The sequence below is a fragment of the Drosophila mauritiana genome, chromosome 4, assembly GCF_004382145.1.
Source record: "Drosophila mauritiana strain mau12 chromosome 4, ASM438214v1, whole genome shotgun sequence".
NCBI classification, from domain to species: Eukaryota; Metazoa; Arthropoda; class Insecta; order Diptera; family Drosophilidae; genus Drosophila; species Drosophila mauritiana.
This window is the reverse complement of record NC_046671.1, coordinates 350,320-472,215: the sequence shown is the minus strand read 5'-3', so window position 1 is coordinate 472,215 and position 121,896 is coordinate 350,320. Positions and strand designations below refer to the sequence as shown.

General features: G+C 36.6%; 6 protein-coding genes across 23 annotated transcripts; 3 read left to right on the top strand and 3 right to left on the bottom strand.

Moving 5' to 3' along the window:
• Positions 1-1,179: 1,179 nt before the first annotated feature.
• Positions 1,180-39,531, bottom strand: LOC117146341 (zinc finger protein 2). Of its 8 annotated transcripts, none has more exons than XR_004459796.1 (14): positions 39,491-39,531; positions 37,174-37,458; positions 25,588-25,637; positions 17,775-19,406; positions 16,303-16,484; positions 14,291-15,904; positions 10,060-11,457; positions 9,770-9,993; positions 9,370-9,714; positions 8,551-8,694; positions 5,595-8,495; positions 4,147-4,732; positions 3,286-3,352; positions 1,180-3,231 (listed from the first exon to the last, which is right to left on the bottom strand). XR_004459796.1 is itself a non-coding variant. In XM_033312477.1 (14 exons), exons 4-13 carry the CDS (start codon positions 19,373-19,375, stop codon positions 3,336-3,338), a joined length of 9,012 nt encoding a protein of 3,003 aa, XP_033168368.1. In that variant the 5' UTR covers positions 19,376-19,406; positions 25,588-25,637; positions 37,174-37,458; positions 39,491-39,531; the 3' UTR covers positions 1,180-3,231; positions 3,290-3,335. The 8 variants fall into 8 exon arrangements, 6 of the variants coding, with proteins under 6 accessions (XP_033168368.1, XP_033168363.1, XP_033168365.1 ...); XM_033312477.1 differs by having other exon boundaries at positions 3,290-3,352; XR_004459797.1 differs by lacking the exons at positions 1,180-3,231; positions 3,286-3,352 and adding an exon at positions 4,809-4,919 and having other exon boundaries at positions 4,641-4,732.
• A 16,751-nt stretch (positions 39,532-56,282) lies between these two features.
• Positions 56,283-69,476, top strand: LOC117146236 (tau-tubulin kinase homolog Asator). Of its 3 annotated transcripts, XM_033312142.1 has the most exons (14): positions 56,284-56,403; positions 59,643-60,138; positions 60,242-60,607; positions 60,691-61,080; positions 61,144-61,347; positions 62,546-62,614; positions 62,677-62,886; positions 63,305-64,093; positions 64,252-64,391; positions 65,200-65,344; positions 65,530-65,914; positions 66,615-67,187; positions 67,952-68,051; positions 68,109-69,476. In XM_033312142.1, the coding sequence occupies exons 1-14, from the start codon at positions 56,381-56,383 to the stop codon at positions 68,338-68,340; spliced, it is 4,122 nt and encodes a 1,373-aa protein (XP_033168033.1). In that variant the 5' UTR covers positions 56,284-56,380; the 3' UTR covers positions 68,341-69,476. The 3 variants fall into 3 exon arrangements, with proteins under 3 accessions (XP_033168034.1, XP_033168033.1, XP_033168035.1); XM_033312144.1 differs by lacking the exon at positions 66,615-67,187 and having other exon boundaries at positions 56,381-56,403; XM_033312143.1 differs by lacking the exons at positions 64,252-64,391; positions 65,200-65,344 and having other exon boundaries at positions 56,283-56,403.
• On the bottom strand, positions 68,963-72,326 carry LOC117146237. The gene is given in 5 exon segments (XM_033312145.1): positions 68,963-69,636; positions 69,639-69,755; positions 70,411-70,584; positions 71,834-72,069; positions 72,175-72,326. Coding segments are annotated over 4 exon segments (468 nt in total). The 5' UTR covers positions 71,978-72,069; positions 72,175-72,326; the 3' UTR covers positions 68,963-69,603.
• Positions 72,327-72,918: 592 nt separating this feature from the next.
• On the top strand, positions 72,919-80,386 carry LOC117146242 (transcription initiation factor TFIID subunit 3). Of its 3 annotated transcripts, XM_033312160.1 has the most exons (8): positions 72,923-73,231; positions 74,699-75,217; positions 75,274-76,962; positions 77,790-77,903; positions 77,960-78,783; positions 79,219-79,552; positions 79,609-80,062; positions 80,121-80,386. In XM_033312160.1, exons 1-8 carry the CDS (start codon positions 73,057-73,059, stop codon positions 80,239-80,241), a joined length of 4,230 nt encoding a protein of 1,409 aa, XP_033168051.1. In that variant the 5' UTR covers positions 72,923-73,056; the 3' UTR covers positions 80,242-80,386. The 3 variants fall into 3 exon arrangements, with proteins under 3 accessions (XP_033168054.1, XP_033168053.1, XP_033168051.1); XM_033312162.1 differs by lacking the exons at positions 79,609-80,062; positions 80,121-80,386 and having other exon boundaries at positions 72,921-73,231; positions 79,198-79,266; XM_033312163.1 differs by lacking the exons at positions 77,960-78,783; positions 79,219-79,552; positions 79,609-80,062; positions 80,121-80,386 and having other exon boundaries at positions 72,919-73,231; positions 77,774-77,883.
• A 3,816-nt stretch (positions 80,387-84,202) lies between these two features.
• LOC117146255 (calcium/calmodulin-dependent protein kinase type 1) lies at positions 84,203-92,320 on the bottom strand. Of its 7 annotated transcripts, none has more exons than XM_033312203.1 (10): positions 92,304-92,320; positions 91,426-91,640; positions 91,229-91,363; positions 88,090-88,134; positions 87,743-87,817; positions 87,549-87,687; positions 86,786-87,050; positions 85,544-85,670; positions 85,398-85,485; positions 84,203-85,339 (listed from the first exon to the last, which is right to left on the bottom strand). In XM_033312203.1, exons 2-10 carry the CDS (start codon positions 91,539-91,541, stop codon positions 85,112-85,114), a joined length of 1,218 nt encoding a protein of 405 aa, XP_033168094.1. In that variant the 5' UTR covers positions 91,542-91,640; positions 92,304-92,320; the 3' UTR covers positions 84,203-85,111. The 7 variants fall into 7 exon arrangements, with proteins under 7 accessions (XP_033168094.1, XP_033168093.1, XP_033168091.1 ...); XM_033312202.1 differs by lacking the exon at positions 92,304-92,320 and adding an exon at positions 91,813-91,877; XM_033312200.1 differs by lacking the exon at positions 92,304-92,320 and adding an exon at positions 91,709-91,862.
• A 2,357-nt stretch (positions 92,321-94,677) lies between these two features.
• Positions 94,678-101,042, top strand: LOC117146257 (protein BCL9 homolog). Its single transcript, XM_033312211.1, has 6 exons — positions 94,678-94,843; positions 94,902-95,192; positions 95,657-95,866; positions 96,541-98,541; positions 98,854-99,050; positions 99,109-101,042. Exons 1-6 carry the CDS (start codon positions 94,678-94,680, stop codon positions 100,648-100,650), a joined length of 4,407 nt encoding a protein of 1,468 aa, XP_033168102.1. The 3' UTR covers positions 100,651-101,042.
• The last annotated feature ends 20,854 nt before the right edge of the window (positions 101,043-121,896 follow it).

Below are 121,896 nucleotides of genomic sequence, written 5' to 3'. Positions count from 1 at the left end.
TTAAAATATACATTTTTGCACCCGTTACTCGTAATGAGAATGGTATAATAGATTCGTTGAAATGTATATATATACTCTTGATTACTAGTCGATCTGGCATCGTGTCACTGCTACGGCCACAATTTTAAAACATGTTTTGCGTATAATTTCTGTAAGGTTCCTTGCCGAAGCAAGCATGTGTTCTGGTTTTTAGTTAACGCTTTTCAGAACCGTGTCTACTCCTATGGCTTAACTCCTATATTGAGTTATTTCTTACCTTATACACCAAAATTAACAAACAAATGAATATATTAGAAAAAAATACTGTTTAAATAGTAAAATAGGATATTTTTTTTATACGAGGTTGATTTACATTTGTTGTTATACTCGATACTCGCAGAGTATTAGGGTGTGCGCGATTCATTTAACAGGTAGAAGAAAGGGTTCCCCATCCTATAAAGTATAAAGCTGTGGATGACAGTGAAGTAAGGCTCCAGGAGTGCTATCTTTATTAGATTAAGATCAATAATCGAATCGATCTGGCCATTTCCGTATGATCGAGGGGATCATACGGATGAGGGACACTGCCAAATCGACTCGGCTATTGATCCTGATCAAGAATATATATACCGTATGAGATAAATGGCTGTTGACTTCTTGCTTGTTCGATGAAAGAGATGGTAATTTTTTCGGAAGCAAAAGAAGAGGTGGAAAGGGAAGTGTTCTAGCCACGAAAAAGAAATTTAAGTCCCACTGTCAATTTTTTTCTTTTATTAAGCCCCTATAGAGACATTATTGATTTCAGTTAGAAATTTGCCGCGCTGCGAAGAAGTATTTGCGTCCATAAAGCTGCATACTCAGACTTTTTTGAACTAAGAAAAACTGGAAGACTTTAATGATAGATTTTTATGTGTTCTATTTAGCCAACCATATTTTCGCAGTTCTCGAGATCTTAAAGTTAATACGGAACGGCGGACCTTATTGGATTGGTCCATTCTGTTTCATATTTCTCAACGAATCTAGTATTTCAGAAACCGCGTAAATTACTGTTATTATGAAAAGTCTTCATTGATGTCATAGGTGCAAAAAAATACAAGTGTTTCTGTTTCATATTTTTATTCATTTATAATTTTATAATATATGCACATCTGCCAATTATTAAATATATAGGAACTTTATATTTTTTATTTATACTTCCTACTTTTGTAAGTTTTACCAGTATTTGTAGTAACTTTGATTAATTAATAAGTTGACAATAAAATTACTTATTCGCTTTTGTTTACTTATACTAAATATAAGAAACATTTGTTGTCATATGGTAAATATTATTTCAATTGAGAAACTAAGAGCATACGATTGTGCAAAATGTGTTTAGTATTTCCGAACACACAAAATATATGCCCAATTTGTAAAAAAATAATAAATATGCTTGTAATGTCTGACTTAAAAAATTTTTCAAAGGGAAAATAATAGTTGTTAAGTTTTTTTTAGTAATATTTGTGATATGTTGTATATTTATACGTACATACATCGGTATGTGTGGTGTCTATCAGTTGAGCAATGTAAGTTTTGATATCATCTTAAAATCTCATATTATTTTGGTGTTGCCTATGGAATTCATATTTTGAATAAGATTGTTTAAAAAAACTCAAATCGATTATTTCGAAGTCACAAATTTGGAAAACATATATAAATATATATAATGTGTAAAATATATTATATAAATAATATATATATATATCTATATATATATATGTTATCGGGTGTTAGTATGGTATTGTGTCCATTTATGCAAATCTGTGCTTGTTGGCAATTGTGAAGGCTTAAGTACGTACATATGTATTTAAATAATTCTTTTACAAACTGATTATGGGATTTCAAACATTCACATATTTGCAATATTCTAATATTAGAATGGACATACGGCATTATTTTTACATAAATTGCCTGTCGCTAATTAATGGTGAGATGAACAGAAAATCTTGTCATATATAGTATTCCTGAACTTACAAGTAAATATATTTGTATATCTTTTTATTAAATTCTATAGGAACTTCTTAGTAGATTCTTATGTTTCGCAACATATGTTATATTTAGTTGCGGTTAACAATGAACTTATACATAAACGAGTACTAGTACGTATAAATGTACGTAATGCAGAATAAAATCAAATAAATATAGGGCTGTATATTTTAATTTTAATTATCAGTCAAATACTATTTTGTTTAAAAATGTTGTAACTGTTTATGGTCTAAATTTGTCCTTTCAAATTATTAATAGTTACAATGACAAGGAACATTTTAAAATTATACATGTAAGTAAACGTACCAAACAAGCTGAGTTTTTGCTTTAAATTCTATGTTTTGTATTGGAAGATTTGAGAAAAAGTTATACAATTGTGAAATAGTAACTCCTGTTACTCCCAGAAGTTAGTTTATTAAACTTAAGTTATAAACAAAGAATGATTGGAAATAAATATTTATTTAATAAGTTTTTAACTGTGAATGAATTGCTTAATACGTCATAATAATTACTTAACAAGGAAACTGTGATATAGGTCGAAACAAAATTCATGATTTAACTAAAGCCCCTTTCCTTTTCTCTCTGCTCTCCCTTTTTCTTTTCATACGGAATTTGAATTTTTTGAAGAACAAATTATTGGCACGATTCTCTCAGTATAAGAATGACGTAAATAATATGAATTTCTTTAATATTGTACAGTGTTTCTAAATAAAATAGGAACCACGTATGTATATATTTCAGCTTTTATAGTCGGCATACTGAAGCAGATCTTAGTATTCATTGGCTACATTCTAATATAAAAACAAAGGCAAAAGCAATCAAATGCTAGGAACTCAGTTTACATTTCACTAAATCTAATCCATTATATATGTATCTATATGATATCATATTTTTGTTTGGAGCGACTTGTTATTTTAACTTATCAAGATAACGCCCTCCATCTTGAATTGTTAAGGATTGCCTCAAGTGTGCATGTGTATACCTTAAGTTTATTGCTAATTTATATTTCGAATAGTTAGGAACACTTCCGTATAATTAAGAGATTCTTACTAATGTTGGAATAGGTTTTCGCAAGAATTCAATACATATATCTGTAGATTGATGGAATGTCAATGTTTTTGTAAACTCTTTAAAATAGGAACATTTCAGTTTTCGTAGTATGGTTGGTTTTTTTTGTATTTTCGTAGTGTACGCATATTTCGCGTGTGCAAATACTTTTCCTTCTGTAGTCTGCAAGGTAGAATATGTTTAACGGTTTAAAAAACTATATGTATATCAACTCACCTACATTTTAACCACTATCCACGGTTATAAGGCCATATAAACACTCAGATTTACTTTCCACCTATAACTAATAAAATGAGAGTTACTGATTAAGCTATCAGCCATTGAATATATCATTAGATGATTGTGTTACACTACTCCAACTGAAAACGTTTATTCAATATTAAGTTTACAAACCAAAATATTATTAAGACAACGACTAAATAATAATAAAAACGCAAGTTAGTAATTAAAGAATTTGAATAAAATTAAATGTTTATTTTTGTACATGTTTCAGTATATTGATGTGATTCGATATGGTGTTTATTGGCTTATACATTTATAATATATTGATATTTAAGCACTAATGAAGTGCCAATATCGGTATTTGTAGCACCAAAAACTTAATTTGCAACATTTTGGAAAATATACCTAAATTTTGCAACGGTTGCTTTAAAAACGCTTCGGAATAGGTCGGGTAACTTTTAGCATGTAGTGTTTTCTCGGCACTTAAAGTGACATTTTCCTGAACTTACTTTAAAAGCCCTCACACTAAGAGTAATTAGTTCTCTTATTCTACTTTTGTTGTTTTTCACACGCAGGCATACATTATTTGCTTACACATATTAGTTTTTAGTATGAACTATTTCGTAAAATGTCAAATTGCGAGGCGTAAAAAATATATTCCTACTAGTATAGATATGTTTTTGAACATTCTGGAAACTATCAATTCAGGTGTGGGCATCAAGCAAAATAAAACTTTTTAAAATAAACAGACAAAGCAAACGTGTTAAAAAAAATAACAAGCTTTACTGGTATTTTTAAATCTGACCAACAGATAAGATCAAATAGATGATTTTTGTATCTTCCCGAAACTCTTACCGGTGATATGGTTTCGGTTAAAAAGCTGCTGCATAAGTTCCTGATTACCAGCGATTTTTCGCGTATCTTCAGAAACGACTTCGTTAGGTAAATTATGCTGGACATGACTCTTGGAATCGCCACCATTAGTGTCATAGTTAAGCATACAGTTCCCTTCGGCAATAGCATCAGAATCTTGTCTAGCTGTGTGAATAGAGTGGCTTGTCGCGTTTGTCACAACGTGTTGGAACAAAAATGCCTTTGATAAGTTATAAAATCGTTTTTCCCTGTCAGAATCGTTGTCCTCGCTTCCACTGCCATTGCTCTGTGCATAGAGCTCGGTGGTTTGTTCGAGCAATTTCTTCATTTTGCTAATGTGCTCGACACTAAAAGCATGCTTTCGGATGTTGACTTGGGTGACTTGACACAGCTGACAGTCCTGTAGATTTGTTTCGAGGTCCGTATCCACGGTTATGCCGTTGGACCTTAGGTCGCTATAAGCCTCCTTCCCGCTAGAGCCATCGTAGCTATTATCGTCAGATATGTGTGCATAATGTCGCTGATTCCGCGATTTTTTGTCTTTTGCCCGTGAATTTTGAAACCAGACCTTGAAAAATAAAATAGGTTTATCGTTGTAATTGCATTTTTGTCCATCTAGCTTAAAGCTTAAAAGCATTATTTACCTTCAGTTCTTTAGAGCAAGATGAAAAGCATGACTTAAAAAAAATCAGGTGAAACCCAAAAACGGTTTAATTTGATTGCCTATCATTTAATAGGTCAGTGTTGCATTGTCACTAAAAAAATAAAATATAAATTTAAAAAATGAATATAAGCGAATTTATAAATAATCTGCGCGTTGTAAATATTTGTAGCATATGAATCAAGAAAGCAAATTAGATTCGGTAACCCAAAACATATATTCCCTTGCAATAATAATTAAAAAAATAATAATGGAGAAATATATAGTCAAGTTGCTAGACTCAGCTAGGATTGCTAGGAAGAAATTTAAAAATTATGATATAAAATGAAAAAATAGATAACTTAAATGATTCGTGACAACTGTTTTGAAACAAACTTGAAAATCTGAACTTTCTAGCTTTTCTAGTTCCTGAGGTCTCGACGTTCATACGGAATAAACTGCCACGCCCACCCCTTTGAAAAATGTGTTAATATTTTTTCTCATGTTTTCTAAATTTCTATGAACTTCCCAAAAAAAATTTTGCCACGCCCACTCTAACGCCCTAAAGCCAACAAACCGGCCAAGCACACACTTTTGAACAATTTTTACATTTCTTCTTATTTTATTCCCCAATATCTATTGATACCCCAGAAAAAAGATGAAATAACGGGTATCTGATAATCGGGAAACTCGACTATACCATTCTCTCTTATTTTTTTAAGTATAAAACCAAACTTACATAAACCAAATTTAAGTTTTCTATATAATTTTCATGTCGTTTGGTACTTACTTGAACTACGCGTTTCTTTAAGTTAACTTTCTTAGATATCTCTTCAAGCATTTTTCTGCTTGGATTTGATTCGGATTGATAACATTCATACAAAAAGTTCAATTGCTCCGGAAGGATGGTTGTTCGTAAGCGCTTATTTTGCTTGGATGAAACGTTAACCGGAGACACAGAGGACCGCTTCTCAATTGCATTGGAATTTTGAGTAAGTTCATCTTTTTGGCATGCTTTCTCGTCATCATTAAATGTTAAAGTCTGGGAGTTGTTCTCTATCATTGTGGCATCCAGGAAGTCCTCAAGATTATGTAAGTAGTGCGACTTTTCCTTGTCATCTTTTTGTTTGGATCTCGCGCATAGATACTTGTTTTCATCATCCATCGCAATTAATGACGATTCCTGCGTACACTCGTCTTTTGTTTCAACTGAAGGGATGCCGTTCGTCGCGGTTAAATTGCTTTGGCCCACATGAATGCCAATATTGTTGTTATTAATATTTTCCACTTTGTTTTTGTTCATAGATAACTCGTTTTCTTCGCTTGGCCTGTCTATGCGTAGTTGTTCATCTTGTTTCTCTCTTTGTAGTTCTGTTGCCTGCTCCAATGATGTTTCTCCAATATAAGGGGCTTCATCCGAAGTGGATTTTGGCATTCGCGAGGATGGCTTGTAGCCTGGGACATCAGGAATTATTTGGGGCGAGGCAACTAACTGAAAAAACTTTTTCGACTCATTAAGTTGGTAGTACTGAAGTAGAAACTCGATGGTAGGCTTTTTACTGGAGCTAAATAGATGCTGTTGGCTGGATTTTGCCTCTTCATGTGTGCGATAGTACTGTAGTAAAAAGTCATAGTTACTGACTTTTTTTAATTCGCTCTGCTGATAGAAGTTAGTTAGGAAATCAAGTTCAAAATCGCAGTCGTTTCCTTGTTCTAATTTCTTTTGTTGTTGTTGCATGAGGAACTGCTGTTTTACCTCTTGGCTCGTTTCATTCTGCATAAAATACTTGTACAGGAACTCGTGCTTTTTTTGTGAAGCCTCAAGCTCCGACAGGGACTGCATTTCATCTGCATTGGAAGAGCAGTCCGAGTATTTCCGTTTTTTTGTTGGCGGCGGTTGATGCTGTAGCTGCTGCTGTTGAGCCGCCGCTTGTTGTAGACTTTGCAAAATGCTGCCAAAGGGACCGAAATTGGCTTCAGGGTTAGAGTTCTGACTTGCGTCTGAAAAAATGTTTCCTGGATTCATCAGGTGTAATAGTTGATGCTCTCGCAATTTTTCCGATTGGTTAAATTTCAGCTCGCATTTGTCGCAATCAAACTTGGGAGGTCGTTGAGGGTGATCTAAACTGTTGCTGCGTTCTCGTTGCGGCGGCGTGGGGGTCGTGGATGGACTGAAGTCAGTAAGCGAAGAAGACTTTGCAAACAAATGCTGTGGCGAGGGCAGTGCGCCAAATGAATGCTGGGTGTACTGTCCCGAAAGGGGAGCTGCCGAGCCCGGCGTTGACAGGGTTTGCGAAACAACTGCTGAGCCTGGTGGACAAATTCCGACATGGTGTATATCCATGGAAGAATTAGAATCCTCCGAGCTCAAATTCTGCGCGATTTGAGCTGCAGCGATTTGTGCCTTGGCAGACTTTTTATTATTCTCCTCTTTGAAGCAGTGATTTTTCTGATGCCGTATTAGCTCGTAGTACCTTTGAAATACCAAGTTACACTTTTTGCACGCATAGTTAATGTTTTGCTTTTTCGTCTCCTCATTTTCAAACAGGGTATTGTTCGGCTGGTTTTCATAAATCTTACGTTGCTTTTGTCTGGCGTTTTGAAACCAAACTACTATAACCCGGGGAGACAGTAACAAAAGCTTGCTTAAATACTCGAGATCGCTGTCCTTTGGATATGAGTTGTTCTCGAAGAACTCCTGCAAAACCTTTATTTGGTAGTCTGTAAAACGAGTCCGATTAGCTCGCTTGCCACCTGATGTAGACGATGAGGAGCTCGAAGAGTTTGAAGAGTTGCTTTCGAACTGAGTACTAACACTGCCTGAGGTCACCATTGGAGCTACGTTCTTTTCAAAAGTTTTTCCAACAATCTGCATTTTTTTTGGTGGTCCCATGTTACTACCCATATTCTCCAATTGCTGGTTTATTAAATCATTCATGCTGCCATACATATTTCCGGCAGCTCCACTATTCGGAGACGGAGGGCGTGACAGTACATCGGAACTCCCACTTTCTGATTTAGTTTCAAATATATTTATTTGCTGTTGACTCTGACAATTGGATGCAAGAGCCGAACCCGCTAGCAAGGATTGGTCCTGTACCGTATCCGCGTTTTGATTTGTCAAGCACTGTTCTGGGGGATCCACTAGATCCTGTTGCTGTTTTAAAAAGCTAAAATTTGAATGCTGCTTTGTTTGGTATGCAAAATCAGTTGCCCCAATCACATCATCCTGCGGCTCTGACTTTATTTGCCCGTCTAAAGAGTACGGCAAGATTTGGTCCTTGCTCCCGAGCTGTCCGAAAAATATATTATTGCCTATATAGTCGGATATATTGCCGCTTGAGTTCGTCGATTCTGGACGAGATAACGGTGTTGAAACTGGAACAGTTGCAGTAAATGTAACAGGCCCTGATGCGTTAGCTTTTCCCGCCGCTAGTACTTTTGAAGTTGCGTTTTCTTTAGAGCTTAAATTGGTACTACCAGATGGTGGTAATGAAATAGTTGATGAAGTCATTGGTCCTGTTACTGCGACGCTACAAGTATCATTTAAAGGGGTAACTTTGGCTTGTCCTGTACGTTCATACTCTTCTAAATTCAGAGTAGTCGATGGTGGATTATTAAAATTATAAGGAGAGTCCTTATTACGTTGTCTTTCCTTAAATAGCGTGTTCCGGAACCAATGTTTAACCACCTGCAAAAAATATTTATGTTTATCTGCACTTTCGATCAATCCCTAGCAGCCTTACCTTCATTGGTAGATTTGCTTTCTGAGACATCTCCATAATGCTCTCTTCGCTTGGCGAATTATTTATATCGAAATGGGCCCGCAATATTTTAAGCTGATCATCTGTAATACGCGTTCGAGCTCGTTTTTGGTTGCTGGCCAGCTGCTAAAAAAAGTCAAGATAAAAATAAGATATTTACGCTTATTTGAACCGTGTGTCAAGCGAGATGTGTTAAAAACTTGGTAACAAATAAAAAAAAACTTCTATATACATTTGTGATCAGGATCACCAGCCAAGTCGATCTGGCCATTTCCGACTGTACGTCCGTAAACGTCGAGATACCAATTAACAAAGAAACCGACAAAAATGTTAATTTTTAAAGGTTCGTCGAAATCCTGCTTTGGAAATATCCTTTAAAAAAGCATGCATTTGCGAACCTTCAAAATATTTATATTCTTTATGAACATCAACAGCCGAATCTATGTATTCATGTCAGTTGGTCTGTAACTACGCAAAACTAGTCTCAATGCTTTAAAACTATCTGCATGAAGCATTCGCAAAAGAAGAGTTATAAGATCGGACGACTATATCGAATGATGCATATTCCAATTTGCCGCTTGCCGAACCAAGTTTATTTTGTATATTAAAAAGAATAAGATCAATTAATGATTGATAACAAAGAAACAATTTCTTTTCAAATTAATTTAATTAATTATGTTAATTGAATTAATTTTCTTATGCTGAGATTAAAACCATTTACGGTTAAATATGTTACCCAAAATCGTTAATATATAATTCCTTACAATTTATGATTTAACAATCATAGTCTTAATACAGTACCTGAGAGTTTGCGTTCGCATTGAGCTGAGTTTGAGGTGGAACTGCGGTAGCTTTCCCCGAATCTACCGGTAAAGAGCTGACACCAGTGGTAAGATGTGTATCACCCAGTGAAGCAGATGTTGCGGTGGCGGTTGTAATGCTGTTATTTTGCGCTGATGACCCAGATACTGCATTGCCTGCAGCATTGGCGCCGAATACTAGGGGCGGTGCTAAGTTCATGAAGTTGAGGGACATCAAGTGGTGAAATTGCATTATATTAAGCATATCGACCGGGTTAATTGGAAGACCCGATGCGGCAGCAACTGCTCCGAAATGCTGTTGTATATGCTGAAGATTTTGTAGACCCTTAAACAATTATTTTATTAGCTGTGTGACCTTTACGAATTCAAAAAAGATCTACCTGCAATTGAGGGGGCATCTCTCCAGTGGACATAGACAGCGTTTCGGGATGAAGGCCTCCAGCATCTGAGTTACACTGCTGTTGTTTGAGCAAAGCAGCGAAAGTCGCGAGGTATTGTTGATGTGATTGGGAATCGAGAGACATTGGAGTAGGTGACAAATGTCTAGTTTCTTTGTTTAGGTGCGCCTCCAGTTCAATTGGCGAGACATCACTCCCTGAAACTTCTGAAACAAATCCAGTTTTTTTCTATCGGAATTCTTATTTTTTGAATTGAAATGAATTCGTTTTACCTCTTTCTCCTGCATGGGACTCCGCTAAAAGATGCTTGTTAGTCTCCTCAGTACTTAACATCGGCGTCTGCGGACTGTTTGTCCTTGTTGATGGGGTTCCATCCTCAGCGTGTGCTTGCTCCATGTGTTTCTGAAGCGCCTGTGTACTGCGAAAGTTACGTTGGCAAAAGGAGCACTTTGTAGCATCCCGCATCGAATGGTAGAGCATATGCGTGGTAAGTTTTTCCTGTGTTTTAAATGCTAAGGAGCACTGTTTGCAACGATACTTGTAGACATGGCGCTCCGAGATAATCAGGCTGATGTGCATGTCTTGAAAGTGGCTGATCATAGCTGGAATGGTTCTGAAACTCATGAAGCAAGGACGGCTAACGTGGCTGGCTGCAAGACACAAATACTCCCCGTTTTGCAAAGGAAAGTGCTGATTCTGTTGGGCATGCTTAAGTAGCTGTTCCTCGTGCTTGAAGCTTGCCTCACATTGCTGGCAAGATAGTCCTTGCAAGCTCACTGACTGGCTTGGGTTAGCTGAGGTTGATTTGATAAGGCTAACGTTGCAGGTGTTTTCAATAGGGGATGGTGCTCTCTCGGGCGCATTCGTATTTGCGTATGGAGCTTTGTCTGTAGGGCATGCTATATCTGTGCTCTCTTTTTTCAAAGCTTTCTGATCCACCAGAAGTAAGAGCCGGGAGAGGCCATCTCTTGTAACGCTATGAACGCTTGTTAAATGGTCCTCCAAGTACTGTTTTTCCCGGAAATGGTTCTCGAGGCAAAGCGGACACTGTACCCCAACTTCAGTTTCTGCAACTTTTGGCGACTCTGGAGCTCCAGATTCTGTCGCTTGGGAGGCCAAGTCTTTAATATCCTCCATTGATGTCGTGCGATCAACTTCCTGTTCGACGCGCTCTTGTTTTATGCCCAGAGGAGCGTCACTGACATTCGTATCTAAGTCCTTGTCTTCATCGACGGTCTCCTGTATCGGTGGATTTATAACAGCGCATCTTTGATGCACGGCAGCTAGAGCAGCTGCAGCCACAGCTGTTTGGAAAGCCTGCAGGGCAGCCGTGTTGGTTGGTATAGTTATAAATTCATCACTCTCAGCACATGAGTGCTCAGTCTCAATATGAGACGCAATTTCGCTTTTAGATTGGACGAAGTATTCGCAGAGATTACACTTGAATACTGTTGTAGGGACGCCTGAACCAAGTTTATTTACGTTTGGCGATACAATTTGACTCAAATTCTTATCGCAAGATGTTGCGCAACTTGAGGGAGATGTTGGTGAAAACATACTGACATCTGGAATGGCCGGAGCTGCCGCAGATGATGCCGCAGCATAGCTGGCATCCGTTGCATCATTGGATGCGGTTCTAGCCAAATTTAGGCCAGATGCGAAAGAAACATCTGAAAATAAAACACATTAATAAAATAAGGAAGGAAAAAATAAATCGTATGCCTAGTGAGTCTCACGGTGAGGCGGCCTGCGCCCAACTATAGTGACACCTACGCAGCACAAGTTTATTTCAACATAAAACAAAGCAAGATTCGGCAGGCCGAAGATTATATTCACTTGAAGTAAAAACGTTGTTTTTTATACCCGTTACATGAAGATTAAAAGGGTATACCAGATTTGTTGAAAGGTTGTATGTTCTTAAACCCGTTACTCGTAAAGTAAAAGGGTATACTAGATTCGTTGAAAAGTATGTAACAGGCAGAAGCAAGCATTTCCGACCTTATAAGGGATCAATAGCCGAATCGATCTGGCCATGTCCGTCTATCCGTCAGTCCGTATGAGATCTCAGGAACTATAGAAGCTAGGGAGTTGAGAGTTTATCATTTTATTATTTTTTGTTGTCGATTTCTATCGATATACCAAAATAAATTCAAATCAAATTTCTCTTTCGCACTCCCCCTAGCTGGGTAGCAGGTTTCTGGTAGTGGAGGAAGTCGGATATAGCGTTCTGTGTTGTTTTGTTTCCAGTTTTTCAATCTTTCGTACAAACAGAAATTAAGTCAACGGTTCAGGCGTTCGAAAGCTATGGGCAAAGGAAATTGAAACTTTGAGGTTATTCCAAGAGTATTATTACTTCAGATTTTTGTTAAATAAACTTTAATCGTGGCAAAATTTGTTATTAGGCATTTTTAATCTTGAAGTTACCATTTTTTTTATGTTTAAAACTAACAATTTGTAACTAAAAATAGACTTCAACCAATACTAATACTAGTTAGAAATGTCGAGAAGGCCACTAATAAAGGTTCAAAGCTCACAGAATCAACAGAGTAATTAATATCATTTATCGAAAGACAAACGGAAACAAGGGGAAACATCAGACTGCATTCGCAGCGGAGCAGCTTTTCGGATCCGCAGGCACAATACTCTTTAGCCGAAGCGAGCTGGCAGTGACGCAGAAATCGTTTGGACCTTTATTGTCGTTTTGCATATAGACCCGAGACACCCTACATCAGTGTAGCAGCAGCATGCGCAATTATCAGCATATAAAAAGGAGTGGGCGCAGGTGAGCTCATGGCGAGGGGCAAGTGCGAATCTGGCCTGGCTTCAAATTGATGTGGTGCGGAGTACTGCTATGTGTTCTGCCAAATCCGTATGTGCGCAAGAAGTGGCGGTGGAGCGGCGACTGTTTGTTGTGTCTCTGCGAGGTTCGGTCTTTTAGTTCGGGGTTTGGGGTTCGGCGTCGCGTCGGTGTTCTGTGGTTAGGTGCTATGCCTGCGGTTCGGACCTGCACGACGCCGCGCATCTGATATGGGAATCTCACACTGCGGAGTGGAGTAAATTTGTTTGGCCGCTTGGATTGTGGGCTTCGAATACCCATGCCCAAGCAAAGAAAGACTAGCCAGAGTCTGGGCAGCATACTGAGTCTGAGCCTGAGACTGAGGATCAAACTCGTGTGGAGCAAAGTGTGCACGTCACTAATTGCAAATTCGATGGATACACATAATCGTTTTTGCATTCTTAAGTAATTTGTAATAATTTCCTTAAGGGTCAGCGTCAGCGTATAAATCTCAGAACGCATATAAGTCGCTAAAGAAAAGAGGGGGCGAAGACGAGAGGAAGCACAGAGAAGAATTTACGTAAACGCGACGATGATTCGGAGCCCAAAACGTGAGGATGTGTACGAGGACGAGGCCAGGGCGAAGACGCAGACGAAGACGATAATAATCGAAGAGCGGCGAAGAAGAAATTGAACTGAAATCAGCGCTTAATGATGAGTTACGAACGAACGAACCGTATTATACAATGCAATATGGTTATGGTCTGTGGAAGGTGAAACTTTTAAAAATCATGAGCAGCGTTTGTATTTATCATTGTATTTATCAGAAGCATTTAATATGTGCATGATGGACAACCTTACCTAATATCTCTACACAAGATCATATTCATTTAAATTGCATATTATATATATTTATTTATATTTTCCCTGATAGGGTATTATCGGGAAGGTGAACTTGCAGAGTCAACGAAAATACTAGACACATTGAAAACTCTATTAACATATAACCCTACCTCTCATATCAGAAACAAACCCTGATTTGATCTAGCCGAAGACACTAGAACTATTCTAATGTATTTGATCCAGCCATTATGTCTAGAACCTGATAAGATTAGATTGACAGATTCCTAAAACGCCTTAGAGGCAACAAGTATGCTTGTTATTATTATTATTATATTTTATTTATACACGTTACTCGATTAGTAAAGGGTTATACTCGATTCGTTCAAAGGTATGCCCATCCGTATGAACGTCCAGATCTCGCAGTTTGCAAGTTTGTTCAAAATATTTATTTTTCATTTGATGAGGTAATTTTTATCAATTACCAAAATCATCACAATTTTTAGAAATGATTTAATATTTTTGTATTTTATATATTTGGCCTAGGTTTGATTTCAGTTTAAGGCTTGCAACCCTTCAAGGAGATATTTGCAATCTCATAGAGTATATATAATAAAAGTGTATACTAGATTCGTTGAAAACTATGGAACAAAGAGAAGAATGCGTTTCCGATCATATAAAGGAATGGCCTTGTCTCAGGAACTATAAGAGCTGGAAGGTTAGGAGTAAGCGCACAGATTCCAGAGGCATAGACGCAGCGCAGGTTAAACCATCGGCTTGCCGAAGCTAGATTTCTTTCTTGTTTTCAAACTAAAACACTTGTACACCTTGTCAATTCGTAGTACATTTTGATTTTTTATAGAATATTTTAATGTGTTCCAACATACCTTCGTTTTCCATGACCCATTCCGTCACTTTGAATACTTCGTTCAGTGCGGGTATTTCTTTGTTCTCACTGCGACGCTGCAAACAGATAAATTGCTCGACTTGCAAGTGTCTTATTCCTTTCACATGCTGTACCATTTCATGGATGTTCTGAGCGGTGAAGTTGCACAGCTGACACAGGAGCAGTTTTTTGGACGACTGCAACTGCACTTGCTGATCTTCATCCGGGCAGGCGCATTGAGGATCTTCTTCAGCAGAACCCGACGACTTATTGTGCATTTCACTTTGCTGAACAATGTACAGTAAATGCTGAAATATCATTCGCATTGTGTCGTGACGCATCTGTTGTGTGTGCAGACCCAGCTTCTGGATAGAATTTGTGTGGAAGTCGCAGCAGTTGCACTTAAGTTGCACTACATTTGCGGCAAGCTGCTGCTGATACTGCATTTTATACTCGTTCCGGGGACCGCCCTCTCTGATGTGGTTGATAAAGTTGAGCTTCTGCAAGTGCTTGTCCGTCTTGCTGTGTAGTTGGAAATTTGCCTTGAGATTCGTCTTGTAGTTGCACAGCCGGCATATATAGTTGTTATTGTGAATAACCATTATTTCGGAGGATGCGCTGGAGGATTGTCGGGATCGATCTAGCAGCAAATGCTGGTTCAGATCGTCCAGGTTGTTCGTACTGAAGCAATCGCAGATTAGGCAGCTGTAGAAAGCCGTGGGCCATTTATCCGTTTTTGTTAGCGGGTGAGGATCCCCTGATAATTCGCCGGACACTTCGTTTGAGTGGCTCATTCCCATTCCCATTGCCATTCCTATCCCCATGGCAGCTCCTGTTCCATGATTGAGCTTTATTGGCTTGGGAGAAAAGGAAAACTGATCAGGAGTGCTCACGGGCGAAGACGACGGCGATAGTTTGGTATTAGCTGACTGCTGATGTTGTTGCTGTTGGTGAAGAAGCTGGATCATAAGGGCCTGGTTGTACGCGAGATCAGCCAGAGCCACCTCGGGCATAAAGGTTCCGGAGCTGTGGCCAGCAATATTCCCAGTGCCGCTCTGTTGCTGTTGCTGTAAGAAATTAAATGCCTGGATGTGCTTGATATTATTCTGAAGCACTGCCATGTTGTGGGTGTGTTTCTCGCTGGTCATGTGGATGCGCAGGTTGCGGGCCACGGAAGTATCATAGCTGCAGATGTCGCATCGAAATGAAGGCTTTGGCTTGGTACCGGCGTTGTTTGTATTGCTTCCGGCATTGGCATTGGAACTATTTGCTCCAGTTGCGGAAGGCGTTGCGCTTCCGCTCAGGGATGTGGTGCCGCCGACAATGTTGGATGAGCCACTGCCTGCGCCAGACCCGCTGTTGGATGAACCTGCAGCGGTTACTTGGGGCGAGGAGCTGGACAGCAGCAGTTTGCCAGTCACCGCTGCAGCAGCCGCAGCTGCAACCATATTTTGAGAGCTGTTTAGCTCCTGCATATTGTTCAGATGTTTGTCCGATTGCATATGAATGGAAAGATTACCCTTGGTGGTCGTGGAGTAGTTACAGATTTCACAGCGGTACGGTTTATAACCGCAAGAGTAGGATTCCCCCCGTGCCAGCCGAGGATGCTGTTGTCCTGTGCCATAGGAAAAGGGTTTAAATAAATTGGTAACTGATTTAAAACTCTTTTAAAAATCTAACATCGTTTTATTACAGGACTGAAACCCACTGTTAACATTATAAAAAGTAATAAAAAGGTAATAAAAAAGTAATGAAAAAGTAAAAAAAAGGGTAATGTAACGCCGTTTCGTAGTGGACGGGCAAACAAAGACCGATCAGCTCCGCCTTAAGGGTGTAAAAAGTACACCATATGGTGTTCAATAAACAACCGAGCAATAGAACAATTAGCAATCGAAATAACTAAAATATACCGCTTATATATGTAGTAAAATCATGAAAAATTAATTTGTCTTCAATTTTGTAATTTTAATAAAAAGTCGAAGTAGTATTTTGTAAGCTTAATGGACTTAATACCTGCAAGGCAATAACCACAAGCACTCTCCCCATCTGGATGTTTCTCCCTCATGTGGATCTCCAAAGTTTCCTGATATTTATAGTGCCAATTGCATTGGGGGCATTTAAGAGTCTTGCAGGAATTGCGAGTGGACATTTGCACGCCGCTATTTAATCGAGCCGAGTTTAGAAGCATTTCACAGCTGAGGATCGAAAATAAGCATAGTAATCATTAAACAACGAATCAGAATACGTTATACAAAAGATAGTTAAGAATGGCCAAGCGATTTGATTTGCTTGTATTCGATTAGTAGATTACTATGGAGTTGTATCATTGGTGGTACCTAACAAAGTGACAGAAAAATTATAATGATACCGAACCGACAGTTGCTCGCCTCGACCCAGGCGACACCATTAAATTGTAACAATTGGGGTCCGGACGGACAGGCGGTCAGAAACATTTATTAAGTGAAATCAGCGCAATTGGTTTAATTTTTGTTGGTTCGGCCGCCATCATAAACTTACGCCACTGCAATATTTAACTTTGCCCCCTCCGTGCAGATCATATCAACATAACAAAGATTTCCCAACAAACTCTTAATTGAAATATACAGGCATATAATATATATTTATGGGACCGGAGACTAAAAGTGGTGTGGACCTTATTAACAACAACAGATTCCTCGCAACAACAGATAGATCGCCGCAATATACAATGTACTCCATTCAACAATTTATGATGGTACATTCCTAAAATCTCGTTTGCTTTTTGTTCCCGTTTGTAAATATAATATTTACCCTTTTAATAAAGAAGCAACCTAAATGTTCCGCGTGATACAAATTTCCAACAACATTAAATTGTAGGAATGAAAAAAACCAGCACACCTGTTGGTTTGCCGAAACTTAAGTGCATTCGTCGGAGTTAGGGCTTATCTTTTTTATTTACTTTGCCCGTATACACAAATTTAACACTCTCCAATCTACAAATTCACCAGAGAATATTCTCATTGGTGCTTCTTGTCAATCCCGGTTGGGATTTGGAAGCAAACGTGATTATTCAAGTGTGAAGCAATTAGTGGGATGCAACTAACCGGAGGGCTTTTTATCATCAACCCAATCGACATTTACGTTTTAATGAGCAGCCTGTAAGCTTGTCCCGCGGGCGCAACTAATCAACCCATGAAGTTACTGCTGTTGGCCTAATGACTTATTGTTCAACAGTGGCAAAAAGTTTTCAGATCCAGTCACAAGTTCAAATATCCTTAATAATTCCGCATATTACGGCATTGTTAATGAACGTGTACCCCTTTCAAAGATCAATAATCGCACCCTTCACGTGGTATGTGCGGTCCTCAAAGGCAACCCTTCACCAATCACCCATGAAATGCCTGCAGCAAGGCCTATGACTTCACATCCATAAAAACCTATCCATCCCCCGTAATCGGACTGAGACCCGAAATGCTACTGCATACTAGTTCGAACCTATTGCTTACCGCGCACAGTCTACTCCTTGGGGACGACCATTGATGTGCTCGGAACAGGCGCCGATTGTAAAGCTGGATGTGGCGGTCGACGCATTTCCAGCGCTGGCCACCGAGGAGGCGCTTGGTGATACGGCCAGGGTAACACTGTTGCTGCAAGGTGAGCGATGTGGGGTTTGCTGGGGCTGCGACTGAATTTGCAGCTGGGGAAGAGATTGAGAAAACTGGTGATGTGAAGAAGACGGTGACTTTGACCGCTGCTGGATGTCAAGGAGTTCGCAGGTTTTGCAGTCCACACCATTGAGGTCGGGGTGATCGGGACATGGGCTTGGAAATAAGGAACTCTGATGTTGCTGCAGCTGTTGTTGAAGGAACTCTGTGATCAGCTTAACCCGGTTGTCATTTGATTCGTTGGCGGCCAGCGCAGCTAAAGATGCATGGAAGGAACTGACTTGAGGAGTATATGCACCACCTGTTGTCATGTGCTGCATTTGCAAAAAACCTGAGCATGGAACATCCGAATCATTTGTTTGAGGTGATGTGGACATAGAGCCAATCTTCATTTCCACCTCTGACGAAGACGACGAGGGTGGCTCTGTTTCTTGGTTGCAATGTGTTGACTTATGGTTACTTATATTATCAGTACTGGGTGATAAGACTTCCCCGGATGCGTATGTCGATGGTGGTGAACTGGTTGAGGAAACTTTTGATAGGTTATTAGTCTTTGCTGTTGCTGAGTTTAAGGAACCAAATTTCACAGTTAATTTTCCCGCTACTTTGGGCGATGATAATGGGATATATGCACTAGGTGCCGCCATTTTACTACTACTAGTGTGCTGATCTGATTCAGACTCTTGCTCCCGGTCCTGGTTCAGGAGCCGATTCTGCTCAGTCTCTTGCTTATTTTCGGGCTCAAGTTCAGAGTCATTCCTGATAACTGGGTGCGGAGACGAAGGCAGAGTGGCGTCACTGCCCTCAGTTGCTGTTTGAAGCTTCTCGGTATCATTGCTATCAGCAGAGGCGTCATTATTACCCAAGGGCTGTAGAAAGGATATCTGTGGCTTTTCATCCATATTTCTTTGTATAATGGCACTGGAGTACTCGCGATTAAGTAGCTGCTGGTCCAGCTCTTCCAAATTGAGTCGGTGTTCAGTGTTTGCATGCAAGCTAAAGGACTTAACGTTGCCGAAAGACAACTTGCATATAAAACACATTAAAATTGGTTTCTGGATTTTAAATGCTCTGATTTGATCCTGACAAGTTGAGTTAGCATCTTGTGCGGACACCACACGAAAGGAATGGATTTTTGGACTTGATTTGTGGCAAGCGCCTCCTAAGGATTCGAAACCAGGACGAGTATCCACAGCTTCCTCCTGCCTCTTGTTCTCGCTTTGCTCTAGATGATACTGGGACGGGTGTTCTATATCTATCTCTTCCTGCCTTCGATCTTTAGCCTTTGACAGGTTCTTTAGTGAATTCGATGCTGAACCATAACAATTTTGGCCAGACCCTGATCCACCTCCATTGGTATTATCTGTGGCGATGATGTGTGCGCTGCCATCAAGATTGTAAACTATTTTCCCATTAAAAGTTTCCACATCAGAACTGGACATTGGAGAGCCGTCGTCATTACCATTATTGGACCTAAAAAAGTTAAAAATACACATTTGTAGTTTAATAACTGAAAGCCATGAAGTAAATACCCTATTTAATTAATATGTTTTATAAAAAGTAGTCAGAAAAAAGACAGTAGAACGCGATTGCATCTTATCTTATTAAGAGAAAACTTCTCTAAGAGAGGTACAAACGCGCTATATGAAACGTATGCAGGTGAAAGGAACCGTTTCCGACCATGAAATTTGAAATTTATATTTTGATTCGGATCGGTATGAACGTCGGGATCTCGGCCAATCTATTCTACGACAATAAAAGGTCAACCTGAACAACTTTTAATCTAGCTGTTGTTGAATTTAGCGGGAAATCGGCAAAAATTAAAATTCTTTTCTTTATTCTTTTCTTTCCTAGATGACTTAATCAATTTAATTTTGTTTTTATGTGCTTGTTACGGTTTCTTTATTTATTTTTATCTTTTCGACTTTGTCTATATTAAATTGAACATGTGATAATATTCAGCTCCAAAAATGTGTAATTTGCAATTTTGTAACGATCAATAAAAAATAACTTTATATAAATTATTTGTTTCGTTTGCGTCGTGAGACGATGTGCACACAATTCATATATTACATTGAAAATCAACTTAGCGAAAATGGACACCTACTTATCATATTCCGTAGACAGTCAAATAGTCGATAGAAGTTTACGTTACAAATAAAATTATGCAACAATATCCGGCAATTTTTCAAAAATGTGTGCGTGGCAGTTTTGGGCAGTTTAAGGGCGTTAGAGTGGGCGTGGCAACCGTGGTCGGCGTTCATACGGACAGATGGACATGGCCAGATCGACTCGGCTATTGATCCTGATCAAGAATATATACACTTTCTGCGGTCAGAAATTCTTCCTTCTGCCTGTTAGATACTTTTCAACGAACATAGAGTACCGTTTTACTCTAACAGGTATAAAAGGGATTGTATACTCTCGAAATACCAAAGTGGATAAGTCCTTAAGTGCTAAGGCAGAGAAAGTTGAAATATGCATTTCGAATTCATTCGTTAAAGTATTGTTTGAAAGACATGGCTTGGATGACTGTGGTATCTGATAGTCGAGGCGTTTTATTTTGTTTTTAAATTAATAACCGGGTATGCAAAGCAATCTTTTTAATACCCGTCATTCTGCGAAGGGAGTAGATGATATCCCGTCATACCTTATACGCATATTGTCTTGTTTCGTTTGTACTGGTGGAGGCTCAAATAGAAAAGTTCACTGCCTTGTGGCTGTGCACAAAACAAAGGAAGTCAAGGTTTCGCTGCTGTCATCCCCACTCCGCGGATCCGCATCCGTCCCTTCTCAAAACCGTTCGGACTATTCGCGCGTGCCTTTTTGTTGTATGTCTTTATTTCTCTGGAGTCGTTTTTATCTGTTCTTCATATTTCTCAACTGGTTTCACACAGTCGCTTTTGCAGGCTTAGCTTGCTTATGCCTATGTAGCCAATACACCCACATACAAATTCCGTGATATATCAACCACCACCATCAAGTGGCATGCAGCCCGGTGGTGTTTCGATTTGAATTTGCTCGCGAGTTCGACTGCAGCCTTCAGTTTCGACTGTGGCTTTGCCTGTGCTTCCAGTTGCGATTGCAGTTGAGCTCGTATGCAAACCACTCTTGACGTACTTTGAACCCAGGACGGCAGCCAGGTTTAAGCTTTGCCTGAGCCAGTGCGTCTTTCCATCGCACCTTTAGCGTACAGTATCGTTTTGAGCAATTTTTCATCAAGAAGGCCAATTCCGTGTTGGTGATGGTGACTTGCCAAATATTTTTATTTTCTTCCTATCTTATTTTGGCACTAGGCCCTTGCATTTTAGAAGACTCCTCAATAAGTTCAATTTTGATTTCAGCAACCACATTGGCATCTTGTTTGATCTATGTTGCCACGGCCACTCTAACGCCCAGAACTGCCACGCCCACATTTATGAAAAATATTTTGATATTTTTTCATATTTTTATTACTTTTGTAAATTTCTAACGGCTTACCAAAACGGCTTTTTGCCACGCCCCCTCGTATGACCACAAACCGCTTAGAACTGCCCCGTCCACACTTTTAAACAATTTTTAATTTTTTTTCATTTTATTAACGAATATCTATAGATACCCCAGTAAAATTATGAAATTTCGCATACATTTCCACTAGCTCACGGGCGGGCGGACTGACGGACAAGGCCAGATTGACTCGGCTCGTGATTAATAATATATATTCTTTATAGGGTCGAAAACACTTCCATATATCTGTAACATATGTACGTTTCAACGAATCTAGTATTCCCTTTTATCCGACAAGTATGGAATTAGAGAATGGTTTGCGTAGAAACGGACGCAACTGACTGATCTTTTTGATCAGTCGCAAATGTTTCTTTCGCAAACTTCTGACTAAAATAAGTGCGTACAGTTATAAAAACAGGACGGCAATGTGAAAATTACAAAAAACGCAAATTAAACTTTATCAAATCACATATATAATGGATATATAGTTTATCTCTACAAGGTCATACTGGCAATAACGCGTTGATTTAATGAGAGAAAATGCAATATCAAAACAAATTTTACATTACTAAATAGTAAAATAATAACCCTCAACGTATGTTACTTCTGTCAATCCCTATGAAAACGAATGCGTTAGATGAATTTCTTTAGTCTTTGATTTATTGATTTGTATAATTACAATAAAATGCTGAACTGTACTTTATTTGCTTGCGCTCCATGTGATAATAGATTTCTGGAGACATAAAAAACTTACAAAAGTTCGTGGACTACAAAATATTTGAGAAACTAAAAAAGCATCCTCTCAGAATTTTTGAAGTCATTGTCTCCTTCTTATACTCGTAGAGTAAAAGAGTATACCAGATTCGTTGGTCCGAAACGCTTCCTTCTTCCCGTTACCTACTTTTCGACGAATCTGCTGCGCCTTTGTCGCTAGAATCTGCGTGCTTAATCTCAACATTCTAGCTTCTATAGTTCCTGAGATCGAGACGTTCATACGGACCGACTTGGCTATTGAGCCTGATCAAGATTATATACAATTTTTATGGTCGGATTTTACGCTTCCTTCTACCTGTAACTTCCTTTTTAACGAATATAGTATACCCATTTGCTCTACGAGTAACGGTTATAAAAATTGTGCTTATCTAGTGGATAGTGGGCGAGAGCGGCTACTATGTACGCACGAAACAATTAAAATCTAAAACGGTGTCCGATCTTGAGGAAGGGTAAAAGGAAAAAAATTGAGATAATAATGCTGGTATGACGATATATGTATTTTTACAAAATATATTTATTGGTCTGATTCAAAACATTATTGTAGCGCCCTGGATATACTTATGTATCCAGCTAGATATAGGAAACTTCAGTTCTTATGTTGTTGTTATACCCGTTTCTCGTTTTAGTCCTGATAAGGATAACTAGCCGTGTAAATCTGGTCCTGTCCATCTTGTCGTCTATATGAACGCCCAGTTATAAGATACATATAAGGTATATTATAAGAATGCAGATTTTTGTGATGTGATGTGCATGTTTGTTCCAACGCCCGGACTAACGCAACTGTCACGCTCGAGGAACTCGAGAAGACCGTTCTCTCTTGTTGAGAGTATTTAGAGTTCAGTCTGAAGCTTGCAAAGTTTCGTGCGTTCGCAAAGTCTTCTCGATGGCTTTCTGTCTTGTTTTATTTTTATTTTTCCAACCGTTCAATTTTAAAAAGTCCATATATGATATATGGCTGTGAATTCTTATGGTGAATTCTGGTTTGAAGCGCTATTATCTAGTATTGACTAGCTTACAATCGCCCATCTACGGTGTTTTACCTTCAAACGAATTTGCATGCGAGTTATTGGCTTAAGTGATTTTGAAGGTATCAACAACTGTACACTAAAACACAAATGACATGTGCTAGTGCAGCGTACTCGGGTGCAATTACTCGCACACACAGTATTTAAGTTGTCATCGGAGCCAGAGTTACCATTAAATAGGTATAATGCAGTTGGGAAAACGCATTTCAGATAATTGTTCAGTCGAACTGGGCTTGGTAATTACCTGGCTCGTTAGGGCTTTTTTTCCCTTTGTTGTCATCGTAGTAATTTGTATATGTTCTGAGCGACCGCACGGAATCCCTAATAAGTATAACCTGGGCTAGAGTTTTCTACGTACACATATAAGTGCGTAAGCTGTGCCGTTGTTATCGGAGCTTGAATACCGGAAAGTCAAATATACATATAATATATTTCAAAAACGTTCATCTCTCGTACTCCGTAATATAATACAAGTTTCAATTTATGCCATCGCGGTAAGAAACTGAGCGGCCGAGACTCCAGCAAAGGCGGTACACCTTAAGGTGCTCTGAAGCAATACGAGCCCAAAGATTCTATAGGGGTGGTGGTAAGGGAAGGTGCAATCACCAAGTACAATACACAATCGGTATGCCTGTGATTGTGTTCGTTTTTTTTACTGAGAAATCGTCTTTTGTTCTCAGAGATCCAGCATAAAAAGTTGCGAATATAAAACAAAAGTGTCACTCGCCGTGGGTCTGGAGGTACCAGACGATGTCCGAGGCTGAGCTTGCATTGTTATTCCCCTTTGTCGCTGTCTTTGCTTGTGTTGATTTGTTTTTAGAAGTATTTATGCATGTATGTGAATAAATGTATGTATATGTGGCCATTTGATTCTGCCCGAGTCCCACAATCATTCATTTCGGTAAGATCAATGAATCGATACGATACGATATACCTGGGGAGGCCGAGAACAGCGACAAAAAGGAAGCCAAAGCGAAAGCTAAGCAGTATGAGTTCCTGGGATCGAGACGAGATCACAAAGTTTCACTTGATGAACTGTTTTAAAAATTTAAGAAAGGAGTACAGAAAAAGGGCAATAAATTTACTTTTAGCGTTCATTAAAATTGTAGCCGATTGTTTTCGCCGCATGAATATGTTAATTGCAGGATTGCCAGACACAACGAACCATAATAACGAGGTAACGAATGCAGGCGAAGTTGGAGTGCTGCGTCGTAGTCGTTAATACTTTTGTCATAGATATCTCCAGGAAAACTAAAACTATCGAGTTAAATTTAATTTAGCACTTCGATTCAATTTTAAAAAATTTTTTAAAGTTAATACTCGTTCATGAAAACATACATATATAGGAGTAGGCATTAATCGTGTTGGCGTAGTGGCAGTTCACGTTCACAGTCTGAATAACTATGAAAATACCAAAGACCAGTACGCAAACGACATGAATACGAGGATTTCGAAAGGAATAGAAATTTGGACTCAAAGAACCAGTAAAGGGCATCAGAAAAGAAGTATAACAGCAATAATAAAACTGAAAACACAAATATATACACACGCATATATACAATATCAAAAGAAGACAAAAACAAAGATGACGAAAAATGTATTGTATTTTATTAAAGGAATTGTTTTCTGTGCCTCATTTTTCTCAGAACAAAGTGATGTATGAGCTCCATAGGCTAAACACAATACGCATTTTGTGAGTAAAGACTGGTACGGGACGGGAGTCGTATTGCATTGGGGATTGTGACTCTGGCTAGTTTGAAGACAGAGCAGGCGGGAAGACAGCGGTCGCGCTGTTAAGCCGTTAAATCGGGTCGCCAGTGTATGGTGGACACTTGGTAACTATGTGGCCGTACAGCCTCACCGTGAGTTGCAGACCAGCGGCCCAATTGTTGAAGCTAACAAAATTGGTATAATGAATATTTTGATGATAATGATCTTCTAAAAGGTATATTCAGGCACACAACTATGTACACATTCTACACATTCCCGTTACTCGTAGAGTAAAAGGGTATATTAGATGCGTTGAAATGTATGTAACAGGCAGAAGGACCAATAGCCGCTGCCAAAGCTGCCACGCCCACACTTTTGAAATTTTTTTAGATTTTTCTTTTTTTTTATTGTTTATTTCACATACAATACACCAAAAACGCCCGCTCTTTTAATCAATTTTTAAATGCTTTCTCATTTTATTCCCCAATATCTATCGGTATCCCAAAAAAATGATGAAATTTTGAGTTCGCATTCCCATTAGCTGAGTAACGGGTATCTGATAGTCGGGGAAGTCTCTCTTGTTTATAATTGTACACCCGAATATGCGAATTCTTAAGACCCAATAGCAATTGTATTTTGTAATTTTAGTTAGAACTTACCAATTTATTGAGTCAATCGCATAGTCACCCCTTACCAGACTAGGAGTTTTCTGAAAGGAAAAATTGTATTTTATATTTTGAAATAAATAATGAATATGGGTGAGGACACTCCATATGTTCTACCTAGAGTGCGAAAATCTATTCTATGGTAAGAAAACTTTGTCACTTTTGTGGTGAAAAAACTGAAGTTGAATGCCGAAAAAAAGTCAGTAATACATCCCAAGGTATGAAAAATTGGACAAAACGAAATTGGTAGCACTTACCCACTAAACAAAAAAGGTGTTGAAGTATTTTAAATTCACAGAGCATCACTTAGTTTTCGTTAAGTTGGGAAAACACGGGATGGGTAAAAGCAGGGCACGTACTTCGTCAGTGACACCCATCGTGACAATCGGATATATTTCTCTTATCGAAGCAGCTTTAACTCTTAAAGTTGTGCTCGGCAACACCAGACACGTACGCATGGAATCTAAATACATTATCTCAGTATCATATTGTATACCCTTTCAGACGTTAATACAGTATATTTCTTACTCTTGGAGTAAGAATTGTTTTCATTTTAAATTTTTCTTAATCTGTAGCCCTTTCACTTTCACTTTCGAAATGCAAATTTGCTTTAGATGTCTATGAGATTAGATAGTGTACATGCTCTAAAAATCAAGGCTCCTTAAGGACAGTATAAACATCTTAAGGGAAAACTTGCACAACACTACTCAAAGTATGGTTTAAATTATATATAAGTTTCGATTGCGGCACGCTGCCATCTGTCGTAAGTTACAACTCTACATTTTTCGCTAGTAAAATATTTGTAATACATTTTTTGGAAATGTTTCTTTTAATTGAAATTAAACTCCGAGAACTTCAAATTAAGCACCGACACCTTTATCATACTTCGCCATAGCTGACAACGCAGCATCGGTACACACCAGTTTTCTGATAATATATAATTTCGTTTTCTTTCATAACAAATTGGAAAATCGAAGGGGATTATCAATATGTTGCTGCATTGGGAACATTTAGATACTTAATTAAAAACTAGAGTGACCGCTACAGTCGAGTCCATTGACTGTAAGTTACGAGTTACTCAGCTAGGATGAGATTTTGGTCGTTTAGCCACTCATAGCATTGATATCAAAACAAGAGATAATGCTATAGTCGAGTTCCCCGACTATCAGATACCCTTTATTCAGCTAGTGTGAATGCGAACGCGAAATTTCATCATTTTTCTGGGATATCGATATATATTTGGGAATAAAATGAGAAATTTTTTCCAAACCGTGGGCCTGACCGGTTTCGCGGCTTTAGGGCGTTGGAGTGGGCGTGGCGTCTTTGTCTCTAGAATCTGTATGCTGAATCTCAACTTTCTAGCTTTTATAGTTCCTGAGATCTCGACGTTCATACGGACAGACAGACATGGCTATATCGACTCTGCTATTGATCCTGTTCAAGAATATATATACTTTTTGTGGTCGGAAATGCTTCCTTCTGCCTGTTAGATACTTTTCAACGAATCTAGAGTACCCCTTTACACTACGAGTAACGGGTATAATTAGGAAAATCAAACAAACTGAACAAATTTTTCAAATTAATGGGCGTTACACCTTGTTTCCATTTTGGTGGCGCTAGGGTGAGTGGGCATGCGATTGGCGGTTTGTGGGCGAAAAGTGTTTAAAACAAGACTAATATAAATAAAATGTATATATGTAAATATATATAGTTATGGCAAAGACACTAGAATAACAAGATGCGTAACGCCATACGATTTTTTGGCACACGATTTTTTTGCTGTGGCTCTAGAGGTGGCTCCAGGCTCTCTCGAATTTTTGTTCGAGAGCGAGAGAGCGAAGGGCGCTACAGCGAACAGCTCTTTTCTACGCTTACAGTGATAGCAGACAACTTTATATGTGCACACGTATGCTCATGCATTGTAAATTTGACAAAATATGCGCTTCACCTTAGAAGTTCTTAGACTTTAAATCTATATTATTTTTGATCAATTGGCACCATGCGAAAAATTCTTGTTTTACCTTGCCTTAACGTTATCATTATTTAAGTAAAGATTAGAAATAGTAATAAATGAATCTATGTACATACAAAAAAAAATTTCACAAATGACTTTATTAGAATATTTGTCACTAGAGTATTCAGCTTGCGAAGTGAGAAAAATTAATAAGGCCATGATTGTTGAGTGCTTGTGTCCGCACTTCGTGGCTCAAGATATGACTTTTGCAACAAACGGTTTTCATGTTTTTTTTTTTTTTTTTTTTATTACTTAAATTTTTCATACTTCGGAAAACTAAAGGCACCATATGATATTTTTTTTAATATTTGTAAAATACACATTAAAGTTAATGAAATATTTTTAAAAATAATAAAAAACAAATGTGTATAAAACATTTATTGTTGAGCATTAAGTGCAAAAGTAGTGTAAGTGTAAAAGTAGTCTATATATATTACACATAATTAATTATGAACATAAATATAAATATGTAAAGGGTACAAGGGATCGAGCGGCGATCTTAACAAACGAATTTAAAAAAACTTTAAAATTATAATAGTCAGGGCATGAATTTTTATTTTATTTCATCATATTGCTACGAAATTGGCCAAAACTCCAAATATGTAAATTCGTTTCTTCGATCAGAATTGATTTCGACCCGAAAATTGTCTTCTAGCACAAGTACGCACGCACACATATACGCCTCTTGTTTTTACTCACACAAGCAAGCAAATTCTATTTTTAAATTTCTTACGCTCTCAGCGTAAGCGAGCGGAAAGAGAGCAATTTTGGCCAAATCACCAAAAAAGTGGCTGCATGGTGCCAAACCAATGTATGGCCGTTACGCATCTTGTTATTCTAGTGCCTTTGGTTATGGGCAGTATCAACAGCATATGTATGTGCCCACGTCCATATGACATATGACATTAACGGAGACCAGTTAGTTGCAATGAAAATTTGTCAAAATATATAAAATATGAAATATAAAGTATGCTGAGCACAATTCGCTCTCGGCTAGATTTGAGATCGAAAATACATGAATCAAATCGTTGAGAACGTAATTTTTCAAGTTGTGTGCATAAAACTATTAAATAATCAAACAAAATTTTAAAAAAGTGTTTTGCCTTTTATCAGAGTGTTTTATTTCGTGGCCCGCCTAAAGTTTAAATTTAATTAAACTTTGTGGTGGTTAGAATATAATTTGGGAAGACATATTGTTAACCGGAAAAATACACTATTTATGTAGCCTAACAGCATATTTATAGGCTAAGCATGTGGGAAACAATGCCAAAAAACTGTTGAAAGTTTTCGTTTGCTTTCCCAATGGCTGAGCAACGGACATCTAATAATTGAGAGACTCGACTATAGCGATCTCTTTATTCAGTGAGCCATCTGTTTAAAGTAAGTTGTAATTGTTGAGGCTATGTTAATTTCCTAAAATTATTTTAGAAAAATGTCTTTTGGGGTTGTAGATTTTCGGTATTTGGTTGCTTGCTTTGGGTTTGAATTGCCATTGTGGCCCAAGTTGGAGCAGACTTTAATACTTTCTCGATATCTTGGCGTTCGTGACTTGAATTCGTTCTCTTAAACGTAAAATATTTGGCTCCACGTATATTTCGGTAGTTGAATTCCTGTAGTTTATAAACAAAAAACGTATAATTTCATTGGCGAGCCTAAATTTTGACACCATTGTGCATATAATTTAAAACACGAGAGAATGCTATAGTCGAGTTTCCCGACTATCAGATACCCGTTACTCAGTAAGTGTGAATGCGAACGTGAATGCTTTTCCTCCACGAGTAACGGGTATAACAATATAGAACGCATAAGTTAGATAGATATAAGACAGAACCCATTATGTATATGTACAACCTTTAAAAGAAGATTTGTGTGGCTAAAATCGTAGATTAGGAAGTCTTTAGAACAATAATGATATAGAAATCATTAAAAACATGCATTCGGCTAAACATGTTTATTGTTTTTCTATTGGAAATATCTGAACATCTCAGCACCAAATGCATGCATAAACTACAAAGTTCGGTTTCCTCTTACGTATGTAGGATATGTATGGTGCATATATACCTTGCAAATGTTATTCAAACACATTCACATACAAACATATATTTCCCTTCCCCGTTTTTTTATATCTTGTGATATAAGGCGAAGAAGATGATGATAATGATTCGCCAATTTAATAATAATTTGTCTAATAATTATAAGGCAACTATAATTAGGGGCCCATTAAAATACGAATTCGTTGGAAAATTTAATTTCAACAAAATACGGTTTGCCTGTCAGAGTCTTTTATTTCATCTCTCTGGTCGCTTTTCCATCTGTCGTTAGCAACAGCTCTCTCTTGGCAGTGAGATTTTATACCCGTTACTCTTACAGTAATAGGGTATACTTGATTCGTTGGAAAGTATGTAACAGGTTTTAGGAATCGTTTTCGACCGTTTGTCTGTTTGTCCGTTTGAACGTCGAAATCTCAGTAACTTTAAAAGCTAGAAGGTTAAGATTAAGCATACCAATTCTAGAGACATTGACGCAGTTTGTTTATTCATGTTTCCACGCCCACCCTAACGCCCATAAACCGCCCAAAAATGTATGATATATTTTGACTTTTGTATTAGTTTTGTAAATTTCTACCCGCCCACTCTAACGCCCACAAACCGCCCAAAACTGCCAATTTCGAAAAATGTTTTACTTTGATTAAGTTTAATCGTTTAAATTTGTTTGTCTGAATCTGCCAGGCCCTCTTGTTTGTTTGATATATTTACATTTATGTCTGTGTTAAGAATAAATATAGAAATTTCTCGTTAGACCTCACACTTGCTGAGCAGGGGTATCTGATAGTCGTGGAACTCGACCACACTTATCAAGTTGGATTACATCATTTCGGTTTGTATTTAAGAGAATTCCAAAATTTAATGATCCAAATATTAGTTGAAACGATTAGAAAAGAAAGTCCTTTGATCAAACCAGATTTTCATTCGGTATAACCCAGTTTTTTCAATACACCATTTTTGGCTAATTCCTGTGGGAGCTTCCAAATTCTACACGAAGTGCAATAGAAAGAACGAAACAGCACGTATACAGAATATCGAAAAATTTTATCATTCGTTCTAATTTTGAGCAATATTCATTAATTGTAAGCTAATGTCGTTACTTTTGTGCACGGATTATCTTCCCTTTACTACGTTTCTAGTGCTTTGTTTCTTGTTTTACCTTTTCTTTAATATAGGTAAATAGTTTTTAAACGTTCATAGGTAATAGGCGAACTGCAGGGCTTAAAGGCATTTTCCAGGTTCAGTATCTAACAAGCCGAACTACATATGTATATTGAAACGCACACATGTGTTTTCCTTCCTGCGATACCCTTAGAAAAGTAACATAAACACAAAAACACGAGAACATAAGGAGCAACAAGATGGGAACGGCCGAAACCCTTATTGACCGTGAAGATAAAAGCACCACTAACTCAATAACACGGGAAGTAGGTGCTAAAACACACGCACATGCTCACCGAAACACAAGACCAGCGCAAGCCAAACAAAAACACAAGCCAAGAAGCAATGGACAAGTATAGAAATATACGGATATGTATTTTGACCCACTCACAACGTTCGACTGGGCACTTGCTCCTCACGTGAGTCAGTGTAGTTATGCCTCACCCTTGGAAGTCTTGAGCACAGGGGACATCTTGTTTTTGAATGAATTAACTGCACGCATTAAATATAAGGAGAGTAATATTATTTAAGTAAAAATATTGGTTGGTGGTGGCGTTGTGGCATATGAAATGTTTCTGGCTCGAAAGGGATTATACATACATGCCTAATCTCTTTAAAATCATTTCAAGAGTTTTAACGCCTTTAAGGCGTTCTTGGTCTGAATCAACAGCTTAATCGATTAGACGTATGTGCCCTCTCACCGCCCGATTGCCGCTAATCCGAGTATGTCATTAAATCTCTCAGTTTTAGAGCTGTCTGTGTTATTCGTTTTATAGGTGAGTACCGAATCGGATAGTAGATTTGGTCGAAACTATAAGAAGGTGTACGGGAAAAAGTTTAATGGTAAAATAAACTAGATGATTACATTCATATGTATTTTTTTACACTGAGCACTAACTTTTTCTTAATAGAAGTGTAAACGTCGACAATAATGCTGGTAAATTGTTAGTTTGTATTCTGATTTGAAATTTCTGGATTAAAAACTAGTTTCGTTATAAATCAAGTTTTGCTACTCCCCGAAGTCTAAGGCTCGGATTTGGCCAGTTGTGCAGGATGCATGGTCAAAAATTCCTCACAAACGTTGCCAGGACCTGTGCTGGCTAACAAAGGCAATCCAACCAAGTATTAGGCCCTAATTAACACATTACAAAGAAAAACTAAGTTCGTTCTAAGTCAAATTGAATTTTGTTGTTACTATTATTTCATTGCACTGCTATTTTCGAATTTCTGCCTATAATGTTGTTTTAATCTATACTTTCAAAACTATTAAAGAAATAAAAGTGAAACATTTGTTGAATTGTTTGAAATTAAATACCTAACGATATTATAGAATAAATTTAGAATAGAATAGATAAAATAATATAATAAGAATTTAGAATAAATTTATCTTGAACTCGCAGGGGCCAAGCACTGCTATTTTTATGAACACAGTTGTAAATGACTTTTGACTTATGATTAATATTTTCAAAATCAGAAATTCGATTTTTTGAAAATTGCGATTTCGGTTATTTGAAAATCTTATTGCCTAATACTCGGCTAACGAATTTGTAACTTTGTTGGAACTAGTTTAAAATAATTTTGGTAGAAAAATAAGAAAAATCTTTTTTACCTTCGTTATACGAAGTATGTAATTTTGTTACAAAATATTTGTGTAACGCACTAAATGAATAGTAAGATGTGCGAATTTCTTAAAAAAATGAGCTCGATGATTCTTATGTGTACCAATCTCTTCCATTTTATCCCAACACCATATATGGCTCGACCAATTAAAATACTCGAAGAGCTGCTGCTGCGTGTATGTGTAATCGTAATTAATACAGTCACCGAGGGGAGAGCAAGAAGGAAAGATGTGACGTGAGGGTGGGGCTGTGGGGGTTGCGGGAGCACTCAGCGCACATTAAAACGACCAATCAGAAGATGCTATGCGGTAGTCGAAGGCCGCAGTGGTGTGCGAAGTGCTCAGCTCACACGCCACACACTAGCACACGCTCTCTGTCTCTGTCCGAGCGCGATTTATATGGCACTTTCCGTGTGAGTAAAAAGTTTTACGTGAGTCTGGCGAGGGGGAGGATACTAACACATGAACATTGATGATATGTGCGTGTGTGTGGCACATGCATTATGTTTGCATTTGAGGACGACGTACAAAGATTTAGCCAACAGGCTCACATCTGTATGTATATCCATATGTGTACGCGTACATATCAGTACACATGCGCTTGGAGCACATTTAATGGCCGACAATTACATATGATATGCAGATTTGTATCGCAAGACCTTCGTCAGTCGTCGGTCGTCTGGGGGTGAGTCTAATTCTAAGTCTGAGTTGGAACCAGAGTCAGAGTCTGCATCGGTCCATTTCTTACGCCACGCCTATTCAGCTCGTACGCTTGTTTGTTTTTAACCGAGCTTTCACACTCCCATCCACATTCATTGACGCGCACTGTGCGCGGGATTAGGTTTCGGGTTACCAACGAGAGAACTGAAATAATTGAGAGCGGAGAATAGGAATCCCTAAAACCCTGAGAGAAAGGAAAGTCAAGCAAATGTTGCAGAACGAGCTTAAGCTTCAGCTCTCCACTCCTACCAATCCTATTTTATTTAACCAAACAAGCGAAAAACAATGAGAACAACTAAATCATTGCCACCGCACTCTGCCTCGCTCGCACTCGTATGCGTGCATACGGTTTTCGCCCGCATATACATAGGTGTGTGCCAGCGCTCACTCGAAAGAAAGAGATGCGAGACAAAGCTGCGGAGCGAAATTTTCTGTCGTTGTGTTGACGGTAAGGGGGGTCGGTGCTGTTGGGTGAGTGAAGGGTGGGAGCTGACTGAGAGAAGTAACTCTTAATTTAATTAATATTGACGAACATAATAGAAGGAACCGAAGATAGAGAGAGTGCAATTTCGTTGCGGATGGATCTGGCTCTCTTTCTCGGTCACCCTCTCTTTATTCCTCCCTTCTCCGCTCACAGCCCCGGCCAAAATCACTTTTGCCATTTGAGAAACTTGCGCCACCGCAACAACAGCAACAGAACGGCATCAAAAATAAAACAGGTTTCCAACGCTCGGCTTTAGTTTCGGCCCCTGGTTCGGGTTCGTTGTCGGCTTTGTTGCTAATTTCTATTTCCATCCTTGTTGTTGCTTGGGCCTCATTTCGCGTACCCCTTTAGGCTGCCAGTGTGCGTGTACATATGTCTCTGCGCGGTAATTGTAATTGTATGCGCACTCACGAAGCGGGCCCTGGTAAAAGTTGAGACAGATGTGGAGGCAGAGGCTGGGGTGCCTGGAGGAGACGGAGACACCGTGGCGACTCGTCGTTCGGCTTGGTCCCAGGAGGAGAATCGCTACGCCCACAATCCAGACCATCTCCCTCTCCTATCAGCGAGCGGTGCGCGAGTACAAATATAATTTATATGTAAATAAATAATTTATACATAATGCGCTGCTTGCGCTTGGCTTCGCTACTGACTGTATCTCGGCGTCTCGTCAGCCCCAGAATATGATGATGGTGTCTCCTTTCTGCATATTTTCGGCCCTCTCCGAAAAGGGCCTTCGTCGTCGTCGTGGTTGTTGTCGTCGTCGTACCTAATGGCAACGTTGGAAAGCAAAGTACTTCGAGCTGCGGGTGAGTGTGGGTCCAGAAGGACAGAGACGGGAGAATGAGGCGCTGATGGGTAAATAGAGTACAAGACGGAGATGGGAATATGAAGAACACAATTACCCGGACGCGGTATTTCAGGGAGCATTGGGACATACATACATTTCGGCCTCTTTCTCCTCTCCTTTCTTTTTCTCCCGTCTCTATTCTGCTTTTTTTTCATATTTCGCTGCTCTGAGAAATTTTTTATTACAATTATTCCTGCGATTTTCGAATTATTGTTCATTTGAGACAAACTACCCTTACCTCAGAACGACTTACGATGACATTCTCTGACTCTGGTTTTCGCTTGTACTACTTCTCAAAGTTTGAGCGTGTTCAATTATTAGTATTTATATTAAAAAATAAACCGAAAATAAAATAAACAAAATACACCTCTCCCCCGCACCCATATTGCTGTGCTCGGCCGTCATGCCGTCAAAAATGTCCCAAACCATCACCAGGGTATTTACCCATTCAACACATCTACGCTTGTATGTAAAGAGTAGACATATATTCCACCTATTCATCCCCACTTCACAACTCCGCAAGGTATACTCATTCTCACACTCAGGCACGGGAACGGCTTGTAAATGTTACATGAATCTTCATACATACACCTACATATATACACGCTTGTATGTTCCTACCCATACTCGTTTTAAGAAGGAGGAACTCTCGTTTGTTGTTTATTGTGATTCCACATACTTTTTATTTTAATATCGTTGTTCGTCATTATCGATTTTTGCGTCTCTCCTTTGAAATTTGCCTCTATTCTTCGCCACGCGAGGAAATCATCCGGGGTACAGGCGGATCTTAGGTCCCGCTTGAGGGTTGATGGATTTTAGATACCCACAAGATAAAGAAATGTAAGTGTATGTACATAAAGGCGAGACGCAGATTCGACAATATAAGCAGCAATTAGTACGAGGCACAAATAAGTATGAACTTATCCGAAACGAGCGCACACTCAACTCTGTTTTATTTACCTACATATTTACCAGAGAAACTTTCATTTAATTGGTTCCCATGCGAGCACCCACGTATTGCACACATATATATATATATATATCAAAGCTTATGTGCATGAAATCGGTAACGAACAAGAAGCATGTAAATAACTACCAAGAGAATATCCAGAGCGTGCGAGAGAGACGGTTGGAGTGTGGAAGCGTTAGTGCTTAATTGGTTGTTCTGGTAATTAAAATTGCGCTAAAGAGAAGGTTTCTCCTTTCTTTCTATGGACATAGTGGTTTGGCGTGGTGGTTGAGGGATTCTGCTGGCGGCAACGAATCACGTATGCTGTGCCAAGCCAGTGACAAAGCCAATGGGGTGTGATTCTAACGGCGTCAATTAACGCTGTTCTATAAACCACCCACCTAGCCACCCACAAATGACGGAAAACACAAATAGCAAAGCAAATAGCAAGCCCACAGAGGAAGAGGATTGGAGCGGCAGGTGCGGTCGTACGGCAAGGGGAGAGAAAAGACGAGGAGGAGTAAGCAGCGATACAAAACAGAAGGGAGAGGAGCGGGAGCCGCGGACTTTAAGTAGCGACAACCGACCAATCAAGTCGCGCTTTGGCGGTTGTCGCATTCAGTCGCTTTACTCTTCTTTTGATTCCGTTTCCGCTGTTTCTGCCATGATTCCACTGTTTCTGCACTGGCAACACCAGAGATTTAACAGCTAAAGAGCGAAGGCCCTAAGCTCTCGCTATGAGGGCTTTGCTCTCGTCACCATTGCTTTTGTCTGTTCTGTGCTTAATTACTGGATGATTTTAGTTCTCTGCTCGGCATTGTTATTTTTCTGTTCGGCTCAGCTTATTTCGGTAAAGTTCGATTCGTTCGTTGAACCAACTCTCAAGACTCAAAGCACAAGCGACTAGTAATCCCCTTCCACCTCTCTGTGGGAGCTTCATCGTCATTGGCTAATTAGAAGTCTTTTAGTAATTAAAATGTTCCAAAGGGTGACTTGACATGATGAACCAATAGCTATTACTTGGTGCGCTTATATGAATCTCTAATTCCGCAGACAATAAAGCTTGCAAATACTTGTTCGTTATTAATTGGCAGCCGTTGCTGTTAAAGACGAACTTATATAATTGATATTTAACTTACATACATATAGGCTTTTTTTGCATACACTAAACCGTGTTCGGCAACATATGATTTAAGTTTTATTTTGATAAAAATGGAACGACTACATCATACAGCTGACATAAGAACAGTAGATAATGTTATTTTTATATTATTATAAATTAAAAAAAGAAATAAAATAGAAGTTGTTGTGACTAAAAAATTTACAAGTTATATGACAATAAATAATTTTAGATTAAATCATATCATATCTAAATGGACCCATTTTTTTTGGGTAAAACGGCTATATCTTCTCTCAAAATTAACCGTCATTGGAAACATTGTCGATCTATAACTGAGATTATGTATAACTGAGGTAAGGGTATCTTATAGGCTATAAGGGTATGTTTAGTCGATATATGTACTCGAATACTGAATACGTTCTTGTTTTATTCATATCCTTAATACGATTTTTAACTGTTGTTTGTACTGTTTGTACTTGAAAATAAATACTAACGACATATCTCCTTTTATCTATGTATGTATATCTTCTTGAGGCTATGATATGATGATTTGTATACAAAGAGCCAATTTTGCACAGACAATTAGACAACATACCCTTACCAAATCTAATATTTTACTCACCTGAGGTGCTTATGAAAAGTTGAATCCTTAAGCCATTCGACGAATGGAATGCTGATCCTTTAAATAAGGGCATTCGATTTCTGCTTGCTGATTTTGTTTTTGCACTTATGTTTCCGTGCGTTTAGACTTGGAGTAAGTTGGGTTATTAGCTAGTTCAATCGTGAATTACTTTAAGTTAGCGGCGATAGTTTGTACTATGTTATGTTTTATCTTTAGGCTTAAATATTATAGGAACTTTTGAATCGAGCGCTTGTGGATTTGGGCGAGATAATTAGCCTGCGGCACCTAAAGAGGAATATTGTGAACAACTTTATTATTATTTTCCCCTGAAATATTTATCTATTACACGTTAGTGTTATACACTCGAAGTGTGCCATGTTCTTTAGACATATATATATATTATATATATATTATTAAAATATTTTACTGACCCTCAAATAGGGTCTCTCTCAATAGCGTTTGCGGTTTTGATTTTGCATTTGTGTGAAGCCATCAACTTGAGACAGGTGGTAAATAGGCAGGATGTTAGGGAGAAGACGGCAGGCAACAGCAAGGCTTAAAAAGAACCCAATTAAGTAAAAACCGAGATGTGCCAGTGTATGTACATAAGTATGTATATAGGTGTATGCGGGTGTAATTGCCGTGACCGGTGGCAGGTGACAGTCGAAAGGTGATCGACCCACAGCAGTCAGTTGGCAACACAAAAGTAGTTGTGCCAAGGACTTTACCACCTTATAACCACTTTTTTAAATAATGATGGTACTAAGGACCATACATACATATTGTACATATGTATGTACATAGGTACGAGATATGTACATGGTACGAGGTATGTACAGGTGGGATATCATAGGATTGACAAGACCTTAACTTTCACACATAAACATAGAACGTACGGGTGCTGAATACTAAGTTAAATATCTTTTTATTCTTACACTTGCAATTACATATATCTGTAATGTGTGCAAATTTCAGGAGAGCAAATCGAGCGAATTAGACGATTGGAGTGTGTGGGTGCATGGGTGCAGGAGAGTGTGTTTGCGCGCGTTACGCCCCTTGATTTAATTTGCCAACTTCTTGGGATTTTGCATTTTAATATAAACACTTTTACTCCTAGTTGGCTGCTTATATCGAAAGCGAGACAGTTGTCTCTTTTTTATACACACATTTTCACACACGCACAGTCACAAACACAGTCACAAGTGGGAAGTACTGCTTCCTTTCCCTCCCATCACTTGCCATCCGCCCACCCCAGTGCAGACACCGCGACGAAGAGGGGAGAGCTATCAAGACCAAGACAGAGACAGAAATAGAGACAGAGCGTTTTTGCATATACTTCTCTCGTGGACCACGTGCTCATTAAATCGCTGACGGCAATTCATAGAGAACATCCAACAACCGACTAGCGCGGCACAGCACCCTTTCCTGTGGTGTGCTCTTTTCAGCTTCTTTCCTTTCCTGCGATTTCCATTCGCACACCCTCGTTGCGCTCAGCTCGAGGCAGCTCGGCTTTACTCGGCTGGGATCGTTTGGCACATAATGCAATTAAAAATAAAAAACTATTCCCGGACGGAATCCGTTGCGATAGCTTCGATACATCAAAATAGTGCAGGATTCTCTTCATTAGAAGTGGAATAAAACTCTGCTCTTCTTGTCTACGGATTGAAGTTTTTGTTGCTAGGGACCAATACTTGCACATCATACATACGGATAAGGGTGAGTGTATTGTTTTGTGCTCGGTACTGCACCGTTAGCATGCACCCGTACAATATATTTCCGACTTGATTTAGACATGTAGCAGAAGCAAACTGAATATTTTACGAAGAAGTGCCGCAGAATTGGTCCGACATGGTTATTCATTCTAATCGAATGTATCCATTTGCAGGTATGGGCAGGAAGTGGGGCTGATCTCACACTGCATTTGATTGAAACTGGTCGAAAGGTTCACGGTGTTATGCATTCATGCCATTATAGCTTTTACTTTTTTTGTGATACACTGTTCGACACAACGCAAAAGTAAATGGTAAGCGATGGAAAACTCAAGTAGACGCGCAATAACAACGCGCACCCATATCGAACTTTACATAGATATCACTATCCGCAGAATTGTGATTGGACTAGCAGTGAGTGAGTTACAAAGGTAACACATCAAATCAGATTGCAGTTAGTTTCACTCTTTGGTTGATTTTTATTATCGCACTTTTTACGTTTTAGCGCGAATAGTCACAGTCACATTTAGTCTCACAGTCACGCCAACGGCAAATATATCATAATGAAGATCTACAACGAAACCGCATCTTGAGTGCTCAAAACTCACCATCCGACCCGCATCTGACTCATTCAACGTTTTTTTTCGACTGAGCTGAGAGACTGGCTTACTTGTTTACTTGCTGCTCAATGCGCTCCGGCGCTCTCGAGCTCTGCTCTCCTCTTCTCTATTCTCCGAAAGTCCGACCGAGCCGAACAGAATCGAGTCATGCGTACAAAGCAAGATTCAAGAGAGACACTGAGAGACTTTTGGAGATTTCCGTAATGGGGTAATTATTGCCACGCAGAGTGGTAATTACGATAGAGCGAGACGGGAGATGATGTGATAAAACGGTGTACCAATGTGCTTTATGCTTTCACATCGAGCCTCTCTTTTCCTCATTTAATTTCTGCCTGTTGGTATGCATGTGTGTGTGCCTTTGTTTTGTGTGGGTGCAGCTTGGGCAATCATCTTTCATTATTTTTGTATTACTGCCGACGGATGTTAAAAGTTCCAACACGGCAAGTTGCACATCCCATTGTCTGCAGAATGATCAGAAATATTATAGTAATTAAACTGGTACAAAACTATCACAATGTCTCTTTTGAACCGAAATACCTACAGACTAGCTTCGTGGGCTCAACCTTAAAAATTAGATCCTTTGTTTTCCAAGCATTTTTTTTTTTATTTTAACTTAACAAAACTACTTAATATTTGTATTAGGAGATATCAAAAATATTTATAAGAAAAAAAAATATATATATAATATTAGTACCTAAATTCGTATGACATTGTCATTAAATAAAATTTTTTATTATGTGCAAGCCGATTAAGCTTTTCCCTCTTTTAATTTTTTAAAATTTTTTATGCTCGCTATAGTAAAATGTATGTGACCGCAGATGATCTTGATCTAGCAGAGCCGATCAGGCATGTCCGTTATGAATTATGAAACCTAACCATTGAGTTCTTTTTAACATTCTTCTTAGCCAAAAAAAAGAATTTTTATATTTCCACGAAATGTCTTGCGTAAATATTCTAGAATATTCTTAAAATACCATGCGTACATTTGTTTAATTCAGTCCGCCTTTTTGTTTCTATACTACTATATCATAATATTATATAGCTCCCATCGGAATAGTCAAAAAAAAATGCATGCAAAAATGTTTCTTCGTTGAACAAATCACTCGAATCATGAGAAAATAAATCAAAATTTTTTTATTTATGAAGAATTTTTGTGGGCTTTAGAAAAAAGAGCATGGTCAAAAGCATTAAATAAAAGGCAAATGACAAACTTGACTATCAGATTCTCAACTAGTAGCAGTGCGAATGAGAAAGTTCAACATTTTTTAGACCTATTGATGTAATCCATCAGAAAGACAAAATAAATCGAAAAGCTTGGGGCAACCCAAACCATCAGGTAACAGATTTGCGATACGTCTCTGGAATGTCTCTGGAATCTGAATGCTTAATAATCGAGGAGCTCATACGGACAGACGAATTCATACGGATCGAATCTAGTTAACCTGATCAAGAATATACTTTTAGGGTTTTTTTCAACGAATCTGGTAAACCCTTTTAGTCTACGAGTAGCGTAGTCAATTTGTACATTCATGCATGCGCTGCGTTCTTCATTTCTTTTATCTCTTACAGTTTCCGAGATTTCGATGTTAATACGGACAGACGGACATTTCAAGTGATCCTGCGCTTATAGAGGGAATGCTATAGCCGACTATCAGCTACCCGTCAGTCAGCTAGGGGAAAAGAGAACGAGAAATTTCAACAGTTTTTGGCATTGGGAAATATAATAAGAAAAATGTTAGGTTGTTCAAAGGGACGGTCGCGACCGTTTTGGGCAAAAATCAAAAAATAACAAAATATTTTTCAAAAGCGTGGGCGTGGCAGTTTTGGGCGGTTTGTGGGCGTTAAAGTGAGCTTGGCAACAAGCTTGCGCTGCCTCTATGCCTCTAGAATCTGCATGCTTAATCTCAACCTTATTTCCTTTATAGTCCCTAAGACAAGCCCAGATCGACTCGGCTATTGATCCTGATCAAGAATATATATACTTTATATGATGGGAATCTCTTCCTTCTATCTGTTACACACTTCTTAACGAATCTAGTTTTCGCATTTACTCTATGAGTAGTGGGTGCATATATAGAAGCGATTTTCCGCGTTCGAATGGAAATTTCAAAAATAAAATATTTTATGAATATACAGCATATATGTACATATGTACATATGCCTATGTAAAAGTATACTCACCGTCGCACACGCAGTACTTCGAATTAGTATTCTTAATCATATATGTATATACTACATTCGTATTTCGACAAGGCAAGAATATACATATTTACGCAGTAGTCTGTTGCAAAAGTCGCGTCTGCGTTTACACTTTTAACAAGAAATGAAGATAACACGCATGTCAGAGGGGAAAGGAATAGATAAAACCCTTTCTGACACTCACTCTCTTTCGTTTAACGTCATGCGTTTACTCTCGCTTTTACATACTCGCTAATGCACGGCAAGGTATTAGAATATACCCATATATATGAAACAAGGGAGAATGCTGTAGTCGAATTCCCCGTTTCTCAGCGAGTGGAAATTCGAATTCGCGAAATTGTATTATTTATCTGGCATATCGATAGATATTGGAGTATAAAATGGGAAAAAATTAAAAATTGGTCGTTTTGATTGTGTAAGGAGGGGCATGACGAAAGTGTTTTTGGTATACCGATAGAAATTGGCAAGGCAAACGACAAATTTTTGAAAAGGACATATTCCTTGCAGTTTTGGGCTGTTTTTGAGCGTCAGAGTGGGTGTGGTAAGAGCAAAAAGTGTTTTGGCAAATCGAGAGAAATTTACAAGACCATTAAATATATGAATAAACACAAAAACCTTTTGGAAAAGTGTGGGCGTAGCTTTTATTGGCCGTGGGAGTTAGAGTGGGCGTTACAACATTTGGAAACAAACTTGTGCTGCGCTTATGTCTCTGGAAACTGCATGCTTAATCTCAACATTCTAGCTTTTATAGTTCCTGAGATACGGACGGACAGATCCAAATCGGGTCGGCTATTGGGCCCACAATTTTTTTTTCATAATACCCGTTGCTTGAAGAGAAAAAGGGTGTAATATATTCGTTGAAAACTATGTAACAGGCAGAAGTACGTGATTCCCAATATATAAAGTATATATATATTCTTGATCAGGATCATTAGCCGGATCGATCTGGCCATGTCCGTATGATAATATGAAATATATATATCATGTACTATAAAATTAAAAAAGAGCTAAAAAGGTTGAGATTAAGAATACAGATTCTAGAGACACACAGCGCAAGTTTGTTGACCCATGTTGACCGAAACACTGTGGCCACGTTCCTCCATTCACCTATAAGCCGCCCAAAAGCGGTCACGCCCACACTTTTAAACAAGTTTTAGTTTTTTTCTCATTTTATTTAACAATATCTAATGATAAAATTTTGAGTTCGCATTCCCACAAGATGAGTAACGGGTATCTGATAGTCTAGACTATAGCATTCTCTTTTGTTTTCTTTGTATATTGGAAGTTCTAGAAAATCCAGTTTTTCGTCATTCGTCCAATTCATATTCCTTGTATCTATAAACAAACCCTAGCTATCAGACAAAACACTCAGGTGTCAATGTGTTTAGTTTATATGTTTCATCCACGAGAATGGCAGTTGACGTAGTGACAAAGCGTGGCAGGAGAGAGTGCGGAACGAAAAAATTAAAATTGTGGTAGATCGACTCGGATGTTGTACAAATCATCTACATAACATACATATATGTATGTTTAGGGTCGGATACGCTTCCTTCTACCTGTTACACATTTTTGTGTCGTATGCACTTTTACTCTACAAGTGACGGATATAAACATTTTTCCGAACCTAGAAGATGCATATCAATAGGTTTTAAGACGCAAATCTTTAGACATTTCCAACGCCTTTTAATCAGTAGCTTCACAATTGCCATGCACACATAAATTCGCCATACAGAAATTGGAAATTAATTAATTAAGTAATTACTTAAGTCATTAACAAATAATTCCGATGAGACAGGGCCCCGGCTTTTAGCTATTATTACGTTCAGAGGGACCTATTTCCCAAAGAGTAGTCTACTGATTCAGAAGAAGCTTAAAGTAATGGGAAGAGCTGGTAAACTACATATGAATCGATGAGTACACCGATATTCAGAATGCATTGTTTGGATTTAAAAAGAAACCAAATGTTTCGTGTTTATCACATGCTTATGTACAATTACCGTGTTGGGTACACATTCCGTTGTAAACATACAAACTGAGATATGCAGTATGCAAAGGCTTTTGTGTTTGGATATTTTAAGTAAATACAGGTGAGCAAACAAGTTTTTGACGAGGTCTCCGTTTTGACTCTCAGATAAACTTTTGTTTCCGTGGTCACTGGGTTTGGAAATCACGGGTTCTTGTATTTAAAGTCGAACAGATCAATATTTAAATTATTTATCGGTATGCCTATGCATGTCATTGCATTTGTATTTTCTGTCATAAACCCGAAACCCAAAAACCATGTAACAAGGTAATAGTCACACCGATCCGCGCTTGTCGGCTAGCCTTCCAAAAATAAATAGGGAACGCACATAAATAAATGCAAGTGTTTTAACAATAATTTCGGGAATATCTTTTTATTTATATGATATAATTTTATTTTACGTCTCCTTCGGGTCTCCTCGGTGACCCTCTTCAGTGTTCGCCTCGTCGTCGGGTTAGCCAGTTAGCCAGATTCTGAATCTCAACTTTTTAGCCTATATAGTTCCCGAGATCTACAGACTCACACTCTTTTCAACGAACATAGTGTACCCATTTACTCTATATAATATATAATCATTTTGCTTATATTTTGCTTTCGTATCTGTTGAAGATAGCAACAGGTTGTAGAATTAAGTAGTTTTTCACGGTAAAAAAAAGTCGGCAACATTTTTTCTTATTTTCTGTTTTCAAAGTTGAGCCCTTTTCCTTTGTTATGTTCTCGACATGTGGGCCGACACTTTAAAGTTGGACAGTCGACAATTTATTGATGTGATTCGACGATTGTTCCCTTTTTCATTGACGAGAGGCCTATTCCAACTGGATTATCTGACCCTTTTGATCACATCATTTTACGCGCATATGTCTGATTTCGGTTAAGTTTCGGTATGCTATAATACTTCAAATCGGTAATATTTACTGTTTACTGTTTTTACAATAAGTTAAAATCGAGTGATTTAGTTTTTTGTTTGAAAGATTCACATTCTTACTCGCGTTCACGGCCTATATCTTTTGTCCAAACGCATGAATAAATTAAAAGGTACATAGATTGGCTGACGTAATAAAGATTAGAATATGGAACTGCGTACTACGGTCGCCTAGTCACAAGGATTGTGTAGACTAAAGGGATTGAAAAATCACGACATGGGGTGAAAATATGGGTTGAATGATCACAAAACTTCAGTTCCTATGTGACAATGATATTATACCGGGATAGATATTATACAGATAGACGCAGCGCAAGGTTGTTGACCCATGTTGCCACGCCTACTCTAACGCCCACAAACCGACCAACACAGCAACGCGAAAAAGTTATGGAAATGTTTATTCACCTCTCTTTTAACACTTTTAAAGTTTTCTCATTTTTTTCATTTTATTTAATATCCATTGATATGCCAGAAAAATTATGCAATTTCTCGTTCGCTAGTGGAAATCACTAGCAGAATAACGGGTATCTGATAGTACTCTGCTATATAATTCTCTCTTGTTTCATTTTACTCCTTGTCAACATCTATAGATATGCTAAAAAAATTCTGAAATTTCTTAAATTTTAACCATCAATAGCTATGCATGGAAGCATCTGGTTTCTTCGTTCAAAATAATAAATTCTTACAGCAATATAAATATTCTTATGTTATCCCGCAATAAAGGAATATCGCAGTATGCATCGCAGTATTAGGATATTAAAAAAATGTCACAAAAAATGTTCGTTTGATCAGTCGAAACATTAACACATCAAATACGTGCATATGTATGTATGCCCATTCATTATTTATAAATGTTTTTCGTATCTTCTACGGCGCACACACCTTAAATGACGATAGATGAATGGACGGGAACTCCGTTTGACGCTTTCTGAATGAATTTTAAATAGTTTTGCATATTTAAACTATTTTATCGTGCTGGCGGTACCTCTAGCAGCTTTCGGGCAACCACCAGTATGCCATTTCCATAGGTAAGCTACACAAATGTAAATCAAAACAGATCCCAGACTACAGTCGTGAAGATAATCAGAAAACACTACATTACAGTATTCCTAAGATAGGATAAATTCAGATAGAATTTTTGTTTACACTTACATTAATTATTTAAACCTTGTGTTCGTTGAATTACAGTGGCCTTGCAAAAACAAAATAAGTGATATCCAGTTGTTTGCTAACCTCCATACCCGGCGTCGACAATAAGGACGTTGTTGAAATTACCAAAATCGACTAGAATTGGTAATAATGCACATACCTAAGGTATGGTTAAAATACATGAAAATGGTAATGTTATGTTATATTAGTTGTTCTATAGGATATATTGTCCGACCAGGCCGTCCCAACACCTGTAATGGAAAGAACATATTTCGAAAAAATATATTGCTTGACTAAAATCGCACAGAAACACAGATATAGTTTATAAAGTCAGGTATTTGTGTATAATATCCTTTTCATTGGCAACCACCCACTAAAAATACATTTGCACATGCACTTACCTGTTGTTTTACATATATAAGAACTAGTTTCCTTATTTTGCATTTCCATTAATGTCAAAATATGAATGGAAATAAACTACACTAAATAAAAAGGACCAGGTAGAACAAAATAGTCGGTTTCCTCGACTATCATATACCTTCGCTATTTGGCATATTAATAGAAATTGGCTATAAGAACGGTTAACGGAACAAGTACTGGGTATAAAACCAGAGAGAATGTTATAGTAGAAGCAAGCGAAAAGTTTAATAATTTTTCTGGGAAATCGATAGATATTGGGGAATAAAATGAGAACAAAATTTAAAAATTGTCTAAAAGTTTGGGCGTGAGAATTTTTAGTGGTTTGAACGCATTAGAAGAGAGGTGGCCAAAGTGTTTTTGGTATTCCGGTAGAAGATGGATTGGCAAGACAAACAATAAAACGAAGAAAATCGGAACATTTCCCAGTTTGTTGGCTTTAAAGTGGGCAACATGGGTCAACAAACTTACACTGCGTCTATCTAAAATCTGTATGCAAAATACCCACTTTTAAGCTTTTATAGTTCTAGAAATCTCGATGGTCATTCGGACTTACAAACGGAAATTTTCAGATCGAGTAGTATTGATAAATATGGTTACATACTTTTCAACGAGTCTAGGTCACCATTGCAGGAAAGCACGTAGTAACGAATGCACCAGGATCCTGGTACTCTCCTGCAGGAGAGTATGCGAAGGCGACAACTATATACTCGTATGTACTCAAGGAAATGAAATGAAAATGAAAATAAATCTGTGGTCCATACGGGCCAAAGGCAGTAATTGAGCGGGATGAATTTTAAGATTTCCCATTGAAGTCGTCAAGTGCCAAATTAAAATTCAATGGGTTGCGCTTCATTATCCCAAATGGACGCGAAAACAAATGCGGGCGTTATTTGTTATTATTTCCCTAATTCCGGATGTTAAACGCCTATACAAGGAACCATCGCAGCCATCCCCAATTTTTAAATTCAAAGCTCTTTTAAAGCAATTAAACTGCAAACAATGTCCCCCATACAATTTGGTCGAAGTTGACCGCAGATTAGGTATTTAAATCTCTTTTTTTTTACTCCCGCCTTCTCCAGAACTGTCAGCATAATTATCCGTTTAACGCTTTCGCCACTATTAGCAGAACGACAACATAATTAATTAATTTTTTTTGAATAAAGATGCAATGGTGCCATGTTCCTCTTAAGCTTCATTCCAGGCATCTGATTTTTTTAACTTCTTCATTAAAGTGGTACCTAATTCGAAAAGAATGCCTGTTTAATATTCTTGGAAAATGCGTCATTTTGCATTATGTGGTTTTCCAAAATGAGCATGACATTTGAAATGATTTCTGCAGCCCATGACAGAAGAGCTTTCATTTAATTTAACAATAATTTGATAAGTGCTTCTACGCAAATGAGTTTGTAACAAATAATACAGTTGATGCGCACCACTGACTTACCAATTATAAAAAGTAAAGTCATAGCATTTTAGTAGACGGGCGAGCGATCTAGGTAGAGTCAGTTTAGGGAATTAAATTAATGAAAATGGCATTTTCTTCAAAAATATTACACAATCTCTATGTCGCATATAAGCAGCTGTGGATTTTCGATATTTTGTTAAAGTAATTAGACATAGGAAGCGTTAAAAAATAAAAATATTTCTAGGTGGTTTGAGATCAAAACGTAAAAACAATTCTCTAAAAGAAAGAAACTTTCAATATCGTTCTATTAGGCATTAATAAACAATATACTTTTTGCGGTTAAAACATAAAACTAATCCATTTTTAATGAAATTGTAGAGTAATAAGTAGAATAGTAATGTATGTACATATTTATCATATTATGAGAACTTACTGTTGATTTCAGCCAATTCAAAAGCAATGCTCAATATAAACAATTTAACTGCAGAATAGGAACCAAAAATGTATACCCAGTCAAAATCTCGGAACAAGGGCAGATTCAAGTTTGAATCTCTAAATTGGCACGGTCTTTTGAAATATGTTTTATTACTTGGAAGCCAAAATAGCTTGAATAGATTAATTGGAAGCAAATATTTCTATATGTAAACACTTACGTGTCTCAATGCTATCAATTGCGTTAGCCTCATGGAAATCCGGGGGTGAATGGATTTGGTGTACATATAATGAATTCTTATTCGCAAAAAGAGAATTAGCAGCCAGCACAAATAATATGTTGATGCATGTATTTCGAATTGGCTGCTTGGGAGTAGTAAGTGTCGCAGAACGCGTAGAGTACTCCTCGTAATTACGCTCTCCAGTTAATCAATGGTTACTTTGTGGTTTTTATGACCACTTTGGCATAGGGGAGGGGATAATGTGTCTTATGCTTTAGCCAAATCTAATTATACGTCAATGACACTGCATATTGAAGAAGTCAGTACAGTCACCATTGACCTATTATGGTTTTCTTTTTGGATTCGATGAATATAAATTACACATTTATGGAAATCGATATTTGTTCGAATTCAAATACTTTATACATATTTTGATGATTTAGATAATGTCGTCACAAACTGAACGCTTGATAATTTGACTGGGCTTTATGAAAGTGGATGATAAACAATTGACAAAACTGGCTTCGACACATATACACATGCATATGAAAAAACTGATGAGTACCGAACACTTTTTGATCACAAACAAAGAAAATATGATTTCTATTTTAATATTTGCAATGAATTTGCTTTATGATATAATCTATCTATTTAATATTATCTATCTAATCTAATATCTATTTAATAAATAGATAAATAGATAAAAAATAAAAAGATAAAAAAGATAAAAGAAAAAGAAAAAGAAAAAGAAAAAGAAAGGAATATAATGAGGTATGTAATGTAAAATTCTGTTCAACTTTTGCGATAAAAAGTAATTTAGCACTTGACATTTGATACAGTGTAAAACTTTTTTTAATATCAGGACATAGTTAGTAGAGGGTGGGATCGTCACTTGTTTTTTTACCTCGCCAAGAGGTGTCTTACACTTCAAGTTTTTTCGTAAGGCTATTAATTTTCTATTTGTTTCTTACGTTTACCTCACTACTTTGAGGAGAAGTAGTTTGCAAAAACTCATTATATTCATAATAATAATCATTTATATTTTAAAATATTTTAAAAGTGATTTTATGTGTTCAATATTAAGAGTTTAGGAACCTATAAAGCTATCAAATTTAAAGGGCTATACAGTTAAAATTAAAAAAAAAAAATCGTTAGACTTATTTTCAAGAAATCCAACAAAGTGAAAACGAAAGCAACCTTTTTTTCTGTTCCTAGGCAAATAATGTTATATACTTTTTTTATGGAAATACAGCCTTTAACCTTACAAGTTCTGAAATTATAAGCAAGATTTATAAATTATAGAAAATGTACCTTATTTGAGTTCACTAAGCTAAAGTGGTTTTCCAAAAACTTCTCAAACAAAAAACAGAAATATGTTTAGATTGCCCCCATCTAACCGTCCGAATGAACGTTGACATTTGGGGAACTTTAAAAGCTATAAGGCTGAGATTAGGCCCGAAACTGCCCTGCAATTGAAATTTTTTATTTTATTTTATTAATTACTTGCCATTAGTTGATCAGGTGGCACCTCCGAAGCACGGCAAAATAAATATTACACACGAAAGTCTGTAACCCAAAATAGACTCCCACTAGGAATACAGCAATATCTCTTGTGTTGTTTTACATTATAAAATATTTGAATATTTTGAGTTACAGACTTTCGTCTGCAAACTACTTTGGTTAGAAGAAATTGCAAAAACTCCGGCTGGAGCAAGCAACCTCGCGGCATCGATATTAACGCAGTTAATCGTATATCTCGGCACGCACGAACGACAAGAGGAAGGTCAAACAGTTGTCGACGCAACACACCCCCATCACCAAACACCCTAGCCAGATGGTCATCTCGGCTGCTAAGGCGGGCGACGTACAAATTAAGTTCCTGTAAATTTCCGGTTTGCATCGAGGTAAATGAAACAAAGGCAATTAATGTGATTCGTGATTCTGATGCTAACACGGCGACAAAGATACCCCACTCTATGTGACCTTTGTAACCTTTTCATTTCACTCACTAAAAGCACGCATTTTCGCAGGCGTAAATCACAAAGACTGTGGAGAACGCGACGTGATATTCACACTGCTATTTTGCTACCGCTTTGAATGAAAATTAATAAACAAATAAAATTAAGAAAGCTTACGGGTTAAAATTGAAGGTCACTGATACTTCTTATTCTTTACCGAAAATCTTTTGAATCTACTTGTAACCTACTTATTTTTACTTACTTTATTTTTAAATTGACACTTCTTCGGTTCTAAAATTAATCAAAATTAAATTATTTATTTATTTGAAATTAAAAATTCTTATTTTCTAAAAATTCCTCGAATCATTACTATAATTTTACCTCGTTAGGAGGTATGTGTGTTTCATATGTTCCTATTTACAATTTGATTAAAAATTTTTGTGACATTAAAATGTATAATACGTTATATATCATAATTTGATATATGTATGTATCCTTAACAAATGTACAATAAATAATGTAAATTTTGCCAAATTTGTAATGTTGTTTAAAAACAAAAAATACAAAAACGTTTCTTGTAGTAACTATGTAAAAAATTTAAAAATAGTCGATTGCGTAGTTTTTGCGCTAGAATATTCACAGAATTCAGAAGTGACAATAGCACACTTTATCGTTTTCTCTCTAACTTTCTTGAAAACGATAAAAAAAAGAAATATCAATTATACATACATGTATGTATGTATGTATATACAAACGATTCAGCCCGAAGGTATGCATACATATTTTGCGGTTACTGCATTGCGTTGGCTCGAATGTATTTTAAATAATTTTTACATTTTCAGTGATTTTATGAGCTTCATTACCAAATGCCTGTATGAAAATTAATTAAAAACAACTTATTAGAAATAAAAAAAAATGATAATCAATCAATCAACCGGAGTAGAACTCCAGTCTTGCTTTTGGGAATCATGCTTTCTATGCGTATGCATGTTTGATTTATACGTTTGCTTGCTTTTTAACGTTAGTATTTATTAAGAAATAATTATTGTTTTGTTGGAATGGGGCAGATCGTGACCACCACAAACATTTGATTTAGTGCTCGTTGCGTTCTGTGAAGCCCACCGTCTTAAATATTAATGAAATTATGTCTTCCTTTATTAACAGCCGAGCGGACTTGCTCCCTTTCCATATTGCCACAGAAGTTCGGGGAAAACGCTGTTGTACTATCAGGAGGTATCGCTAATAAGTAGAAGCATCGTTACATAAATAAGTCCGATGAATTGCAAAATGTACACAAATCAAGAACGCCCATACATTTGGCCATTTACATTTACACATATGTATGTATGTATGTATGCTTGAATACACATCGATGTATGTGACGAGGGTAGATGTCCTTTCATTTTTGCAAGACCGAAAAATCGATTTTCCATAATTCAATGCTGGAAATTTCAGATGCTAAAACTGCCAAGAATTTTTTATCCAATTTTTCACAGACCGACAAAAAACTTTGGGGGTGCCATTCTCGTCGTTGGGCTTGGTCTCAAGTGAATTCCCTTCGAGTCCACGCAAATCCAGTTCTATGTGCCATCCATAGCGCAGCGTATTCCCGAACCAACGTTGCGGACCACCGTTACGAGCGCACAAAAAAAACTACCCCGACAAAATTATAATGAAGTTGGTGGTGGTGCAGAGGAAAGCAAAGTGTGCGTCGAAAACAGGGTACGGCGACCAGTAACGGAGAACAAGACCTGGGTCCCGCGGTCCGGGGTCCTGGGCACGGGACCAAGAGAATCGGATGGAGTGGGCTTTCTTTGCCACCTTCCTTCCGCCTGCTTGTGCAGTTGGAACACCACCACCCGGGTTAAAATTAAAAAAGCGAAAACAAAAACTCGGCGCGTTGGATGTTGTATGTATGTATGTAAGTATCTGCTTGCGTAGGTACATAAAAAACGAGATCATCCACGGTGATGAAACAGAAGCATCCCCAGTGCCCCTGGAATGTACAAATGTATGCATGTGTGTATGATTTTATGTATGTATGTAATTATGCATGCATGTGCGCGCACACAGCAGAGCATCGAAGGTATGGCAGTGTGCGTACGCACGCACCATTTATGCATGTGCTTATTTGTCGCTTTGAGGAATGCTTTAACTTCTGTTGTCCGCTCTCCTTTCTGGTGACCTGTGACCCTGACTGTGCGTGAAAGGACGACCGGAGCCCCACCATTGCAGGTAAAAATCGTGTCAACATGCAGCGTGAGTGCAGGATAAACAATTTAATTATCAAACAAGAAATTTTAAAACTCAGGTTTGCTCTTTGTTGCTAACAGAAATGAAGAAGGTGAGTTAACTTTTTGCTGAGAGTAACCAATACAATTTTTGGCAATTGTAATTATAATATTATGCTTATGAATGAAAATGTTGATCATTATTAATCTAAAAGTCATGAATAAAGTAGGTTAACATGGCATGGGCGTGCATTCGTGTGTTTTTGTTTAATGTGTATTTTGGTATAATGTTAGCAACCAGATGTTTATTACACAAAATTACAACAATTTGTTATTTTTATACTTTTTACGATGTTTATAGGGTATTTCAGATTCATTAAAAAGTCCATACGTATGTACATATGTAAGTGGTATTAAATTGGGCCCTGATCACGAGCCATGTCCGTTTGCCTGTATGTTAGTATAAGTGCCTATTTGTATGTCAACATTTTAAGCTATCGCCCTAGCATTCCCATAATCTAAGTAACAGTTGAGGAACTCACTATAGCGTTCTCATGGATATTTATATTTTTAACAGAAACTGTAATTATAGTCGATTTTGGCTTCTAAATCCCAAACGCAAGCGTGTTATCTTGAGAAAACACAACAGGTAAACAGATTAGGAATTTGAATTCTAGTAATGAAAACGGATTACTATTTACAAGTTATAGGCGAAGGCATTGTGGATTTACACTTAAATTTGCTTATCACTGGAAAACTTTGTCTTGAACTATAAATTATTATAAAAATCCCTTTAAATTCTGTGTTACCTTTCGATTGGTGTATCTCCATGATTGGACTACAGATCTCAATTCTTCGTGAATATTTGTAAAGTAGTCGAAAAATCTCTCTCTCCGAAAAGATATTAAAACATTTTAAGGGCCTGACAGTTTTGTGTGGTTCGACGTTCTAAAACAAACTTGAGCCGCGTCCGCTTTACTAATGCCTAACCTCAACTTCCAAGTTTTTTCCCAGATCGCAGCCCTCAAACAGAGAGACATGCCGGATGGCCATATCCATATATGACGGGCATCCGGCCCTGGCAAAATCGAGTCAACTAGGATCGGAAAGGCTCCTTGTTACGCACTTCACATCTCTACGAGTAACGGGAATAATTATAAGTGTTGTAGAGGGTATATTGATTTCAGTCGCGAGTTTGCAACGCAGTGAAGGAGACATATGCTACGATATAAAGAATACTATAATAAAGCTTCATTTCTTGTTTTTAACTTTGAACATGTACATATATGTATATGGTGGCACTTGTAAGTATGTATTGGGGGTGTACTTTTTTACTGAGGGTGACAAACAACTGCTGCTGGGTACAGTTTTTTATATTGATTTTAATATTGATTTTGTTGCACATTATTAACATTTACGTCGAATCCATCCACACCACCGAAAACGAAAATCAATTCAGCTGTCACACGAATTTAAACGTTTTAACCCTTTTTCTGTTTGATATTTGAAGCGGAAAACTATGTGTTGTTCAGTTTTTAACCCTCACATTTATACTGTATATTTCTGGTATTTCAAAATGGCAAATATTACGTGTTTAGTTCTCTTAGTCTTACGTGTCTTAGTAAATTGAATTAGGTAATTAACGTTGCACAGTTACTGCGGTCATGCGGTCACGAAAACAGTCCCTGAAGCATAGATTCGGAGACATACTTATGTTTTTTCCAATATAGAGGACCTTATTCTTGACATCTTTGATTCAGGATTTTTTACTGACCAGAGTCACAGTTATTGCTCAGTAATCAACAAAAATCGTTGATTCCCATGATTGTAATTTTATAATTGTTTTCTTTTTGACATAGATTAGGCCTTTCACTGTTTAGAATAATAGCCGAGTGGTAGAGGTAACAAACCCTTTTCCTTCATGTAAAATACATAAATACTTCATCCTAGCGCTGCCCATGATACATACATATGTGCATACATAGTTACAATCTTGTATTACAGGTAATATTTAACTGTCTTATTTTCTTAATCTTTGTTTTTGTTTAGAGAAACGTATTGAATTAAATATCTTTAAAGGATTTGTCTTACATAAACGAAGTTCAAACATAAAGAGTAACTATGTAAAAATTTAAAAGCTGGCCAGTAAAATTCTTGATGTATATATGCAGCGCCACCTTTTGGAATTTTTGTAGTTCAAGTCAATTCCTTAATTATTCCCAGTTTTAGAACCACAATTTAATATCGAATGGATCGATTAACGGAGCACGTCCTTAGATATCGTTTTGGCATCTGTGGAAACAGTGAAACTATCTATTTTCGCATGCTCCGGTAATCGTATTTTTTTCGAATTTACTTTGATCAAAATCTTTTGATTTATTTTTTATGTGCTCTGGTTTTCGCAAAATTTACGAACTTATTTACGAACAATACTTTTAAATTAATTAATGAATTTGTTTATATTGTAGATAAAATATATTATATATAATATATATATATATATATAGTTTTTATATTCGATTCGCGATAACTTATGTTTTCTTATAAGCTTATTATTTTTTTTTGTTTAGCAACTTTTATAGAACAGAAAAATTACAGAAAGTTAAAGAAAAATTGTGTTTTTAGGTTTTGTATTGATTTATATTTATTAGTATTTGTATTTATTAGTAACTAATTAAAATATAAAAAAACTTTTTAAAGTGTGGAGCCGAAAATAAAGCTGGTGCCTCGGTAGTTCGAACATCTGACAAATAATTGTCTGGCAACTCTATGACTTTAGGAGATCAGATGTTGAAGTGAACTTGTAAAAATAGATCTAAAATGCTTAGAATCTTTGAAGAAAAACCATGGATAGAAGTCTTCTGTGATTGCCCCTGTTGATATACACTTTTTATTAGCCCTGGTTTAAACTCGAAACCAAACCAAGAAAAGGAAATTATAGAGATGAAAATATAATATAATCGTAGCAAAATTGAAGTGCCTCTTTTACTCCCGACTTTACTAAAAATGCCATATATTATATAAAAACACAAGCTATATGTATGTTGAAATAATTCGTTCTTGAAGATATCGTCTCAAATGGCTGCAAGTTTGCGGAGACTAAAGATAGCTGTTTATGTTATTCACGTATACACACATATCTGAATACCTTAGTATATACCTAAAAAATCCGTTCGATGCACAGAATGCCTAAAGATTCAGCGGGAAGCATTTGATAGAACAATATATTTTTTTAAATACAACTTTTCGCAGACTATTATGAAAATTTTGGTTAGTAAAATATTTTATTGGTGCATAACAAAAGGTTTGTCGTCAATAAAAAATATTTTATAAAGACCAATTTTAAAGTACCAAATTCAAATCCACCTTTTGCTGTTCGTTTTAAATAATTTATTATAATGTGATCGTCTTAAAAATAATACATTTACAAATGTGGTCATGTGAACAAATGGATACAAGTGGATCACGCGAATTCAGCGTTGTTATTTTTTCCACGTTTTCACGGAACTCCTCTATAATTAAATCAGTATTTAAAAATAGACACATTTGCCTATATAACGTAAATAAACGTACTCATAAATACAGACGATAAGTGATGTGTGCTAATCTAAATAATTGTATACATTATTATTAATACAATAAATTGCTCTTAAGCAATAAGTAGCGTACTTATAGTATTGCAACAGAATAAAATACAGCTTACGTCAAATTAAAGTACTTTTGCATTAAAATTATAAACAAAAAACGATTATATCATGCATAAATTATTCTATCTTACAGTTAATCATAACGGCTGCTTTAAGTAATACTTATATTACTTAGGTTGATAGTTTTGCCATATTTTAGAAAATAAAAAAAACACATTAAACTCAAGTTCTAAGATATCCAAGTTTAAGGACAGCACAGAATTTGGCCAGCATGCATTTGCAGGAGTACCTCAGGTATGTTTTGGACTCATACTCTTCTTTAACATATGTGTAAGAAAAATAAAACTAAAAATATTATAGTAAGAACATAACAAGTGAAGGAAAAAAAGCAGTGCTGTTAGTTTTTTATAAATTGCGATGAATTTTCTTAATATGCCAGACGGTCAGATGGTATTAAAATATAACGCCGTTATAATAAAATTCAATCTTTCACAAATACAAGCTGAAGTATGAAGTATTGAATTAGAACGGCAGCTATTTCTAACTCTATCGGTGAAATTATGAATGAATTTATATATTTTAAAACGTTCTAAAATTCTGAAAGCCCTTTATATATATGAACTCAAATAGAATCGGTCCTAAGCGGGGCTTTGCCTATAAGTTTATAATTAAATCGCGAAGCTTTCTAAATTGTGCAAAAGCTAATTGGTACAAGACACATTTTTATAGGGCTTAGAGTGTTACACTGTTACAAGTCTCTCTTTTATAGCTCACGAGGTCTCGACTTTCATACGAACGGACGGACAGCACTAGATCGACTCGGCTATCGGTCCTGTTAATATATTGGTATACTCTATATAGTTGGAAATTTAACCTTTTATCTGTTTTATAGATACTTAATACAAAGGAATATAATATTCCATGTATACTACGATTACACGTTTGAACTGTTTTGTCTTTGCCTTTCGAAGAAATCATTAAATATGGAAACAAAAGATCGAAATCGAAAGTTAAAAGATCCCTTTTTTGTTTCAGTATTATATAACTTTTGCGTAGTAATTTTCTGCAAAACCTAATACAAACAAGTAAATTTTGTAACGTCAAACGACGTTACACGTTATAAAATGACTGACTGTATTATTATGTATTACATGTTTCACAAGCACTGCGATCATGTTGAAATTCACCAGAAGAAGCATGGGTTTGGCAATTTATTTATTTATGTTTTTGAAAATTCTACTTATAAAATTATTTGCAAACGCTGACTTTTATACATACGTGCAGCTCTAATTAGACCTTCTATCCATGGCATAAACTAAGAATGTTATTATGTCATGTTTGAAGTTTTTACTGTTATTCGTTTATTAGCTGGAGTCAAGTTGGTACCGGCATGATACTGCAGAAAGCATGCGCAATTCCCTCCAGGAAGGGGAGCTTATTTTTTGTCAGCTGGCTTTGAGTTCAACTAACAGAGAACTTTACTTGGACGGAAAAGCTCAATGAAGCTTAAAAATCGATACATTCATTTTATTCCGTGAAAACTCTTAAATATACAATATCATACAAATCTTATAAGTTAGTAATTTTATGTTCATGTACTGTGTGTGAATAAAATAAGCAAAGCTAAACATCGTCAAAAAAAAGTTGGCATGTGCTTCATCCTGCTATACACCGCCAATAAAAGAAATTCCATAGGAAAGCGATTAATATTTGTGAATACTTTTTAACTTGTTCAATAAAATATAAATAAATTCGTTTAAAGTTCACATTTTTCCAAGTAGATTCCACATTCTCCTGGTATGTATAAATTTATTTAGAAAAAAAGCCAGTTTTAACAGCCACCAACTTAGGCGGTGAGTTGTGAGACACAAAACTTGGACAGAAGTTTCCTTGAATATAAAATGTACGTACAGATATTTTGTTTCATTGTAAGGAGCAAATAACCATTTAAAGCTAGATTTTGGAAAGGCTATTAGTTTTAAATCCTCACTTTCTGGTCATATCTTACACGATTTACCAATTAGCATTGGACGTTGTGTAAAGTACTAATTTCAAAGAAAAGGTATTTTTCAAATGATGGAAGTAACTTATTTTGTTTCTATGCCGAATAAACTAATAATTAGGCACCTGTATAAGGCTTTACAAGACAACATAAAATAATATTATATCTGGGAATTACAATTTATAAAACACATTACATGAAAATCGATAAAATTCCATATGCCTGTCGTTTATTGTGCATACATTTCCGGCTCAGATGTAAATGTAGATTACCGTCTTTGTATTAAGTCGACAAATTGAATGTGCTAGAAAGATTAATATAACGGGTGTCCTCTATGATTGTGCAACATTTTTAAATACAATGCAAATTCAATGTCTTTATAGGCTTGGAATATTTTTTGTTACAGCTTAACAACACTTTAAAAAGTAGTAGCTAAAAAAAGAACCTCATTGACGAAATTGACGGAAAGGAATACCCCAAATACACATATTATTTATGTTTAAGGGACTGTTTACAATGGTGTTTACTTCTGGTGAAATTTTACAAGTCACAATGAAATGTGTTCTGAATTTCTTGATGTATAAGAAGAAGATAAGATCCCTAAACAGCTGACGCGGACATAACGAATGAAGAACCAGCGTTGCCGTTATGCCTATTTACAGATTTTTTGATTTTCAAAGAAACAGCAATTGTGTAAAATGAGACATATTTTTGGGTATATGCGTATACTAATTTTGTTCGCCCAGAGTGAAAAATATTTGAGATGTTTCCGATGTTTTGTTGATAGTTGCGTATGTATGTATGTTACAATTCTCGTCAGATTTCCAAACCATCAAAATTTTACTTGCTAACAAAAAACTACCGACTAATCGAAATAGCTCATGTTAAAGTAATAGCACGTTTATGTGCTATAGTATCAATAGGAAACACAACGAGACTCAAAATGTTCGAATTCCATTGTTTGTATGGGAGTTAAACATATCATCGTTGTTTTCTATGCGTTGTATCAGTTTTATTTATTTACTTATTGGTATTTATCTGACACAAATATATTTTTGTATTTAAAACATAATACTGTTGGTTTTGTTTGGGATCCTAAACAATTTTAGAACTGCTCATATACGAGATCTGAGATTTTAGAAGATATGTATGTACAATTTTGGGAAACAACAACTTTAAGGAAAGGCTTTTTAGAAATCTGTGCAGAAATTTCGTTATCCGACATTAATGGGCACAAAGAAGAATAATTTTGAATATCGATTTTTATGAAAAATCATGCATCGATGTTTTCATCGATGTTTTTCTAGCTCTTTCTTAAACTGTGCCTGTTAAAATATTTTTTTGCGTTTTAGAGCGCCCAAAATGATCTGTATATTCCGTTTATAGTCAACTGATGATTTGGGCTATAGGCATTTACTATGCGTTCCGTAAGTCGCTCTAAAGATGCGTTCAAATGGACCCACTGTTTTTTGTATTATGTGGATTTTCTAGATATGGCTAAGCAATGCAATGCCTTTATTTTTTTTTTTAGAAACGACGAAAATGCATCCGCGCCCGACGATGGAAATCAATCATGTCAGCCTTCTTCCAATCAAGATCAGTACCTAAATCCTAACCGCAATTGCCAGAAAAACCTGTTGAGGCTTTACCCACCACCCCCATCTAAACCACCGCCGCTCATTGGTGCCATCCTGCAAACCCGTCTTCTACATCAGATAAGCCCGTCCGCAATCGCAGAAGCGGATGCAGACTTGAATGCAGTAGGGGAGCTTCTATACCCAAATGTCCTGCAGCGGTCAGCAACTTTGCCAGCAAAACACAACCGCTTAGGGGTTCGAAGCCGCGTGACCTTTAAGGTTCCTTCGTCTAAACTCCCTGCTCACGATTCGTATTCTCATCAACCCCGAAATCAGGTTGCAGTCGCTGAAAAGGACGGAATATTGGTAGACGTCAAGGCGAAAGAGTCCGTCAAGATGACTTCTGAGGATTTGCTGCAGCCAGGTCATGTTGTAAAGGAGCGTTGGAAGGTGTGTTTTATATTTAATGCGTACATACATAGGCGTCCATAATTCCACACATTGACTTAGATATATGTATGTATTTATTTTATTTAAATTGTATACCTTGCAGGTTGTCCGTAAAATTGGTGGAGGCGGCTTTGGAGAGATATACGAGGGTCAAGATCTTATTACCCGTGAACAAGTCGCACTTAAAGTAGAGTCCGCCCGCCAGCCTAAGCAGGTGCTGAAAATGGAAGTCGCAGTTCTTAAGAAATTGCAGGGAAAGGAGCACGTATGTCGATTCATCGGATGTGGGCGGAATGATCGATTTAACTATGTGGTGATGCAGCTCCAAGGAAAGAATTTAGCTGAACTCCGACGCGCTCAGCCGCGAGGCGCATTTTCGCTTAGTACAACACTTAGGTTAGGGTTACAAATTTTAAAGGCCATTGAGTCCATCCATTCAGTGGGATTTCTTCATCGTGATATTAAACCGGTAATAGCAGAAATTTTGTTATGTTTACAATATTTTCGGGTGGTCAAACAAAAAATCTAAATAATTGTTCTTCTGCATTTTAGAGCAATTTTTCTGTGGGTCGTTTGCCTTATAATTGTCGACGCGTCTATATGCTTGACTTCGGATTGGCGCGTCAGTACACCACTGGCACAGGGGAAGTGCGGTGTCCAAGAGCTGCTGCAGGTTTTCGCGGCACGGTTCGTTATGCTTCTATTAATGCGCACCGAAATAGAGAAATGGGACGCCACGATGATCTGTGGTCATTGTTTTATATGCTCGTTGAGTTTGTAAATGGGCAGCTGCCATGGCGAAAAATTAAAGACAAGGAACAAGTTGGGTTGACAAAGGAAAAATATGACCACAGAATACTGTTAAAGCATTTGCCGTCTGATTTGAAGCAATTTCTGGAGCACATTCAATCTCTTACATATGCAGACCGCCCAGACTACGCGGTAAGTCGAAGATAATCCCAAAAGATAATTTTATACAATAAAATAAAATTTAATCATCTATAGATGCTTATTGGCTTGTTCGAGAGGTGTATGAAAAGACGTGGGGTCAAAGAGTCGGATCCATATGACTGGGAAAAAGTGGATTCCACTGCAATTGGAAACATAAGTGCAACAGGCAATCCATCAATTCCTATAAAAAACGATTATATGCACGGAAATATTACGCAAATGACGGTGGCAGCATCTAACGCAAGTGGCACCGAATACGTAAGTTATTTTATAATTTGGTTTGGCCGATATTTACAAAGCAAATAAGTAAAATACAGTAAATATTGTGTATATTACGTATAAGTCCGTTAGTTATATATTCTTACAATTCACTTATTTAATGATGAAAAATCACGTTGTGACCAAGGGCACCGCGAGCTTCGAGAGGGTACAAGGACATTATAATAAGAAGATGCGTAACGGCCATACATATATTTTACATACATATTTGCACTATGCAGACACTTCGGGAGAATCGAAATATTTTAAAAATTTCGTTGAAAAATGTTTAATTATTGTTTTATATAAATATGGGTTGTTGCGTAGTAATAATGTTTTGAATCTTAAACTAGTATCAAAAACCAGCAGTACCAGCTCCAAGTCAAAAGTAGATCGCAAAACTAAAAAATACGAAACTAAAATTTTCTATTGATGCAATATTACTAAGGACACCTATATTTTCAACAGTTTAGCAGTCTTTGTCTTACAAATATTTGTTCATGCGTTCGCGTTATGGAGATTTAAGTGGGAATTGTAACTTTGGACAAACTCTTTATTGTCGTGAATGATCTCAGATAGATTTATCAACTAGATCGTCTGTGCAGGGGAATCTGACCATGAATAAACATATACATTCTATAGGGGGTACTCAGGCTTATTACATATAAGCAATGCACACCGTGTGAACCCAAAAAGCCAACAAAGCTCAATTCGCATAAACGGAATTATAGGAGCTAGGATTCCGAAAACAGACGCTAACGGCCAAGAGCCTCACAAAACTGCCACGCACACACATTTGAAAAAGATTGCCAATTGCCAATTTCTACATAACTCTTTTGAAAAATTTCTTCGAAATTTTCGATTGTTTTATTTTTGTTGTCAATTTCTATTGAAGCGCTAAAGAATGTTTAGTATCTACTCATATCTGCAAATATTTAGCCTTGTAACTAAATATTTTAAAACCAGTGTTTAGAATCAAAAGTTAAATTATTTGTAAATGTGTCGATTAGTCGTAACTAAATTTTATATTACACATTTTTTGAGTTGATGGAGATATAGTAATTCTTCCTCCCCTAATAGGTGTGTTTGTTTTATGTGCGAATTAAATGTTTTAAGAAAAACGGCTCAATTAATTTGGCTTGCCGAAAGCAACATCCTCCCTCTTTTGACTCTTTATCTATTCTCTCCATTTTAACAGATACGAAAGCGAGCCGAAATCGAAACCGCTCATATAACTGCGACCGATCCCCTTAACATAAAAGAAAAAGTAAGTGAAGCAAAGCTAAATCAGAATTGGATTTTGGTAAAAAAAATTGTAATATATTAAAGGTTGATAAAAACTGCAATGCAACTTCACTGGCACAGCCAGTAAAAGGATCTGGCGAAGCCCTGATACAACATGGTAATACTGCAAATAATCAAAATATCACATCAAAAGGACTGCAACAGCCATCTACGTTAACAAACTCCCAAGTAGCCATACCAAATATCCAAAGTGCACCAATCAAGTCATCAATGATTGAAAGAGAGGATGTACAGGTAATGTTACCACATTCAGCATTTCATGCAAAGAACTATCAACCGCAAACGGGAAGGGATGTTTTTCATAATTAATTACAATTACTTCGTATTGGGGTGTCAACTAATATGTCCATATGAAGATAAACATTGTAAACAAACATCATGTTGACAAATCTACTTTTTCATTTATGGATTAGGAAACAACATTTCCCGAAAGAACAGTTCACACTTAAATTGCTTAATATGTCTTACAGTCATAGTGGAAGATTTGCCAGTCATTTTTATAATCGTTGCACGTAAATTAAAGGGGGTAACCGACCAAGCATATTTAGAATTCCTCTACGAGTAACGGATATAATTAGGGTTTATCGTGTAGTGTCATACGCGGTACCGCCCTTGGACCTTTCCTGGTGTTTCTAAACTACATTTTTTACAGTATACGAAGCTGGAAGAGAGGGGACCGACAAAATTTATGAAACCAAATGGAGAGTGTGATAATGTTGATATTGCTGCAAAGTGTGTTTTTGATCAAAAGAACGTTGAATCAAATGACACTGACATGGCTGGCAGAGCTTCCTTAAGCGGGATCGAACAGCATCAAAAGTCGCAAATAAAAAAACATAATTCACCAGAGATTACTAGTAAGCACATACAGAGGACAGGGGCAGTAACAAACGATAAAACCTCTGAAGTCAATCGGTCAACGGAGGAACAAAAATCTACGTTTGGGCGACTACGTGTGCTAACAGCTCCGCCAATGAGTGTACATGATCTAACAACGGGTGGAGGCCATAGCCAACAAGTGTCAGATTTAACTGGAAAACAAGATCCATATGCTGCCACCACCAATGCTGCCCCAATAGGTATAAACAGCACGTCTACAAAATTTGGCAGCCAGCATGGTCAAATTTTTGGACTGGCAGCCATGCCGCCGATTAATCGCCGTTCTGCAACCTCTACAAATTTACGGCCATCTTCCTCGGCAAGTCAAAGGGTTAATAGTGGGTCGGCAATTGGAGGAGGAGTTGGTAACGGAAGCAACACTGCCAGAAGTAGCGTTGCAGGTGACCATTCGGTCACCCAATTTGCTTTAATAGACGACGAGAACGTTTCAGCTTTGCAGCAAGTAACCAAAGGAGGTGCTCTCACGTTGGCATCGCAATGGAAGAGTCAGTTCGATGATTCCGAGGATACTACGGATAACGAATGGAATAGAGAACACCAGGTAAGTTTGAAGACTAAAAAATACTATACTTAAAATGTCTCTCGTATATAAGCCTTTTTCATAATATTCGAATATAATGAAAAATGTTGCCACATGTTTTTGATTGTTGTAAATTAATAAACACGTGATGAATATATCAAGTAAATTTTGCCTCACAGTTGCAACCCAATTTGGAGCAATTGATTAAACTGGATATTTCATTGCCCTTAACTGAAGCCAAACCATTTCCGCAAAATGTCGTCGCTGATACAGGCAAATTAATTAATCCTCCAGCCGAAGCAAAGGAGAGACCGAATAGGTAAGTCTTATACATATAAAAAGTAATCATTTTTATGTCAAAGGTGACACAATAGAACTTAAGTGAAGTTAAGATCACGTCAAATCAAATTCCGTTCCCAACATGTGCTGTGAAACGTACGGATATCTATTAACGGCGAAACAAACATTCGCATCGTCTGTCTATGGAGTCTGCATGCTTAATCTCAACTTACTAGCTGTTATAGTTTCTCAGATCATAGTGTTGATACGGACGAACTACTCGAATATTGATCTTGTTGTATGTATTTTATAGTAGTATTTTTTTGTTATATATATTTTCATAATTTTTTTAGTCGTGTAAATTTCTATTGATTTGAAAAAAAATGTTGCTAGGCCCACTATTACGCTCTAAAGCCGCCAAAAAGGGTACGCCCACACTTTGGAACAATTTTTAAATTTTTTCTTATTTTATTCCTCAATATTTATCGATATCACAGAAAAATGATAAAATTTCGCGTTCGCACTCACACTAGCTGAGAAACGGGTTTCAGATAGTCAGGGAACTCGAATATTGCATTTTCTCTTGTTTCATATTATTATTAGCCTAGTAAATTCCTTTCGCTTTGATCAAAAACTTTTTGCCACGGCCACTCTAACGACTTCAAATCGTCAGTTTTTCTCATTATATTCTCCAACATCTATTGATATGTCAGAAAAATTATTACATTTCCCGTTCTAACTTCCACTGAGGAACGATCTGATCTGATAGTCGGGAACTGGACTATAGTGTTCCCTCTTGTTTTATATATAAACTATATAAGCTATGAAATAAAATGTGCTCATTATAGGTACACACTAAACATAACTGGAATTGAGAATTATGAAGCTTTGAGAACCTCCATACCAAACTGCTGGTCCGAGCCTGCAATGGGTAATGTATTACGAAAAGGCTTGGAGCCTCCGGCTGTGCAACAAGCCGCATTTGATGACACAGTAAGCATATTTAACAAATCTCTACCGGTGGTAATATTTTTATATTTGCATGCATTAATTTTTTTTGTTTTTACCCTTAACGGAAGACATTTTAAGTAAATTAGTTTAAGATAGCATAAATTTAATTAACCACTTTGCCAAAAAAAACCTGGGGGTAATGTATTTATATTTATTTAAATTTTTAGGTATATCGTATGGATATTGCGAGGAATGTCTGTGTGCGAGAAACATATTCGGAAATCACTCATTTGGCTAGGCCCAGCACTTCGTCGGTTTTAAGGAATATACTACCATCTCCTTTTAAAAATGATTCAGCACTTCAACATAGTACGAATGACAGTATAGATAAATCGAGACATCGGAACAGCCTTCCCAATGTTTCATTTAACGATATTTTTGACGACCTACAAATGAAACTAAATTCCGGCGGAATGCTTGCTGAGGACGCTAAAATGCCTTGGCGAGTACAGACTAAGGCATGCCAAGAACAAAACTTAGATTTAGGATCTGTGATCCAGGAAAACCACGGTTGCATTAGTGGGCGACTAGAAATTCGTGTTATTCCCAAAGGTAATTATACATTGTTATTATCTTTGTGGCTTTCCTAGCAACAATCAATTTGTTGAAATAATTTACCTATTTAAAATGTAGTGGGTATTAATATAATCTATATGGACTAATGGTTTGTGTTTTGTTCGTGGCCAAAATGTTTTTGACTTATCGATAGATATTAGGAAACCCAATGATATACAGGCATGCTCCGGTAATCGTAATATTTCCTCCATTTCGTTTTTAGGTGCCCTGATTTTTGAAAAATTTTTGCTATCAGAATGTTTTGTAAACGTACTTTTGTCGACGTATTTATAACATCTTGCCGACAGCAAAATTTTTTTGTTAAATTTGAAGTGGGTTCAGAAAAAAATATTTTTTATAAACTAAGTAGGTGGCAGATGATCTTGTGGTGATGTGGAATAAACATCAATAGACCACTGAGTAAACTATTTATTGCCCTTGGTTAATAAGAATTCGAAAACCGTAGCACCGATTTTGCGAATTCAATTCGAAGTCGTAAAATTCTTACGAATTTATTTATACATTATCAACTAGATCACGTATTCACAGCAGCATTTTTAAGTTGCCAAAGTTTTTTTAATTGAGTCATATTAAAATCAAATCTTTTGTTAATATAGCTTTGCTTGGATCTATTTTCCAATTAGTTATAAAATTTGTCTCTTAAAGAAGAATAACACATTTCTGGTTCCCCAAACAGATACCTCCCATCCGGATGATTCTGTTTACTATGATGCAATGGGAGCTGTTAAAAATACTCCAACCGCTAATGAAGGACACGACCATTCTGATCAAGCCGTTAATAACTGTGATGAAATAGAGGCAACATCTGCCGTAATAACTTTCCCAAAAAAAGCAATCAGCAAAATTATGTCACCACCGGGCAGGGATGTCACCGAAGAGCGAATCGGAGCTAGTTTATGTAGCCTCTATTCTGGGGGGGTCAATAAACTAAAGTTAAATGGAAACACTGCCACCAGAACTCAATTTAAAAAAGGCAGCACTGACGGTTTCGGCGAGAATGAGTCAGGAGTTGATTTTCCGCTGTTGAATCCAAGCAAAATTCCAGTACGCCAATCAAAATGTGCATCATGGGCAGGTGCTGAATTTATAAGTGCATCTAAGACACTTGAGTCCGTAGACGTCCCACAGGAAATCCCTTACCATCCACAGTCTGATACGACTTATTCTGTAATGGATACTATACCTGTTCGGAAAACCACTTACTCCATTGCTTTAGAATGCCCTCCTAATATATCAGATCTTACACCAGGTTTGTCATACTTTTATTGTAAATTATGGCTGTTTTCAATATTTTCGTAAATAAACCTATTATGTAATTATTAACGTATCTTCACGTATAATTTCACATCCTAAATTGTATATAGTCTACAAAATTGGGTTATTTATAATAATACTAATGGATTATATTTTTGTTTTTTCTAAACGTGTCTACTGTAAATTGAAGGGTTTATAGTGGGTTTATAAAAATTGGGTTTAATAGAAAAAACTTCGGAGACCTATTGGGCACGGATTTACGTGTCTACTGTAAATGGAAGGGTTTATAGTGGGTTTATAAAAATTGGGTTTAATAGAAAAAACTTCGGAGACCTATTGGGCACGGATTTTTTATTTTTTTTTTTTGGATGTATTAATTTAAAACTGTCCTTCGCGGACAATCATTAAATTTGAGGACTAAACTTAACGGTAGAGAATTAATGGATTACATAATTTGTTGCGAAACTTTACAATAACTGTCGATATTGTATGTATGATGTATATAATAATGTATGTATATAATTTAATTTAATGTGCGTGTCTAATCCCAGAGAGGTCCAAAGGGTGGGATCGGTGCAGCCTCCTGGTGCGTTGACTGGAGTCCAGCAGGTCTTGTGCCAGGTTGTTTGGGTGGTGATGTGATTTATTTATATAACTATAAAAGAGTTGTCACGAGCACACTTTTGGTATGCTCGTGCATTACATTTATGGGCCAAAACATGAATTATCACCGCATTCATTTGATTTATATTGATTTAGGCTTACGTCGGCGTAGAGAATCAACTGAAGGAAAGTATGTCACGGACCCAACACAATTGCCACTTAAATTCCAAAGACCTCGATCTCGAACTTCTAGCAGGTATGTCCTTATAATGTATGTGTGTAATGCACTCTAATTGAATATACATTTTTTAAGAACCCGTGGCATTCCCAATGCAATGCTTGAAAATTCTGATGATAACGAGACTGTAATGAGCGCGGAAAAAGCTGGACATGGTCATGTCGTCAAAAGCGCAGGAGTAAATAATTTTACAACTAGTGAAAATTCTGCTGACCTACACCCTAAATGCACCATTTCACCACCACCGGGGGATCCAAAAATTGAAAATAGTGCGCGTCTTCGTCGTTACAGGCATAATATAGACTAATCGTATAACTTCAGGCTAAGTAAAGTATGTATAGGCTCCAGAGCAGTGCATCATGGTGGTTTAAGTATAAAAGCTGTGTGACAAGTAGAAACATTGGCAATTAAGTTCTTTATTCAGTCAATATTCAATATTCGTTTTCAGCATTTTTTTGTAGCTAGAAACAAAATGTCGTATTTTTGCCTTTTTCAATTAAACATTTATGTTACCCATAAACGGACACAATAGGTTTTATACGCGTTCGAAAATAACACTTGGATTTACCCAAATTATAACCTAATAGATTTTTGTCCAGCTCCAAAATTGGATACTAACATGCATTTTGGTTCCAAAAATTTATTTTTGGTGCTGAATGTAGACCTTCTAAGCTCACAGCGGACAGCCATTGCTAGATCGACTCTGTTGCTGAAGAATACATATATCTAAATGCACTTTCAGGGAAGGCCTGTACATCACCTTCACAGTTGCAAGGGAATACTAACTCAATTTAGATATTTAAACAAACTTTTGTTTGTCAAATGGCAATATATCCCAACGCTCTGTATGCTCTGTGGCCATTCATTTCATTTAAATATAATTTCCGTCCTCGGGCTTACTTAATTTAATAGAAAAAAAACTCATAAGATAATTTCCACAAACCTAAACATGGTGTTTATATTTACAAGATAAGAATTGTGAAAACACAAATATTGGATGCCTAGACCGATTGCTCTATTATATAAATTAGAATAACGTAATTTAAAAGTCATGGATTAGGACACATTGCTGTACTTAACTGAAATTTTTTTGTTTATATATAATAACCTCTGCAATAAAATGCTCCAAGTTTTTCAATCTATACTTCGTTATTTAGTTTTACAGCTTTTTTCAATGAGCCTATCGTAATTTTAATTTCCGGAATATGTGCAATTTTTGTGTGTCCTGAACCTTGAAAGTGATTTTTATAGAAATAAGTTTTTAAATTTTATTTAAGAATATAAAATATGTTATAAAAACGTTATTTATTTATTGTATATACTCGCTATAATTTTAAAAGTAACAGATAAAATTATACTCTAAAAGTGTAACATTACATTTAATAATAAAGCGTTGGCAGCAATTGTTCTTAAAAACAAGGCAAACCAAATATAAAAGTTAAATTGAAATGTGTATTTTTTTTGATTATTAAGTATCAGTGTTATACCTAATTATAATACCTATTTAATACAAATATGTATTTTTAACAAAATTTGTTCTTAATATTAATTTTTGTTAAAAAGGATTTTGTTAAAAGGACTGAAACTCTGCGATCTTTTTATAAATCTATTAGGTGTGCAAAATAAACAAAGATTCGGTGTGGAAGCTTTAATTTTCGTGATCAACTCATCAGAGGAATCAAGAGCCGTCATCTGTACATTCATAATTGCTTGTAGTGACTCCTGAAAGATTTGATAAAATTAAATTAAGATAACATTTAACATTATTTACAACTAACACATTATAATTTGTATTATTTTCCCATAAAGTAGTAAATCATTTTTTAAGAAATGCTTTTTCGCTGCTCCGCTCTCTTCATACATTGTATACACTTGCTTGTGAGAGTAAAATCAATAAGCAAGAAAGTGTATATGTACGTGTTGTAGAAGACGACTTTTGAGTCTATTAATTTAAATTTTAAGATTTTGTAGGGAGCACTTCTCTTAGATAAACGGTAACTTGTTCCATCGACTATTTTAACAAACGAATATTAATAAACTTCTTTAAAAAATGATAGTCACGATATACATTTTTCTATAATATTTTGGTGCAGCAGCTATGTGATATAATGCGCAGATCTGGGCCATTCCGGCTTAAAACTACCCCAAAACTCAAGAACAAGTTGGCGTAGAACTGCTGATACTGATCAAGAGTATATATATATACATATATATATATATATATGTAAATGTGAAGTTTCTGGTGTTGGTCCTCAACTAATTAATTATAAACTCTATTAAGAAGTTTTTAATGACCCAGGAAATACGTAAAAATATTATATATAAACTAAATATATTATGTCCTAATGGCCTATTTAACTGAAATAAAATATCTTACCTTTAATTTGCCAATTTCAGTGCGGAGAAGTATGATTTTAGTCTCTCCATTGACTAATGAATCTCTTATGTTATAGATTTCGTTTTGAAGATTTATAAGTGTATCGTCGAAACTGTTTAATGAATTATTTTCGCTAAATACCCTCGATCGCATACCCAATGATGTTTTTCGTATCTGTATTTAAAAAGTGTTGCACATACATGCATTCATGTACACATTTGAATACAATAGGAGATGCATAGGTATCCCGCATGTTTATTTTTTAATTTTAAATAATTTACTGTTATAAAACAATGAAATTCGGAATGTGGATAACCGCATCTATTTGAAACTTAGCTTACATTACAATAAAGAAATTGGGCTCGGAAAATCGAATTTTTGAAATTTGAAAGCTGGAATCGTTTGCCCATTTTTTGCCCTAATCAGTTTTTTTTTCAATGACCAGTTTTTGAGATCTAAGTTGTCAAAAAAGTTCAAACAATTGTGGAAATCCAAAAATTGATTTTTTAAACATTTTTTTAAAGTCGCATTAACATTATTTGCGGATAAATAATTTCCTTTGGTCACCCTTTAAAATTAGTTTTTTTGTGTGCCCATCCTTTAAATTTAGGTATTTTCGTTTGCCATCTTTCGGCGGACAGAAGCTCTTATTTAACAAGCACATGTATTTACGCTATATACATACATACATAGATCGCAGTCCGCTACATGTTTTTTTAATATATACATATTCGCTTACAAATCATACATTTTTCTTGATAAATTGATAAATTTCATGCTAGTAATTTAATTCCAGAATTTTCTTGAACTTGGAGTGTGTTGATGAACTTTCATATATATATATATATATATGTATGTTCACTATCATCATATAAGTAAGTGCTTCTGTCCGCCGATCCTAAAACATGTGAATTGGCGCCACAACTTACAGTTATTACATACATATGTTCAGATTTAGTTTTAATAGGTGGGAACACGAAAAAGATATTTTTAAGGGATGGGCAAACGTTTTTAATTTAAAATATTTATTTTAACGTATGAAAAAAGTCAATTTTTTATTTATTGAAACTTTTTCGAAAATTTAGATCTCAAGAACTGGACGTGGGCAAAAAAAAAACTAATTTGCGGCCAAACATGGGCAAACGATTCCAGCTTTCAAATTACAACAATTCAATTTTTCCGACCCCAGCTTTTTTGAGCTCATGGGTATGTGTGTGACTAGAATCTTCATGCTTAATATCAACTTTCGAGTTTTTATAGTTCCCGAGATCACAGCGTTCAGATGGATAGACAGACGGACTAACAGTTGCTCGATAATTGACCGACTGCATATGAAATCTTTATTAGTAGTAAGGAAATACCTATACACCTATTATTGTTAACATAGGTGCAAGCGTGTATTCGTTGGGAATCAGATCCTTACCTGATTCTTAAGAGTTTCGTCAATGTGAATGGTAGACGTCTTCCGAATTATGTCATGCGAATATTTAAAGTTAACGGGTCCCAAGATCCCGCTCTCTACGAAAAAATGTTTTGCTTTATCAATGCTCGAGTTCAATGGTTGCATTTCTTAGTTTTTATTGGATTAAAAAAGAAGTAAAACGTTGTGCAGATCAATGTTGAAGGAGATCTTCTTATACTGAGTATTTTAATAATTGTCTGAAAAGTTTAAAGGATTTGAGCTTTAAGTAGAATAAAACTTTTTATTACACTTACACATATATAAACAGATATGTTCATATATTGGTTTTTTTTATATCTTACCCTTTTCTATAAAATATTAATGGCCGAAGATCTGTTCGCATGTTTCTTTATGTGAATACTCGACTAGAACAAATATTCAAAACAATACGTAACCTATTAAAAGTCTTAAGATATTATTTTCCTGTTAAGTGCTCGAAAATATAACTAGTATTCTATCACTAGTTTAAAGTCATTATACATTATAGCCTCTTTCCACTAAATTATCTCTATACACATGTTTAGCATTATATGGCACTCGGTAATTTCATAGCTGTTCTGGGCATCATGTTCTTTCCACAATAAATATAACTTCAGATGCTGTTAACATTTTAGTACCATTTATAATGTCTTTTTGCTTTTTCCTAGGAAGGCTAAAACATTTTTACGGATAACAACAAGGTAGACTCTCGTTTCACTCTGCATTTGAGCACTCTAATATTAAACAAGCCCCAATTATATTTCCATCGGTCAATATCTTTTTTAAAGAATAGAACGACTAGAACGTTTTTTCGTCTTATTTTCAGAATTTGTACCTTATTTGAACACTAACAGCGAACATTCCGACGGCAAACCTTTTATCTGCTCTTATAATCAATTTAAGCCCACATAAAAAGTTGCAGTCTGTTTTTGTTGGTAAGTATCTATTTGATATTTAAGTATTGAGCAATTGAGTTTGTTTGAAACCCATGATTACTACTTTTGGCATACCCCAAATATCGATATATTTCCCATCAAACACTAAATCGATAAGTTATCGTGAACCTTACATCCACAGATTGTAGTTCGTTTAATAATGGTGTAGACACCAAGGCAATTAATTTCAATAACAAGTGGGGAAGTACGTGGACAGTCAACCCTATTCAAAGCATTTCCAAAGTTTTCGAAAGAAGGTGTACCTCATGAATGAACATGATGGCAGACAGATACGCTTCAGATTTGGCCCTTGTTGTCGTTGCGCAAATAACGCAAACTATTGGTTACAGCTGCAGTCTGAGTGCACCCTTGGAGTTGTTGCAAGACATATTGCAGAAGTTTGTACAGGAGTTCGCTCGAGACATGCATGGACATATGGAGCACGGTAAGTGGTACCGTCAAACCAAGGGAACCGATCATTTATCAAAGATAACAAAAAACCATGAGTAGTTATAGCCGTTACTTGTAGAGAAAAGAAATTCAATGAAAAGTATATGAAATTTGAAAGATTTTAGCCTTATAAAGTATACATACATACATACACATATATGTATATGTATATCTTATCATCCCTGCATTTCCATCCATCAATTTTTCACCGGTAAATCACCGCTCAACAAAAACTTCGAGAGCTTAGGTAATCATCGCTATTAAAAAAAACCATCAACACCGGTAAAAGAGCGTAAACTCGTCGCTTTTAATCACCGCTTTTCAAGCGCATTTTAACGGGTAAATCCTCGCTCTATTCTTCGCCCTTTCACCGCTTTTTAATCAATTAATCATAGCTCATTTTTGAAGAGGGAAATATTTATTGCTTTTTCATTGCCTATACATTAATGTATGTTTAATGCCAAACTATCATCGATGTAACTTTAAGAAAGGTATCATCAAGATAGCATCAAATAACCTTATCATCAAAGAAGATCATCAATAAATAATCAAATGAACTCTAATTTATCATTAATAAGTAATCACTTTGTCTTCGGAATCATTATAATCAATGAATCATTAATTTATCATTAAAAAAATTTCATTTTAGTTTGCTTATTATTTAAGTTATGCGTATGATTTAATACAAATTAATACAAAGTATGAATACATACAAATAAATATAAAATTCCAAACTCTTGGCCGTCTTATTTTCTTGTCCGTTTGAGTTAAGGCACTTTCTTTTTAGTTGAGTTGGAATATGGGTTCACATGTTCGATTAGGCTTCAAGTAAAATATATTAGTATAAAAATGTATTACGAAAAATTTAAATCGCTTCTGCGAGCAGTTCGTGTTCCTACGAAGGCCATGTGCTCGGCGACTAAGAGCATCAGCTTATCATTCGGATAGAAATAAAAGATCCATGATTTTTTGCTGATTCCTCGCTATGATTAAGCGCCGAGAGTCATAAGAGCGGTGGCTGTGGAATCTCGGGATTCGGGATTATAAAACCTCAAAAGTTATGAAGGCATGTAGATTGTATTTTGTGAAAATTATTATTTTATTAATTGTCTTGCAAATACCAAAAAAAAAATATTAAAATATAAAATACATAGCGCCCACAAATCCAAGTTTCGTGTTGGTTTTGTTCTTATTATTTAACTTGTCAATTTATAAAATCGTGCCAAGAGATATATCTCCATCTTCCATATTCCTCCAACCAGCGGAAGAGAAAAGTAATAATAGTTGAGAAAGTCGTCTAAAGCCTTCTCTCTTATTTTCTGTTTAATTTTTTTTGGTATGTTACTTAATAGCTTTATTTTTATGAGTTCAAAAAATTCTTATTAAAACCAAACAAAAAATGCTTTGATTGGATAAAATTTATAAAAATATTAATTGACAAGTATATATATTATTAATTTAGCAAATCGGATCGAGCCGAACCTTAAGGATGCACGCCTAAGTATACAAAATCTCAGCATAAATGTTCAAGAACTATTGGACTACATAGGTAATGTCGAGCCTGTTGGATTCATCCGGGATGTACCGCAGTTTCCCATCGGAAAAACTCTAAACATGAACTACCTTAAGCCTGGAAGCGCTGAAACTCTAACACGACCTGTCTACATATTTGAATACTTGCCACCAATGCAGGACCCTGAACTGCGTGAAATGCCAGCCGATGTTCAAAAGGAATTTTCGGAAAAGCAAGAGTTTTGCTCAAAAGCAGAGTATAATTCAACAAACGCGGCTGATAAGTTCGGCGCCAAGCACATCGATTCTATTTCTCCCAATGCTGTGATAAATTTCCGGTCGAGTGCCTTTGATTTGGACGTTGGGCGCTCAGTCCGCGAAATGAGCAGCGTGGTAATGACAACAGGGGGATTCATAAGTCCAGCTATTGAAGGGAAGCTACCCGAAGATATCATACCGGATATAGTTGGTACGACCTATCCCTATACCACAGTTTAATAAATTTTCATGTATCGGTGTTTATAGAAAAATTTTTAGGTTTGGATGCACCCTTTTCACCTACGATAATTGTAAATTCGTTAAAAAAATCTCCACAACTGGCGTTTTCTGACAGAGACACAACAGTAAATCCACGAAAAACCATTACCTCAGAAACTAAAATCTTCAAACAAAATGCCGCATTATTGACAAGTGGACATTCAGAGTCTTCAATAATGTATGCGTCTAACAACCATCCGATGCTAACTGCTAGAACACCTAAGAAGAATAAAAAACAGAAACATGATTTAATATGCGAACCCAGCCAAAGCGAACTTTTAACTAATCCGTTTGAAAAAGCCCAGGAAAAGTCCCAGCGGAAGGCTTTAAAAATGTATAAACAAACCTCAAAGAACCAAAGTGACACCTCAAGTAATCAAATACAAAACATGAGAAAATTAAAAAAACGTTTTAACCGAGGATCATTCGATCCAAATAAAAAACATTTACAAAAAATATTTAAGAAGCAGTCCAAGCTTAAGCAAAACGATCTTCAACTGGACATCGACGAAAAACACTTTTTGCAGAATTCTCAAACTACGAGCGGCCTTGCTATAAAAGCTAACTCAGATACTGAAAATGATTTACAAGCTGATATCCCTAGTCAGCCGCCAACAGTAACAAGCCAGATTAAAAATAATTTTCGAAATTCAATTTATCCAGTGCAGCCATCTGTAATTCAACAAACGCAAGTGCTATTGTCAGAAAAAAAAAGTGGATCAGAACCAGAACGAAGTAAATTGGACGTTTTTAAGAAAATTTCTAAGCCACGTACTCCACGTCCAGATATTGGGGCGACTTCAATACCTCCTGGAACCGGGGTATCTGTATTTGGAAGCACAATGTCCACTCCGGCATTAATTAGTCTTCCATCGGGGACTACTATAACTCCTACACCTTCACTTGGTTTAAATTCTGAAAACAAAAACGTTTCGAGTATGAAAATCAACCCTTGCAGTATATTCGATGGAACTATACCTTTAACTAAAGAAGGCGTTGAAATGTCAATTATTGATTCGTCAAAGCCAAAAAAGCGAGGTCGCAAACCTGGAGGGAAAAATGTAATAAAACAAACAAATTTTGTATCGCAATCTTTAATTAATGCGGTCGAACGAAAAAAGTCAAGTCAAGCTATTACACTGCCTCTATCACCATCTCCAATAATAATATCTCAAAGTTCTTTAAACGTCTCCCCGCCAACAGAACCTCTCAACTTGTGTAATGCCGAACAGCCCTCGAATAATTTTTTGTCAAACCTGTATGCAAAAGAAAAAAAGGACAGGAAAAAGTACAAATCGTTACCAGAAAATGTAATGGAATTAGACAAAAGCTGTTCTCCTGAAAAGGCATCAACACTGAATAATTCTAACCGAGCCACACAATTAAATAATGATGTACAATGTTCAGATAAATTTGTGACTGTTTCCAAAGCTTTATCAAATGCATCAATTTACCCTGGAATTCAAACAGGAATGGTTCCGTTGCTTCCTCTATTGCAATTTCCTCCACGACCTGGTCTTATTCCTACTGGACCTGGGCTTTTTCCTGCAGTCACTGGTCTAGTTGGCTTCGGTAATCACGGTAACAGAGTACCTATTTCACCGTTCATAGATTATCCTGGAACAGAAGAATCAGTTGCGGATACTGTTCGATGTCTACCAATTAAGGAATCTCATGGTACGTCAAATAAGTCATTTTTATACCCGTTACTCGTACAGTAAGAATATATATTCTTGACCAGGATCAATAGCCGATATGAGCCTGTCCTGTCCGTCCGTAGGTACGTCGAGATCTCAGGGACTATAAAAAGCTAGAAGGTTGGGACTAAGCATACAGATTCTAGGGACCACATCCACCCTAACGCCCAGAACTGACACTTGTGCAAAATGTAATATTGTTTCATATTTTTATTAGTCTTGTAAATGTTCATCGATCTGGTTGCCACGCCCACTCGTACGCGCACAAACCGACCAAAACTAACACGCCAAAACTTTTGAACAATTTTTAAATTTGTTCTCACTTTATTCACCAATTTTTGTTTTTCCGTCTGACACCGATATATTTGAAACTTTTCCCTTCGGGAAAGGTTTAGGTTCAACGACATTAGGACAATCTTAACTTTACCATACCAATTACCAATTATTACAGCTCCAAGAATATAATGTTTACATAAAAGTCTCGGCAATGTCTTCATTCATTAAAGCCAAAAATACTAATCTGAGCACGGAGTATTTAATGGTTGATGCAATCGACCATTGAATTTCCCTTTGTAATAATTAGATGCGAATACAGGCCGAATGTAGAAAATGTTAAAAATAGGTATAAGTTAGACATTCAAGAAGTGGTACTGGGCAGCTTCTAGGTGGGTTAATATGAAATATTTGCGTTTATCATAAAATAGATATATCAAATTATTTTTTTGTATATTGTATATATATATATGTGAATTCTTTCCCGACCGATATATATAAATATTTAAAATGATTAGCAAAAATAATTTTTAGTTACTGATTCTGATCAATTTCTGAGCCGATCTTCCATGCAAACTGGCTTGCAAATGGATCGAAACTACTGCAATGTTGCTCCATTGGTGCCCGACTCAATGAAATTCACCGAGTGTAAGTTGAACGGTAAATATATTTTTAATATAAAAATAACTTACTTGTAACTTTAGGTAAAAGCGTATCTTGTGCCAGCACAATCTTGGAAAACTCATCTGCACAGGCCACAAGTAAAATAAACACGAAACTGGCTAAGGAGGCTTCTGGAAATCCTGATGATCCAATAGAGGTTTCAGATGATTCTGATGAATCATTGCACAACAGGATGATGGTTCAAAGAAAAACACCAATATCATCACCAACTTATGTTAAAACCAGCTTCGCAGAATTACATTCTTCCTCGTTAACGTCAGCTACATCTATAGATGAAGAAAAATCCAAAATGGATCTAAGGAATATTGTGTCTCTAAACACTAACGAACCACTTAAAAAATTCAAAAATCTTGTTAAACAGAGCTTTCCCGATGTAAAAAGCGTAACCCACACGCCACCTCCACATTCATCATTTCCACAATTTAACTTGCCTAATTTTATGGGAGGTGACAAATTTAGTTTAGCTGGGGGAGCAGATCTTATTCCTCTGTCGAGAATGAGTGATTCGGAATATTCCTCCAAAATAGTACCATTCAGTAGCTTAGGTGGAACCATACCGAATCAAATCAAAGTTTCAGAAGACCACCATATTTTGTCAACCTTTTCTAACTACGAAGATATTACAATAACACCAACTGGATTAACGTCGTTGGAACCGAAAATTCGCAAACATCACAAAAAGCTAAAGAAGGTGAAAGAAGGGAAAAATAAAAAAAAAAAAGAAAAAAAGGACAAATCAAAGAAAACGGATCAGATTGGCTTGACATTTTTTAAATCCGACAGAAAAATTAAGGCCTATGATAAAAAGCAAAAAAAAGAAAAGAAAAAGGATAAAGATAAGCAGGTTGGTGTCAATTCTTTAATTACAAAAAAAAATTGTATTCGGGTCGTGGTATTTGGATCAGATATGTAGTCACGCCCAAGCTGAAAAGCAACCTTTGCGATATGTACACGAACTCATTTGAAAATAGAAAGTTATGTGGGAAACTTTTTTTAAAATCATGAATGCTGTGAACATATTCCGTATAACCAAAATTAAAGTATGCATAATATTCCAAATTTGTATTAATACTTATAAAGACTGTTTTAACTAATTTTAACATCGAAGCCTTTAGCTTGGTATAGGTACAATAGCATCTTAATCCTACATATAGGAGCAAAATCTATTAAAGCTTTTTTTTTTAGTTGTTAAAAATTTTATTTTAGACTTTAGCCTATACACATATATCAGCAAAATCTTTTAATGTTAAATTTATAGTTTAATCAATTCTTATTTTAGATTCTAGTCCATATACCAGATGACACAAAAGAATTTACCAAGGTGCCTTTAGCTAACAACGATGAACCGGTATTGAAATCAAGTTCCATGACAATAAGTCCATCGTTAGGTGCCGCCACAAGTGAAATGTCTCCAAATCAAATACCAAAACTTACACTGAAACTTAGTGGAAAATCTACATTATTTTCGTCTTCAGAAAAAGAGATGACAGATGCAGGGAAACTAAAGCAAACCACGATTTTGTCTTCAGAAAATAAGAAGCGTGAACGGGATAATTCTCCGGAGCTTGCTCGTTTTTCTCCATTGGTTACCGGCCCGCCTAAGAACAAACAATGTAGGCGAAGTTATTCGATTACTTATATAAATTTTAAAAGAACTATGTTATTTCAGCTGAAACACTGCATTTAGGAAACAGTTCTACGGCAGTGTTGCCTGTACCTTCCCCAGTGGCTGTGCGCACCGTCCAACTTCCTGTTAGTCAAACCTCATCTAATTCTGCCGGGTGGTTATCAAACCCTAGTCACAGTAATGCTGCCTCTTCCACGCTTTCGGCTAGTTCAGTTTTGTTACCACAACAATTGATGTTGGCGCCTAATACGATCATGAACAACTTTGTACCAGCCAATTGCAACAGTACAGGAACTGTGTCAAAAAGTGGATTATGTAGTTCTCCATTAAATACATCCGAAGAAAATGCAAATGCAATGCAAATTGCTGAATCAAGTCGTCCATCGTCATATGTTGACGCCGAGGGTAATCGCATTTGGATTTGCCCCGCTTGTGGAAAGGTCGACGATGGATCAGCTATGATTGGTTGTGACGGCTGCGACGCTTGGTATCATTGGTATAATTGTGCTGAACCAACTTTATACTATAATTTACTTAAAAATCTTTTACTTTAGGATTTGTGTTGGTATAACCTTTGCACCGAAGGACAACGACGATTGGTTCTGTCGCATTTGTGTAACAAAAAAAAGATTTCACGGGTCTGAAAAAAAAAAGAGACGAAACAAGAAAAAGTGAATTTTAATTAGAAATAATTATTTCGAGTCAACTTTGATTATCATAGTTTTATTATTCTTTGAGTTTATGTATGTTTACCTTGACAACCCATAAGTTTATTGGTCGAGTATCAAGTTATTACCTTAATAAAATCTGCAACACAAAAAATGTATGTGTTTTTATTATTATTATTATTCTCGGCCTTGATGAACATTTTTCTACAAGTAAATTTTAATACAATTTATTATTTTCCGGAATTTCCAGCCACAAATATAGAAATACTCCTTAGCAATGAGGAGCAATAAGTTTAACTTGCTAGCATAAAATTTTCTTGTGGATGACATGGCTCAATGTGAGTAATGCATCAAAGCGAACGGTCGTGTCGACCATAGAAAGTATATACATTTTCTTCATCAGGATCAATACCCGAGTCGATCTGGCCCTGGCCGTCCGTATGGACGTCAAAGTATACAGATTCTAGAGACATAGACGCAGCGCAAGTTGACCCAGTTGCCAAGCCCATACTAACGCCCAGAATTACTAAGCCCACACTTTACTTTTCTTGTATACTTATATCGATTTGCCAAAAAAAATTTTTGCCACGCCAACTATTTTTATTTTCTATCGATATCAAAGAAAAATTATAAAATATTGCGATCGCATTTCTACTAGCTGAGTAACGGGTATCTGATAGTCCGGGAAGTTCGCTAAAGCATTCACTCTTGTTTTTGTATGCGTATGCACATAAAATGCACCGTTTGTCCCACTCTCCCACGCAAAATCTAAAGGTCCTAAGCTTGCAGACTGCTCCCTTGCGGTACATTTAACAACTCCCTTGCAAGTTTTGATTTTGTGTTTTGTACATTGGTCAGAATTGAAAAAATAATGACTCGTGATAATGACTATGTGATAAAATGGTTCACACTAAGTGCGCTGGTTCTAGTGGCCGAACGATGACCTAGCTAAGGTCCCAAATCTACAATACTGTTGTGAAGCTTGCCAAGAGATGGTTTTCTCACAGTTTAATAGCCTTGATTCCTACAAAACAAACCAAAAGCCGATAATTTAAAAGTGAAATAATTCTAAGTTCCCAGAATATCTTAATCATTTGTCGGCTATCAGTCTCAAATAGACTGACCGATAGGGGTGGTTATAATGTACCTGGCACAATGTGGTCCCCAGAAGAAAAATCGAATATCCTATAGCACTCATGATTTTATTGACAGCTTGTTCGACTTATCGGTGGCGCATGCTAATTATATCGAAACTCTCTTGTTCGACTATTGGAAGTATGAGTTGTAAAAAGTCTTGAAAGAGTGTTTCTGTCCAGAGTTGTGCCTCAAACTTGAAGATGATCTATATCATATATACCGTAATAAAAATCAGAGAAGTCAAACAAACGAATTCATTGTTTTCGCAAGGCAAACTTTCTGATGCTAAGTAATTTTATAACTGGCTTTAATTGGGCCTGTATTTACTCCTGCAACATAATGGCGGATGACATAAATATTTTTTATACCGCAATTAAATAATTTTTTAACTCTTGTGGTCCGTCAATCCATGTATCCGTCAATTTCTAAGAAACCACCTTGGTTTAATAAAAAGTTGACACACCTAAAAAATGTTAGATCCAGATTTAATACAAAATTGAAAAATTTAATCCTTTCAAAATATTTAATAGTTAATAAATTTTACCGTGCTTAATGCTCGGTGTTTCAGAAACTATTTACACCATTGTAAGTTCCAGTCCGCACAGGATCCGAAACGATTTTATAATTTCGGTAACACTAAGACCATTCCCTTATTTTTTGAAAATACCGCGGTAACATCGGATCAGGCAATAGCCAATCTATTTGCCAAGTTTTTTCGAACAACATATTCTACGTTACCTCATTCCGAACATCCTTACTCTTACGCGGTATCAAAGTCGAATTTAATATTTTGACCTACTATAATCAAAAGCTCACTGCTTTATGATCTTCAGTGTGTTAAGCTTGTCCCTGGCTGTGTTGTGCTCAGATTCTGTACGGATGACCTGAGCAAGCCTCTACTGAAACTATTGACATTATCTCTGGAATCTTCACAGTTCCCCCATATATGGAAGGAGTCTTTTGTGATACCTTTCCATAAAATTGACAACAAATTGGAGGCAAGCAAGCGGCAGAGAAATCTTTAAATTGTCGGTTATCCCTAAGTTTTTGAACATGTTATCACGCCTCATTTTCAGCACCTTTGTAGGTCAAGTAGGTCAACAAATGTACATGTGTATCACCATGTCAGCACGGTTTTATGGAACGCAGATCAACAACCACTTTACCTTCCACTAACTTCCTTCGTAATAGAGGGCATTAAAAATAATCTTCAAACATATGTCATCTACACTGACTTTTAGTAAAGCATATGACGCTGTTAATCATTCTCTTCTAGTAAGGTAACTTGATTTATTAGGTTTCCCTGTTGATCTAAATTGGATGTTAAGTTATTTGAATAGCAGGATTATTTCTTGTATTCTCCGGTTCCCATCCGGTGTCCCACAAGGGAGCCATTTTGGTCCGCTCCTTTTGGACATACAATCCGATCTAGATTGCTTTCAAATATGATGGTGTGATAATGTACCAAACTTAAATGGCTTCAAGTGTAATGTTTTGACCTATTGTCGTGTGAACCCATTACCCACGACCAACACTGGGTGGGTGGGGTGGTGGTGTGTGTGTGTGTTCTTTGGAGAGAACAACAAGTGTTGACGATCTTGGTGTTCTTCTGGACCCTAAATAATAATTTTCAGACCATACTTCGACTATTGTCAATAAGGCCAGGAGTGCGAATGGTTTCATAAAAAGGTGGTCAAAGGAATTTGATGATCCTGACATGACCAAAATCATTTCACTAGTCCATCCGATTCTTGAGTATAGACCACATGGAGCCCACAATACGTATTTCACGTATTTGAATCCGTTTAAAAAAACTTCTTACTGTTTGCCTTGCGGTGCCTAAATTGGGATGCAACTGTATTACCTCCTTATACCAGTACTACCTTTAATTAATTTAATTTACCTAGCTAACCGTCGACCGATGCTTGGAACAGTCTTTATTGGTAAGCTTATTGGTGAAGTTGATTAGTTAGTCGGCTAAACTTCTCTGTGCCAAGCAAATTCACTAGAAACTACATACCTTAAACTACATAATTTAAAATCACTGTATGAGTTGCATGACCCCTACAGAGTAATATGATTATGATTATGATTATTTGATTCGTCAGTATAAACAGCATAAATAGACATACATATATGCTAATTTAGGATCGCTAACCAAATCGACCAGACCATATAATCGTCGAGATATTGGTAACTATAGGCGCTGTAGAATTGTTCTTTCTAGAGATTAGCGGCCCACGGTCACACTTTTAAGCAAGAGGGAACGCTTCGAGTTTCCTGCTGCTTAGCTAGTAGAGGTGCGAAAGAGAACTTTCAGCATTTTCCACGCATATAGATAGAACTTGGCAAGACTAATACTAATAATGAATAGAAATATAATTTTATAATACTAATAAAAATATGAAAAGTCTTTTTCAAAAGTGTGGGTGGTTTGTGGTCGTTAGAGTGCGCGCTGTGCTTGCGAGGTACCTAAATCTCTGGAATTTGCATTCTTTGTCTTATTCTTTAACCAGATCGATTCAGGAATGGTCATGAACGAGAGTACAACTTACATACTTTTAGCCCACATGTAACGCGTATAAAAATGAATGTTGTGATGTTTTAAAAACTCAAACAAATTGTTTCCATATTTGCATGGGCCCATATGGATAAATATAATTACTAAACAGTTTTATTATGTACTATTAGTATTTTATATTTCAATAAAAAAGGAATATATGAACAAAAACGTTTTTTTTTTTAATATAATTGTATTATTACAGACTAAGAAGTATACGAAGCATGAGATTATAATCTCGTTAAATAATAAATATAGAAGCAAACAACAATTAGGTATTGATTGACGAAAAAAACATAATCTTTGGTGAGATCACGCTTCGGATGTTTAATATAGATATTTGTTACAAGAAAGTATTAGCCTAGTATTATTTTAATAATAATTGTGAGTTGCTGGTTTTCATGGCATCTTATTACTAAAAATTTCCAGTCAACACCAAATTATGGACACCTGCTCAACAAGCGTTTTCTTGAAATCGAAAGCTTGACTTCACAATTAATATTTGATTGCCAACCAAAAAGGTGGTCATTTTAGACCTACTATGCTTTAAATTCATTCACCTGTTGCACGTAAAATGAAGAAAATTATCTTTGAAATTATGGAACGCTGAGTTGTGCAAGATTTCTCGGCTTCTCGTTGTTCCAATATTACTGGTTCATTAATCCAAAAATGGAAATACTAAATTTTTAAATAAAATATTGATTACGTAAACTGTACAAAAGTTGGTTATCTAAAAAAGAATAAAAATTAGTGGAAAAACATCACAATCATTTAAGAAGGTAAAAATGATTACATTTATGGTATTGCAATGTACCGCATCTATTATTCGTAAGCAAGTTTGCTGTAGATGTTCAGTTGCGTTGATTTGTAAGAGAAATCGTCAAATTTTATTTTATCGAGTCCAGAAAAACTGAAACCTAGAAATTGCATAACATAATGTGAATCGTCAATTCGAAATCCAATAGCGTGTATTGTTATCTAAGTAGTATTCTTACGCCATGTGAATATTACTAAAAGATGAAACAGTGCAGGTGCGCTGCACATGTAATTTGATTGGCATTTTCTATTGAGAAATTATCGGATTCGTTAGTACGAGATATTTACTAGACTAGAATTGTTAAAATTCAAAAATGTAATTCAAAACATTATAAATGTAACATTATTTTGAATATAAACTTTGCTACTGCGATGCTGCATTTGTGCTGCCACCCGACTTCTTCAATTCTTGTGCATGACTTTGTACAGATTGCTGCGATGAGAGAACGTTAGAAGTCCAATCTCCAGGCGCTGCTGTTGGAGTGGTAGAGTCTTGGTTACTGCTATTGCTAGAATCAAAATTAGCATTGCTATTGCTGTTAAGCGCCATTCGCTGCATTTGTCGGATCACTGTAGCGGCGTAGTAGGCTTGCTAAAAAAGTAATAAACAAATTTGAGGATTACAATTTTGTATAATTTATTACACCTACCTTCCAACGAGATTTTGCAAAGTTTTTCTTTAACTGCTCTGACACGGTTCCGTGAATGTTTCTGCTGCTGGCCTCATTTCCAGAAATCCTGGTTTGAAACGGCACACAAAATAAAAAATATTCAATATTTGATATTTAACACTTACCAAGCATGGGCAAGTGCTTGCTTGCAAGTATACCGCTTCTCTACCGTCACGCACATAAGGTTTTTAATGAAATGCTTTGCGGACTCACTGATTTCATCCCAATAGGGTGAATCAAATTCAAAATCGCCTAAGATCAAAATAAAGTTGTTAATAACTGATCAACATATAGGGATAATGAGCGATCCATAGGCTGGTATTTTCTGAAATTATTTGTATCTTTCCCTCTTAAATGTCGTTGCTCGTCAAAAAATTAGTTCCTCTAAATATTAAAAATTTTGTACATAAAATTATAAATGGATTATATTTACTATATTTAAATTGTTTATTATTATCCAATTTTTTCTAAGTTTTATGCAGATAGCAATAAATTTAAGAGACTATTTTGCGTAGAATCTTTCGGACAGACATGGTTAACAGATTCGGCTGTTGATACTAATCAAGAATAAACATTATTTATATGGTCGAAAATGTCTCTTTCACACTGCATTGTAAGCTTCTTGATAAAATTATTTTATACTTTGGATGATTCCTTCGTAAGTTATCCTGTCACCCAGTGATAAAACGACATATTTTGGCAGCCATTTTGAAGCGGCTTTTCAATAAAAAAGTCATATAAAATAATATTAATATGTCTATTCACCTAAAAAAAGTTTAATTCATATATATTCTTGCTATATGAATCAATGATTTTGAAAAACATTTTTATTGGAGGAACCTGGCCATAATCAAGGGAAGATACGTTTATATCCTTGCAGAGACTATTGTAATTGTTGTCCAACAAATCTGAGTATTAAAGGGATTAAGGCTCGGACGACTATATATTCTTACATCATCGTAGCGGTCTGCAAGTGTATACAATAGAATCCTACGTGAATCAACAGTTTTCATGTTAAAATATTTTGGTCTAATAAACGCAAATAGTGTTGAAATTAATCTAAATTGACTTTTGTGTCAATTGTATCAAAAATTTTTTTTAATATATAATATATATAAAACCTGAGGTGGAAAATTGTCAAAAATTCAACACATTCACAGTTACAAAATTAACCACGAATGTGTGATCTAAGTTATTTTCTTTTGTTTTACATCCTAAACTAATTTAGGTATTTGAAAACATTTCAATAGTACTGTAAAAATGTTTGGAGGAAAAACATGTTTCGAACACTGTTGATTTGTGCAGGGGATCTATCTATAAACATCGGCTTACCGAAGTTAGGTTCCTTCACTGATTTTATATAACACCTTTTAAAATCTGTGCGAAAAGATTAGCATCATTTTCGTCATAAAACGGAGGGTAGCCGCATAAAAGAATGTATGATATCACTCCAATACTCCACACATCGACGGCTTTTCCATATGGTTTTTGCGCCAGCACCTCAGGAGCCACATATCCTGGAGTCCCACAGGCTGTAGCCATAATTCCAGAATCCTCCATTTTAGATAAGCCAAAATCGCTGATCATTATTTTGCTATCATCGTCTGGACTATAGTAGAGTAAGTTTTCCGGCTGTAAAAATTCATCATTGTTACTAAAAAAAAACAAAAGAGAATGGTATAGTCGACTTCCCCGACTATCAGATACCCGTTACTTAGCTAGTGTGAATGCAAAGTCGAAATTGCATCATTTTCTGGGATATGCGTCCATGTCTCTAGAACCTGAACGATTAATCCCAACCTTCTAGCTTATATAGTTCCTGAGATCTCGACGTTTGTCCCTATGAACGGACAGGCAGACGGGATATCGATCCTGATCAAGAATATATATATACTTTATATAGTCGAAAACGCTCCCTTCTTCCTGTTTCATACTTTTCAACGAATCATCTAGTATACCCTTTTAATCTACCAGTAACGGGTGTAAAAAACAGGCGAGGCTAATATGTATTACCTTTCGTTAACCCATATAGATTTCAAAGATCCATTGCCTATACATTTCTTTTTCCTATTTCCCTTTCCTAAGTGCCAAATGATCATACAAGATACAAATCAGATAAAAATGTCTTACCTTAAGATCACGATGGACGACTCCTTGTTCATGCATATAATCAACCGCTTCTAGTATCTGTCTAATAAGGTGAGAAGCGTCCTTTTCAGTGTAGGACCCCTTTTCGACAATGCGATCAAAGAGTTCGCCACCAGTAACCCTGGAAGTACCAAAAAAAGAAGTAAAACAACTAGGTACAGGTTGCATTAACGTACAACTCCATAACGAGATACACCTTTGACTTGTCCTCATACGTTTCTAAGAGTTGCACTATATTTGGATGAGTTAACCTGGAAGTAAAATTGTAATCAATTTATTTTTTGTGGGTATCAGCCGGAATTAAAAGAATATAAGCAATAAATGTTTGACCTCGTGAGATGTAGGAAATCGCAAAATATTTTAAATACACCTTTAACGCAATACCTAAAGTTTAGTCTTGAGAAGCTATTTTGAAATATAATCAATCTGACGTTATGTGACAGAAGCCTCGAATCGCTGTTCGAAGACTGACTCATATGCGAGTGCACAGTAAGTTCAAAATGGGATTGGGATATGAACTCACCGCGTTCCATTTAGACATTTGCCATCGAAATGATTTGCACTGAACCTAAACGTGAAAAGAAAGTAAATTAAGGAAACAACAAGAACGAGTTTATAAAACAAGAAAATCAATATAAAAAGCCAAGAAAAAAAAGATGCTTGCGCAAACACTCTGTTAACGCTTTCCTAATAGGTTTTTATACGCGTTACTCGTAGAGTAAAGGGTATACTGGATTCGTTGAAAAATATGTAACAGGTAGAAGGAAGACTTTCCGACCATATAAAATATATATATTCTTGATCAGGGACAATAGCCAAGTCGAAATAGCCATGTCCGTCTGTCTGTCCGTATAAACGTCGAGATCTCAGAAACTATAAAAGCTAAAAGGTTGAGATTAGGCATACCGACTCTAGAGAAATAGACGCAGCTGACGTTTGTTGACCCATATTGCCACGTCCACTCTAACGCTTACAAACCGCCCAAAAACTGACACACCCACACTTTTGCATAATGTTTTGACTGTTTTCATATTTTTATTTCTAAAAATATTAAGAAACTTAACTTTTTTATTTTCTTTTTTCTAAAAACCTTGTTACCACTCCCATTCTAACGCCCATAAACCACCCACAACTGCCACGACGAAACCTTTTGATGCTTTAATATTTTTCCGTTTTTTTCAGTAGTCTTGTGAATTTCTATCTATTTGATAAAAAAAAACTGTCAAAAATGTGAGCGTTTCAGTTTTGGGTGGTTTTAGGGCGTGTCAAAAAGTTTTTTTTTAATTTGATAGAAATTTACAAGACCAATAAAATTATGAAAATATATCCAACAAATTTTCTGTCGTGGGCGAAGCAGTTTTTGCCGGTTTGGGGGCGTTACAGTGGGCGTGGCAACATGGGTCAGCAAACTTGCGCTGCGTCTTTACCTCTACAATCTGTATGCTTAACCCGACCTTCTAGCTTTTATAGTTCTTGAGATCTCGACGTTTATACGGACGGAAAGGCAGACGGGCGGACAGGGTCAATAATATTTTAGTGTCTTTGATCAGATCGACTCGTCTATTGATCCTGATCAAGAATATATGTACTTTATATGGTCGGAAACGCTTCCTTCTGCCTGTTTCAACGAGTTTTGTATAGCCTTTTACTCTACGAGTAACGGGTATAAATATTTTCAAATGCTCTAAATAATGTATTATAAAAAAAATTTTTGATATTAATTAAATATTAATCAAATTGGCCACCCACAAAAAATTGAGAACGAAAAAACCGAGATCAATTGTACCCAGCGCACTCAGTGGCCTCAACCATTCTCAGAAGATATTTCTTGATATCGAGACGAAACGATCTCTAAGTCGATAATTTCAGGCGTAAGCAGTCCCGGTTTTTAGATTTAAGAAAATATACATAGCGGAAGACCAAAGTAAGTATTATACACATATAACTCTATGTGTATATGTACTAACAATATTTTTTCAAATATTTAGCTAATTTACGTTATAAAAAGCGGTTCTTTTATTTAGTTTAACAAGCAAGCGTATTGGTATTTTCCTAGCGTGGTTTGTTTTTAATTTATTAAACTTAATTTAATTTTAAGCGATATGCGTTTCTTCCTTTGCAGAGTATATAGTATTGTGTATCTACACAATAACGTTTATTTAATCGTTAAGAGCACTGTATATGTATTTCTAATGTGAATTTTGTAAATAATGTTAAGTAAAATTTTACATATGTCAAAAAAAATGCCTTTTTTAAATGAATTTTTTTTGTATTCGCAATGGGAATTGAGCTCGGTATATTTTCAAATGTTGGGCGTTAGAGTGGGCGTGAAGTTTTGTGCGTTACAGTGGGAGTGGCAAAAACTTTTTTGGTATATCGATAGAAATTGACAAGTCAAATGATTAACAGAAAAGGTTTTGTGGCCGTTAGAGTGACAACCATATGAACAAACTTGCACTGCAACACTATAGCTTTGGACAGATCGACTCCAATCCTGTTTAATCCTGATTATATAGGGTTTGATTCTATTAGGGGGTTATAGGGGGTTATATAGGGTCGAATACGTTTCCTTACCCGTTACGTATTTTAAAGCCAACCTAGTATGCCCCTTTATTCTACGATTAACGGGTATAATTAAGATCAAACGTTCGGCTAGGTATTACAGCGATAGTTAACTTTGATGTGGATTGTTTAAAAACATACATTTCAAACTACACTACTTTTAGCAGAAATGGTTTCCAAAAATTTTAAAACATATTTTAGACTAGGAATACTCTATTCTGAAAGTTTGAACAAAATTTTAGGTATTTTTTTAGGTTAAAACAAGAAAGGAAGCTACCTTCGGCAAACCAAAGATTATATAAACTGGCAGTAATAAAATATTTAAAAAATACTTTTTTTAATACTTTAAGAAGGATAAAACCAATATACCCTGGACAAAATACTTTAATTTCACCTAATTGTTGGATTGTAAAAAATCCCTTGATTTTTAACAGACGTGCATTGCAACGATAAAGTGTTATCCTAACTTTTTGTTAAAATTATCTGAAAGTTTTGTTTATAATCAAATGCGGTCATCTACATAAACGTATGTTGTGGTTGAGCATTCATTACTCAAGTTATGTTAACTATTTTACTCATACTATTACTACTATTTTCACAATTGTAATATCTTAATCGGTATGTTATTAAAAATTTTAATAAATTAAAATTAAAATCTCTGAAATTAACATATACTTTTATATTTCTTAGTAATGGAAAATGTAAGATCAAGAAAAAGAAGTGAATATTAAACGTAAATTAGCCAGTACAAATTTGAACTAAGGATTTCACTATGCCGATCACCAAACACTATTCTGTAGACGCGACTTAAATATGCATATTGCCTTTGTTGTTTTTAATTGGTTTATGATCACATACCACGAATAAAAAATAATTGTTTAAATATTGTGGACTTCATTTCAAAATCTAAATTTTTATATGTAAATATAATAACAAATGATTTCGTTCAACATTTAATGATCAAATGCAAAGTTAAGAATTGTCAGTTTTCAAATTTCATATTTTCTTTCGGTTTACAGGAACAAACTTATTATTTTATTTATTCCAAGTTGTATGCTCCTATTTTCCTTTTAACGTGAACTCTAAATTAACTTCCTTACCTTCTCAAAACGCGAATTTCATTCTCCAGAGATTCTTCCTTTCCCTTTAAAGCTTTCTTATCGATAATTTTCACTGCAAAATGTTCGCCTGGCGAATCTTTGCTTTCCGCTAGGCGTACTTCTGAAAAGGCTCCACTTAAGCGGTAAAAGAAGGTTAGTCATTAAAATACTTAAACATCTTTTTGCTTAGCACGTACGTCCCCAGGAGTCCGTGAAGATTGTACTTCTCTTCAATCGACACTTGCTTATTGAGCTCCTTTATGTCCTTCGCCTTGGCTTTCTTGCCCGAATCCTTTTTGCCAAACAAAGGCATTTCTAAGCAAGTTGATTTCGAAGTAGTTTGTATTTTAGACTGCCGAAATTCGCATCGTTATTACTCTTCAACAGTTTAAGCCAGACTTCTCACAGGGTTCTAAAAGTTATAACGACAAACCCTATCAGCGAAGACGATCATATATATTCACAAAAGCAGGTACATACATACATCGCTAGACACAAAGCAATGCAGTTGTTTTCTGTTGGGAGCTCAATTATTCCGCTCAGTAATGAGCTCAGCTGCCAAAGGTTAAATTTTAGCTGATTACCTTATATTGCGTACATCTGTAGTCGAAAACAGACACTTGCATATCACACATATATTATATATATATATACATATCATATTTACATATCATACATACTTTTATATATTATATATTATTATAATATATTGTTATATTATGGTTGTATTTACATATATATGTATATATGTTAAATATATGTTTAAGAAGTATAATTTTAATCTTGCCGAATATCTTAACGAATTAACCAAAAAACAAGCGCAGGATCCCGTTGGTTTCACTTGAAAACTGAAAACAATTAAAGACGAATTTTCAAAACGTTCTCCATATTGCAGACTTTGTTGCAAGTCAACACGTTTCTATTTAAAAAAATTCATCAAATGTATCTAGAGACTGTTTGCAGGTCCTTTTGTTTACACAAATATTTATTCAGTATTCTCCGAATCTATAAATACTTGTGCGTAGCAGCGTAATGTCTGTTTTGAAGGAGTACGCACGCTAGAAATTACAATTACTTTTATTATTGATTTATTGATTTTATTCAGGCGCTGGCGCAACCATTGTGGCAGTGTTGACCAGTCAGCTTTTTTTTCATAAAAACTGTGTACTAATTAACTATGTACATGTAGTTGTACAATTTAAACAAAGTTAGCTCCATATTTATGATAAAGTACTAAGCTGTTTAACATGCATATATTTTTGTTTTCCAAAAACCACAGTTGATGTTGTATACTTTTTATTGAATATATCATTTTGCTTTTGTATTTTTCTTTCTGCCGTCTGATGGCAAAGCACCACAGCATGGTCAGGTCAGCTTATGACGTTACATCGTTGACGGCTGAGAAAGCCATCAATTTACCATCAATATTTGTATAAATAATTAATAATATTCAGACGATTCGGCTCCCCTAAATAAAACTACTTATTTTTCTTATTCCCAAAAAACAAATGATTTCCATACAAACGTTTAAGCTTAAGTGTTTGCGTTAACTAAATTTTGTTGACCAAAATTGTGTGCCGATGTACGTTTTAATGAATAGAAAATATATTTAAATAAATTGAATTCCTAAAATAATTTAAGTTTAAGTTTAGTTACTTATATTTTACGCTATAAATCAAAAATAATGTCAGCCAATGGTGTTCCGAGAAATAAATGACATACTCGAAAAATATAAAGTTGGAGTTACAGATATAAAAAAATGCCCAGTACGATTTTCACATATTTGCTTACCGTGGAAACACTGTTCTATTGTTTCCAAATCTAAGTGGAACTTTAAGCGTGACAAACTTATTTTGAAAAATTAGCATTGATTCTTAAAATTGTGACACTTGACCTGGGTCTAATGTGCCTGCTTACATTAAACCTGAATAAATGTAACAATGTAACAAACATTACTAGGTGATTAAAAATATTTAAGCAAATTTATATTTGTACTCTAGTGATCCCTGTTGATATCTTGGATCCCAATCATGGAAATTATAATTCTTGCGAATCGTTAATGGACTGGAACAGTTTCCAAAGAAACAGTTGGGAAATGAAAACGCTGTGATGTTCTAATTTAAACAACTACCATTAGTCTGCGCCTTAAGAAAAAAATGCTTAAGCTTAATGTATTATACAATTTTCATTTTCTGCAAAATTTTGATGAATAAATAGCTAATGATGGAGTACATTCAAATTTGTTTTTTTTTTTAGATAAGTGACTGTGACATTAGATAATAGCAATTTCACACAGATACCAATATATCCGTCCCATGTTTGAATTGAAAATTTTCAAGTTAATTAAAATTATAATCGATTTTTAGAAAACCTTTTTGAGGCAAAACATAATTCTTAACTGGCTATTACTCAGCCGGTTTTTGTTAATATGAAATGGGAAAAAATCAAACTACTTTCGACAAGTGTGGACGTGGCAGTTTTGAGTGGCTTTTGGGTGTTTCTCAGACAAATATAAAGTCAAGAACATACGGTTAGACAGACTAGCAATATCGACTAGTCTATAACTATCCTGCTCAAGTATATATATATTTTACTCAACGTGTAATGGGCTATATTAACTGTGAGAAGAAGACAACAACGCCGGTTGTTAAGATATTTATCAGAGTTGCGCGATGTCCCTGTTATCGAGCAAATATAGATAATAAAAAGAAATAAACGGAACTAAAACGAATCTTTTCCAACCAATATGAAGAAATATATTAGCTCAAATTAGATATGATATTTTGCGGAACAACGGGGACCCACACATGCAAATGCGTCGAATTAATTCAAAATAAAATAAATATGGGATTGCTGACTGAGCTTAATGAAGTTCAGTGGGTCTTGCTTATAGGGTCTTATTTGAGTAGTGGATGTTGTATGGAATACCCTGATTATTTATGACTTAAAGCTACCAGATCTATAATTCTAGTATGATTGAAATAATTGGACCAACTTTGGTTTCTTCGAATTATCGCGGTCTGGTCACATATAAGAGCAGTAATTACATTTTTTATATATATTAGATTGTTTCTCTTATTATGCGAGCTAATATGTTTATTCCAAAGAATGTTGGCAATTTTCGGCTCCTGCTAACATAACGCACGGTTAAAGTAGTAACACTTGGGTCTCCACGCCCACAATTACTTTATGCTCGCAAGTGTTATTGCATTTGCACATATACATAAAATTGTGGCATAGGATAGGAGAATTCCACATACAGAAATAAAATAAAACAATATAAAGTCCTCCAGTAAAATTTAAAATGATAAAAATGATATAAGCGAATGCATGTGAGTGGTTGAGTGCGTGCGTGAAAGCAGTAAAACGATGGATTTTAATTACGACTCGAGCAATTAGACACACAAGGGATCTTAGGAAGGTCGATTTGAAGGAATTCGATTTCTACGATGCTCTCGACAACAATGCCCCGCAGTCCGCAACCAAACTCCGATGCCTCCTCAACAAGTGCATCTGGATCAAATCCTGGAGTAGCGATCGGAAATGGGGATTCGGCGGCGAGCAGAAGTTCTCCAAAGACCCTTAAAAGCGAACCCTTTTCTACTCTGTCGCCGGGTGAGACTTGTATTGATTTTTCTTTGTGAGGAATTATAACAACTCTCCGTGTTTCCAGATCAAATAAAAGTGACGCCAGACGAAGGTACAGAGAAAAACGGACTATCAACTACTGATAAAGCTGCAACTGGAGGACTCCCAGGCGGTGGAAATAATCTGCCTGAGGGACAAACTATGCTAAGGCAGAACTCAACGAGCACCATCAACTCGTGCCTAGTCGCTTCACCACAAAACTCCAGTGAACACTCGAATAGCAGCAATGTGTCTGCTACAGTGGGCCTTACTCAGATGGTAGATTGTGACGAGCAATCGAAGAAAAACAAATGTAGTGTGAAGGACGAGGAAGCTGGTAAGACTGCCTTACAAATTGTTAAAAAAAATTAAAATGAATTGGCGTTTACCTTTGTTAATCATTTAATTGTTTTTTCCTCACAATGTGTACAATTTTAGTTTTAAACTTGTAATCTTGACTAAAACTTGCGAATCTCGGATCAAAACAGACTAGGATCCGTATTTAAGGCCATAAAATTATTAAAACATCTTGATGGAACACATATCATGGATATATTTAAACATCTCAAGAAAGACATCAAATTCGATAAACTAATGATCAGTTTGGGAATAAATGGCTATACTTTCTAGAAAATATTAATTTAAAAACTTTCTGAGTAGAATGATATGACAGTCACAATAGTTTTCTAGTTAAAACGCTAAAGCATTTTGAATAGCAGTGCTACGCAGATGCTACTAGACGTGTTGTAAAAGCGCATTTTAACAAGATAAATAAAAGTAACCATTAATGTCCCATTTCAGAAATAGGTTCTAATAAAGCAAAGGGTCAAGCAGCTGGTGGCGGCTGCGAAACAGGTTCTACATCCAGTTTGACTGTCAAGGAAGAACCCACCGATGTCTTAGGCAGTTTGGTAAATTTGAAAAAAGAAGAAAGAGAAAATCATTCGCCAACGATGTCCCCTGTTGGTTTCGGTTCAATTGGTAATGCACAGGACAACTCCGCAACGCCGGGTAAGTTTTAAGAGATCCGTATAAAGCTTTGGCTTTTGTGCGCTCTTTCTAATTTTCTCCTTTTAACTGGGTAATTGATAGTCAAAGAACTATTATAGCGTTATCTCCTGCCTTTTAATTTTATTTTAATTAGGAAATAAAATTTATTAATTAACCGGAATTTAAATATCTTCTGAATTAGGGCATACCCTTCCACACATCAGAAATCATTGTAAACGAGAGTGTGCTACTGCATGCTACCAAAAATGATTAGTTTAGAAAAATGGGTGTCGTTTTGCAGGAAGTATTCGTTTTAAAGGATATGTGATTATTTTATTAAACACCTTCAATCGGGACCACTTTTGTTCGACGACTTTTTGGAAAAACAAATGGTTTAGATGGTTTAAAACAGAATTCCACGGTTTCAAATACTAAACCAGGTTTTTGATTTAATTTGAATTGAATGAGAAATTGTGACATTATAGTTAAAATGTTTCATTCCATTAAGGTCAGACAACCACAGCAGATTTTCATTTCTGCGCATATATATAGAAGTCGCCTTCACACAATCTTTTGGAGCGCTTCACCACTACGTGGAGTTCCGCACACAGTGATTTTTGTATAGATTATTTCCGAGTTATATTAATTTTTTATGGTGTATTTTAATAAATATCTTATTTATTTATTTTACTTAGTTAAAATAGAAAGAATTACAAGCGACAGTACCACGGAAAAAAAAGGATCGTCCTTGATAATAAATAATGACGAAATGAGCATGGAAGGCTGCAATCAGTTGAATCCCGATTTTATCAATGAATCTTTAAATAATCCTCCAATTTCGAGCATATTAGTAAGTGGAGTAGGACCAGTACCCGGAATCGGAGTTGGAACCGGGGCGGGGAATTTATTGACTGCCAACGCCAATGGAATCTCCTCGGGTAGCAGTAATTGCTTGGATTACATGCAACAGCAAAATCACATCTTCGTGTTTTCAACTCAGCTGGCCAACAAAGGGGCCGAATCAGTTTTAAGCGGTCAATTTCAAACTATTATTGCTTATCACTGTACTCAGCCTGCGACAAAAAGCTTCCTGGAAGACTTTTTTATGAAAAACCCTCTAAAGATTAACAAGTTACAGCGGCACAATGCCGTTGGAATGCCATGGATAGGCATGGGGCAGGTTGGACTGACTCCTCCTAATTCTGTAGCAAAGATAACACAACAGCAGCCTCATTCAAAGACCGTAGGCCTATTGAAACCCCAATTCAATCAACATGAAAACAGCAAACGTAGTACTGTAAGCGCGCCTAGCAACACTTTTGTCGACCAGTCTGATCCTATGGGCAATGAAACTGATTTAATGTGCTGGGATGGCGGATCCTCAAACACCAATAGGTCTGGACATAACTCACGAAATCATGTAGACAGTATCAGTACATCCAGCGAGTCACAGGCAATAAAGATACTAGAAGCAGCTGGCGTTGATTTGGGACAGGTCACAAAAGGAAGCGATCCAGGTCTGACGACTGAAAACAACATTGTATCACTGCAAGGAGTTAAGGTTCCAGACGAAAACCTTACACCACAGCAGCGGCAACATCGGGAAGAACAGTTGGCAAAAATAAAAAAAATGAATCAATTTCTTTTTCCTGAAAATGAGAATTCAGTAGGAGCTAATGTAAGCTCACAGATAACAAAAATTCCAGGAGATTTAATGGGCATGTCGGGTGGCGGAGGCGGATCTATTATAAATACGACGATGCGACAACAGCATATGCCAGGTAACGCAAAATCTGAGCTCTTATCGGCGACAAGTTCAGGACTTTCGGAAGATGTAATGCATCCAGGGGATGTTATATCAGATATGGGTGCCGTAATAGGATGTAATAATAATCAAAAAACAAGCGTGCAATGTGGATCTGGAGTAGGAGTTGTCACTGGAACAACTGTAGCTGGAATAAATGTCAATATGCATTGCTCAAGCTCCGGCGCCCCGAATGGCAATATGATGGGAAACTCTACGGATATGCTAGCTTCGTTTGGCAACACAAGCTGCAACGCCATCGGAACAGCACCAGATATGTCTAAGGATGTTATAAATCAAGATAGCCGAACCCATTCACATCAAGGGGGAGTTGCTCAAATGGAGTGGTCAAAGATTCAACATCAATTTTTCGAAGAACGCCTCAAGGGGGGCAAGCCCAGACAAGTCTCTGGAACTGTAGTAACACAACAGCAAACCCCTTCTGGAACTGGTGGAAACTCGTCAAACAGCCAGGTGCGACCCCTGCAAGGTCCTCCACCTCCTTATCACTCCACCCAGCGATCTGCGTCAGTACCAATAGCCACCCAATCGCCCAATCCCTCGAGTCCAAACAATCTATCTCTTCCGTCACCGCGTACAACCGCAGCAGTCATGGGCTTGCCGACCAACTCTCCTAGTATGGATGGAACAGGATCATTATCTGGATCTGCTCCACAAGCTAATACTTCGGCGGTCCAGGCAGGCACAACAACAGTGCTCTCAGCAAACAAGAACTGTTTTCAGGCAGACACCCCATCGCCGTCAAATCAAAATCGTAGTAGAAATACCGGATCGTCAAGCGTTCTTACGCATAACTTAAACAGCAACCCAAGTACCCCCTTATCTCATCTATCCCCAAAGGAATTTGAGTCTTTCGGTCAGTCCTCTGCTGGTATGTTATATTTGTTGAATTTTTTTAAGACAAATCAAATATGAATTACGTTTAAAATAAGATTATACATTACATAACCCGGACATTTGATAAAAAAAAATATTAAGGGCTTATAAGTGTATAATTATTATCTGGAAATAAATGATTTTCTGGACCGCCCATTCATTTGTTGAATCCAATTTCTACAGTGGTGGTTTAGAGATAATCTTCTATTACTATTACTATTAAACATGAAAATTCATATCGGGTTAATTCAAAATCGCTATTATTTAATAAGAAACTAAAAATATGTTTATTATAATATTTCTACAGGTGATAATATAAAAAGTAGGCGACCAAGCCCACAGGGTCAGCGGTCACCAACAAATAGTCTAATAGAAGCAAATAAAGATGTAAGATTTGCTACCTCCAGTCCTGGTCTAATTTTTAACCCACATCCACATATGCAAAGCAATTCAAATTCAGCATTAAACGCCTATAAAATAGGCTCTACCAATATACAGATGGAGGTAATATTTAAATATTTTATTTAACGATTTTCTGTTTTAATTTATCTTCTTTTTTCAGCGTCAAACATCAGCACAAGGTGGATCCGTACAATTTACTCGGCGATCCGATAATATTCCGCTAAATCCCAATAGCGGCAATCGGCCGCCGCCAAACAAGATGACTCAAAACTTCGATCCAATCTCTTCTTTGGCACAAATGTCCCAACAGCTAACAAGTTGCGTGTCCAGCATGGGTAGTCCAGCCGGAACTGGTGGTATGACGATGATGGGGGGTCCGGGACCGTCCGACATCAATATTGAGCATGGAATGATTTCGGGACTAGATGGATCAGGAATAGATGCCATAAATCAAAATAACTGTCATTCAATGAATGTCGTAATGAACTCAATGGGTCCCCGAATGCTGAATCCTAAAATGTGCGTCCCAGGCGGTCCAAATGGGCCGCCCGGTTTTAATCCTAATTCCCCCAATGGTGGATTAAGAGAGAATTCCATAGGGTCTGCTTCAATACCTGGCTGTGGGTCAGCAAACTCTCCAAACTTTCAAGGGGTTGTGCCACCTGGTGCCCGAATGATGGGTCGAATGCCAGTCAATTTTGGTTCGAATTTCAATCCGAATATTCAGGTAAAGGCGAGTACCCCAAACACCATACAATACATGCCAGTAAGGGCACAGAACGCCAATAACAATAACAACAATGGAGCTAATAATGTGCGAATGCCACCTAGTCTGGAATTTTTGCAGAGGTACGCAAACCCTCAAATGGGTCCTGTAGGCAATGGGTCGCAAATATGCCCACCATCAGCCTGCGACGGTACTCCTGGAATGCCCGGAATGATGGTGGGACCAGGAGCAGGAGCGATGCTAATGAATTCTTCCGGAGAGCAACACCAGAACAAGATCACAAACAATCCTGGGGCAAGCAATGGCATTAACTTCTTTCAGAATTGCAATCAAATGTCTATTGTTGACGAAGAGGGTGGATTACCCGGCCATGACGGATCAATGAATATTGGTCAACCATCTATGATAAGGGGCATGCGTCCACATGCCATGCGGTCAAATGTAATGGGTGCGCGGATGCAACCCGTTAACAGGCAAATTCAGTTTGCACAGTCATCGGATGGTCTTGACTGTGTAGGGGATCCATCATCATTTTTCAACAACGCTTCCTGCAACAGCGCTGGACCACACATGTTTGCATCATCACAACAGGCCAATCAGACTAAGACACAACACCTGAAGAACATACCTAGTGGTATGTGTCAAAACCAACCGGGACTGGCAGTGGCACAAGGGCAGATCCAACTACAGGGGCAAGGACAGGCGCAGGGTCAGTCTTTAATTGGACCTACTAATTTAATGTCAAATGCAGGAAGTGTTAGTGCTACTAACGGCGTCTCTGGCATCAATTTCGTAGGTCCCTCTTCTACAGACCTGAAGTATGCCCAGCAATATCATAGTTTTCAGCAGCAGTTATATGCTACCAACACCAGAAGTCAACAACAACAACAGCATATGCACCAGCAGCACCAGAGCAACATGATAACAATGCCGCCGAATTTATCACCAAATCCAACGTTCTTTGTCAACAAATAAACGTCTAAATTTTTGCCGCCCTCGCCATGTATTGTTTACTAGTCTCCAAATTAAGACATGCATCTCTAGATAAGATTTTTGAAGCTTATTTACGTAGGTGTTTTTACAACGGAGAAAATAAACGTTTGGATATGCAAATGATAACGTTGGAAACAACATAATTTACTTGCAACTTTTAGAAGTAATGTCGAAGTTAAATGTAGAATATGTAGTTTAACATAATAGGTCATCTGTACAAATAATTAAACATCGAAATTTTAGTTACCAGCAGCTATTTTCTGTTATGATTTAATATGTGTGCTGCTCTCTCTGTGTTAAATGAAATTATAATATATATATAAATGTAAAACGCTATTGATATATATTGCTCTCAACTGTATTGTAATCAATATTAAGAGAACTGTAAATTCTTCCATATAAAGGTATTGAAAAAAGCACTGTGTTTACTTTTGTGCTTATTTTTAAAGAATGGAAACAGACCTAGTTCGCTGGGATGATAACCATCTTTCGCTGCAAAATTGAGAGTCTCCGCTGTTATTATACATTATTATAAATTTCAAACAGAAGTATTTACAGAAAATGGCGGAGCCCTCGTTAGAAAAAAAGTGGTTTGCGCTGAAGTAAGTAGGGCTTAACGGATTCAATTGAATTGATCATACTGACTAGAAAAAAATTGTTTTTCCAGAAATGTGAGTGTATTACAGTTTTATACCTTACTCGTAGAGTAAAAGGGTGTACTAATTCGTTCAAAAATATGCAACAGGTAGAATGAGGCCTAGAAATAGCATTCGTTGGAAAATCTAAATTCTATACTTCAACGCGAAGGCGAAACTTCGTAATAACTTGTAGAGATAAAGCGTATACTTGGTTGTTTGAAAAGTATGTAACACGTAGAACGTCAAGATCTACGAAACTATAAACGTCAGAAGATTGAGATTTGAGAAAGATCACAGAGACAAAGAAGCCAACATATTTAAAAAAATTTTAAATCTTTATTCAACTCATTATTTTTGTCCCATTTTCTATTGGCTTGGCAGAAAAATGTATAAATTAGTAACGGATTGTCAGGGAACTCGACTATAGCGATATCTATTGTTTTTGTCGATTTTGTTAACATTTCTTTGAGAAAAATCCTAATACTGTACGCTTAAGTGTTTTATTTGATCAATACTAAATCAACACCTGCACTTTTATCAGTCAGTGTCGTCAGTGGCGTCAGTGTCTTTTATGTCTTATTTATAGATTTTTGCGTAAAACTGCTGAGCACTGATATCGCCTGCGTCTTATATGTTGGTTTTGATATTGACTTGTTTCTTGTTTCACAAGACGCCTGTTTCTGCCCAATAAACTTTTTAAATGGCAAGTGTACGTTGAGATTAAAGGAATGTCCAATATGACTAATCAATTTATACAGTGAGAAACCCAAATGGGAACCAGTGATGTCAACAAACGTCTGTTGTCCTTGAACTGTAAGATGAAAGAGAACAAATTAAAATTCATTTAAAAGTTTTGTTGTATAAAAAGAAAAGAATTAATTAATTACGTATCCAGCCCAGTCGCTATAGAAAGGTCCGTATGTCCAACTGTCTGTCCATCCACCCGTTTATAATCTTAATAGACTGTCAGTTTTTAAGCTATCTACCACCAAAACCACCAAGGAAATCGATCTCCTAGGCAACAGCCGAGAGAGAATGCAATAGTCGAGTTCCCCGCCTATCAGACACCCGTTATTCAGCTAGTGTGAATGCGAACACGAAATTTCATAATAAATAAAATTATGAAGAAGTATCCAAAACATTATAAAAAATGTGGGCGTGGTAGTTTTTGGTGGTTTTAGGACATTAGAGTGGGTGGGGCAAAAAGGCTTTTTTGCAAATCGATAGAAACTTACAAGACTAATACAAATGAGAAAAATAGATGACGGTTTGTGGCCGTTAGAGTGGGCGTGGTCAACAAACTTACGCTGCGTCTTTGTCTCTAGAATCTGTATGCTGAATCTCAACTTTCTAGCTTTTATAGTTCCTGAGATCTCGACGTTCATACGGACAGACGCACATGGTTAGATCGATTCGGCTATTAATCCTGAACAAGAGTATATATACTTTATATGGTCGGAAACGCTTCCTTCTGCCTTTTACATACTTTTCAACGAATCTAGTATACCCTTTAACCAAAGACACTAGAATAACAAGATTCGTAAGGTCATACGTTTTTTTTCACACGATTTTTTCGGGCTGGCTCTAGATTTTTGTTAACGAGCGAGAGAGCGGAGAGCTCTACAGCTCTTTATTAGTTCTTTATTAGTTCTTAGACTTGAAATCTATTTTATTCATGATACATTTTGTTTTTCAATCATTTAGTAATTAATTAGTAATAGCCGAATCCTATGTACATAATATCACAAAGTATATTTCAAAAATTACTTTATATTAGACTAATTTTCATTGGACGTGTGTAAATTAGAGTATACATTTTTTAGTAAACATCGATTCTTAAGTGCTTATGATCGCACGCCGGCTCTCAAGATATCAAATTTGCATTTGCATAGGTGTGTATTATTTTTATGAAATATATTTATTTTTAAGTATTTCATTTTTTTGGAAAATTTATATTATAAATTACAAAAGCTATAATAACAATTCCAGATCGCAACTTTATTCTTTTATAAGTTGAAATATTGATGAACTTAATATTAATGGTGTAAAAGGTACTGCACACAGTACCCTGTTGAAGTTTTGCAACAAAATTGGGCAAAACTCCATATAAATATGTAAATTCGTTTCTTGGATCAAAATGGATTTCGGCCCGAAAATCGTCTACCATCGCAAGTAAGCCAATTCTATTTTTACATTTTTTAAGCTCTCAATTTTACACGAGCGGAGCCACCAAAATAGTGACCACGCCAGTACTGGTTTTGCACTATGCAGCTATGCGCAGAACTGATGATAACGAATGGAGTTGTCGGGTTTCACGGTCCTTAGCTTATGAAGACCGAACAGCAACCTTCTCGACCTCAGCTTCTTCATGTCTTGTTAGTCAATGTCGAAGTGGACTGTCTCAGAACGTTTAATTCGTCCACCAGTACAGTTCTGCATCATGCGTTCGGAGATCTCGAGCTCTTATTATGACGGACACGGTGTCCGTCACGCTCTTAATGCTTTATCAGATATGACCATGGATCTCAGATGTGACCCCTCTATCTTCTTTAATTTGCGTAAATATCGGCTATACTATCATTGAAAGTATGATAGCAGCTGCTAATACTGTATTTTTTAAGGTACAAATATACTAAGCCGATACCAGTTTGTTTTCTTCTGAACTGTTCGGTGTTCATTAAAAAAACCCACGGATTAATACAGTATTATTTGGGACAATGATTGATGACTTCATAGTTGTTCCTTAACGTACATTAATGCATAGGTACTACCAATGACTCTAGAATTCTATTGTCTTTGGTACTACACAGACAAATGATTCACCTTCATGTACACGCAAATAATCACTAATGTTAAATGTATCATATTTTCCCGGCCAGCTTAGGCAGGTGAGCCTCACTTGAAATTCTTAGCTCTTTTTCATGTTACATAGTGTGTAAAAGTGTTTCCCGAGACGAAGAGTGTAAAGTCCCTTGACTGTTTTGGCGGCGTTTGGTGCTTCCTTGACCCTTTGTCTCGCGGTCGTTCAGGGATTTCTGTAGTTCCAAACAATATAAAGAATCACTTATCCTATCCGCCAACCTTTGACTTCCATGCAAATGTTTTAATCTCCGTGAATCATCTGACTACGTTTTGCTTTACATTTCTCTATCGTTCTCTCTTCGACGGTCCTTATCTTATTGACAATCTCATGCCTTGTAGTTAGCCAGGAGTTGGCTTTTTAATTTATATACTCGCATTGAACAACTATACTTCTCTCGGAGAATTATCTCTATTGCATTTGTTTATTGACCAATCTTTAATAAACTTGTTGACATATGTGTACGGTCTTCCGCGGTGCACTCATGGATGTGACCAATGCTTAATGAAGGCCCTATGTATTTGGATGGCAATAAAAACATTTTCTATTAGTATTGTTTTTTTAGCAATATTTATTATTTGTTTTTGAAAATTCCAAAACTGTTATGGTTTCTTAAATAATAATAAGGACAGCGTCTGTTGTATTCATACGCAGTACATGTTCTAGAAATAATCGGGAGAAGTCTTTATAGCTCAATTGTAGTGTGACACTTGTAAAATAAGGGTGTAGTCTTTTCGATGAAAAGTAAGTAACAGCAGGAGGAAGCGTTTCCGACACTATAAAATATATACATATATACATTCTTGATCATGATCACTAACGCTCGGGATCTATAAAAGCCAGAAAGTTAAGATTAGACATTCAGATTCTAGTGACGCCGAATCTATGCAAGCTTGATTCAGTATATTGCCACACCCACAAACCGCCCAAGTCTGCCACGCCACGTTTTTTAATATTTATATTTATATTTATTTACTTTAACTCTACCAGTAACGGGTATAAATAGTCTTATATTTTTTTAATAAAAAAATTTTATTATTTTGGTAATATGTTTCAATTCCTCATGTGTCATTTATGTATATATTATATAACGTTTGCAAGGCGAGAACATCCTTAAAGAGCACCTCTTAATAGTTACTTTAGTTAAAAATTAATTAAATACATATGCCAAGCAATAAACCGACCTTACTGTTATTTTAACTGAAACTGTACCTTTATGAATTAAAGTCATTACTCTAAAGTAATACTCTTAAATAACTGTTACAAAATATGTATACGAAATAAAGAAACAGCGATTGCAACGTTATTGAGTTGCCGAATCTGATTACGTTCTTGATGGGGGTGAGTATTCTGGAAATGAAAGAAAACAAAATGGTTGGCCGAACGAACATTCGTCGGAACCATCCACAATACAAATACAAATCCACCCTCATTTTGCGGAAGAGTTTTGCACTTACAAAAACAAAAATAAGAAAAAGAAGAAAGCTGACAAATGGGACACTCCTATTTCTGCAAACTAAACAAAATGGTGTAGAGAAATGATAAATATGTACATAAATTGTTGAAGGAACACTTGTTTGGAAATGCCAATTCCTAAAATGTGTATTATTTACATACTTAAGTATTATAAAGGACGTTTTGTGTGTAAAGAAGTATATTGAACAAAATCTGACTTTGAAATTTACATAAAACCAGAAAACTTGCATGTTGTAGAAGAAAATTTTTTTTCTTAATTCTTGATCCTTAGCACGCCATTTGTATGTATAATAGTATAATATATAATTATATATATGAAAGATATTTGAATGATATTCACATTGGCTTTATAGACCAATTTTTGGTTTTGAAAATAAATTGTTACCATCTTTATAGAGCTAACTGGCTAAGTTAACTGGGACGTCTTTAAAACATGCTGATTTTTATAATTTTTCAATTCCTGTTTCGTAGTATTACATTTTTATGATTAGGTGCCAATAATGCGAAACATATAGGCAAATGTCTAATTAAATGCAATTATAGTTTACATGATTTTGCTGACTATTCCTATGGAAGTAATACCTGTGCGCACCTATTTTAGGGCTAATGCGAGCTGCTATTTAAATTTTTAGCAAATCTATAAAGTCTTAAAGAAGTAAATTTATAAAAGTATTTGAAATTTGTAAATTAGAATTACCAAACCCACGTCCAAAATTATTGAAATCTGATCTTTTGGAATCTGTTAAAAGTTAATCTGTTAAAATTTTCAGCACTGCATGCTGCTTGCATGTCCCTATATATTTCCCACTTCCTTAAGCTGATTAATTAGAATATAATAGTCTCGGCCATCGACTAAAAGCGTTCTCCCTTGACTTCACTGGAATATAATTTTTTAATAACTGATAGCAATCGGAAGCCAAGTTTATTTGTGTACTTTGTATCCATTCTAGTACATTCTTGTTATAATACGACCATAGCACTAATTCCCATTTTTTATGAATATAATAACCCGGGTCTCAGATCGGTTTTACACGAATTAGAATTCACTACGAGTATTAGACTTATATTCCAGCTTCAATAGGTATCAATATTCTGCAACACAAGCGTATGTTGATAAGGCACGTCATTCATCCTCCTCCACACATGTTTGCGATAGCTCCTTTGAAACTCAACTGCGGCGGTACGAAGCGAAACACTAAGTGAGACAATGTAAGGGAAAACTGTTTGCCAAAAGCAACTGAGACTTCATATTCACATGTGAGAGCGGATGTGTGGTGAGTTGCGCTACGGAAAACCATGCTCGGGCCAAGGGGTAAAGGAGAAGAGCAGCGCAGGACATTTAGAAAGGCTCGATTGTTGCATATGTCTGATTTGAGACCCAACAGAACCAGTCTGACCAGTTTATAGCGGTCCTGATTCCAGTTGCCGAAGGTCGGACGCTTATGCAAATTTAAACCAACTGACCCAACCCCAACTCGCATGGCCATCTGGCTCGGCCTTGCCCAACCCGACTACCCAGCTAACCCAACCCCGTTTGCTGTTCCGAACTGATTTGGCTTAGCGTGAGAAAACCAGTTTCCTCGATGTGTTCCGTCCCCTTGGTCAGACCATCAAGTGTCCGGTAACCTAACGTCCAGAATGAGGACTAGGAGCAGGAAAACGACACAGTCATAGGAAGACCGGAGCGCAGCTGCAAGCCGGAGTTCTTCATGAACGACATTGACTCACTGACGCACATAAGAGTCAGTGGGGTGGGTTATTTCCAGTTCAAGATCTCGTCATTTGCATATGAAGGTATCGTGCCAACAAGAACAACAAACGATCCCTACTGAGAGTTGTCAGCGCCTTGGACGAGCCAAGCTTTGGGCGAAGCAGTTTCAGAGTGTCCCTACCCCTTGTTTGTTTTTTTTTAAACAGAGTCACTTGTTATCTAGTCAATAATGTTTATTCAACAGAGAAGGAAAATCGCCCTTTCCAGGACCACTGTACAAAATTATACGCGACTGTACCAAGAACATCATTAGTGAAGTCTTCTTTCGGTATTTACTCCTGCCCGCTATCGAATAGCCATTCATCCCATTTTCCGTCCCCAGCACTTTCTTCTTTCTTGGCCTTGCTTTCCATCCATTCCTCTCCTTGCGCAAGACGATGATTTAAAAATTTAATGCCTCGCGGCTATTAATGAAAGAAAATGCTCGCGTAATAAAACAAAACGCAATTCTGGGCCAAGTCGGCATGGGGGTGGAAATGGACCTTAGAATTGAGTAGCGATGGTGGGCGGTGGTGGTGATGTTGGTGGGTGTGGGTGTTCGCTGTTCGGTTGTCCAAATGGGCCGGGCTGATATAAAATGGGACGCGGGAAAGCGCCGGTATTGGAGGCGAGAAAAATCAAAAGAAAAGAAATAAACATGGCGCGTGTTTGCAAAAAAAAAACCAAATTTTAAATTCAAATATTGATGATAATGGCGTGGAAGCATAGCTCAGCGCTATCGTAATGCGATGGAAACCGATTTTCTTTGGTAGAGGCAGTGCTGCCCTCGAAGGGGGTTTTTGGAAGGATTCTGATTCTAATAGATGGAGGATTGAGAGTGTAGGAGTATAGCTTCTGGGGTCTGGGTCTTAAAAGGTTCACGACGCAACTCTTGAATGGTGGTTGCTTTTCGTGATATTTAAATTATTTTCTCTAGATTTCTTAAACACGCCCAATGGGATACAAAGCCAAACGTGGACGAATTTTTACAACTTAACCCCAGTTAAAGATATTTTATAGCAGTATAACATACTTGTGGATAAACGCGAATGATGTTTGATCAGAGAACACTCTGGTAGCAATAGTATTTGGAATTCGCGCCCAGAAAACATATTATAATTCAACTTTACGACTTTTTTCCTATTTTTATTCAAGTCAACAAAACAGTATTAAAACACGAAATATTTATTTTTTACATATCCAATTTTAAATGATTTTCGTAACTCAGAGGGCAAATTTTAGAAATTCGACAACATTGGTTTAGGGCGATGTTTTCATCAATTTAATAAATGATCAGATAATGATAGAGACTATATTTTTAATATTAATATAACTGATGCGGTTAGACTTGCGACTTATTAATGGTATTTAATGTCAAATACAATGTTTTAAAACAGACAGTCCCTTGAAATTTATATTTTAATTAGTTAATAAATAGATAATAATTATTATTTTCAAATATTCAAGTTAAAATATATATTAAAATAATATATATATATTGGAGAGAGAATGAGCGAAGAAATTATAAGAACTAGGGGAAAGCTTTTGTTCTTTTCCCTTAAGAGAGATGAGGGAAATTTAGACACGAAAATCATGGAAATTAAAAGGGGAAAAATTAAGGAGAAATGTGTTTTTGTTCTTCTTCTTTAAGAGAGATAAAGGAAATTTAGGAAAGGGAAGTAATTTGCCTTATGGTAGGAAGTCATAGCACCATTGCAGTTAACGTTGATAAGGCCCAGTCGTCAAATTTTTCTCTAAAAGATATCGGGCTTAAATATGAGTAAAATTTATAGATAAAATTATATATTAAATATTTATGTCGTAGAAAATCATGATGAAGTCTGTTTACCATCTACCAAAAATGATATTATATTATTTTACCTTTCTAACGTTTTTTCCAAAAATCACAGTTATTCATGCAAAATTGAGTAATATCATGATGTTACAATACATACAAAATTCAAAGCGTTATTCAGTCATTAGGTAGATTTTCGTTTCCTAACTTGTTTCGTAAATGGTGTATTGACTCTAATTAATATTCCAATTGGACAGATAATCTCCAATTGGGTTAAGGTGGCACCTATTTGTGAAAAGTAAATGTACATTTAGCTGCATGTTAACAGCATGTTTATATTATTCAAGACTAAGCTTTTAAAATACAGAGAATTTTTAAGCACGATTTTTGCTCTTCTCATTTTTATTTACTTAGTTATCACTCTTAACTGTCTTTCTACAGAAAGCGACATCTTGTGTCAAGTAGATGGGATATTGCGTTCAACCACCAGATGGTGCTTGCTTCCATTTAGATGTATAGTTTTCATAATTTACACCACACACACGACGCATTTTGACATTACCTGTTTTTGTCTACTGAAGACATAATACAAACGTAAAGTTGAAAAGCCCAGCTTAATTCGTTCAAATTTTTCGTATATCTATGAAATATTTTTTTTTCGATAACGCAGCTCGGATATTAGGCTCTTATTGTAGTTCTAGTTTTGGACTTACTTAAAAAAAATGTACCACTTTCTGTCAATTCTCGATTTAGTCTATTTTTACTCCAAATTTTTCGTCGTATACTTCAGAATAGACAGCAAGTCTACATGTTTTTAAACTCGACCATGAAAGTCGTGTCATTAGCTTCAATGCCAAATAATATATAGAATATATATGTGTGTCGAATAACGCCTTCAGGTATAAGCATTCAACCAACAATAATAAAATAATACTAACAATAACAGATATTATATTTTGAGACGATTATTATCAGAATTTATAATTGATCGTAACTCTTCATCATTTCGCTGTCATAGGAATGCCTTTAATAAGTACGTCCTCTGTTTATTATCATAAAACGTTCTAATTCTTAACCAGTTTTTAAACAATATACGTACTCTGAAATGAAGAAGACAAAATGCTGAAGACAAAATGATGTAAAATCTGGGTATGACTTTTCAATAAAGTTTATAAATATAGTTTACTTTTCGAACCGATAAAATTTGGCACTCAGGACAATTCCAGTTTAAAACACCAACATTAACATTTGAATATGTATACTAGTTTATAAATTTAAACACCGCTAAAGTGAAGTGGCATGGGTTGAACCACCGTTTCCTCACAGACGCGGTCCAAACTCATAAATTTCTTCTAGTTCTCGCGTGTAACGCCTCTGGAGGTGGAGGTCTGAGCCAAACGTCTTGTCTCAAGTGTGGAGGCAGCGCGAACTCTGCCGACCAATCAAATAGCGCTGCCGCCTACGTCGTAGAGCAAGTCTAATGATTTTCTTTGAGTTAGGTGTTGTTTCTCTCAAGCGAGTGTGTATACATAGGGGTGAAACAACATATATGTATATGTATGTGCCAAATTAAATATGTACTGCGGCACCATAATTAGGAAAATCTCGCGAGCTGTGGTTATATATGTACGTATTTATACGTGGTTCAAAGAGTTCGGCATTAAAGTTTTGTAAACATTTTTCAAGCGCGTAAAATTAAGTTAAGCCACAGAGGAACTGTATCATAGCTTTTGTGACTCGACTGTACTTCAAAGTGTGATGAAAATATATTGAAGTTATTTACAGTTTTATAATTGGGTCCCTGGGTGTTGTTGTTCATAAATTGTTCGTCATTTAAAGTAAATCCATATCGAATGGCAATTTATGCCTACTCAGATGGTCATTTCAAGTATTGTACAAACTATGAACACCAATCTTAGTTTTACACCAATCTGCATAAATCATTCCCATAGGTCTTTTTATACACGTTACTCGTAGTGAGGGGTTATACTAGATTCGTTAAAAAGTAGGCGTTTCCGACCATATAAAAGTGTATGTATATTCGTGATCAGGATCAATAGACGAGTCGATCTAACCATTGCCGTATGTCCGTCCGTCCGTATAAGCGTTTAGATCTCAGGAACTATAAAAGCCATAAGGTGAGATTAAGCATACCGATTCTAGAGACATTGACGCCCAAGTTTGTTGATCCATGTTGCCACGCCCACGCTTTTGACTAATTTTTCTATTTTTTTTCGTGTTTTTATTAGACTTAGTCCTTTCTTAGTCCACACCTTAGATCATTAAAATTAATTTTTTTTTCCTTAATTGCTACCGTTATTCCTTGAAAATGTGGAAAATTTTTGGGTCTCATTTGGACCAGCTAACTAACGGGTATCTGATAGTCGGAGAAGTTGAGTATATCATTCTCTCTTGTTCTATTGCAGTATATAGTCCGAGTGGATGCTATTAATGTATCATATAGGCGACTTAGCTATATTTCTTCTTCATTTTAAATCCTGTTTTTCGTTTCGTTAGTATAAAAATATAATGGTTAGTATAAAAATATATTTACCAAAACAATATGTTATTATGCTAAATATAATATTCGACCGCTATCTATGTATATGTATAAATGATCGAACTAACAGATCTTTCGCGAATTTCGGTGTCCATCGAACCAGAGTTTATTTTCGCTATCTGCAATGCATAGAAGTATAGCTAAAAAATAAGTTAAAAAAGGCACGCTAAGAATAACGCGGCAACAGTGTTCACCAATGGCATGCATTCGTTTGGGAGATGAGTAGCAACACGGTTGGTTCCTATTGGCTTGGATGTCTTTCTATGCTCTGCTCATTGCACACCTTTTCCATCCACGCCCATGCATTTTTATTAAGTTTACGCGAAAATTTCGCGTTTTATTATTAACCGTCGGTTTCATTTACACAGCGATGACTTTATTTTCAGGTTTACCAGTTCCTAAGAAATATATATGTGTGTACTTTACTATGGGTTGACTAATGCGCAATTTAAAAAAAGGGGAGAAAGCCAGTTTTAGAATTAATTTTCATTTCAGAAAAGATAACTTAACCAAACCAGTTACTCCAGTAAATTTTCTCATAGTTTAATATTCTTTTCTTGGGTACAAAAAGACAATTAAACCCAAAAATTACTTGACCGTTGTCAGTAGTCAAGACGCCTGGCCGATTCCACCCCTTTCGGCAGCGACTTAATTCTCACGAAAGCGGCTCGGGCAACACCAAGAGCAAGAACATCGAAGTGAACCTGATTTTTCTGATTACTTGTAGAGTAAAGCGGTATACTAGATTCGTTCAAAAGTATGTACCAGGTAGAAGGAAGCGTTTCCGCCCATATAAAGTATATTTAAAGTATATTTAAAGTTCGGGAACCAAATTGATCTGGCATGTCCCTCTGTCTGTCCGCATGAATGTCGACAGTTCAGAACCTATAGAAGTTAGAGAGTTGAGTTGAAACATACAGTTTCCAGAGACAAAGACGCAGCGCAAGTTCGTTGACCCATGTTGCTACGACAACTCTTACGCCTACAAACTGCCTAAAACTGACACGCCCAAACTTCTGCAAAAAAAAATTGGTAAATATAAATACCCCCACCAATATCGATATCCCAGAAAAATGATGACTTTTCGCGTTAGCATCTCCACTAGCTGAGTAACGGGTATCTGATAATCGTGGAAGTCGACTATATCATTCTCTCTTGCTTGATATATGTACATATGTATGTAGGTGCTACACCTACAAAACTTTTCAAAATCCAATTTCCCCACTATCCACTATACGTTCAAGGACGAGGGAACCGTGAGTCCAGCCGTAAGAGCTTCTTTGGCTATCGGAAGAGCGACCGAGTGTTCCGTGAACGTTCAATCTAGCTGGCATGCGGTCCGGGCAACCGGACGCTGTTGTTGAAGCATGCGCACAGTTGCAGAGCCCATTTGCATTTGGTCAGTGGTCAGTGCCGAAGAGCATATGTCAGCTCTTATTGCAGTAAAAGAGCCTTGACTGCAGCTTGGGAGGTATACTTTAGTATGAGTCCCTGTTGAGTCGATTCCAGTCAGTCAGTTCACTAGTTTAATTCAGCTTGGATATAAGAAGCATAATTTGTACACGCCGGTGCTTGGAATAGTTTCCGCAGATGATAAAAGAACTACCGTTGGTTAGGACTAAAATAGTTTTAAATACCACTATAACTTATATAAATTAACATTAATGAAAAGCAGATTTAACTATTTAAAGATTTAAAAAGTAATTCGTAGAAGGCGATAATAGTAGAGTAATAAACAAGAATACGAGCAGAAAATTCGTTATTTAGCGGGTTACAATATCTTCTTTTAAATCACTGGTGTACGGACGCATCCTTCCAACACTATAAACTTTAAATATTCTTAATCATGATCACTAGTCGAGTCGATATGTCCGTCTGCCGTGTCCGTCTGAACGTCGATCGGGAACTATCACTAGCTGAGAAACGGGTATCTGATATTCACTCACTTGTTTGTTAAAACTTTTCGAAGTAATTTACACATTGTTACAAAATGCCTTGTAAATTTGTTACCTAAGCCAAAATCTTTAAGGTAAAAAATCCATGTAATTATGAAAGGTAGTTATCTTTAAGTATGTATATCTATTCTATTTCCGTCCCTAAGAAAAGGCGTTTCCACACTATGTACAGCTTAGGTTGAGCGGATATTTTTCCCAACGCCAACGAAAATTCTCGCTGGCTGTTCAAGGGGCGTGGTCTCGCAGCTTGTCGCGCACGCCATTTAAGGAAGAACAAGTTGGTTGGGTGGGGCAAGTTTTTGGGATAGGGGTGAGTTTTCCTTGCATAAGCCCAACACTGTAAAGTTAAAATTGTAATGGCGGAGAGGTTTAAAGAATTTTGACGCATACACAAACAACTGATACCTCCGCGACGCAAAATCATCGGTGGAAAAGGTTTTGGGGTCGAAGAAAGTTTGGGACTTTTTCGTGAGCACTTAGCTCACATGTAGACTGCATATCAAACCCGGGCATGTACATGTATGCTTCCTCAATCCACAACGCAGTATACACATAGGTTTCTACATAAAATTCGGAGTATGTGCCAGAGGTTGTACATACAAAAACACCCTCATTATGTTAAGCAGCGCAGCTAGAAACTTGCGGCTTTGCTTACTTCGAAGAAAAAGAAGGTGAAGAAAGGGAAATGTCTGGAAAACGCGCAGTCGATGGAGAACAGAATGGAACAGCCGATGGAGAAGCGCTTTTGGAAAGAGGCTGAAAGGCAACCCCTGGTTTGGCATTGGTTGAGGTTTCTCAAGTCATTGTTCTCGCGTAAAAATTACAAGACGGGCGTGGTATACATACATCAACTAATCCCTGTCTCAGTCAGAGTTATACGATGCGTTATTCAGGTAGATACAGTAGATATAGAGAAATTATAAATTTTGTGTCTTTGTACACACAGTATACGTATTTATGTATCAAGTAAATTTAATTTATTTAATCGTTTCCCATTTTTGAAAATTGGGGGACTGACAGTCTTAACCGAATTATGAGCTTAAGATTGGACTTGGCTAAAACGGTTTAATTGAGAAAAAATACTGGAGGCTAGCTTCTGCAGCAAAAGCTTACATAACAACCTTCCAGAAAATATCTATATAAAAAACTAGAAAGAACGCTGTTTAGTTCCGCGGCAATCAGTTACTCAGCTAGTGGAATTTTTATACCCGTTACTCGTAGAGTAAAAGGGTATACTAGATTCGTTGAAAAGTAGGCAGGAGGAAGCTTTTCCGACTGTATAAAGTATATATATTCTTGATCATGATCAATAGACGAGTCGGTCTAGCCATGACCGTCTGTCCGTATGAACGTCGAGATCTCAGGAACTATAAAAGCTAGCGGGTTATGATTCAGCTTGGTGCCACGCCCACTCTAATGCCCACAAACCGCACCAAACTGCCACACTCACACTTTTTATAAATGTGTTCATATTTCTAAACATTTTTATTAGTCTTGTAAATTTCTATCGATTTGCGAAAAAACTTTTGGCCAAGCCCACTCTAACACATTTTTGACACTTTTTAAATTTTTTCTCATTTTATTCTCCAATATCTAAATACCTTCACCAATATGATGAACTTTCGCGTTAGCATCTCCACTAGCTGAGTAACGGGTATCTGATAGTCGGGGAACTCGACTGTAGCATTCTCTCTTGTTTTTGTAATCTTTATTTTCGAAAGGCATGCGGGGAATTCCGACTCCCCTTAGTGACCTTGGCAGCCCATTTAGGCGCTCCGGCTAACTAGCTGTTTCTAAATTTATAAAATTTATAAAAACAGATAACAAGTTGTATCATTGTCAGTGTCTACTAACCTCCTTGAAGGTCATCAAAGAAGTGGAAGAGTGAAGGAAAAATTTAAACATTTTTCTGACGTATCTATAGAAAATGGGAAAAACAATATAATTCTACAAAGGATCTACAATCTACAAAGATTACAGCTCCTATTTGGAAATACGGTTTTCAAATCTGGGGCTTGGCTTGTGAAATCTGATCTGATCTGCTTGTGAAGACTGGTCATTGGTTGCGATTTGAAGCTGACCATGGTCTTTGAAGAAATAAACCAACTCACAAATCGCTAACATGAAAGGCTTAGGTGCCACAGGAATCGGCTGGCCCACCAATCTGGCAAACAGCAGACAACCGACGGACCTCATTCTCCGATCTTCTTTGAGGAGAGTGAGAAGGCACTGATGTCATTATATGTCATTTATTATCTGTGATTGTCCCCTTTTATGTTGTTCTTGTTTATAAATTTTGATACACAAATGGGCTGAATTAATAGATGCCAAGGACACAAATGGGTAGATGGAATTTCCCGTATGCCTTAATAAAAATAGCATTAAAAATAACGTTTTGCTCTATAATATAAATGTGACCTTTTTATATCAATTGTTTTCAGAGTAAAAGGCTAAATTAAATTCGCTAAAAAGTATGAAACTATTGGAAGGGGTAGGGAATGTATATATGTACATATGTACATACATACATATACACTAGTGGGCATAAGTATTTAATAAAAAATATGTTGGTCAGCCTGCATCATTCTGGAACAATGTTTTGTGGAGCGATGAAAATTCTTTTGAGTTTCACTGCTCAATAAAAATTTTTTGTTAGATTACCGAAGCAATATCGGAGAAAAGTGGCACCAGTATGTCAGAGAGTAAATCATTCAGGAGGGTCTGTTATGTTTTGGGGATGCGTAGCCTTCACTGGCTTGGGAGATTTGGTTCCTGTTGATGGAACCATGAATCAAAGAAAATATTTAGATGTCCTTAATAATCATGCATTCCCCTCTGGTGATAAATTGATTGGAGAGTCCTTCATACTCCAGCAGGATACTGCTCCCTGTCATAAGGCCAAACTGATTACGAAGTTTCTGAAAGATGTTGGCGTAAACACATTGGATTGGCCACCTCAAAGTCCAGACCACGACATAATAGAAAACCTCTGGTCATATTTAAAAAGAAAAAGGGGTGCAAACTTATCTAGAAGTCGCGAAGAAACGATTTTGAAAATTCAATCCTTATGGAAGGATATTTCAATAGATTATATTCACAGCTTGGTACAGTCTGTACCAAAACGTCTTCAAAAGTTGATAGACGCTAAGGGAGGGTATATTTTTTATTAATTTGTCATAAATTTTTAGTTGATTTTTTTTTTTCAATTTATAACATTTTAATAATTTGTTCAAATACTTATGCCACTGCTAATTTGTAAAAAAGTAATTTTTGTTAAATCAACAATGAAGTTATCCATATGTTTATGATACCTAATTTAACTACGATAGTCTACCTATTTACTAAAATTATTAAACAATTTTGCTTTAAGTAAACAATGAGTTACAAACAAATATATTGAATATATTTCTTGGCCAAATACTTATACCCACTAGTGTATGTATAAATTGATCAGCCATGCCTATCTGTCAGTTTTAAAGCTTTTCACAGGAAATGCTCCCAGGAGTCTTATTTCTATTGCAGATATGGACGGAATGGATAGGATCTGGGCACTACCAATACATCTGTCATAGGAATAATTGGAAAAAATGTCTTAATATATAAGATGTATCATCTTTGTTTTTGATCTCTAGTTCTCTCTAATTCTCTAATCACTAATGTTTTTGTGTATATGTACATATATAAATTCTGCATAAATTCGGCAGCAATAAAAAGGTTAGTAATGCTCGGTGAAGTCATTGCCAGTAAATAAAAACATTTGTAGATACGTATGTCAAATAATGTTGGCGACATCTATATCTGATGCCATCTTTATTTTTAAGCTGATTGTCTTAGCAACGGGTCGAGATTCCTGTATCGTGTTTTTGATTTCCCTATTTATAAGTTTCTTAAATTTGTAATTTTATTTTCAGCTTTTAGCTTATGTAAAGAAATGATGGGTTGTTTGGGCTCCACTGCTACCTCTACTAAGCAAATTCAAGAAAGGGTTGTGCGAAATTTTTTATTAGTCTTGAAAAAGCTTAACATATCGAGCTTTTCCAAAAGCTTTTCCAAAGCGAATTCGAGCGAGCATAGGCGAATTAGAAACATTAAAGCTGGGCAAGATTTAAAGAATATTTACAAAAAACATGACATTTGCGAACTAGCGATTTCCAACTAAGTAAAATTATAACAATTTGCTTAAAGCATTGCCAAAATTTCCCATAGTAATGACGAGTTGTTCTTCAACATAAAAAATACATTTTTGAGTGCCCCAGCCATTTTTTAAACCAAGTAACACGTCGGCGCGTTCTTTTTCTGGTGAGTTGCGAACGGAAAAGGAACTTCAAAAATAAAAACAAGTTCAGCTTTTGGCTCCGCAAAATTAAAACTCGCGCAGAGGCGGAAGGCAGAGGAAAAACGTCGCCTGCTCTCGGTCCGGGGATTGGCTTGATACTTGAAACGTAGCTCCGCCCAGCTGTTTCTGCCTTTCGTTCTCGTCCGTTTTCTTGGGACCCACGTTTTTTTTCGCTGCCGCCGCCGCAACTACTTCTCAATCGCGGCCCATCTTGCTGTCGTGTTACTTTTCGTTGGGCTTTCGTTTGCTTTCTTAGACAATGCCTTCCTTCTCTCCTGCGAACAAGGACTGATGGAGAGGGGAAACGAAAAAGAAAATTGGAAAGTCCAATTGACAGTATGGTACAGTCGCCAAAAAGTATGCATCAAAAATGATGGCGGATGTGTTGAGATCTGAAGAGTGTTGCCTATTTTCGGGCGCGGGATGAGAAAGCAGATGGTGCGGGTTTTAAAAGTCTAAGCCTATGAGTAGGCAACAATTGGCTTTTTTTATCTTTATTTTTATTAAGGCATACGGGAAATTCCATCTAACCATTTGGGTCCTTGGCATCTATTAATTCAGCCCATTTGTGTATCAAAATTTATAAACAAGAACAACATAAAAGGGGACACTCACAGATAATAAATGACATATAATGACATCAGTGCCTTCTCACTCTCCTCAAAGGAGATCGGAGAATGAGGTCCGTCGGTTGTCTTCTGTTTGCCAGATTGGTGGGCGAGTATTTCTCAGGTCGTTTGCCAACCGATTCCTGTGGCGCCTAAGCCTTTCATGGTAGCGACTTGTGAGATGGTTTATTCAAAGACCGTGTTCAGATTCAAATCCTTGTGCAGGGTGGTATTTCTCACATACTACTCGCAACCATTGTCCTTCTATCGGATATCGGAACCGAGGTGAAGATTTACAAGTCCATATTGACCCCAGCCTAGTCTACGGTCTACATGTATGCGGCATTATTGTAAAAAGTCACCTGAATATGACACGAAGAAGGATTTCCGGGTCTCCTTGTTACATTAGAACCAGGGACATCGAACGCGATCTTAAGGTCCCCAAGCTCGGAGAAAAGCTCCAGAACATCGCTGAAAAATACATATGTATATGGAACGACATGGCACCCAAAAACCGTGGCCAGAAAGCTAGGAACCGCAGATGCAGTCAATGCTGACCCTCGGACTTTTGACATAGTAAGATTACATAAGAGAAACTAAAATTACAAAGTTAAAATGTTACAAATTCGGAATCTATAATTTACAATCATAATCTATCATAATTATTCCTAGTACTATTAGGATAAAACTTCTGCTAGTATTAAGTAACAAGCCTGCAATGAACACTGAAATTATTTGGGCAGGTCAAATTTAGTAGCCGCATAGATAACAGTGTGTTTATCAAGAAAAATTTATTATATTGTTGATATAATAAATAACAAAAAAATAGAAGAACACATTGTATAGCATTTTGTAGCATTTGTTACTATTAATTTTTTTTCATAACTGATTATTTTATTAAGCGTTGAAACCATACATTCTAAATAGCATCTTAACAACACATATAAAGACAAATCTTAAAGAACCAAACCTCTCACGAGGATTACTAGCAGGTTGTGGGAGGGCTGGACGATTAACGAATCGTCTTGCTGAATCCCAGTTTTTTAAGTATCCTTAACGGCCTAGCTGGTATCAGTCTCCTTGCAAGTATACTGCGGTGTCTAACAAGTCGATCGTTGTAGCTGCTGGAATGTCTACAAATCTGTTCTTCCACAGTGTGCAGATTGAGATCACGGTGAAGTGTGGAGCCACGCACGTACCAAGGACAGTTAGTTATCTGCCGTAGGGTCCGGTTCTGCATTACTTGTAGCCGGTTATAGTTGGATTTGCCAGCAATCCCCCAGATCTGCACTACAGCCAAATTGGAGCTATATAGTACAATGCACGTAAACTGCTCTTTTGGCTCTTAGCGACATAATGCTCCTTTTATTTATCAACCATCTTAGTTGTTCCATTCTTTAGCCACATCTTTTGGTTATTGTTTTTGTGTGAGGCCCAAATGTAAGGCGCTTATCCAAAGTTATGCCTAGGTATTTCGCTTGAGATGGCTGTTCCAATGTCACACCTTCAAATTGTATTGCTGGTGTAGCAAGCCTTTTAAGTGTGAAACATGGATTCAATGTTTTTAAAGGATTGACCTTCATGTTCCACCTTCTACTCTACGCTGATTAAGTTAGAAGGTATCCTTGCAACCCATTTGCAGCTTCGATACGGCATTCGGATCTGAAAAGAACCGCAATATCATCGGCGTAAGTCGCAATGATAGCCTTAGAGGGGTATTGCATATTCTCGTAGGTACGTCTAGTTAGGTCAGCAGTATATAAAGAATAGAGCAGCGGGCCAAGGACGCTGCCCTTCGGAACTCCCGCTAACATTTGGCAGGGAGCAGAGTAGGTATCCCTGTACCTGACCATAATCTTCCGTCCATCCAGATATGACCGCAGAAGGCCAGAGTAAGGTGCTGGCAACAGACTTTTTATTTTGGATAAAAGTCCAGCATGCCAGATCCTATCGAATGCTTGCTGTATATCGATAAAGACTGCATTGCAATATTCATATTTCACAACAAATTGGTATGGCAACTCCAGACGTGTGTGGCAATGTGGCACACCTGTATAATTGGAGCATTTAAATATGCATATTAAAGGAAATGTTTCAAATTGATAATATAGAAAAATTGATAGGAATCGGCAGGCAACTGACCTGAGCCCACCAATGAGGCTTAACAGAAGACAACCAAGAGCCCTCATTCTCCGATTTTATTCTCAACATAAGCGGGCTTAAAGAAAATTCAGTGAATATACCCGTTAATCGTTAAGTAAAAGCGATCACCAGATTCGAGGATAAGTATGTTAGAACAGTTAGAAGGATTGATATGAGTAGCCGAGTTTGCGTGTCTGTCAGACCATTTATACGCTTTCCACGTTTTTAACATCCGACGACAGATTACATTGGTGTCATAGGTGTTGCAAAGTATTTTGCAACAGACTTGCAGACTTGCATTTGCTAAACACATTGCGGGAAGAAAAAAGCGCATACGTTCTAAAATAGCAAAGCACTATTGGCTACTCCAGTCTCAAAATAAATTTGGTATACTAGATTCGCTAAAAAGTATGTAACAGGCAGAAAGAAGCGTTTTCGATCTTCTTGATCAGGATCAAAAGCTGAGTCGACCTGATCCTTTTGTCTGTCCGCCCGTCTGTCTGTCCGTATGATGGTCGATTGATTAAGCATACAGATTTTAGAGACATAGACGCAGTGCAAGTTTGTTGATTCATGCCACGCCCACATCTATCGATATGCCGAAAACATTTTGTACACTCCTACTCTAGCCCCTAAGAATCGTCCAAATCTATCGCACCCACCCCACCACACCTAGGAGCATTTAAATTAATTTTTTCCCAAATTTCTACCGTTATTCCTTAAGAATGTTGAAAATTATCGGACTCACTTGGATGTTCTTGTATGAGATTGGAGCTTTACAGCCATGTAACTATTTGCGTTCATTAAAGTATTTCATAAATTATGATCGATTTTAAAATACTAATACAAATTATATAAGACTGTTCAGGCACGCCTATGAAATAATGCGAGTGTGCATACTTTATCATAATACGACCTGTAAATGAGAAAAAATGGATGTGTGTCCTTATAAATGTGGGTATTTATGTGTACATAAACGCATAATACATACATATATAGAAAATTATCGTTTATCTTATCCACAAGGCTTGTGTTCATTTTTCCCAAATTGTACGTTTCTGCCCTTATTCTTGGTTTTAATCTCGCAAAAAGTTGCTCCCTTTCTCTC

Excerpts from the sequence above, each read along its gene's own strand:
- LOC117146341 (XM_033312472.1), bottom strand. The coding sequence starts at position 19,375 with ATGTCCAGTTCTGATGTGGAAACTTTTAATGGGAAAATAGTTTACAAT. Across the intron at positions 8,496-8,550 it reads AAGCAAATCTACCAATGAAG|GTGGTTAAACATTGGTTCCG; the intron begins GTAAGGCTGCTA and ends TATTTTTTGCAG. Across the intron at positions 4,733-5,594 it reads TAAAGAAACGCGTAGTTCAA|GTCTGGTTTCAAAATTCACG; the intron begins GTAAGTACCAAA and ends TTATTTTTCAAG.
- LOC117146242 (XM_033312160.1), top strand. The coding sequence starts at position 73,057 with ATGAACATGATGGCAGACAGATACGCTTCAGATTTGGCCCTTGTTGTC. Across the intron at positions 76,963-77,789 it reads ACCAATTAAGGAATCTCATG|TTACTGATTCTGATCAATTT; the intron begins GTACGTCAAATA and ends AATAATTTTTAG. Across the intron at positions 80,063-80,120 it reads TGCGACGCTTGGTATCATTG|GATTTGTGTTGGTATAACCT; the intron begins GTATAATTGTGC and ends CTTTTACTTTAG.
- LOC117146236 (XM_033312142.1), top strand. The coding sequence starts at position 56,381 with ATGCATTTGCAGGAGTACCTCAG. Across the intron at positions 61,348-62,545 it reads ACGCAAGTGGCACCGAATAC|ATACGAAAGCGAGCCGAAAT; the intron begins GTAAGTTATTTT and ends CCATTTTAACAG. Across the intron at positions 67,188-67,951 it reads TATATCAGATCTTACACCAG|GCTTACGTCGGCGTAGAGAA; the intron begins GTTTGTCATACT and ends ATATTGATTTAG.
- LOC117146257 (XM_033312211.1), top strand. The coding sequence starts at position 94,678 with ATGCTCTCGACAACAATGCCCCGCAGTCCGCAACCAAACTCCGATGCC. Across the intron at positions 95,193-95,656 it reads TGTGAAGGACGAGGAAGCTG|AAATAGGTTCTAATAAAGCA; the intron begins GTAAGACTGCCT and ends GTCCCATTTCAG. Across the intron at positions 98,542-98,853 it reads TTTCGGTCAGTCCTCTGCTG|GTGATAATATAAAAAGTAGG; the intron begins GTATGTTATATT and ends ATATTTCTACAG.
- LOC117146255 (XM_033312203.1), bottom strand. The coding sequence starts at position 91,541 with ATGCCTTTGTTTGGCAAAAAGGATTCGGGCAAGAAAGCCAAGGCGAAG. Across the intron at positions 88,135-91,228 it reads GAAATTCGCGTTTTGAGAAG|GTTCAGTGCAAATCATTTCG; the intron begins GTAAGGAAGTTA and ends TTTCACGTTTAG. Across the intron at positions 87,818-88,089 it reads AAATGTCTAAATGGAACGCG|GTTAACTCATCCAAATATAG; the intron begins GTGAGTTCATAT and ends TTTTACTTCCAG.